This window comes from Cyprinodon tularosa, unplaced genomic scaffold (genome assembly GCF_016077235.1).
Source record: "Cyprinodon tularosa strain WSP-4 unplaced genomic scaffold, ASM1607723v1 ctg582, whole genome shotgun sequence".
NCBI lineage: Eukaryota > Metazoa > Chordata > Actinopteri > Cyprinodontiformes > Cyprinodontidae > Cyprinodon > Cyprinodon tularosa.
The window spans coordinates 779,465-923,643 of NW_024039321.1; the positions used below are offsets into that span (position 1 = coordinate 779,465).

The 144,179-nt window shown below is 39.3% G+C and overlaps 3 protein-coding genes and 1 long non-coding RNA gene across 5 annotated transcripts; 1 reads left to right on the top strand and 3 right to left on the bottom strand.

Moving 5' to 3' along the window:
* Positions 1–6,179: 6,179 nt before the first annotated feature.
* Positions 6,180–72,509, bottom strand: nsfa (N-ethylmaleimide-sensitive factor a). 2 transcript variants are annotated; one of them, XM_038306494.1, is made up of 21 exons: positions 72,317–72,509; positions 35,705–35,790; positions 34,065–34,164; positions 33,937–33,976; positions 33,538–33,704; positions 33,335–33,445; positions 31,273–31,348; positions 30,858–31,013; positions 30,400–30,599; positions 25,047–25,212; positions 24,440–24,514; positions 21,767–21,954; positions 19,135–19,230; positions 18,877–19,033; positions 18,651–18,784; positions 18,419–18,565; positions 16,331–16,465; positions 15,929–16,042; positions 10,810–10,865; positions 10,534–10,585; positions 6,180–7,708 (listed from the first exon to the last, which is right to left on the bottom strand). In XM_038306494.1, exons 1-20 carry the CDS (start codon positions 72,326–72,328, stop codon positions 10,555–10,557), a joined length of 2,247 nt encoding a protein of 748 aa, XP_038162422.1. In that variant the 5' UTR covers positions 72,329–72,509; the 3' UTR covers positions 6,180–7,708; positions 10,534–10,554. The 2 variants fall into 2 exon arrangements, with proteins under 2 accessions (XP_038162422.1, XP_038162420.1); XM_038306492.1 differs by lacking the exon at positions 10,534–10,585 and having other exon boundaries at positions 72,317–72,495.
* LOC119797429 lies at positions 45,999–47,934 on the bottom strand. Its single transcript, XR_005282587.1, has 4 exons — positions 47,130–47,934; positions 46,980–47,043; positions 46,390–46,526; positions 45,999–46,092 (listed from the first exon to the last, which is right to left on the bottom strand). It is a non-coding gene; the product is annotated as an uncharacterized LOC119797429 (long non-coding RNA).
* An 8,953-nt stretch (positions 72,510–81,462) lies between the features above and the next one.
* On the bottom strand, positions 81,463–96,353 carry LOC119797427 (cyclin-dependent kinase 5 activator 1-like). The gene is made up of 4 exons (XM_038306491.1): positions 95,822–96,353; positions 91,092–91,706; positions 89,926–90,434; positions 81,463–85,428 (listed from the first exon to the last, which is right to left on the bottom strand). Exons 2-3 carry the CDS (start codon positions 91,596–91,598, stop codon positions 89,943–89,945), a joined length of 999 nt encoding a protein of 332 aa, XP_038162419.1. The 5' UTR covers positions 91,599–91,706; positions 95,822–96,353; the 3' UTR covers positions 81,463–85,428; positions 89,926–89,942.
* Positions 96,354–105,134: 8,781 nt separating this feature from the next.
* On the top strand, positions 105,135–112,107 carry rpain (RPA interacting protein). Its single transcript, XM_038306479.1, has 7 exons — positions 105,135–105,334; positions 105,405–105,596; positions 105,681–105,753; positions 109,906–110,017; positions 110,141–110,204; positions 111,673–111,813; positions 111,989–112,107. The coding sequence occupies exons 1-7, from the start codon at positions 105,263–105,265 to the stop codon at positions 112,016–112,018; spliced, it is 684 nt and encodes a 227-aa protein (XP_038162407.1). The 5' UTR covers positions 105,135–105,262; the 3' UTR covers positions 112,019–112,107.
* The last annotated feature ends 32,072 nt before the right edge of the window (positions 112,108–144,179 follow it).

The following is a 144,179-nucleotide window of genomic DNA, read 5'->3' on the forward strand; positions in this document are numbered from 1 at the left end:
GAAACAAAGTTTAAAAGTTGCACCCTGCTGATCAAACCATTTCATGTTGGGGTGGGGGGAGTATATATATATATATATATATATATATATATATATATATATATATATATATATATATATATATATATATATATATATATATATATATATATTTATATATATATATATATATATATATATTTATATATATATATATATATATATATATATATATATATATATATATATATATATATATATATATATATATATATATATTTATATGTAATATAAAATATTTTTATCGCAAATATTTATATATATCGCAAATATTTATATATATCGCAAATATAATATATAATATATAAAATGTATTGACAAAATACATCTGACTGCATCAAATATTTTCATTACCACATTACCTAGGAGAGCAGTAACAAATTTGGGCCATGCTTACATTAAAAAGTTTTAATGTAAATATTAAAAGAATTGAATTTCAATATGACTAGGATAATATTCTGCAAAGAAGGAAATATGAGAAAAGAAAATATGTTTTATTGAAAAGAAAGCTTCAGTATCAAGATTTGACTTGATCATCACTACCGATAAACTGCATCAGCCTGAATATAGGGTTTTAATGAGGGTGGAAGACGGCTCTTTTATTTAAGAGTTTACACAAAAGTACCTCTTTTGTCTCAGATTAATATATTAGTCTCATCCTATTACAAATTTATTATCATAATATTACACTGTGACTTTACTGCGGTAAAAAAAAAATCTTAAAATGGCCCTATTCACTTACTTCTTTAATTTTCATAATTGTACTTTTTTCTTTATGATAAACCTCTTTCAAATCATTAAACAAATTTTCATAGAAGAAAAAAAGAATTCTATGAAATGCAGATCTCATTTTGTTCACATTGAATTGGATTTATTGGGTTACAAATGCTGTCCAAATATGGAAACGTCACTGTCCACCAAACCTAATGAAGGATTTGCACTGACGTGCAGTGAGTCTTTAACATTAAAACATTTAACATTACTCTTGAAGGATTTTGGCCCACTGGTGCCTTACGGATTTCCTAAATTCAGTCATAGTGGAGGGTTCCTGACATTTTGACAAAATTATTCACCAGTTTTGATTATTTATTAACCCAGCATTAGCTCAGAAACTGACAGCCAGGCATTCAAGATATTCTGAGCCTGAAGACTATTAATTATAGCACGTAATCCAGCCATGAAGCAGCAAAGCAGCAATAGGGTTAATAATCATAACCACTTATTGTCCTGGAAATAAAAACCAACCAGGGCAAGTATTCGTTTCTTTTCTGCAGAAAAGTGAGAGAGAGGACAGACCAAGCGTGAGACCCCTTGAAAAGTCTGTACTCAACTCTGCCCAAACCTCTCTGTTCTTCTGCTTTTATCATTGGACTTCAAAGGAATTACAGGAGTGGTCAAACGTTACCAGGAGGGGTCTGATGATATCAAGAGAGGTCAGAAGTTATCAGTCAAATACGGCTGCATAGCTGAATAATACCAGGCCCTGAGAAAAATATTTCCTCTCCTCATATAGAACAATACTTTACATTCCTTGGCCAAATGCCTGTAACTTGAAATAAAATGATAAAATTCCGTAAAAGTTTAAAAAACAATCCACTGATCTTGGTTTCCAAGATTTGAAGACGGTTTCGCTACCTCTCCAGGAAGTTTTCTCAATTCAAATGTCTGGAGAAAGCTTGAGGTCTTCAAATCTTGGAAACCAAGTAAAGTGGATTGTTTTTTTTTTACTTTTACGGAGTCACTATGACCTGGATGACTGGGAATCTTCATCAGCAAAATCATAAGATATAAATTTTTCTAACAGCAGTGTCTATCCATTTTCTGTCATGCCTATCCTGCAGGGTTTGCGAGGGGTGCTGGTGCCTATATCCAGCTGTCATTCAGCGAAAGGCGGGGTCCAACCTTGACAGGTCCCCAGTCTATCGCAGGGCAACACAGAGTCAAACAGGACAAACAACCATTCACACACACACACCCAAGGAGAATTTATACAAGCCAATCAAATTGACAGTAATGTTTTTGTACTGTGGGACTCACAGATGCACAGGGAGAACATGCAAAGCTTCCATGCCATTCCCAGGAGGTTTACTGTGTTTCCCACCAGTGTCATGAACATGAAAGGGATTTCAAGTTACAAACAACTGATGTGATGCCAAGTGCAAAATTTCTTCAGCATTTAATAATGCATTTTGTCTGATCAGCAAACATTAAAGCAAAGACAATGGCCCTTTTTTCCCATATCAATTCAATAGTTATTTCAAGGAAGCAGCTGACAAATAAAGGATAAAGCCTCGGCTTTCAACAGACATTATTCAGAGGCAGAATAATCATCAGCACAGTCACACTGGCTGTGAATAAAGCCGTCTCCAACACTTTTAACAGTTAAAAAAGCTAGAGAGTGAATACAGAACATAAATAAGAGGATGACAAAAATAAAAGACGCAAGCTTTTTCAAAGCATAAGCAAAAAATTGATTATAACAATAAAACAGATTTGTTTGTCATCTTTGTAAAGATAAACTGGTAACCCATGCTTATAATTATTGTGTTGCGCTCCTCATGGTGTTGGCAGCTTACTCATTTTTCCAGACTCATCTTTAGTGTTAGTACGGAGTGGAAATCCTGAGTCATTGATAGACTGCTGGAGCATGATACTCATGCCTTCATCGTACAAACAAGCACTTCCTTTAAAATAAACAAATCAAATACAGCATCTCCCCGTAAAGTACAGGACTGCAATTATGCCCTGGTCAATTTCTGGGAGATCAGGAAAGCTTTTTTACAACAGAGCCTCATTTCGAGTTGTTGTAATGACATTTCAGCAATTTTATGATTTCTTAATGACTTTGGAGTTAGCAGTTAGTTGATAAAAGCTTTTTTTTTTAAATCAAATTATGTACCATCCTTTTATTTGTTGTCATATTACTCATTTCATGTTAGTATGGATATCCAGCAGGATTATTTTCTAGTTGAGATCTGACATTTCTTTGAAGTTCTTCTGCTGGGGTTCAGGGACTGTTGCTGTAGCTTTTCCCTAAGTTTCCCCTGCTGTTGAAGAATCAGCTGTTCGTCAAGGCATTTAAATGCAACTTTTATATGTCTAAAGTGTCCTTTCTTCGGTTTGTTATTGTGCAAAATCTTTAACAAACCGGACTTTTTATAGGTGCTTTATCACAAACTTTAGTGATGTTGCCGCTCCTCTTTGGAGTTTGATTTCCTCTAACTCAATCTACTCTTGGAATTACAATGCAGACCAAGCCTTTCACAAGTTAAAGGACCTTTTTACCTCGGCTCCTATTCCTTAAGTTCGTCATATTTCCAACAAGCTATTTTGTCATCCTGGTGTCTCTTAGGATTTTGATAATAATCCAGAGACGGTTTTGGTGGCCTAACTTCAGAAAAGCTGTCAAAAAAAAAAATGTTGCAGCATGTTTGGGTCTGCTCACAGTCTAAGGTAAACCACCTGCTGGTTTTCTCTTACCATTGTCCTTTCCTCAGCACTCCTGGTCCCCTATATCAATTGACTTTTTTACTGGACTCCCTCTTTCTATACTGTAATTTTGACAGTCATTGACCAGTTCTCTAAAACGACCCACCTGGTTCCTCTAAAACAGTGGCCCCCAACCACGGGGCCGCGGACCGGTACCAGTCCGTCGGTCATTTGGTACCGGGCCGCACAGAAAAAAAAAATATATATATATAATTTATCAACGATCAGAGTCTGAGTGATGTTTTATTTTGAAAAATATAAGACATTGGGGTTTTATCTCCCAATTACATCAGTCAGTGCATCTGTGCGTCTTGACACAGGTTAATTCAGGTCAAGACTATAACATCCTATCTTTGTGAAATGGGATTTTCTGCAGTTACAGCGACCAAAACAAAGCTACGGAGAAGACTGGACATCAGGACCACAATTCGTGCGTCATTGTCTCCGATAACGCCTAGATGGGACCGGTTTATTTCGGAAAAACAAGCTCAGGGCTCCCACTAATTCAACATAATTGTGAGTTTTATTTTTATGCTGTTTGTATTTGATTTTATATCAGTTGTATAATTTTATTTGATCGTATTACCCCCCACACTTTAAAGGCCGGTTCGTGAAAATATTGTCTGACATATAACCGGTCCGTGGCGCAAAAAAGGTTGGGGACCGCTGCTCTAAAAGGATTTCCTTCATCTAAGAAAATTGAGTCTATTCTGGCAGGATACATTTTTCTATTTCAATGGCTCCCCTTGGACAGTCAGTTTTGGAGTAAGTTTTGTCTCCAATTGGGGTTCCATTTGAGATTTTCCTCTTGTTTCCACCCACAATCTGATGGCAAAATGTAACGTATCAACCAGTAGGTTGATACTAAATAACGAATCCTTTGTTCTGGTGACCGTTCATCCCAATCCAGTAACTTGCCTTCTTCACACCTGCTCTACAGGTATTTCTCCTATCCAAATTGTTTTTGGTTATGACCCATCGGTCTTCTCCATTAAAGAACTAGAAGACAGGGTTCCTTCTGTTTATGCTGCTGCCAGGCAGGTTGTCAAAATATGGTAAGAGACACCTTTGACTTAGACAGATTTATTTGTCATTTGTTTACAGTGTAAAACAAAAAGAAATTTCGTTTGGAACAGCTCTCTGGACAATTTGATCTTTCTTAAAAGTGCAGCCTTGAAAAATAGTAAAAAACGCTAACAACTAAGGCTCTCTTTAGGTCTGATAGCATCCATTCCAGAGCAGCCAAACAACACAGGTCAGCAGTTCCTCTCTACAGTGTGGGGCAGAACGTGTGCTTGTCAACTAAGGACCTAAGTCTTTGGATTGAACGTAAAATGCTGGCACCACGTTTTGTTGGACCTTTTCCCATTCTTAAAATCATTAATCCAGTGGGAGTTAGGCTGCGCTTGCCACAAACTTTGATGATCCATCCATCGTTCCATGTTTCTAGGGTAAAGCCTTTGTTTTTCTTCCACACTGCTTTCCCCTTCAGAGCCCCCCCCTTCTGCCTATATCATAGATGTGTACACAGTTTGCTGCCTGTTGTGCTCCTGGTCCAGGGAACTCTCTTTTCAGTACCTGGGGGTTTTGGGGGGGGCACGCTCCAGAGGAATGCTCTTGGTTGCCGTGGACATTTTAGACAAGACACTTACTGCAAAGCTGTTTTTGGCCTCTTGCTGAGCCCCCTCCTCCCACCTGGGATTTTGAAGGGAACCCAGTTTATCCAGTTTTAGGGATTGTGGGCTAATGTTGGTGGGATTGGAAATGGCAATACCTTGTTGACCTGGAGGGCTAGGACACGGTGGCTGAGTCGACCTCTACGAGGCGCACCTGCAGCAGGTTGAGAGTCATCAGAAGGAGCATTTAAGGAGCAAGCTTCCAGTTTCCTGCCGCCTGATGGTTATGCTAAGTGGTAACTCAATTCTCTGCACCTCAGACAGTTTTTGCTCTGTGTTTTGCATGCTTTAATGTGTTATCACCATAAAATTTCTCTGTTCCAAAGGGTGCCAGCTTGTTGTCTATGTCCAGAACCTCTCCAAAAAATACCCATTTTTCTGGCTGAAGTTCCAAACTGGCGGCTGGGTGTTCCAGCTGTGTTTCCACTCCTGACTGAATCCTGTCCGTGCATTCCCCTCTGAGAGAAAGAATGAGTCAAGCCTCCAGTAAGTCATTTCTTTAATTCATTCCTTGACTCCTCTCTGTGTTTACCTCCTAGATCCAATCCCCTTCCTGGAACCACTTCAAGGTTGCTCACCACCACCTAGTGGAGGAAAGTCAGACTTATTTTGCTGTTCTGCAAAAAATCTTGATAGAAATTTTAATTGCTCCTTGAGAGTTTTCTGCATGTGGTCAAACACAATCATTGCAGCTTCTTTTTCATTTTGGAGAAGATAGCTGTTTCTTGGAGGTTGTGCATCAAAACATTTGTTTTCAATCTATCCTTCACAAAGAAGACCAGGCAGAGACGACAGTTTTGTTTTGCTGTGCATATTTGCTTTTTATTGCAATAATACATCTGCACATCGACATTTATTTACACACATACACACATCCTTAATGGTCTGAACAAAACAGAAACTTTGGAGTTTTTTTTTTTTTTTTTGAGCACTGAACACAGCATTAGCAAAAAAAAAATACTTTAAATCCAGCTGTCTTTTTACGGGTAAACAGTTAAATACATACACACCCACACATGTTTCTATTTGCATAAACTTGAATTAACCATTCAAACACACACACACACCATACACATGCAGCGTTGGGTTTCCTAATACTCCCAACAAAGAATTAAACTCCACCGTATACACAGTCGATAATTCTTTACTTGTTTTTAACACAACACAAAATCAATTCTCTGCTCAAATCAACATCTCAGTGAAGAAGATACTGACAAACTATGAAATATCCATCTCTGTTAATATACTGATTTTTCTTTGTCTCTATATGTATATATATACTTTTTACATTACAATGTCATACTGTATCTTTAAAGGGATTACATTTACACATGAAACAGCTTTTCTGTACAGCAACAACTAAATGACTAAAAGCCTCTCTTGCTTTCACATCTGAGCAGCATGGGGAGCTCTAGATAGGGGCCAACAGGGGCCAGCACCCAATCAAGATCTGGTCCTGGCTCCTGTGTTAAAAGGATACACTATAAAAATTAAGATATAAGTCTTTTTTTAATGAAGGTATTTCTGCTTGATTTCAGCCAATTGGTAAGAACAAGAAAAGCAACTCCGTTATCTTATTTCAAGTGGATAAGTGTATTATTTTTGTAGGGGAAACTTCTCATTACCTTAGCAGATCATGTTGTTTACCATCAATTTACACTTATTTATTATTTACACTATATTTATTTTTGCAGTGTAATACTAAATTAATTTCTTATAAAGATATATGCTGACAGAAGAGACTGTAACTGATCTGTTGCTTTGAATAATTTAATATTTCACTTTAAATTTACTTTAAATTATCTACAAATCACAGTCAGCTTTGAGTTTCAGCCTTATTGACAGAATCACAGTTTTCAACTGTCAGATCTGAAGTCTGCAAATTCAGCTTTGTGGCTCACTTCAAACGCTAAACCATGCATTGTTTTTTCCCCCTACTAAACTTAGTTTAGAACTGCCCCTGCTCAGCAAAAGGATTCAAGTCACTTCTGCCTTTGTTGTGTTTCTACTGCTTGTGAGGATGCACAATGTTGTGTTTCTACTGCTTGTGAGGATGCACAATAACCACCATCAGCAGGACAAGAAATATGCAACAAATACAACAGATAGTAGAGCTAAAAACGCTGCTTCTCTTTTCATATATGTTACGCACAATGCACAAAACAACTTTTTTTTTTCTCCACAGTCTTCTATTGCAATTCCTTTAAAGAGAACAGATTCAATCATTACACTCCCAATAGATGACTGCAATATGTTTATAAGTGCTGTTAGAAATGTTGGATAGAAGTAGGCAGAGGGTACAGTGACATTTTCTCAATGAAACATGCCGTGGATGAGAGAAGTTTGTCAAGTTATATTATAGACCAGGTGATGAATGGGTCGACAGAGAACAGGGGATCTGTTTTTTTTTCCGCCTCTCCCAGCTTGTTGGTTCTTGTTGATGTCTTGCAGATAATGAGTCTCCTTAATTCCACTGCTCCCTCGACTCTTACAAACTTCGATTACTAGAAAAAGGAAAGAAAATAGAAAAAAGTGCAAGTCCATCAACAATGAGGAAACCTTCTCAGCTCTCTTTGAGTGAGAAACCTGCGCAGATCCTTGTCAGTTGCCTCAGAATTCTGAAGTCCATAAACCTAAAATCTCAATAATCAGCAATCACTCTCATTTGATGAAGTTGTATTTCTTAAATCAAAACGGTTCATCACATCAACGCAAATCATGGTAGTCACTGCGATTCAGTGTTTGGTTATATGAACTCAAACATGTTTCATGTACAAAGTTATTTAAGTTTTATGTTCAGCTGTTTCTTTCTGTTGCTCGAAAAGAAAGTCATGAAAATTCTACTGGTAAGCCAGATTTGCCAGTATTGTAATTGCTTTAATCAAGTATTAGCATTAACATCCTTAACATTTAGATGCTCTATAGTCAATTAATAAAATTGATGTAGACTCATTAATTGGAGTTGAGTTGAAACTCATTATTTTGTATAATTTCTCCGACTCAAATGTGTTGAGTTAGTTTAACCTATACTTTGTTTTTCAAACCTTTGGATTAATCTGAATTGTTTGTGCATAAATTAAGTAAAATGGCTGCAGCTACTCTGTATACTCTCTAAAAACCAGATGGATGCAGTTTCATTTTGGGCTGTTGATTATTTCTCAGTTTTTATGGCCAAGATCCATTTTTTTTATTAGCTCTACAGTCAATGTTTCTGTACATGTTAGCCATAGATTAGAGGTAAATTACCATAACACTCCTCATAGTCACCCATCGTGCAACAAATAATGTGCAAATCATTACAAATAGAGAGTAAACCACGGGTAACACAATGCATTGAGTTAAATGGCTACTTGGCCTCTACTTGGCTAATTACTGCAGGGGCTGATTCCGTTCCTGACTCGTTTATATGTATAAAACGAGTTGTGCAGCACAGGAGATCCCCTGGGATACCATACGAGAGCAGGTTCGCAGCATGCTACTGTTACTTGGTATTTTACTTTTACAATTATTCTGAAATAGTTTTTACATTAATGTTTGATCATTTTAGGAGAAAAAAAGAGGCAGCTTTTTTTCAAGCCTCTTGTTTTTTAAGCAAGGGACCACACAATATTTTGATGTGTGAGCGTTCAGTAGTTTTAGCATTAGCATGAATGGCAGTTAGCCATGGTTTAGCTCCCTCACACAAAAAGGTGAAAATGAACTCTGACAAACTGCTCTGCCAGTGAATCCCTGATTGGTGGAATTGCCCCTTGTGGTTGAACAGAAACAGGCGTGGTGATAGCAAGGCAGGCTAAAGTTAGCCCCTTTTTATATTAAAGCTACAGTGTGTAACTTTTAGCGACATCTAGCAGTCAGACTGCAGACTGCAGCAACATGAACATCTCCCCCTCACCGCTTCTCCCCCCCAACAGTACGGCGAGCGTTACGGGACAAAATGTCTTCCACGACGTCTGCATCACCTACCTTCTCAAGTGATGAGGTTTGTTTACATAGATAATTTTACAGATAGTATTTCATTAGTCTGTGTAGGGTATAGATTTCATGTAGACTTAAGATAATAAATATACGCGTTATTTTTTCTACATCGTTGTGACGTTTTGGCGATCTCGCAATCGCTAGTTTGTTGGCTCTGCGCTGCCGTAGCGCAAAGATGTCTGCCTCCATGGCTGCGAGACCCGCTCCTATGTAATTATAAATAACGAATTCTAAGGCAACGCAAATATTAAGGTTAACAGGCTGAGCTCGTAGATGATGATAAATTACATAGTTATGTATAATATATTACATTTCTGACTGTATATCCCTGTAATTATTACACACTGTAGCTTTAATGACGAATCAAGGAGGACAGGGAACAGCGCTTATTGTTGAGAGAGTTCTCTCAACTGTTGACCAACATATATCTCTTAAAAATCTGATTTTCGGGGGATGACTTCTTTAAAAGCAAAAGCTAAATTCAAGAGCAAAAATAATAAAGCTGCTTTCTTCACTCTCATATTTACAGGTTAAGATCAGCAGAAAGTAAATGCAGTATAATGTTAGATGATGTTAGTAAACTAATCGACTAAACTATAGCCATAACATCATGTCCAACCTTGATCATGCTGACAATGTTCTCATAATTCTGGGATTCTTGTAAATTCAATCACATTGTTGGCCAGGTTTGCTCCTCAGTAATTCATCAAAGGATTGTTAGGATAATTATTATTGATGATGTGTGAGTTGATTTAATATTAACTGCCTGTTGCATGTCAGAACTAATGTTTTCCCCTGTAGCTTATCTAATTAGCAGCTCCTCTGTCAGGATAAACAGTTATCATCTTTATTTTGCATGTGGCAAATATTTGGGAATGGAATGAGAATGGTGTCGTTGATCTAAAAACAAAGTGTCATAATTTAATAAGCAGGAGCCATAGATGTCTCCTCATCTGCAAATGTGTATGATGTGATCATGTGATGAAGTGGCAGACTGGAGATGTATAAAAGGCTTCTCTAACTATTTATCATGACCACTTTACGAGAAGGGAGCCCTGTGGTAAGAAGCCGATTTTCTGTAACTCAAAGCAAGTTATCTGAAATGAGCAAGATTACGATTCTATCAAGATCCGTTGTCATGTCTCATGGTTATATAATGCATATAACTTATAAAGTGTTATTTAAAGAGTTTTTCCCGAGTGATCTCTTTTCAAAAAAAAGAAGCAGAGAGATAAAGCTTTAAAGGTGTAAACACAGAGCTTTCCTTTAACAGATGTACCATTTCAAAGCTAAACTAATTAGCCAACTACAGATTCTACCAGCTCTAGTTTCCTCACACCACTGATTGTCTTACCAGTAAGGAGGGACTGACAGGTTAAATTCGGATTTGATCACCGTCATGCAGCCTGGTGATGGCAAAATAAAGTTGTTATGATTAGTTGTTCAGCAGAAATCACTGGTTGTAATACGTGTTTTACTCTTGTAGCCCAAAACCTTCACATGTAGTGCTGTGCTTAGTGTAACGAAAAAAATATAAAAACATGGAGACAAATTAAAAGAAGAGGATGATGATGAAGCAGTATGAGTTTTTTAACTGATGGATGTTATTGTCTTGTATGATTATACTTACGCTCCCTCATCTCTAAGCAGAGTCATGAATTTAATCACTCTGTAATCTGGATCCATCTGGAGGCAAAAGGAGAAAGAAAAAGATTTAGGAGTAGAAATCCTAATCTGAACTGATTATATTGTAACACCACCAACTATTCCAGCAACATTGAAGAGTGTTTATGTGATTCCTCAATCTAGAATTAGACAGAACTTTAATGTGAATATTTAAATCCATAAATCCCTCGATAAAACAGAGATCTGTATGGATTTGGATAGCTTTTCTTTCTCCCTATGTTTTGAAAAAACTATCCAAACCAACCTGGCATCATATGACATCTTTTTGAATTTGTTCTGTTTCTCTGTCTGGAAGCACATTTAATTCAATAATCTAAAAGATGTATGTGTGACAAAAAAGCTTAAACCCAAAATACCTTGATAAATCAAACACGTTAGATAGAATTTCTTACATACCTGAACTTTCTGACACATCAGATACAATACTTTGCAATCTACAGTTACTAGAGATGGATTCGAGATACATATTGAGAGCACCACTCTATAAAACAATGCTTATTATATTCTTTTCCATGACAGCATATAAAGTAACAGTTTAATCATATGGATCAACAGCAAGCCAGTAGAGGATGTAAAATTAATTTGTATTTTTGAATGATATATACTCATGGCAAAATGTTCTTTTGACTTGGCCTGCTGCTCTGTATTGTGGGAGTTGTAGTTTAGTGATCCAAACTGAAATCTGAATTCTTCAGTTAGAATGATTTTTAGACTTAGACTTAGACACATTTTACGGTTAATTGTACAGTATACGCAGAGTGTACACAAAATAAAATTATGTTTTGTACATTTTTCCCAGCCTTGCCATTGCTTAAAGTGCAACAGTGATCAAATGTAAACAGTGTGGGGGGAAAAAAAACATGGTGCAAAAGGAAAAAAAACGCAGATATGTAAGTTCAGAACATTAAATATTCAAAACAAATACATTATTTATTAGTGGAAAGAGGCAATGGCTTAACATACAAAAATGCACAATATTAACCTAAAAACCTGTTTAACCCCTTAAAGCCCGATCCAAGAATAAAACAAAACAGAAAATTACTTTTTTTGGTTTGAAGTCCTTATTTGGCCTTTTAACAAAATATGTAAAAAGAAAAAACAGAAATACATTTTTGATATTAATAATTTATTACTATGCGATAAGTCAAGATTATTTTTTTGTGTAGTCTTCTGCCCTCTGTTATTAGGTATATCTGATTGTGTACAATAGGATTTTGAGCAAAGTTTTTATCATTAAATTATGCAAAAGGTGTCAGACGCAAAACATTTCAGAAACCGTATGTATCAAATATGATACATTTGGCATTACAGGGTTATGATGTCAAAAATTAGAAAAATGGTATTTATTGTAACAATAGACTTTATTTAAGAATTAATTTATTTTCTATGTAAACAATACAGTAAAGATAAATATCTATAAACATATCAGTACATTACTCTGTAAGAATAAGCTGTTTGGTTTTCATAGACAGTATTGCTTTTGCCATACTGCAAGCTGCAATCATAGACATTAATACGTAGACGCCCGATTAGAAAGCTGCCAGCAGCACGGCTGACGTTTCTATGAGGCAGCCATTTTGGGTCAGACCGTTGACACAGCTGCAGTCAGAATTAATAGGAGGCACCTCAGATCTCATTTTATCCACATGTAAGTCAAGTCAAAGATAATATCACAATAATCTCTAACATGTCCTCTTAAAACTTCTTAAAAAACCAAAACAAATTTTAAAATTACCTTTCAGTTATATTACACAAATCTCTTCAGAATCAGAACAATTTAAACTTGAGTGAAATTGGATGAAATATACAATATACCTGGATATGTTTTGTACTTAAATATTAATATGATGGAGAATTTTTTTTATATCTTTATATCATAATTGTATATTATATAGATATTATATATTTATATAGTATATAATAATAATCATTATTAAGTATATGTAGGGATTGTACTGGGATAATGAGGAATATGATCTATAGAGGAAACTTTGTTGTAATGTTGTTTACAAAAAGTACAGTTATTATTCAATATTCTTATTTTATTTAAATATATATTTTTTGTTAATGTCAAAAAATGTTGTCAGATTGTAGTGAATTGGAAAGTTTTTGTTATGTCTAACCTAAAGGATTTTTGTCCTTCTTTCAAAACAGTTTTTCAAACTACTTTTTTTATTTATTTTTTTGTTATTATTTAGACCAAATTTGAACATTTGGGATAAACATATCTCCTCATTCACAGAAATCCATCCAGGAAGCTTTTTCAATGTCCTCAAACTTGAAAACAAAGTCCAGTGAATTGTTTTTAACTTTCTTTTTTTTCCCGGAATATTAAATCCTAAATATAAAAGGTAAATCCACTGGATCTGGTTTGTAGTTTCTTTTTATTTGTGCACCCCCAGGTGGAATTAAAGTCAGGCGTCCGGAGAGGCAGCTCTGGAAGTTTGCTAACTGTCAATACAAAATCGAAATTAGGTATTAAATTAGAAACGTGAAAATTTCTCGTTTTCAGGCAGCCAATTTATCTCGAAATAGCTCTGGAAAGAGTTCACCAGAATCAGAGTGTCTGAAAACATAAAGTACCATTCGCCCCAATCAGGGGCACCGTATGTGGGGAAAAGTTAGGATGATTCTAAGGGCCCTTGACTGAAGAGAAAGAAACAGACAAGATTTTTCCTCCTTTATTTTTCTGATATAAAAAGAAAATTCATCAGTAATATCAATGTCTTTCATGAGTCCCCAAATTCCCCATGAGCCCCCCCCCTGGCCCCAGTTGACTTGCATTCTCTCTGACAGCAGCTTGATCTGATCTAAGATGAGCGACCGCTCTGTCAGCACGCCTCTCCCCTGATGACGCAGGGGCTATTGATGTCTGTTGCTGAAATGTATTCTGCTTAATGTACAGTGTCCTGTAGTGCTAGCTCTACCCAGCCAAAACAGAGTAATAGTAAACCTTTTGAATTTGAACCGGACTGCATTAGAATTGATGACAATGTAGAAATCACAGGAGGTAATATATATGAGAAGGAACAAAGGGAGGAAGAGAGGAGAGTTTGCTAATGAAATTTGTGTTTGTGTGGCTGCTGCTGCTTGGACATGTTAACGAGGATGTGAAGTTATGCAACATAGAGCTCCAGTTACTAACATGACCCAGTTTATGGTTAGCATGAGAGCCTGGCTCTCACTTTAAACCAGGGGTGCTGAAGTCCAGTCCTCAAGAGCTGCCATCCTGTAGCTTTTAGATGCATCTCTTCTCTAACACACCTGAATCTAAAGATTCAATCCCCTCATTTAGCTCAACAGAAGCATGGTAGCGAGTCACTCATTTGATTCAGGTGTGGAAATATGGGGTGTATCAAAAATTTGCAGGATATTAGCTCTTGAGGACTGGACTTCAGCACCTCTGCTTTAAACAATCATTCATTATTGAATTAACATTGTTTACACATTATGCTAATGTTGCTAGCTCAAGATAATATAGTAAAAAATTGATCAAGCCGATTAAATTTGTTTGTTTCAACAGATATTTAATGTGTAACGGCTCATGAAACTTTTATGGCAGCAACGCAGTGTGACATTATCTAAATTTACACCAGTCAGATACAATACAATGCAAAACAACTTTGGCGATTTTAGAGTTCCTGTGTTTACTCTGAATTTTCCTTTTTTTTCAGCCTTTTTAATTGTGCGTCACAAGTACAGAGCAAGAAATGAACTCTCTGCAATTAAAGGAGAATTCCGGTTTTTAATACTTTTAGCCCATTTTCTGTAGTGTCCAGGATGAAATCGAATGATCGACACCAAAATTTTGACAATTGGTCCTGTCTCTGCTTTTTGGCTCATTTAGAATCCATCCCTGGCTGCTTCAGAATGGCTTCCATAGTGCATGTCCGATAATGTCCTTAAAACAACCTTAAACGTTCTTTTTTTTAAATATGCTACTCACCGGGTCGTCAGCGCTGTTCAATGACGTTCCAAAAAAAGTTTCGTAAAGAAAAAAACGTTCCTGTAGTGTTTTATTTAGCATTTTGTAAATCCCATTGAGTTCTGTTGGAATAGTCAATACTCCCCTGCCACCGGAAACGGAAATGGGGCCTGTTTACACAGTTGTAGTCTTTTCGCTTCACTCTGTGTACTCCGACGTCGAGAATCAAGAATCCACCTTTCGTATTCCATTTTCAGAGTTTTTTAAAGTGTTTAACAGAGACGTTAGCACCTCGACGTCGGAGTACACAGAGTGAAGCGAAAAGACTACAACTGTGTAAACAGGCCCCATTTCCGTTTCCGGTGGCAGGGGAATATTGACTATTCCAACAGAACTCAATGGGATTTACAAAATGCTAAATAAAACCCTACAGGAACGTTTTTTCTTTACGAAACTTTTTTTGGAACGTCATTGAACAGCGCTGACGACCCGGTGAGTAGCATATTTTAAAAAAAGAACGTTTAAGGTTGTTTTAAGGACATTATCGGACATGCACTATGGAAGCCATTCTGAAGCAGCCAGGGGTGGATTCTAAATGAGCCAAAAAGCAGAGACAGGACCAATTGTCAAAATTTTGGTGTCGATCATTCGATTTCATCCTGGACACTACAGAAAATGGGCTAAAAGTGTTAAAAACCGTAATTCTCCTTTAACCCATCCCCTTGTTTAGCAGTGGGTTGCCGTTACGCGTCACCCAGGGAGCAGTGTGGGGTTAGGGGCCTTACTCAGGGATTCAGAGTGGTAGTCTGTGGGAGTGGGGCACGAACTCAGGATTCCAAGCTTTATGCCCTAACCACTAGGCTGCCACTCCCTCGACCTAACCACAAAATCAATTTATCTGTGCAGGCTTTGCAGAGATAAAAAAAAAAGATGACCCGAATGGGAGAAAATCTAATTAAGGATCTATAGTTTTTGAAGTAATTAACTCCAGTTTTTAAGTGAATAGGAAAATTACAACATATTTTGGCCAATAGTTGTTGATGCCTTTAAGACCCTAAAAGAAATGTATTTTTTTATTTTATACACACCCCATAGAAATTAGATTTCATTCATGTCTTATACTTGATCTTTTTTATACCTGAAGGGACATCTCAATGAGCACCAGAAGCTTCTTAATGCCGATCCAGACCCGTTTCCCCTTGAGCTGCTGAGCGATGCTGGCTCGCTCTTTATCAGTGAAGCTTCCCAGCAGCTGCAAAGGCCAAAGAAAGGTGGAGATTTTTAGTGTTAGCTTTCAAACCTCCACTGAAGTTTACAGTACCTATAGCAATGCTGAAAACAAAAAAAAACTGTCTTCAAGTAGCTTGAAATCCCTCTCTTCCAAAAAAAATAAGAGTGATAAAATAGCTATTTTTGAATCTGTCACTGATGAAGCTTAAAATGTGCTCTATTCATCCACTTGGAGGATGCTATCATCTGCATAAAAATGTACTCCAAAAATGTTAAACTTATGTTGAGTTTTTGATTCCTCTCACTATACCTCTAAGGCATCGACTAACTGCTCGCCAGTGGAGATGTTGGGAATGTGGATAGTGGTGCTGAAGGCATCCAGCATCTCCATCTCTTGCAGAACATCCTTTCTGCTGGTGGTGCCGATGATGAGCAGCTTACGGCCCTACAGGATGAACACATGATTCACTTTATAGGAAATGAAACTTGTCACATACGTGCTATGTAAAACATGCTATACCAATCCCTGAGATGGAAAAGGCAGGTCATTTAAAGGTAAGAAACTGACAATACTATAAATAAACAAACATTATGCATGAGACATGTATGATTGGGACACCTATAAAAATAATTGCTGGAAAAAAAATCACTTTAAAATATTAGAGATCATGTTCCTTTTGTTTTCCTATGGTGACACATCCTGAAATAAAGACTTTCTGACGCTAACCAAACTTACCCAGCAAGATGTCTGGGACACTATAAGGAAGACTGCCACTGCATCTGCAAAGCACCATATCTGCAAGGCCTCCTCATGAGGGTGGAAACTGAAGGGCCTGGAGTATTCAGGCCTTTCATTTGGGCTTTTCACAACCCTTACTGTATTTTATTGGGATTTATCTGTTGAGCAACGTTTCATTTGTTAGTTAGGCAGAAATTCTAAAACAATTATTCATTTGGACATAATCATCATGGGTCTATATCATCACGTCTCAAATTTTTTGCAGCTTCTCTGTCCCCAATGTTAGAAAAACAAACTCTTAAAACGATGCTGTGCAGTGTTAACTTCCCATAGGTAAACTCTGGTCAGATAAACTCACACGCTGCCCTGGCTGCTGTCAAACTACAGTAAACATAACATCTGATGACCTCATCTGACGCATAAACTCTTGTTCATGCGTCCTTAAGTATAAAATGTTGAGAGTCAACCATGAGGTGTTGCAATGGTGGTGAGGGAGATGAAAAGCAAAACAGATTTCTTTTTGCCTACACTTGTGTATACAAAATAAATCCATCTAAGTCTATCTGGTGTGCTCAAAGAAGTCAGCGGCACTCAGATACCAAAGCGGTGATATCCGACATGTTGGATTACCTTGCTGTTATATTCTAGCAGCTGGGGCAGATGAGGATGCCACTTGTTGAATGTGACATGTAGTCTATCATAAAGCATAAATAAACCATAAATCAAATGCAGAAAAAACAAGAAAGTACCAGTTTAATAATTAGAGCCTTTGATCATTTGTCTATAAACATTTAAACAACACTTTCTTTTATTGTAATGTTTTCTTCTTTTTTGTAAAAAATATTCCTACAAATGATCTTTGTCTATTTCTCTTCGTCCATTTTTATTTACTCTGATAACCTGAGAAGTTTAAATTTTGCTGTGTAAACTGGGCATTGGACAGCATTAAAAGCTGTTTATAGATTATAATAGGGTTGCATTATTGGTATACAAAAGGCTGCAAGAGGTCACCCTCATCTGTACATCTTTCAGCAGCTAGATCTACAGGCTGATCTCTGATCCTTTACTTATTTATTAAAGAAAAAACAAACAGTTTTAAAACGTTTAACATAAAACAACTTGTTAGGTTTACTCTTTCTTCCTTCACATGGTGGATGACACTGTGTGTATGGAGGCTATCTAATCAGGACAGCCTTTGTGTCTTTAAAAATACAAAGGATATGGACACATCTTGGAGCCGAATTGATAAAGGAGAGCTATCTGGCAAAATGCATGAAGGTCAGGGCATGGATGGCGTGTCAGTTTCTGATACGGATAGCTAAGCAGCCACCTGATGCAACACATGGACTCCTGGGGTATAAGAAGGAGGAGATGACCTTGTCTGGGGCTCAATCTTTGCTGGACGCTCGCTGACGTTTTCTTAGCCCACAGCTGAGTCGACTCCAAGAAATTTCTCTGTCCTGTAATGACCTGACCTGGAATAAACTTTGTTACTTTTTTACTCCTGTTTTATAGCCCTCTTTTATATGGTTTTCCACAGTTTGAGTTAAGAGTGGTAAATAACTTGCTCCCAGGAAAAGAACCAGAAGGGAAGTTCCAAGGTGCAGCCACCTTGGCTGTGTTGCGATTTTTGTGGTTAGTTTTCAGAAGACATCTCACCTTGGGTGGAGGCTTTTTAAGCAGCACCAGCAAAGCCTGCAGCACAAGGTTGGAGAAACGAGGGCCGATAGGCACATAGTCCAACAGGCGTTCGATATCATCCACCATAACACAGCTAAGCTGTGACTTGTATGCATCATCAAAGACCTGGAATAGGTGGAGGAATGGTGACAGGACGGTAAGTAAAGACATATGCTTGAGTATTTAAAGATAAGCTGTCTGCTCCACTTGCCTTTTTGATAGCCTGGCATTTGGAGATCTCTGAGCTTCCAATCATCTTGTCAGGAGAGCAGATCTTAATGAAGGGGAACTGAGAGTCCTCAGCAATCTTAGCTGCCAAGGCTGTCTTTCCGCTGTGAGGTGGACCTGCGGACAGATGTGATTTTGTTTGCTATCTGAATGTTTGCCATTTTTTTGCTATTTAACTTCGGTTATTGTCTCTCAGGTAAGTATCTTACCCTCCAGCAGTACAGCCACCAGAGGAGTCCGATCACTGTTCTTTGTCTGCTGGACGAGCAGCTCTCCATCCTCCAGGATATGGTTGACGGGGTCGCCCCATTTGATGATGCCGTTCATGACGTAGCTGGAATAGTCTTCCTGATTTGTACCGAATGCCTGTCAATGAAGTTTGAATGGTGATTAGCGCTCTTTGACACTTTTTCCTACTTTATAGACCAGAATGACTTTACATGACATGATCCATTAAAGTTACATACAGGCTTGATGTCATTGTTGAGGGATCCAAAAAAGTCAGCTCTGGTGACCTGCAGCTTCTCTGCCCGCTCCATGTCCACCTCAACCGTAGATGTGGCCTGAAGAAGAACAAGTAATCAAAGACTTAAAGATGAAGTAGTAACTGTTTGAAAAAGTTGACGTTTGGTTAAAGACATTTTAGATTTTCTAATAATTTATCGGTATTTAAATAGGTACGTGGCAAATAGTTAGGTTTAATTGATTCAGTTTGTTTTTTCAAATGTACCTTTAGGGGTAATTCACTGCAATATACATTTTACCCATAATAGTTGTTTTTTTGTGTCATGTTTGTCCATATAGCACTGAAAATTGATGTCCCAATGCTGGACAATAGCCCGACAGATTTTGTTTCACAATTGAATGATCATAAAGGTAAAGGTGCTTTTTGCCATTATACACTATATTGCCAAAAGTATTTGCTCACCTGCCTTGACTCACATATGAGCTTAAGTGACATCCCGTTCCTAATCCATAGGGTTCAATATGACGTCGGTCCACCCTTTGCAGCTAGAACAGCTTCAACTCTTCTGGGAAGGCTGTCCACAAGGTTTAGGAGTGTGTTTATGGGAATTTTTGACCATTCTTCCAGAAGCGCATTTGTGAGGTTGCACACTGATGTTGGACGAGAAGGCCTGGCTCTCAGTCTCCGCTCTAATTCATCCCAAAGGTGTTCTATCGGGTTGAGGTCAGGACTCTGTGCAGGCCAGTCAAGTTCATCCACACCAGACTCTGTCATCCATGTCTTTATGGACCTTGCTTTGTGCACTGGTGCACAGTCATGTTGGAAGAGGAAGGGGCCAGCTCCAAACTGTTCCCACAAAGTTGGGAGCATGGAATTGTCCAAAATGTCTTGGTATGCTGAAGCATTCAGAGTTCCTTTCACTGGAACTAAGGGGCCAAGCCCAGCTCCTGAAAAACAACCCCACACCATAATCCCCCCTCCACCAAACTTTACACTTGGCACAATGCAGTCAGACAAGTACCGTTCTCCTGGCAACCGCCAAACCCAGACCCGTCCATCAGATTGCCAGATGGAGAAGCGCGATTCGTCACTCCAGAGAACGCGTCTCCACTGCTCTAGAGTCCAGTGGCGGCGTGCTTTACACCACCGCATCCGACGCTTTGCATTGCACTTGGTGATGTATGGCTTGGATGCAGCTGCTCGACCATGGAAACCCATTCCATGAAGTTCTCTGCGCACTGTTCTTGAGCTAATCTGAAGGCCACATGAAGTTTGGAGGTCTGTAGTGATTGACTCTGCAGAAAGTTGGCGACCTCTTCGCACTATGCGCTTCAGCATCCGCTGACCCCGCTCCGTCAGTTTACGTGGCCTACCACTTCGTGGCTGAGTTGCTGTCGTTCCCAAACACTTCCATTTTCTTATAATACAGCTGACAGTTGACTGTGGAATATTTAGGAGCGAGGAAATTTCACGACTGGATTTGTTGCACAGGTGGCATCCTATCACAGTTCCACGCTGGAATTCACTGAGCTCCTGAGAGCGACCCATTCTTTCACAAATGTTTGTAAAAACAGTCTGCATGCCTAGGTGCTTGAATTTATACACCTGTGGCCATGGAAGTGATTGGAACACCTGATTCCAATAATTTGGATGGGTGAGCAAATACTTTTGGCAATATAGTGTATATACAGTACAGCATACATACAACAAAATTTCATAGATCAGATAAAGGACTCGCCTGAGCCACTGCGACATCTACAGACTTCTACTGCTTTGCTGTTGTTGGCTAATAATAAATATTACACCCCCACCACTTTTAAACTATTCATCTGTCAAACTACGTTTACCTTGTTCCTTTTGAGAAGGGTTAGATGTTCAGTATCTACCATGAAAGCAAGGTATCTCACAATTTCGGTCGATATTTTTGAAAAAGAAAATTAAATCAGTCAAAACAGAGGGATATATATGCCTACACTTTCACTGTTTTGCAAATGTCTTCACTTTCCTTTAGACTTAAGGACATGAACAGGACCCTCTATGGTGAGATTTTAAGGGGTATCTTCTTCCATCAGAGAGAGCATTTAAGAATGAACTTGGCTGGTATCTCTACCATGACAATGATTCCAAACACACCACTGCAGTGACCAAGCCTGTCTCCAGTCCAGACCACAACCCAGAACATTTGTGGAGGGCGTTTAAAGTCAGTGTTGCCTGTCAGCCTTAAACAGCACTGCTCTAGAGATCTGCATGGAGGATTATCAGCTACATGGTGAGCAAACTTTGTGGAGACTTACAGGAAATGTTTGACTTCTGTCACTGCCAACAAAGGTTATACTATGGAGTATTAAATTAAACTTTTGTAAATCACTAAATACTTATTTTTCACTATAATGAACAAATATATTCTTTAAAAATATAAAATATGATCTCCTGGATTTTTTTTTTCTGTTGTCTCCTGTAGTTTAAGGGTACTTGTGAGGAAAGTTAAAGACCTCTCTGAAATTTATGAGAAAGACAATTTGTGCAATCGGTGACTGCTAAAATACTTTCTTCGCCCCACTGAAGATATGTTCCCCTACAAAACTGAAGCCCTCTTAAACTGAGACACTGAGAAGTCAAAAAAGTCAAGGGACCTTGATATGTCGGTTCATGGCGGTGGACTGCGCAGCCCTGACAAGCCCCTCTAGCTCGGCGCCGCTGTAGTTCTTCGTCTCAGCGGCCAGCTCCTTTATGTCAACATCTGAAGCCAGTAGGTTGTAGTTTTTCATCTTACTGGTGTGGATGTTTAGGATCTGGACACGTCCCTTCTCATCAGGCAGACCTAGAGGATGGATGAGGATAGAGATATAGAAGGAACAGAGAGAGAGAGAAATATTTCTAAAACTGAAACAACTTTGGTTTCCCCATCATGTTTTTATACACTAACCCTGGTGGTTTTTGCACAGGTCTCATCCTAGGATGTTTGTTGAGTCATCTCTAAACATGCAGAAGATGCAAAAATGATGCAAGCAGTAGATGAGCTAGAAAATGTTCATTGGCTGGCTTGGCAGGGACCAATTTGCACTGAGGGGTGGCCAAGAACTGACAGCCAATCAACATTTATCACAATAAAGCAACAGGAAAATGAACACACATCTATTTTTCTAAATAAATGTAGATCAGAATTTCTTGCCATTAAAATTACACACATCTGTGCTGTATAAATTAATTTGTACTCCTACATAATGAATTGGTTGAGCTGTTGTCCTTTATCTTTAGTCATCAAGCTGACATAGACAGCTTGATGACTGCAGAGACAAAATCCCCACATAAAGCTTAAGAATTAAATTTTAAAAGACCAAGACTCCTATATTAGTCCTCTTTATTTGTAGCATACTGTTGATGATAACTAATTTCTTTAATTTTGTTGTCAATTTTTTATCAATGTATTAACTTTAAAAGTAAGAAATTATACATGATTGTATCACTGCTGTCACGCTTTAAGGCAGCAGTTTAGAGCATTGCTTGTTCCAGAAGTAGTGAAGTACATCCACATGGGAAAAAAAATCCCCAGGTAGGGGCTACACTTGGTGGGCAGTGTTTGGCTAGGGGAGGCCATGGGTCCACTGTCTCTCCCTCTAGCTGTGCTATTGCCTACTGGGCAGTGACATTGATTGGTTTAGGGAAAGCTAATTACCTACAAGAAGGCTAGAGACAAGACTGCTGAAGGCCATTTTCTCAAGGGAGTCTAGCTGAAGAGCTGCACCCTGTCAGGACCCTTGGATGCAGACCTGCACTGTGAGTTCTCCTGCACTGTCAGAACCAGAAATTGAAGCCTTTCAAATTAAAAGCAAAATAAAATAAAAGCTAGTGTACTGGACATATTTTATGTTTTCATGTTTATTTCCTGGGTCTTCATAATAGAACTAATTTTGTCTTTTCATGTAGTTAATAAGTTATATCTATAATCTCTTATACATTTCTTATATATGTGTTTGTATGTATTTTAACAAGTAAACCTGTTATGGATTCTTCCTTTTTGGGACTCTGAGTTTTTAGTTTTCAGCTATTCTGTTTTGTTGATCTTTGGTTTATTTTCCATTATATTCAAGCAGTCTTTAGTTACTCTCTGTTGACCCCTCGAGCTTGTTTCCTTTCCCCTTGGCTTCCTTCTAGTTAGTTCCACTCACACCTGCTCCTTATTCAGCTCATTACACATCCTTTGCTCTGTTCCTCTTATATACACCACCTCTGCAGTTCATCAGTGCTGGTTCCTTGCTTGTTGCTTCCTCGTCTCTGGTTCCCTAAGTGAGGTTTTTGGATCCTCGCCTTAGGTTTTCTCCATTAAACCTACAGGAACTCATCTCTGCCTCACTTATATATGGGTTCTTAAGCAACCTCACCCTCCACGTTGACAAAAAGAAAATCACCCAAATGTTGTATGAAAGAACACAGTTTTTCTGGTCTTTAAGTGGGGAAAAGAAGGGAAAAGGCACATTTAAGTGAGCTATGAGCTATTCCAAAAGGATTCAGATAAAATATCCGGAATTAACGTCGGGTCCGTATAGTGCAGGAAACCCTATTATGCAGGTGTGCAACGAAGAGTCCTGACAGTGTAGGTCGGCAGCCAGACCTCTCCATTTTTTCGTTGTACAGATGGGCCATGTGGATGGTCACTGGCCCATATATGAGGTCAGAATTTGGCCATAAATGCACATGTGAAATAAATACTTTTTTGAGCAGTTTTATTCAAAACAAACTACTCTCCACTCACATTTCTAATGTTTTAGGTGTGATAAATTCATTACCAACTATCCCCTGATATTTCACACTCAGGAGAGTATGGCTCTTCTTTGCTACATTGGTGGCTTTTATGCACCTGTAGTTTCTCTTCTTATCACATGTGGACCTGTTTCTGTGTGGTCTTTGTCACCCTGAGGGTGGTACCAATCTGATAAAGAATACTGTCTGTAATTGGCTACTTCAGGAAATCCCACCTCTTAAAATATCACTGTTTCCTTCCAAGGCTACGGGCGGCGCATGGTAAGCCGGCTAGAAAGAATAAAAGTACTCATGATTGGGAGATATTGGGTCCTGATGGTCCTAATCCACATGCAAGAAATTTTCAGAATGCAAGTGGAGAGTATTTCAAATGTGTGTATTAAACAAAAGTGCTTGTATGTGCCCTTTAAGCAGACCTCTAGTTTCATGCATTTATTGTAGGTTTGCTCTGTGCATGCTGACTAACAGAAAGCCTACAAAAGATTATGATTATGGTAGATCGGATATAAAGCCTTAACATCATTCAATGGTATGTAGGAACTCACCGATTTCCATCTTCACCTCAAACCTGCCAGGCCTCATGAGAGCATCATCAATGAGATCAGGCCTGTTGGTCATTCCTGCAAAGAGAGAGAGAGAGAGAGAGATAGAGAGAGAGAGAGAAATAAAGATAAAATAAAAGAGAGAGAGATGTGGTCAGTTGTGACAAAATACCTTTTTCTTTCCATTCTAACGTTTAGCATCTACCTCATTCATCTACCCAGATTCTTTAAACTTAAATCAATTCAATTCCAGCTGTATTTTTTATATGTAAAATAAAAATTTAGCAAAATTTTAAAGGTTATTGAATGCATTATTATTATTCTTGGCTTTGGTGTTTAGAAACACAGCAAAATGTACCTTCTTTTTCAGTTTGTGAAGTCAGTGCTTTTCAAAACACACCTGAAAAGGTTTAATTTTCAAAACTTTAAAACCTTGGAACAAAATTGCTTTCGTCATTTTTATAGAGCCCGAACTCTTTATAATGTTCATTCTAGGTCCACAATTTGGTCTTTTTCTAGTGTTAATCAGAGCTGAGTTCAAAGGTCCACAACTAATCAGAACCAGTATTTATAGATCATGCATGTCCACAGGCCTTGTTCATGTCCCTACCAATAACCAGGATGTTGTTAAGCTGCTCCACGCCATCGATTTTTGACAAAAGCTGGTTGACCACCGTATCGTGCACGCCTGTGCTGCTGGCACCAGTTCCTCTCTGCTTGCAGATAGCATCCAGCTCATCAAAGATGATGATATGGAGGCCGCTGTTAGCACCAAGCTGAAAACAAAAATAATGTATTTTCAGTTTTATTCATATTACCAACATTTAACATTTACAGCCTGAAAAATGTTTGTGAAACTTTTGAGAAACCACCATTTTTAACTTAATGGATTTCCTTTTACGCATCACATTTGTGTCCTGCTTCCTAAAAAGAAGTAGACAACACTTCCATTCCTAGGAGTGAAGCTACCATTCAACAAAAACATACTGTTTTACGTAGGGCCTCCAGCTCCTGAGGGCTCCATAAAACTCCTCATGGAGGTGTCGTTAATACTTAATACCAGGATCAGTCCATTTCACTGATGTTGGTCCAGGAAGAAACAGCAAAACATATTAAAACAAATGTCACTAAAATGAGAGATGAGAAGAAGAGAGAAAATAAAGCCAAAGAATAACATGAAGTAGATGAAAATATGCTACCCTATTAATTCTGAACAAAGACAAGAAGTAGAAAGCTGCTGTCAAAGTTACCATAAGTGACTAGTTTCTTAACTGTGCCAGCGGCTAGAATGTGAAGCAAATGCAACAATAAGGTTGACATCTGATTTTACATTGTTTTTTGTTGTTTTTTTTACATGTTAAATTTCCAGGTAAACCGCAGGCTTTGGGGGTTCTTCATTCAGAGTGGATGGATTCATTGGAGGGTTTGCAGAGGCTCAGACTTCATAAATAAGATATTTGACACAAAATAGAGAAAATACAAAAGCTATGAAGAAAAGGGACAAAAGAAAACACGGAGAGGAAAAGAAGAAGGGAAAAGGGACATAAATAGAGAAAATAAACATGGAAAAGGGACAGACAAAGATAATACAAGGAAAAAGGAGAAAAATACATAAACTACAAGAAAAACAGAGGAAGAGTAGGAAAGAAGTAAGATTCCATCTGGAAAATGCTATTTTGCTGCTGTCATCCTCACTCTCCATCTCTCTGTGTGTGCTGTACGTTAACACCCGCCAGCGGAAACACCCACCTACCCAACTGACAGACGTGATCTCACTATACATCAGCAAATCTCATACTCCCCTCTCTCATGACAAGGCACGCACAAGCCCTATCATTAAAAAAAAAGTTAATTGTGCGACCTGAGTAATGTGCAGTAACGGGTTGTTGGCAGTGGTAACTGCGTCATAGTTACAGTCAAAGTAATTAGTTAGATCACTCGTTACTAAAAAAAAGTAACAGTGTTACTAACTTACTTTCACCGCCGTTACTCCCATCACTGGGCACAGCCCACAGAATAAAAGGTCTTAGACAACTTTTATTTTCATTTTGTATACATACATAGCGTATACAAAACCAAATTTAGTTTAGTGCAGCTTTTCAGAAAGTAAATTAACATTTCCACTCTGTAAAGTGCAGCAGTGATCAAATGTGAACAGTGTTGGAGAAAAAACATGGTGCAAAACTTGGACTGATATGGAAATTTAGAGCATTAATATAAATGGGGCAAATATGCAGTAGTTTTGGTTTGGTGTTATCAGTGTGATGCAGAATTTGTGACATGATTTAGAGATTTTTTTCCCAACAATTCAGTACACTGATGGCAGTGGGGAAGAAACTGTTGCAGACCCTGCTGGACCTGCATCGAATGCTGCAAAGCCTCTTCGCAGAGGGCATCAGGGAAAACAGTTCATGGTGGGGGTAGGTGTTTACGGCTCATTGATGATGTTACGGGCTCAGGACCTGCAGTGCTAAGATGAAATGTCTTTTATGGAGGGAAGTGGAGCCCCGATGATCCTCTTGATGTTCTCATCACTCTTCTCACCTTCTTCCAGTCTGAGGCCCTGCAGCCTCCACACCACATAGTGAGACAGCTGGTCAGAACGCTCTCCATGGTGCTTCTGTAGAAGGTTGTGAGGATGGGTGGGGGCAGGTGGGCTCTCCTCATCCTCCACAGGAAGTACAAGCACTTTTGTGCCCTTTTGACAAGTAAGCTGGTTTTTACAGTTGAGTCTGTGACGTGCACCCCCAGGAATTTGGTGCTGCTAACCATCTCTACAGCTGAGCTGTCGATGAGCAGTGGAGCGTGGTTAGGCCGGTTCTTCCCGAAGTAGATGATGATCTCCTTCATCTTCTCCACGTTCAGGATCAGGCTGTTATCTTTGCACCATCTCACCAGCTGCCTCACCTCCTCTCTGTGCTGGTTGTCGTCGTCTGTGATGAGGCCCACCACCATGGTGTCATCTGCAAACTTCACGATGTGATTGGTGGTGAACCTGGGGATGCAGTCATGTGTCATCAGGGTGAACAGCAGGGGGCTCACGATGCAGCCCTGAAAGGAGCCCTTGCTTAGGGTAATGACATCAGAGGTCTTCTCTCCGACCCAAACTGACTGAGGTCTGTTGGTGAGGAATCTAGCAACAAATTACAAAGTGGTGTATTGAAGACCAGCTGTTCCAGTTTTTTTCTATCAGATGCTGTGGAATGATGGTGCTGAAAGCTGAGAAGAAGTCCTGGAACAGCATCCGCATTTGGGTGTTCTTCTCCTCCAGGTGTGCCAGGCTCAGGTGAAGAGCAGAGGAGATGGTGTCTTCAGTGGAGCGGCTCCGTCGGTAGGCAAACTGGGATGGGTCAAATGCTGGGGGGAGACTGGAGATTATGTGTTCTTTAACCAGACTTTCGAAGTACTTCATCATGATGGGAGTCAGTGCAACAACTACTGGAATGATGGTGGCAGACTTAAGCTTGATGGCACTGCGGATTGGTCCAGCGACATGTTAAAAATCTCTTTAAGGACATCAGCCAGTTGACCTGCACACTCCTCATACACCCGCCCAGGGGCCCGGGGCCTTTCTTGGGTTGAATCCCCTCAGAGTCTTCCACGCATCAGCTGTGTCATACGTCGAAAGTGTGTCAAAGGTCACAACTTTTCACAGGATAAACACCTACCAGTACCAAAGAAGCTGAGCCTACTATAGTGTCATCCAAGGCAGGTAGACATCTAAATCTGAATTTTTAGAGGTTCTATTTTAAATCATTTAAATTATTTTGTTTCTGCATCTGGATTTGCAACTATTCTATTTAGTTTAAATACTTCTGCTTAAATATTGTGACATCAAATGCCTAGACCAAACAGACTAAATCCAGTTGATTATGATTATTAATAAGGCTATATACTCAAAGTGTCCGTCTTTTTAGAGACAGAACCCCAGCAACACAATTTGCTGACTAAAAAAACCGGAATGGCACCATCTACTGGAAGTACCCCTAAAATAACAGTAAACCAGATGGTGCAACTACTAAAGAACTCCGGACCATGCTGCAATGCCTCACAGAAGACCAACAGCACTGAGAACAGGACTTTATTTCACACACATATCGATCAATTTTGTGTTGCTGTCTGTTGTACCCCACATGTTAAAATATCAAAACCAAGCAGGATACATCAACACCAGATCAGCCATCTTTTCAGTACATTTCTTTATTTGTAATCCAGCTGTTTCGTGGATTTTTTGATGTACTGTTGTTCGGTGTTGTGCCTGAACGCGTTCATTGAACGAAAGTTCATGAACTCGTTCATATTTTGGGCGAACGTGAACTGAACGTACTGCATTATTGCCTGATGAACGTTATTGTGAACTCGTTCATTCTGGTGTCTGTGAACGGCACGCTCTCTCAGTTCAACTCCGTTCAATAGGTTGCCAGATTTCTATAAAGCCCTCCAGGCGAAACCCCGGCTAAATCACACCATAAACAGGCCTTGATATGTAGTGGGAAAAACACCCAATCTGGCAACACCAGCTACCAGTGTCGTAGCCTACAGCCGCGTGCGTCATCAAAACAAAATGCAGCGTGGAAGCCACAGCAGCATGGAGGCGACTTAAAACAGTTTCATGACCAGGTGGTCGGTGAGGATGATGGCAACAAGTTTGCCCGCCGGCTTTCAGTAAAAAAATCCGCACTTCAGTAACCTTAAATTCCTACCTCAGCCTGGTCCCTCAGTTTGTGTTAGTAAAATCTTCTTGAGCGGTCTTCAACGGGGGATCCGCGACCCCTAGGGGGTCTACGGAGGTACTGCATGAGGGTCTGCATGGTTAGTTGATATTTTTATATTCCCCCCTGCATATTTTTTTCCCCACTAATTGAAATGTCTTTAAATACTCATTAACATGAAATCAACACACTGTAGTAAACAGATAAATGGAGGCAGAAGATGTCTTTCAGTCATCAATGCTCACATTCAGCGACACACAGGAGCTCTTTCAAGCTGGGCACCGTTTCCTTCACAACAACCAGGAATCAGAATCAGAAAAACTTTAATAATCCCAGGGAGAAATTAATTTCTTTACATTACTCCATCTGTAATAGAGTGACTATAGGACACAATTTCATACAATATATATAAATAGGGGGTCCCAGCTCCATCTCGCCATCAGTTTGGGGGTCCTTGGTCTGGAAAACATAGAAGACCCCTGTTCTTGAGGGTTTTACTATCCATGTAACTTGTTTGTTAAACCTGCCTGGTATAATTTTCCAGGATTCCAGTATTCCTTTTTAGTATGTATTGAAATGGAATTTCAAATGGAAAAAATTATTGAAATAAAAAAAAAAACATTTGCACCTTAAATACTACTTTCCTATTTTTCTTTTAATAATTACTCATAGAAAAGACCATTCAAGCAGCACATTTTTCCTGATGTTTTTGAGAATATACTGTAGGGGTGAAAGCTGCAGCTGCTACTAGTGTGAAGTGAATGGACAGCAACAAAGCATTAAAGCAACAATGGGGAAATGCTGTCCCCTCAATGCTAATGTAAACCCTGGTTGGATAAGGATTCAAAACTGGATATGAAGATGAAATCTGACGCACAGTTTCAGAGTTACAACTGATAAAATAATTGCTGTCTGTGGTTCTACAGTAGGCTATGGTGTAATTGAGCAATATATGAAAAAAAAAGAACTATGAACTAGTTCGTTTTTTGGAATTGTGAACTATGAACTGAACTAGTTCATTTTAAAATGTGTGAACTGAACTGTGAACTAGTTCACGTAGAAAGAGAACTTTCCCAACACTGCTGTTGTTGTTTGATCCCTGCTCCTTAAATGTACCCCCCTGCAGTGTTGGGGTCATATCTATACAAATTGACACTTAGAGATCCAACAAATACTGAAGAATGACATTGGCCTTATTTATGTGTACAGTAGGGACTGAATAGTGGATGAGAAGATAGAAAGTTCTCTCACCCTCTTCTGCTCCTCCTCTGCATCTGCAAATAGTTTGCGGATGTTGGCCTCAGACTCTCCCACGTACTTGTTGAGGATCTCTGGACCGTTGACCACCTTCGGCTCACGGGCGTTAAGCATCTTGCCAATCTGCCTGGCCATCAATGTTTTTCCACATCCTGGTGGCCCAAACAGCAAGATCCCCTTCACGTGTTTACAACCTGGACAGAAAAAAAGAAGCACAATAAGAAACCAAACAAAACTAGAGAAAAATAAAGGAAAATTCAGGTGTTTCAGAGGAAGAAATGAAAGGAAGAAAAAGGTTATGTGTTTTTAATAATCATATTACATTATATCACATATTCATTCCCAACTTCGTTCTCAAAGAAAACATGAAAACTTTTATTTTATTTTATCCCAAATGTCATTTATACTGTAATTACAGACATGAAAAGGAACAAAAATCAGCTGTGTCTTACCCATCTGCTCCACAATATCAGGCGGGAAAACCCTGGAAGCAAAAGCTCTGCGGAAAATGGCAGAGAACTCCTTGTCCAGACCTCCAATTCCCATTTTCTCAAAGTTCCAGTCAGGGTTAATGATTGTTTGCCGGGCCTCCTTGGTCTTTGCCTTACCTGTTTAAAAACCCAAATGTTATCATTTAATAATCTAAAACCTAAATTTTTAATCTAAAAAATATCATTACATTTTACAGTTTTTTGGCATTTCTATGTTTGCAGGCAGTAGGTAAATTTGGTTTGTTGTTATTGCCATCTTGAGAAGGAAGTAGACTCAGTGGTTGCCCATGTTACTAATGCTGCATCTGTCTTCTCTTTTATCAGATAGTTAACACAAGCCATTTATTTAGAGGGAAGGATTTCAAACAGATCGTACCAACTAGTGTGAGAGAAGAATTCTCTGCCTTTTCAAAAATGACCTGGCTGTTTCCCACCATTAGACCGACGTCGATCTGTCAGAGAAGTCAGAGTTAGTCACATTACTCAGTTGCAAAATTAGACATATTTTTTTATTTTTTTACACGCTTTGCAGTTATTACATTACATATATCAAATTCTGCTTTATAACCAAAATTCTGTTAAACATTAAGGGTAATTCTGACCACAAGGAAGTTAAATAATTGTCCACTAAATATGAATCAAATGTAAATAGGCAGAAAATCTCTAATAAAAAGGCTAAGGTCTGTATATTTTGTAAAGGTTGAATTTATTTAAGTTCACCCATCCATCCATCCATCCATCCATCCATCCATCCATCCATCCATCCATCCATCCATCCATCCATCCATCCATCCATCCATCCATCCATCCATCCATCCATCCATCCATCCATCTTCTCTCGCTTTTCAAAAAAGGGTTGCCCGCTAACCTTCAATCACCTATTTTACCATTTCACCAAAAAGCTGAGTCGGACCCTTGAAAACTGCGTACCCAGTGTCCCCCACCACTGCATATCTATAGATGGCGTCACGCTGGGTGAGCGTTGATGATATCATCAGTGCGACGGAAAGAAGGAAGTTAAATAATGGAGAGCAACATGGACCGGTGTTACTACCCAATCCGTCCCTGAAGCACAATGCGTACCATCAGCTCATTTGTGCAACCAGATATAGATCCGGGTTTCCATAAATAATGTAATTGAAGTAGTAAAATTACTTATTTCTATCCTTAATCCATTAAATATTATAATACACATCTTTAAAAATGTTTTATGACTTTTCTAAAACAATTTTGTTGCTCTTTACATTTTCTCCCTTAAACTGCTTGTCTGACATCATCATCGGACATACTCAGAGTAGCCTGGCAAAATATGAATAAACCATGTTTACCTACATTTTAGTTGTCTCTCCTTTAGGTTCCGCACTATATACCATAATGTTAAGACAAAATGAAGACATAAAACTAAAAAAAGACTAGATTCATGTTTAAATCCGAAAAAAAAAAAAGCCCGGGAATAGTGTAGGATTCCTATTTCTGGCACAGAGGGGCACAGAAAAGTGATAAAACAGAAAGGATTTTAAGGCATTTATTTTCTCAGGGAATACATTATTAACCTTTAATACATTATAGTTTAGTAAGCTTACTATTTTCAAGGAGGGAAAAACTTAATTTGAGTAGTAACAACGGGAGCAAGCTTCAGCATTCTTTATTATTTTGATCTTTTGTCTGTCTCAATCCATCTTACCAATGCTGCACCATGTTTAACGCATGTAAACAGAGTTGTTACGGCTTGTAGATCAGTGGCGACTCGCACAGTTTGTGAATGATGTCACGTAATTTAGCGGGTCTGTTGTTGTCAGTGCATGCCAATCAGAGCCTGGGAGATTGTAACATGGGTCGCTTGCTGAGTAGTTTGACCAGTGTAGACATGCTGTTACCACTGCCACTAAAGGCCGATTGTACCCGGGTTTTATCTGGTTTTTCAGGCAGTCTGAAAGCTGTATAAGTTTCCATTTAGATTATGTAAAATATGTAAATTATAGGAAAGCATTTAATTTTATATCTTGCTTACAGTTAAAGCTTGTTTACTAGCTGTATAATAAAGACATCTAATATATTTTAGGCGACCTTTGCAGGATAGTCCTAATGTCTCATTTATGCTCATAAATAAACCTCATATTCTACATAAAGATAGATTATTTAGATATAGAACTGAATATCTCTATAGACTCATATTCTAATAATTATAAAATGACTCAATCATATCTGGATCTTTCTACCTTTCCTAGTTAATTTCCATCTTGCTCTCTGGAGTTTACCCAGTTAAATCTAATAATGTGTCTCTGAGCAATCAGTTTATTCCCTGAATCATAAACTCTTATTACGGATGACTCACGCAGCTGTCTATCAGGGTCTAAATCAAAGTAGCACAGTTGTAATTTACATTATTTCTTACTCTCTTGTGCTGCATCTTTGAATTTCTACTCAAGATCAAGTACCTTTTGGGGCTTTTTTCCAATAGCTGGTTCCCCTTTCAGGATGCTGGCGTCCATTGCCTCTATATCCTTCACCATCACACCAAAAAGTTTGTCGCAGAAACTGAAAACTAACTGAATAATGGAGACAGGAAAAATAATGTTAAAAAACGTAATTATTAGAATTAGGTAGCGTGAAAAGAAAATAACAGCTATGGAATATCAACCTGCTGGGTGACAGAGAAGGCTTGGTTGTTGAATTGCTGGATAAACTCAGCGGCCATCTTGTCCGAGTCATAGGGAGAGGAGTCGGTGCTCTTCTTTTGCAGGAAGTCAATTTCGATTGTTATGGCGCCAATACACTGCTTGGACTTGTCAAAGTTGTAGTTGGACACTGATTGCGCCGAGAAACTATATTTAGTTATTTTTCATAATTTAAAGGTCTAGACATCAGTTGTCTCTCTTTAAATATTTTTATGTCTTTACTATCTATTTAAAGAAAAGCATATTGCAGCATTAACATTCTAAACATTCAGTCCTGGTATGAGTTAACATCCTAACATTGTGAATTGTTGTTTACTGTAACATCAGATAGTGATTGAGTCAAAAAGCAAGAAAGTGTTTACCTTCCACCTCTTGACCAATGGATAGACCAGCCCATTTCCTCTGCAAAAGAAGAAGAAAACTTATGATGTGAGCCTGAAGGATTGGTGTGTAGGGGTGTTTGGGGGTGTGTGTGTTTGCGTGTCTGTACCTGTGGCAGGCTGAAGGCGATGTTTGCAGGCGCTACAGTATGATGGGTCTTGACTGTAAACACATACTTGTGGTTTGGTGTAGTTTTCACCGTCACATGTCTGCAAAGAAAAGCAACAAACCCTGTTTAAGCTTTTTGGATGACTTTTATACAACACTAATGGGCCATTGAAGTCATCAACAATAGAGAGTATAAACAAATGAGTCAGAGAAAGTCTACTCTCTATTTATCTCATTCTTCAGATGGAAGGGGCTTGATGATCTGAACGCTAAAAATTTCATATAAGTTGTTTTTGTTGAAAGGCTTAGGTTAGGCTGATGAGTCAGCGCTGCAGAGCAGGTGATAAAAGATCAAATTAAAGTCCTCCTTCCTCTCTTTAATGTTGCTTTTTCACGTTTAAGATATACATCTTTTTAATTCCTCTCTCAAGCCATTGCTCAATCTCTGCCCTGTCCTAAATGTGCTCATGGCTTTACTCTCTTTGGGTTTAAGTGAACCCTGACCCAATGAGTTGTGGAAGGGGTGACCAAGCCCAGTCCTTTATCATGCAACTCTATCATATCAAGCTCTCTACTGTCATGCAACTTTTATATGCATCCCTGCTAAAACAAACAAATTAAGTAACTTAATTCCTCATCAGCCTTTCATGCAGCTCTGTAAGGACTTAATGAGATATTTGATTCAGATGTTGGAGAAAGGGAGCATCCAAAAGGTACATTTCATGTCCAATGCCTGTTGGTTTGTTTTTTGGGGCTATCTGTTAACTAATCTCTTCTCTACTCCACTCTGCTAACTAGAGTAAGCAGAAGCATCTGCCACTCTCCCAATCACCTGTGTTCTGGCTGTATTATCAGGTTTTCTAAATATGCATGGCAACATCTGTAGAGATGTCTGGTCTTTCTATATATTTTTCTTTCAGTGGCTTTTGGTTGATCAAACCAAAGCCTGTGCTTCTAAAGGGAAACCTAATCCTGGTGAAGAAATAACTTTGACACAACTATGGCGGTGAAGATTCTCAGTCATCCAGGTCATAGTCTTTCCTAAATAAGTTAAAAAACCAAGACGTTTCGCTTCTCATCCAGGAAGCTTTTTCAATTCAAAATGTCAGAAATAGCGTTGAGTTCGAGGTTTTATACAATAGCCCAACAAAGCCTTGTTTTTGTTTAGAAAAAATGCAAACAGGTCCACCCCTTTGGAATGGGGGTGGTTTGTCTACTTTTGTTAGTCTGCAATACCCCATACCTGTCTATGTCTCTGAAAGGGGTGTTGTTAAAGGGAATTGTTGGCCTGGCTAAATAGGCAAGGTCCTCTGTTCCCCTTTATAGGGGTTGGGATGTTTGTTTTTTAACTTTTGTTTTCATTTGATACAACTAGATAATACTACAATATCCGTAAATAGCTATAATCAAATTAGCTACTCATTCTTTTATTTACAAGTAAACAATCTCACAAAAAATCCTTCAATATAAATCATTATTATCTTAATCTGAATGGATCAGAAATTGCAAGTCTTATCTCTTTCCTTCAGGCGTCAGGATGATGGATATGTAAATACATAGATGGCTGTGTTTGGATGGATGAGACAATAGATGCATTGCTCTGCATTAGCAGTGACAAACACATAACTGATGACAACTCACTGTCCTGACTGCAGATCCTTCTCATTCACGACAGCACAGTTAGTCAGCGACAGCTCATCTGTCGGACATCGGGCAGCTTGCATGCTCTGAAAGAAGATGAAATATGGGCATTTTGAGATGTATTTCAAACAACAAAACACTGTTCTGGTAGTTATTTTTTTTTTCAAACTGATGTTGAACTGGAAAAAGCAACATTCTTCAGAATTGAAGTTCAAAATAGTTAAATGTACATGAGCTGGGATTGCATCTCCAACAGAATTGATCAGGAACGAGGGGAAATATTTCTCTTGGAGCCCTTCGCTCATAATTTAGGTAAAGAGCAAAATAAAAAAACAGAGTTGCATTTTCTGGAAACCCACATAGATTTTCATGGAGTATGAGAGAAAATGAGTCAGAGTATTAAAGGACTGAATTTCAAAGGAAGTCAGGTATTAACAGTGCTAACCTTTTAACACAACCAAAGGAAATTAAGTAGCTGAGATGTGATAACGCTGATGGTTTTATATGTGGTGCAATCACCCAATGGTCAGAAATAAGTATTGATATTTCATCTTTATGATAAAGTTAATGTATTTCAAACATTTGAAAGCATCTTTTACAGCACCTCTAACATTCCTCGGACTGATATTTCAGTCTCTCCTCTTAGATAGATATATATATCAATCGATCGGACTGGAAATAGTGGTAATGAAACCCTTTTCTCCCTGATCCAGTTTTCCAATGAGAGGCTATCAGATGTCAGCACTGAGAATGCTGACATTTTCTCGTTTTCACACAAATCAAAACCTCTTTAACGAGCAACAATGAATATCGCTGGAAAGAACTGCACCCACCACTGCAACCTGAGCGTTGCAAGCGGTAGCCATAGTAACAACAAGGCAACTATAAAACAGTGCCAAAGACAGTAAATCAGGCTCTGGTTAATGCTAATTTGTGAGATACCTAAAAGCAACAGATGTTATGACAACCCACATATATTATATATATTGTTTGACAAAGTAAACATTAGGTTGAGGTGACGCTTTGTAGTAACCTGCATAAGTGCACAAGTTACTGCATTACTAATGTTTGCTGACTTCTAATAACAAAACTAAGCAATGGAATGAAAAACATTGACGCATGAGTTAGTACCACTAAAATCTACTGAATTGGTACCAACATCCTTTTCTCATTAAACAAATAAGAGTCAAAAACGAAATTATTTACTAAAAATATGCACACATTTTTTGGTGCTGTTTAATCTGAGTTAAACCTTAAAGCATTTCTCACCCAGAAATCTAATTTGTTATATTAAAATGCATTTTAGTGTTAGGTTTGACATACGCTTGACTGGTTCAGACACATTCATGGCATGCACACTTTCGAAAATTTTGAACTACGTGGACCACTCTACCAGGAAAACATGGCGCCGAGGGACATCTCCTACCGAGTAGGGTCCACAAATATAAACATTTAGCTACTTTTTGAGTATCTGTCATAAACTCTTGGAAAGAAATTTCTGTCACTCTTGGAAAGATGTGAAGAGGTAGTGAACAAGCAGAAAACAACTGAGCTTTCTACTTTTTCATGTAGTGGGATTTTCTGTTTTCGGTTTGTGCTGTATTTTGGCCAGAATATTAGGTAGAGGAGGAAAAGCTGCCGTACAACGCTCCCGACCTTTACCAGGAACGTATATGAGTGAATCACAGCTGAACCTTTAGGCTTCAGTCTGAAAGTGAAAGTGACTTGGTTATTTTCTTCTTGCTGGCAGAAAAGTCCACAAAGAGCAATTTTGGTATTGCCATTCCTACTGGAACCGTGACATTAGCCCGCCTTGCTATAACCAGTCCTGTCTCTTTTCCACTAAAAGGGGCAATTCCAACAACTAGAGACTCACTTGCAGGCAGTTGAGTATGTAGATTTGCTCCTATTGCATAAAAGACGAAGAAAATGAACCACGGCTAACAGCTAATGTTGCTAAAGCTACATCCACAAAAAAGTAGATACACACACCTTACAATTCTGTGTTGGGGGGTAAACCTTTGTTTACCTCTTGAAAAAGTTCTGTGGTTGCACAGAAATATCTTGTAGTAAATTAAAGGTGTGCCGGTAAAGTTTAGGAAGAGCTAGAAGAAGAAAGGAAAGAAAATTCAGCTGTAGTCATTTTAACCTGTCATTTTTTGAAATTTGATTCTAGAAAGTGCAGACTGTGAGGATCAAACCGGGTACTTGCCCTGTTCTCAGAGCACAAGCGCACTACTCTAACCACTAGGCCAGCACCCCCCTACTGTATCTATGATTGAGATCAAACCAAAGAACATATAATAATGAAGCTTTAAATTTTTGCTATGTTGATACAAAAAACAATAATTTAAGATTCTTGTTACATACTTGGCATGAATTTAAATCTTAACAATATGACAGACTATTGAGTCTCAAGTGGTCAAGTAGATTTTAAAAGCATTCTCATTCTGATTACACAATTATGAAAATTTTAATCTGACTGTTTATTGGGCAGAAGTTCAGTTCTTTTATGCCTTTGGCCAGTTCTGAATCGCATGTCAAGATGTTAACCAGTTCAAAGCAAGTGAATGCCTTTTCAAGGTGCTGTTAGCTGACAATTTGACTGATTGTGGATGTGATCAAATAAAGTACAATCTTGATATAGAGAAGATATATTGTCTCACTGCCAGATGTCTTCACTTACAGTAAAGCCTTTCATTATTAATGTTCCGGAAGTCTGATTCGTGTCACTGCCTCCAGCAGCAGTGCTAGCGGATGGTCAGGAGTCACATAACATTGCTGTATTAACCTCATTTTTTTGCATGCAACAATCCATCACAAGCTGGCATCTGAACAAGGTCTGCCAAACCTCACAGGAGACAGTCAGGAGGAACTTAAACAGTCTTTGGATTAGTGTGTTTATCAAAAGCTTTTTCTTTTTAATATTTGTTTGACTAAAAGAACTGAAACTTAGAAAGTAGTGTGTTTAGGTGACAGGCAAAATATGAAGCAAACAACACCAGGACTTTTCCATACAGTGCCGTATAAAATGTTACCAGCCAATTCAGTTGTTGTGATCAAGTGTCGCTTGTGGTTTATTCGCGGTTGGCAAACATTTTAAATGTGCATGGATGCCACCTACCAGTAAGGATTGTGGAACAAAATGCCACTATTCTAGCTAATATATTTACCCGCATTACTTTCAATTCAATTCAATTCAGTTTATTTATATAGCGCCAAATTCACAACACATGTCATCTCAAGGCACTTTACAGTTCAACCAGATCATACAGTCAAATTGATACAAAGTTTTCTATCTAAGGAAAACCAGTTGATTGCATTGACTCATTGACTCAAATACAATCCCCCACACTAAGCATGCTTGTAGCGACAGTGGAGAGGAAAAACTCCCTTTTAACAGGAAGAAACCTCCAGCAGAACCAGGCTCAGTGTGAGCGGCCATCTGCCGAGGCCGACTGGGGTTCAAGGAGACAGAAGCAGAGATACAAAAAGCAGCTGTAAAAGGCGGCCCCGTCCAGGAAACACACAGCCAGGCAGACGAGCTCCAAGGCAGCTCCCATGCCAGAGGACGAAGAGAGCACATCCACTCAGTCACGGTCAGAGAAACAGGACCACACTGGAAAACAGGCCGATCTCCAACATCTATTAACAAGGGTGTTGATAGAAGCAGCACAGCTGATGTTTTTTTCCAGGATGACGTCACAGCCAAACAGGAACAGACGAGGCAAAGCTACTCTGAGGAAAAGCAGAGAGAGCAGAAGGTTAGAGATTGAACTAACAGATTCTGCAGAATAGGAGAACAGAGAGAGAATGAAGCAGAATGATGAAATGGGGGTCCCTATGTCCTCCAAAAGTCTAAGCCTATAGCAGCATAACTATAGAGATAGCTCAGGATAACCTGAGCCACCCTAACTATAAGCTTTATCAAAAATGAAAGTTTTAAGCCTAGCCTTAAAAGTAGACAGGGTGTCTGCCTCACGGACTAAAACTGGTAGTTGGTTCCACAGGAGAGGAGCCTGATAACTAAAAGATCTGCCTCCCATTCTACTTTTAGAAATTCTAGGAACCACTAGTAAACCTGCAGATTGAGAGCGAAGTGCTCTGTTAGGAACATAAGGAACAATCAGATCTCTGATATAAGATGGAGCTTGGCCATTTAAGGCTTTATATGTGAGAAGGAGGATTTTAAATTCTATTCTTGATTTAACAGGAAGCCAATGAAGAGAAGCCAGGATAGGAGAGATATGATCTCTCTTTTTCATTTTCATTAGAACTCTGGCTGCAGCATTTTGGATCAGCTGAAGGCTTTTAACTACAGTTTGTGGACTTCCTGATAGTAAAGAATTACAATAGTCCAGCCTTGAAGTAACAAATGCATGGACTAGTTTCTCAGCATCACCCCTGGACAGGATATTTCTAATTTTTGCAATGTTCCTCAGATGAAAGAAGGAAATTCTAGAAACCTCTTTGATATGGGATTTAAATGACAGGCCTGATCAAAAATAACACCAAGATTTTTTACTTTATTATCTGAAATCAGTTTAATCCCATCCAAATGAAGTGACTGGCTAATCAGTTTCTTTTTCAGAGAAAAAGAAACTTATATATCCTAAATATTATATCCTAAATATAATATTTAGGATATAAAGGATATACATCCTCTATCTTTATCTGAAATAACTACTATTTATCATTAATAATATCGTAATCGTTTATGTTTATTCATAATTTAATAAATAAAATCCTCCTTCTGTCAATAAAATTATCTACTTTACTTTGTATCTATAATATAATTAACCCATATCTTTTACCTTTATCTAATATAATCACTATTTATTATTAATAATATGTTAAACTTTTGTGTTCCAGATCCTCCTGTTCTTCCCTCCATCTTCAGTCGTGTTACAATCATTTCCAACCATTTTTTATCACACTTATCCCAAGTGGGATCACAAGGGGTGCTGGTGCCTATCTCCAGCTGTCAGTGGGTGAGAGGCTGGGTCCACCCTGGGCAGGTCATCAGTCCATCACAGGGCAACACAGAGACAAGGAGAACAAACGACTATTCACCCACACACTCACACCAAAAGAGAATTTAGAGAAGCCAATTAACCTAACAGTCATGTTTTTGAACTGTGGGAGAAAGTTGGAGTACCCAGAAAGAACCCATGCATACTCAGGGAGAACATGCGAACTCCATGCAGAAAGACCCCCGGCCGGGAATCGACCCTTGAACCTTCTTGCTGCAAGGCAGCAGTGCTACCCACTGCGCAGCCCGCAATTTTTCCAACTAACTTTTTTGCGTCTCAAAAACTTCTCAGCTCCTCAGGCAACAATTCCGATTTTCTCTGTCTTATGCTTGACTTGGTTGGTGCAGTTGATGACATAGGCTATGAGTAAATTTAGTTTCTCTATTGTTGGTGTGAAATTATCTTCTCTTTCTTCCTTATTTTGCTGTTCAACCAGATTCTGAGCTTGATTAATTTCTCCAGTCCTTTGTCCTTGAACTCTCTTCACTGCTTCTGTGTATCTTATATTTTTTGTTGTTTTAACATGTTTTTCCACTGCCTTTTTTTTCTCGACTCACATCTTCCATAGTTAACTCTGTGCTGGCCTCCACAGTTGCAGCACCTTTCTTCAGCTTCTTATCTTATCTTATTTTCTTATCACTGTTTTATTCCCTCCTACAACTTTTATCTCTATGACCTCTCGTTTGTCTAGGTGTTCAACATCCAAAGCATTGATATTTTTAGCTCCTCGTTATTGCCATTAATTACCAGCAAGTTTCCATCTCTCAATTCCTACACTAATATAACTTCCCCAATTTTCTTAATTTTTTCTCTGGAAATCAAAAGGGACTAAAATTACTCTCTTTTTCTTCAGCACTGAATATTCCTTTGCACAACTCTTCCTTCACCTGAACTGCTTACTTCTAATTCCGGTTTATTTCCTTCATTCTCAAACCACTCTTCTCCCCTTTTTGTTTTCTTTGTTCTTTTGGACCCAGTTACAGAACCTTGACTGCCTCTGAACTAAAGACCCTGGAAATCCCGCACAACCTGTCAGATTTGTGACCACTCAAAAGTCTGTCCCTGCAAACAAGTGGACGCCCCAATCCCCGAAGCCTCCTGCGTGTCTGACTGACCTGCCGTGGTTGAATCTTGGGTCCAAATCCAGTAAATTACACTTTCACTTCCTCTAACTCTCTCTTTCCTATTTGTAACTGTTGCCCAGCATTCCTCATACTCTTCCACCTGACTTGCCATTTCATTCCATTTACCAACCCGTAAAGCAAAAAATGTTTTTTTACAAACGACTCGTCAAATGCTGTCGATGCGGCGGTTCCCTACTTCCAGCACCTGTTATAAGCCGCCTTGCGCCTGTCTCCCCATCAAACCACCACTGCTGATGTAACCGGAATTACTCACCTCTGAAGACACACCCCTCCAGCGGAGATTTTAAAAGGGACAACTTCCTGTTCCGCTTACTGTTTGCTGGTAGCCAGCTCGGCTGCAAAAGTCAAGACGCTAAAACACTTCCCAGCTGAAGGCTACGTTAAATAGCAATCAAAACACTTCCAGAGAAGTCCCAAACCGAGTTGGACGCAGTGTTTTCTGAAGCGTGCTGCAGCAGACAGAGAAGAGCTAATCCAGCTCTGCTAAGCTAAATCTAACTGCCGAACACCAGGGCCCAGAATCGCTTTTCGTCGAAGGAACCGATAAAAGCTGCCAGACCCGTGACTGCCTTCGACAGAGACTGAGAGCAGCACAGAGAAGCTGCTGCTTGAATGCTAACCACTGTGTCAAAAAGGGAAAGGTTTTGCTGTCTTGGCTACTGTGAGTTATAAAACTAACCCCCTTGCCAAGTTACATCTTATTATTGCATCGGATTGATTCAAATCTCATTGAGAGCTGATGTTGAACGAACGCACTGGATTAAAAACAGGAACTGCAGAAAACCGAACCGAAGGCCTCCATTCCACCGAACCAAAACAGTAGCATCATCCTTCCCCCCTTTCCATGCTTAATAAGTGCTCTGCTTGGGTGAACTAGGTAGAATAAATAGTCGTGTTTGTGTTTAATTTGAAATAAGCTTTTTGATTCAACTGCTGATGGTTTTAAGAGTGGACCTGAATGCTAAGGTATGCTCACTGGGCATACTTAACGAGCCACATGTGCTGGAAGATACTGCTCTAATGAAATTGAAAAGGTGGGACAAAGACTGCAGTGCTGGCATGATTCCAGGATCAGCCTGGCCACACTGTAGCAAACAGAGGTGTGAAAGGAGGCACCTTACTCCAAACAGTAAACTCTTCTTTTGTCTTAAAACCTGCACTTTAGCTTCGGATAGTCATTTCATTTTGGTTTATGCTTGATATGATAATTTCTCTTTATATTTCATGTATTTTAGAGCAGTCTGACACATCAACTTGTAGCAAACTGTAAATGTGTAAACAGCCCAACAAACTTAGACTTAGACAGATTTTATTTGTCATTTTCTTTACACCAGTGTAAAACAAAAAGAAATTTCGTTTGGAACAGCTCTCTGGACAATTTCATCTGCAGTGCAGCCTTGAAAAATAGTTTTAAAACTATTAGAATTAGATCCACTGTGTTTCAAATATGAAAAAGAAAACTGGCTATAGAGGAGTAGCTTTAAACCATGAAAAATCCCTTTCTTATATTTATTTCACATATTTGCAGGAATTATGTTGATTATTTTCTGAAATTGAAATCATGTTAATTTGAAGAAGATGTAATTATAATGCTTTTATCATAAAAAGCATACATTTCTGATATTTAAGTTACGATCTAAGCAATTCTCTGACCTTTTTAAGTTAAAAATTGTTACAGCAGAAAAATATGAAATTAGGTACAAGGTATGTAAGGAATCCTCTAGATCTGGATGGAAGTGATACAATGAGGTTAAAGTTGCATTTGAGCTTTTTCCTTGATAAGAACAACATCTCCAAGTCCAGATATGTGTGAAATAGAAGCAGATGTAATGGTATTCTATAGAACAGCCTCTTCAGACGGGGGGTGAAGAAGCAGCGTCCTGGCTGCATGCGTGGAACGACTCTGGAAAACTTCAGGATGATCATCTCTTAAATCTCTGAGGACTTGTAGAACTGTAGACTAATCTCAATAAACAGGGGATTTCCTATTTTAATGTGATGGTTGAATACATTATATAATTGAAAATTTCCCTTAATTTATTGCACATTTAGAAATAATATATATAAAAAGTAGAAAAATATATTAAACCTATTGAAAAGCAATTGATTTGGGTAGGAGAACCCTCCTTTATTTTCTTTGATCCTCAGTGGTAACTGCTGCCTCAGATCATTCATGAATGAAATTCCAAAACTGCAGGACTGATAAAGGACATTTTTTTGAAGCTGGCAAAAGTTCTTGGTCAACCAGAACATTGCAAACCCAAAAGGGTTTAAAAAAAAAACAAAAAACAAAAAAACAGCTGGACTGCATTTCTTAGAGTTAAAGATAACTGGGGAAGCTATTCAGATAAAGAATCAGTCTCCAGCTATAAGAACTAAATTCAGGTGTTTTGCTTTTGAAACTTTCTGGACAATATTTAAAGCTTTTGTAGCTGTATTTTAATGGAACGGAATTAGAGCACTGGGGAATGATACAGGAAAATGTTTGATAACTCACATTTTGTCAAAATAGATATAAAATATCTCATTTAAATAGAACATTTATTCATAAATCAAACTGGACAGAAAAAAAAAACAATACACGTCAAACCAATCTGAAAGTATTCTGAAAGCAATCCATATCGGATAGCCTAGAAAAAAATTAGTGTAGCCTAGAAAGCTGTGATTGGAGCATCATAACATACTAGAGGTTATTTAAAACCTATGCCTGTGTGGCATGATCCAGTTTGAATCAGTTGCTATTTTCAGATGTATAACTGGAAAGCATTCATCTGTATGTAAAAAAAAAAAAAAAAAAAAAAAAAAAATATATATATATATATATATATATATATATATAAAAACTTGAAAATGTTGAAATAATTTTCAAACAAAACTGCTGTTATGTTGTTTTGTTTGTTGGTTGTTTTTTTTGCTATCTTCCTGATGCACTATTCAGTTTGGGCTGATCCACAATGATGTGCAGCCATTCTGATAAAAAGTGCATGAAATCGAAATAAAATCCACTCTCCATGGAGAACCCAATGTGTCTTGGGTACAATAATTCTCATTCGATTTCATTGTGTTCCCACCCTCAAATATAGGCCTTGAGATCGAGGGTAATGACCGAAACGACAAGATCAAGAATACAAGCGGCCGAAATGAGTTTTCTTCGCAGGGTGGAGTTTTCTTCGAGATCGGGTGATCGGGAGCTCGGAGTATAATCGTTGCTCCTCCCCTGCTGAAAAATAAATGTGCTAAGTGTACTAAAATTTAGCATACTTTTGTGTACTTGAAGGCACACTAATCATTACTATACTTTAAGTGTGTTTATGATTAGTTAACTTGAAGGATGCTATTTTGGAACAACTAATTTTGTACTAAATATATTTTAATTGTAATTAAATTGTGGACAAGCTCAACTTGAAGTGTATTTAGTGTACTTTGATGTGCTAAAGTGGAACAACTTAAAGTATATTTTGTATACTTTAAGTATATGAGTTTATATGTACTAATATATGCTTAATTAGTCAAATTAAAGTGCACTATGGTTGTATTATAACTACATTAAAAATGATTTGTTAGTGTCTTAAAAATATATAAGCTTTATACTTTTAATATACTCTTACTGTGGTAATAATATGCTTAATTATACTGTTGGCTTATTCCAATTACTAAAAAAGCATACTTTGCAGTTAATAGTAAATATACTTTATCATTACATTGCTATACTACTTTCTACCTTGCACATTCTTGCAAATGTATTAACAGTATACTAAATGCTGAAAGACTTGTGGATATACTTCCGTGCAGATGAAAAAATATACTTTAATGTATTTGAAACATGTCCAAATTATAGTACATTACAAATAATATAACTTGTACTATCTCAGAATGTATAAACATTTACATATCGACGTTAACCATTTTCATTATAAAACTTACAACACATTTTCAAATATTGGTACTTTAGTACACTTTGTAGAAATATGTCAATTTCAGGCAGCAGACCTAAACATTACAAATAAACTTTAAAGAACGCAGAGGAATACTGAACAATGAAAAACAACATTCCTTATTATTGCACCCCTAAACCCTCCCACCATACAAAAACACGCCCACCACACATTATTTTCCTTTTTTTGGCTGAACTGCTCATTGTTACATTTTCGTCTGATGGCCGTGCGCACATCAGAGACACTTGTCTACGGAAACTCCAGAAGAACAGCGTCTGTTAACCAAACAGAGAGATACTGTAAATTCATAGTATTTTTGAGCAGTACATCAGAAAAGTCTGACAAATTGTATCAGTATGATATACCAGGGTCCATAAGTGCACCAGAAAAAAAAATTGTCCATTTCAGTTGAATTTAAATAAATCTGATGCATCAAGTGGTTTTATCAGATCTGATCAAAAAAATTAAACAAAGTAACAACAAAAATTGTCAGAGATCTCAGAAAAGAAAAAAATTATGAATCCGCAGAAAGAAAGGGAAGAAAAATCCTTAAGTTTCCTTGTTTTTCCTACCACCCTCCAGGGAACCGGATGGCATTCAAATTGGGAACATCCTGCATCAACATCTCTGGTGGAGTCTAGTCCAGTCCATACAATGAACTGCTCAGCTGTAACAGCAGATTCTGCAACTATGTAAAAAAAAAAACAGCCTGCACACAAATGTGCAGAGCAATTACTTCAATTGGAAAATAAATCATGTAATCACCATAATATAAATTGGTTTTTACCACATTTATACAGACAAAAATATAAAGTAAAATTATCAATTTACATGTGGTTCACTGTCTAAGAAATCATTATGGTCAGTAGTCAATACTTGTATCTGGAAAAAACAATCCAGGACACCTATGAAGGGTTAATTTTACGTTAACCCCTTGTGGGGGTTTTACAGCAACATCACACAAGATGTAGCTAGCTTGAAAGTGCATTTTCTTTTTTAGAAGAGCACATGGGGGGTGTGTTAGCCTCCTTCTCACTGTGCTAATGCATTCAATAAATCAAAAGAGCTAGTAAAATTACATATATTACAAAACATTATATCCTGACTGGTTTTACATCTCAAAAAATATATATATTTCATTCACAGGTTCATGTGAACTCACCAGGATATTCTTCAACACAATAATACAGCAAATCTTCCTGCTCAACCGATTACATCTCCTGTTTCTACAATACAAATATAATAATCAAAATCGCGTTTTATACAGATATCTTAAGATTTCAAAACCAAATGGGAATGTTTTGAAAGTTACCTCTCTCCATGCAGACCAAGGCCTTAAAAGAAAAGCACGCTAGCTCTGAGCAGGGAGGAGCCGTGACTAACTGCTGTGCAGGTGTGGTGCATTCAAAGTCTATGGGAATTCTGATATCAGTACTGAACCAAAAACTCCCCAAGACTAAAATTCTTGGGGAGCTACTACTTTACAGACATCAAGGCCAAACAACCTCCACATATCACTCCTATATGCATGAAGTGCTGTCAGCGACTTTTAAATATGTGCACTCACCAATTGGTCTTGTTTGCAGTAGCCCTGCTTTGATCCATTAAACAATACTAATGAAATGTTCTTTTTTGAACACTTGAGACAATTGTAATGTGTTAAGTTTATTTCTTTTGCATTTGGCCAGTATTAACTTTTCTGTTGCAATGTGGGTTATGCTATTTGTTAGATCATAATGTAGCACTGCACCAGCTTTAAACCACTTGCTTTTCAGCAGAACACACATTTTTGTGCACCTGTACTTTTGAAGTGAACATTTAGTGTTTTGTTCAATGTGGTTTTGTGTGTAAGATGTATTGTATCATATTTCTTTTTCAAAACTTATTAAACATTACATAACAACTGCAATAATTGCTATCTGTGTACTTTACACACAGCACAAAATTGCATAATAGGGTTTAAGTGCATTTTTGTAGTTATACTATTGAACACTTTCCAAAAGAATTACCTGAAGTACAAGCGTATATAACTTCACTTCATAATTAGATTCAAATGTAACTTAAAATGCACTCAAACTTAATATTACAGTGTCGATATTAAAATGTGTACTTTTAAAATATGCTTTCAATGTACGTTACAATGACAACTTTGAGCATACAATTTAAAATATAGCAAAAATATATGTAAAAACAAATTTAAAATAAGTACACTTTAGAAATTACACATAACTTTCACTTAAAGTATACTTTTTTAATAATATATTTCTATAAAGTGTAACATAGTGTAATTATGTTAAAGTGTGTTAAAAGTATTAGCATGAAAGCGTAATGTTAGTATACTTTTTATATATTTACAAAAAGTACAATTTGTCTAAGTACATTTTCAGTAAACTATAGGAAATATGAATATACTTGAAATACAATAAAGCACATTTTTTTTTTACCAGGGTCCACATCGAAAAGGAGCCAGCTGATCTTTTCCTCATGTCTCCTGGTTGCCTCCCTGTTTCAGGCATACCCTATTGGGAGGAGGCCTAATGGAAGCCCCAGGACACGCTGGAGGGACTATGTCTCTGAGCTGGTCTAGTGTAGGGATGGGAATCGAAAACCGGTTCCTGTTAAGAACCGGTTCCGTATTTTCCGATTCCATGGCATCGTTTGGCAGCTCGCTGAACGATTCTTTTTTCGATTCCCGCAGCACCAGAGCCGAGAGCGCCGGCTCTGGCGAGCACGACTTACGTCACGTTTTTTACGTAAGTTACGCAACTTACGCAAGTTACGCAAGTTGGAAGAACTATTCGAGGAGGAAGACAACGAGCTGCGGTCACTTTGTGAATCAAAGCCCCGTCTTTCCTTAGCCCAGAGGGTGGATCAGGAAATCCAGCTCTATAAAAGCTTGCCCTCCATCCCCTGCAGGGATAGCGGCACACTGTGGTGGTGGAACAAGCAAGATACGCTGCCCTTGCTATCTGGACTGGCTGAAAACTACCTCTGTGTGCAGGCTTCCTCCACCCGATCTGAGAGGGTGTTCTCCACGGCTGGAGACACCATAAGCCCTGAAAGATCCTGTATCCTTCCAGAAAAAGCAGATATGCTCATCTTTCTGCAAAAGAACTGTTAATTTTCCCTACTACTGTTTTATAATTAGTATTTTTTGTTATTTAAAATAGGTTATTATCCCATCATTTGTTATTAGACATTGTTGGTTATTAAGTTTGTTCTTGTATTCATTTTTCATTTAAACACAGATGTTACTCCAGTTTCACATTTCCTGTGGACATCTTGATCTTTTTGAGTTTGTAAGATTGTGCAATAGTTAAGTAAACAAAGTTGATTCTGATAATCAAACTGTTTGTTCTCTTTTTTCCCCAAATTGGAATCGAAAAAAGAATCGATAAAGAATCGAATCGTTTCATAGAATCGAAAAGGGAATCGGAATCGTGAAAATCTTTTCAATTCCCAACCCTAGTCTAGTGTCGCCTCGGGGTCCCCTCCAGAAGTGGAGGAAGTGCGTGTGGATCTGGAAGTCTGGGAATCACTGTTTAGGCTGCTGCCTCCGCTTAAAGCGGAAGAAAATAGAATGTGTTTGTAGTTTTTAGACAAAAATATATATTTATCCGAAATCTGATTCAGCAGGTCATACTAATAGAAAAAATTAGAAATGAGTATCAGTCAGGAAGATGTTGATCAGGGAATCTTTATTTTTAAACAGAAGTCGTTAGAGAACCTTGAAATTTTACTTAAATTGCACCACCTCAGCCAATTTGTTTTGTTTTACTTCAGAAAAGTAGAAAGTAGTCACCAAATAAATTACTCAACAAAGGGTAAAAAAGTACTTGGAAAATGGCTACAGAAGTACAGAGTAATTGTTTTTTCAGAATAAACTTATGAAAACAGTTGGTGCTGAAGGTAATGCATATATGTTAGTAAAGAATAAAGAACTTCAGGCTTCAGTATCTACTATTTACTGCACATTAACCTGTTTTCTGAATAGATCTAGTTACCCCTGGTAGGTAGAGTAACCAGAAATTAGTCATATTCTCACAAGAATATCACTTATGTAAAGATGAAAATATGGTACAGCACAACTACCTTTAGGTATTTTCATTATCAAGCACCAGTAAACTTGGCTGAGCTCTACTGGAATAAAATGGTATCCCTGGGTGGAATCAACTTCAGGGACTTCCGATGCTGCAGAGCAGCTGATTAATGAATGCTAATGAGAACGTGTTTTTCCGTTCAGTCAGCGTTTGAGGCCGATTGAGTTGGAGGTATCTCACAGTGTAAGCTTTGCAACAACATGTCAATTTTTTCCGAGTTGCATCTAGACTTCAGGGAGAAGCTTTAAAGCAGAGGTGCTCGCACACTGTTCATTTACCTCTCCGGTCAGAGAGGAAATAACACACAACATATACAGTGCAAAAAAAGATTTGCCCTTTAAGGACCTTTAAATGCTTTAGATTATCACCGGTGGTTACCACTGGTGGTTTTACATGTTGTTCCCATTTCCTGTTGTAGTAATTTTGCTAAGCTCAACACTCCTGGGAAGGTTCACCAATTTTTTATTTTCTCCACATGCATTTCTGATGCGACTCAGGTGAAATAATCTGTCTGTCTGTCTGTCTTCCTAAAGAAACTGTTCCTCAGTTTCGTTAGGATGATGATTCCATGATGTGTTCAATTTTAAGACTCCCAGACTGTTAAGCTCTGGCAGTAACAAGGCCTTGTTGTAGGTGGTGAATGGTCCCAAGAATATAGGTAAGTTCATGCAATTAGGATTGTCCTTGTATAAAATGATCTAAAGCATTTAGATAAGACAGAAATATATCTATAAAGAGGCAAATGCCTTTCCACAGCTCTGATGGCAGCAGCCTGCTTTGACATATCCATACATACCTTATAAAATATTACGACCTGGTCGGAACCAGCGTAGGCAAGCAGAGAAGAAGGACAGAAGACAGAGTTTGAGACAGGAGGGGATTTGAAGCAGCAAGCTGCAGGAGCTGAGCTATGGAACCTTAATTGCTGCAAATCGTGAGTTTATGCTGCATTGACACATGGGAAATGAAGAAGCACATGCTGCACACACTCATCTAAAGCAGTCTGCATGCAGACCAGAGAAGGGGTTTGCTTGATTGTCTTTTTTCTGTAAGTTGTTTCTTTCAGTTGTCGTAACAAAGGAATCTTATGAACTGAACTCCAAATCTGGAGGCTTTTACCCAAACAAAATCCAATATCCAACATTTCCACATATAAAAAGCATAATGAGAGTCATACCTCCCTGCTTACATGGTTAATGAGTGAAAATGAAAAAAAAACATCAAGTTGCTCAATGCAGGAAATTAATCTGTCCAATCAAATATTCTTAAATTATTCTCCGACAGTTAAGAGTCAATAATCAATAGATATAATCAACAGATAATTCTCCTTCTGTAGGTGGTTCATTGATTAGTCTACACCCTGATAATAGAGAAGAGATTATATGAATGTGTTTATTATATGTTCTCTACCACAAACAGAATTATTTGAGTCTGAGTTCATTCTGAAAGCTCTTTCAAGTCACGATGGCCAGAAGACAAATGCAACTGGACAGCTTCAAGAGACACAAGATCATTGAAAATCTAATTATACTTAGATTTTCTATCAGCTCAAAGTTTGGTTTAAACTACTTTATTTGGTCAAAAGACTAATAAGATATGACTAAATTGTGAATTGTTTGGTAATCAAAATCAGTCAATTAACAGACAAGTGATTATAAGATTAAAAAAAGGTTTAAGAAATCACCCATTACTCAATTCTACCAGGCAGACAGCATCACTCCGCAGCGTAAAAGCTGTAATTGAAAAATGTTGATTGTTGTTGTGCATTAAGAGGTCCTCTTCTTTGCTGCATGAACAAATCTCCATACTTGTTTTCATCAGAAACAGACCGCAGATTTCCCATTTCCACTGATCGGTCATTATTTTCACAGAAGTATTTAGGATTCTTTAGACAAAATGTAGCTTTTGATTTCACTGAAAATGACTTGACCAGCTGCACTCACTTAGCATTAATTTGCTTCATTACTTGTATTAATCTCTTTGGAATTTTTGATTCAGTGTAGAATCAATTTAGAAAGACAATATATTCTAAAGCCATTTTTGCTAGTGTCTTTCATAAAGACATAAAGGCAACCTGCCCGAACTAATGGAAAGCATTTCATAATTTCTTTCTGTTTTTAAACATACTGCTCACCTTTCTTCTGATTCAATAACTTCAGCATCTTTTGGTTAAATATTTACAGAGGTGTCAAGTAATAAAGTACAATTACTTCATTACTGTACTTAAGTACACTTTTTATGTACCTATACTTTACTCCATTACTTATTTTTCTTCCTACTTCTGATGTGTACTAATTACATTTTCACACAAGTATCTGTACTTATATTCCTTAAATGTTTAAAACAAACGTTACTCGTTACTCTTGGCTTCGGTTTAATGTTTATAAATATCTATTTCATGTCATGTACGCCAGCCAATGCAGATCATTGGCGCCATCCACAACTAGTGAAAACTAGTGTAACTGGATGAGTCATATAAGGCAAACACTTATTGGTTAGCTTCTCGTCAAATTAGTGCTGATGCCAAAGGAAATCATAAGAATTGTCTATGCCATGCTACAATGTCAGATTCAGAAAAAGATGTCGAAATGTCTGAAAGGTCAGACACAGGCGAGAGCGTATCGGGACATGGAGACGCAGACCAGCAAGACCTCCCTCATCCTTGGCTTTTTTGAAAATGGTTGAGTTTTTAGAAACAGTTGAAAAACTGAGCTTTCAATTCATATAGTGGCCTCTGGCTGTTTTTTTAAAGGATACTTTATACTTTTATACTTTCTTTTTCACTTCTACTTGAGTAAAGAGGTCAATTTGATTCTTCAACTTTTACCAGAGTGTTTTTAAACTGCAGTATACATATATGTATACACGTATATACTTCTACTTAAGTAACAAAGGTGTGTACTTTTCTGACCACTGAATATTTATGATTGAGTTAACTAACTTCATCCCTCATTTTAGGCACTACATGATGTTGATATGAAATCAATCTTAAATGTAAAGTTTTTATAGGAAAATACCATTTATTATCCAAACCTTTATGTAACACTATTTAAAACTCACCTTTTCTCTCCACATTCTGTTTGCATATTGAACACTGGCCCAGCTGTCTGTTTATGAGCCTTCATTTTGTTAAGAACTGGGTTTCAGTTCCTCCTTTTGGCTTTTTATTTGATTGCCTGCTGCTTTCACCTTCATCCACTAGATCGCGACTAGAGGCTGCACCTGGAGGGACACGCCCATTGGCTCTTTTTGCGCACCTGTTACTCCTCACCTACTGATCCTGGAGCTTTAAGAGAAAGCAGACAGCAGCAAGTCGTTGCCTGAGTGTTTGCCAATCTTGTTCTGGTTTTATTGATTCTATCTCCTGAGGACGCCATGGATTGTTACCCACTGGTTGTCTGAGTTTCTCCATCAACTGCTCAGTTTGATCACTAGCAGTTGTTGGATTTTCCATCTGGCAGTCGGATTGCTCCTCTTTCCTCCTCCAAGCCTGAATAACCTGTTGGCCCTCCACCGCAAATCTCCAAGTTATCAACCTGAACTCACTCAGTCGAAACGTCTTTCTGGAACCTGGACAATAAACCACATCCCCCTTTCTTCTGGATGAAGGAAGACTTCAAGCTAAGTAAGATCAGTTTTTCAAACTTCTCTCAAGGATCATATTGCCTACAAGCTCAAAATCATCCTCTCCCCTTTTCTTCTCAGCAGTGTGCAGATGACACCGTGTGGCCCCCCTCCAAGGAACCATGCCATTTACTGTACGATTTCAACTGTTAAAATAAATTTCATTTATCTGATTACCTTTTCTCCTGTTGTTCTGCATGTGGGTTAAGAAACTGAAAACCAGCATGACACATTAACTGTGCTGCCCTGGTTTAAAAGCGCTTCCTTCATTTCAACAAAAATCATTATCTCTTCAGAGAATTCCCATGCGACCCATTCACATTTCCTCTACCACCTCTAAATTTTTCCTAATGAAACAATAATATCCGCGCATGAGTTTCCCTCCCATTAAGTTTTCAATTAATCTTTTCTAAACTAGAAAAACTGCAGCATGTAAGAGCTCCCTGTTATTTAGTCTCCATCGTTGCTGCATCTACTTTGAAGCTGTGTTAATCTTCAGAGATAGGGAGTGGCTTTTCTGGATCACCCGCATCTCATTCTAAATATTGTTCTACTTTCAGCTCCCCTGTTTAATTATTCATCCCAAGGCCTGAGCCAGTGTATCAGATGTCTGTGCTGCCAATAAATTGGTGCTGCTGTCATAAATCCAATGGTGGGAGATGGAGAAAAATGGCATCTGCTGTTGCCTGTAGGGCCATTTTATACCATACCTTAACACAGTGCTTCTCAACCTGGGGGTGCACGTGTGACCCTGGGGAACAGCCTTTTTTTTTTTTTTGGCCGTACTAGTATAAAGTGTAATTGCGCATCCACTACAGTAGGTGGCAATGGCGCTCTCATTGTTACTTCTGTCATGTTTGCAACAGTGCTACATTTTACGACTAAGAAGACAACAGGGCCCTGATCGAATTCATAGGATGCATCCTTAGAAGGCCAGATTCGAAGGACGATTACGTCATAGTGATGCGCCGAGGTCTGGTTGGATTCCAAGACTCCTTGTTATGCAGCCTTAAAATGCGTCCTTCTTTTTGCCCGATTTGAAGGATGCGTCCGATGTATCCTCGGTATCCTTGGATTCATTGTGAGACCAAGCAAGCCAGCTGCTCCGTTATCAGAGTAAAAGGTTACTTGGCTCCGAACAGTGGTGAAAATTGGAAGTGCAGTTTGATGTGATACAAGTATGTGAATAGTTCCAACTGAAATGAATGAAGATTGTTGTTTTTATGGTTAGTGAGTTAGATATGTGATGGTAATGTTTGGTTTATCTAAAGGTTTTTATCTGTTGCTGTGTAAATGGGTTTGGCTGTAATTTAAGGACAGATTCTAATATATCTGCAGTGTGGGGACTATTAATCTGATAGGATTTTTATTTTTTTATTCCTGTTTTGCACAATATGCTTAACCAAGTATTTTTGTTGTTGAATATGAGAGATTGTACAGATATAGTTTTTATGCATACATTGTTTAGATGTATATATATATGTTTCTACCCCTTTTATAGAATAGAATAGAAAATCCCTTTATAGTCCCACAATGGGGAAATTTACAGAACTTTTAACTTTTATTACTTACATTTGAACACCAGTATCTGTACTTTTTAGCTCTTATTTTCTCCAACATTAATATTTATTGATTACAACTTGATTTAGTGGCTGCAAAAACATTGTGAAAAGATCAAGAACAAGAAGAATCTGTCCAGTTGGAGCCTAGTTATAGATAAAAACTGATAGCAAAATGGATGAAGACGGGGGCTGGGAAACTGTGCAGTTCCTGCTTTGACCCTTTTAGACAGGGCAAGATGAATGAGGTGTTTGGCTCTGAAACTCTTGAAGTAAGCTATTTGGTAATACTTCAGCTACAGAAAACAAATGCCAGTTGCTTGGAGGAACAACGTTTGGACAGCGACAGCAAGAGGAAGGGACACGGCTGATCTGTGGGTACATCACCCAGCTCTATTTGATGAATTCAAGGTAAAGAAACAAAGCTTCAATGTCAGGCTTTCATACTGAGGCAGACCACACTGTGACTACCATGATCCAGAGCATTCTGGAATTACTGGAGGGTTTATTTGATTTGTTTTAAATTAAAGGTGAACGTATTGGATTCCTTTGTTGCTAGAGCTTAGCAATATATGCACACTTCATTTTACTCATTTCTGTTGCTTCTTTGCCCATGATGTATATAGAGGTACCAAAAATCCTTGAAGGAGATTAAGACTCAATGACACCTGTGATCTAAAATCAGCTTCCACCTACAGTTAATTTTAACTATGGCTACAGAGAAGCTCAGCTCATAATTCAACAGGCATTTTTTTCTTCTTTCTTTATTCAGAAATTTCCCAAATAGAGCTGTGATCATAATGCCATCATACCATAGAACTGTGATATTTTTGCTTAAAGTTATACTGCTCGAATTTTATACTGGCCGATGGTCTTAGACTTAAATCCTGACCAAGAGACCTTTGTTGTGTGTCACACCCTCTTCTCTTTCCCCTCATGTCCTGTCTAGTAAATGTCTAAACAGGAAATGTGCCACTAAAGCAAAAAAAGAAAGGAAAAAGAATATGCAAAGACTTTTAGGGAGCAGAATAGTTAAATTACATGAAAAATTGGATCTAAGAATCCTTTTCTCTAACGATGTAGCATATTGAGACAGAAACCTGTTAATCTGAATTAATGTCACAGATCTATTTATCTCACTCATGTTTGTCGAGCTCTGGCTAAAACCTCTTTAACGCTGGGTTTGTAATGTGGCGAAATTAGGAATTTAACGTCTAAGAAACTGGATGCCTTGTCTTAATTAAGAGCTTGGCTGTTTGACTTGGTCCATTAGAAGAAAACAGATTCAAACAAATAAATATTTGCATCAGGAAACTATAAATTTTAGATGAATATTTAAATGTTTTAGGGTTTATACATAACTATGTAACAATTAGGAAGTTGCAGCTGCAAATTGACTCTGTGGGGATACCAATCTTCCTGGCATCTCAGTTAAAACCAGGTATATTTATGTGGCATCAGCTCTCTCCGAGTACATAATGTGATTGCATGAGCTAACCAAATGCTGTTCACTTTAAGACAAATCACGCTAAGTCATTTTCTCTAAAGTGAACTTACAAAATTGCAACTGGCACTTTTTGAATCCAATTTTTCAGAAGAAATAAGTCATCAAGGGCCAATATTATAAATCCTCATTTAATCAATGGTGAGTAAAAGCACAGTTCTATGAACTGGCTGTAGAGTAAACAAAATCATCCAAAGAAATAAGGATTGATTCTTAGATTTAGTTGTGTTGTTCAGAAAAGGCAGTTTAATTCTATGGAGGCGTGCTGTTTTTTCTTTAAAACTACCACTTAAACAGGGAGATCAACAAGAATTTGAATTGTGTTGTGTTCAAAGAGTTTCTAACTGTACTAACTTATATCAACATAAAATGTAGTGCTCATCTAAGCACGATGATGCAGTAGTAAGGGGAAATCACAGCTCCTGCTGACAATTCAAGCTGTGTGCTGAGATTGGGTCTGAGTGTTGCTGTTGTGTTGTCTGACCACAGCAGAGTACATTTCTAAATATAGCTGTACAGCTCAGGGCTCAGGCAGGAAGGCCCTTAGCTTTGGATTCACTGGGATTAACCATTTCTCCCTAATTCTCATGGTAACACACATCATTTCTCCTGATATCTGCTTTGCACAAAATATGGCCTAATATTCATGCTGCAAACTAGGGCTGTTGTGATGTTATACTATAACATCCACTTCAGCGCTGGTATAATTTTTAACCCTCTTGAAATTATACACGTTATTTAACATGTTGACTATAACTATATAACCTAAAACACACAATTTATTTGTAATGGTACGCCCACTAGGTTTGACTACTATATAGTTAAACCATTTTTCAGTTGCTGATAGAACAATTCTTAGAACAGATACATTTTTTTTATTACAGAAGCTAATCCCTGCAGGAGTGCCAGAAGTGAGCAGTGCCCTTGTCTAGGTCGACTGAGAGTGGATTCTTTATCACATTTTACACAAATTAACTGGCTCAAGTGGTTCTTCTTTGAGCTTTTTCAAAATGTTTTAATAAAGAGAACATTTCAACTCTTCCGTAAATATTTTTATCAGGACCCTGTCATTAAATACTTCTTTATTTGTAAACAACTGTTTTCTTAATTCTTTTTTTAGTTCAAAGTTTTTTGTGAGAGATTTTTGTGAGGTTTTATCAAATTTTTTTGTCCACATTAAATGTTGCAATCAAAATCTGTGTAATTAAAAGATAGAAGGAAACAATAACAGGATAATCAGAGATATAAAAAACAACCTCAATAGACAAATGTTGAAATTCAGCACTAAAATATACAAATATATACTGAGGATTTATCATATTTTATGTCATTATAAATTATAAAACCGTTTTAAAAACCTTTTTTTGAAACTATGTTATTGATATGGTATTGCTTTAAACTGTATAGTATCATATTGTATCATATTGCATTTTATTAAAATTGTGTCACATGCATTCACCTGTCCAACTCACCCCAGTTTGTAATGACTGCTCATCTGATCCACATGCTCCTGCTCTATGTAAAGTGCTTGCATCCAATTATCAGGGTAATATCCTTCTCGTTCTGGGGTACCAGTGGTGAGAGTGTTCTACCTTTACCTTTGTGTTTCTGATTACCTGATCTTGACTTGCCTCTCAACCACTGAGCTTGCTTGTTCTGATATATTTGCCTGACCTGGCTTCAGACTCCTGAAAGCTGAGCCTGCCTGGTCCCATCTGAACAGTTTGCCTGAAATGTCTTTAGACAATGTGGTGCATTTCATCCTAAACTATGCTATCACTGACAATACCATACTAAAGTAAGCTATAATGAATCATGTTTTACATCTTTGATTTCTTATAAATATTTTTGAAATGTCTTGCACTGTTACAAGCAGAGATTTCACTAGTTTTTAAGAACAATGGGGCTGAACCGCCAAGAGGATGTAAAGAAATATAGCAAAAACGCCTCAAACACCCACATGTACCGAAAGCTGAGTTGCTTGTGGAGTAACTCAGTTAGTAACTCAGTTAGTTTTTGGGAGAAGTAACTAGTAACGTTAACTAATTACTTTTTCAAAGTAACATGCCCAACACTGGCCCACAGTGCCTGCAGACAGGAGGCATCTGATTGGTCAAATCTACATTTGCGCTACACTATGCATATTTCCTGTTTGGTACCCTACCAGCTTGATTTGTTTGTATGACCTTCATTGTGGAAAACGACTTATGAAGTTAGACCAGCAAGGACAGTGCAGTGCGCAAGAACGCTGGGACTCTTTTTCCACCTGGATCCCCACCCTTTTTCGCCCTCATGTCCCTCCGTTGTCGCACAAACTTGCCCCCCACTTCCTCACCGCCTCGGCCGTATCTAGACCCACACCTAGTCTGTGATTCTCCCTCTTGCATTGTGGCGTGGAATAACATAGTGCAGACCACGCTTCAAAAATTTTGCACAAATCAAAAATATCTGCAACAGGCTCACTATGACACACTGCTGCGGGAGTATAACCAGGCCTTAAGCTTCCTTAGAAAGTACAATCTGGTCTGTCCCTTCTTGCAGACAGCTTCATAGTTGTGGCTCCAATCTAGTTTGTTGTCCAAGTGAAGACCATTGAGTTATACTCCTTCACAAACTCCACTTCTTCTCCATTGATGTTAATAGGATTCAATTTGTTCCCATTTCTTCTGACATCTACAGAGATCTTCCTTGTTTTGTTGACATTCAGGATCAGATTATTGTTTCCACACCATGCTACAAAGCGGTTCACCAGCTCCCTGTTACTCAGCTTTTTTATATTTTAAGAGAAAAAGATAAAACAATAAATGAGATTAGAATAATCTGACACTAAAAAAAATCTGATTAATTGGGGGGGGGGGTGAAGAACATTTTAGGGAGGCAAAGGGCTCCCATAAAATAGGCCTAGTTACTGGTTACTGCGAATGGAACTGTCTAGTAGATTTTGCTACTGCTTCAGTTATATCAAGCTGGAGGCTCTATTAGTACGTCTCTTCTTTTGTTTAGTCAGTCCTTACCTCAGTAAATAGGCTCCTTTCTGTTTAACAATCAAAGCCTTGGTTTGTGACTTTGTTAATCCAATTTCAGCTAAGTGCCTTTTTCTACTCCTAACCCTTATTGTGCTTCTTGTCATTTACTTCTTTACTTTAGAGTTTAAAGTTTGATTCCTCTTAAACTTGACAGAGACCAGTTTTAAGGCATTAATCATAAATTTACATAGCAAAAAAAAAAAAAATCAAGAATTTTAATCGGGATGGAATTTAGCATTTTATAATATTTTCACAATAGCAGTTTAAGTGCTGAAAGCCTCATCCTCAGAATTTGGATGCTATAAAACATAAAAATGTAAACGAATAACAAACCAATAATAAAAAAATGGCGTCAGAAGAAAATGTGGCTGAGCTGCTGGGATATTTAGAAGCCCACAGTCTGTTCAATTCATTAACCAGCATAACCAGTGAGGCTACAGAGAGGGAGAGACACAAATTAAATGAGTTTCTACCTTCTACAGCCCACTCACTCTTTTCATCAAACAAGATTTATTTTATTCCTCTGCCAGCTGTAGCGGCACAACATCCCAAACTCCAGTTATTGATCTTGAAATAAGCCAGTCAATAAGGCTGGACTATCGAACAATTACAGCCACTTTGAACTATTTTCAGTTCTGCATTGCTTCTCAGGAAGCAAGAAGCCATCCCAAAACTGTTCTGCTACATTTATAGTTAGTAGTTATGAAGATAATGCGACTGATTAAAATAAAAAAACTGATTTAGCCATTAAGAAAATAATAATTTACCATAAAGTTTTTTTGTTTCACAAACATTAATATTTTAGTGAATTGTTAAATTACACCATATTTAGGACAATGCAACTTGGTATTGGTTGCTTTAAGAGCAGAGTTAAAGGGGGACACCGGTTTTTTTTACATTGGCCCCTTGATTTTACGTTATTACATCATGTTCTACTCACCCATATTAGTTTTGTGTCATTTGGAGCTGTTCTGAAGATATTCGGTTTTGTTTTATGAAAGTAACGTCTTCCTAGTCTTCCTATGGGCAGAGTTGAAGGCACAGACTAAACTATTCATAATTTATTCGTTATGGTACGTCAGCATTCATAACATGTAGGAGATTCACTGTCTCCCAGACATCCGCGGTTACATTTTTTGTATTTATATTTTTTTTCAAAACAAAGCAGAGTGTGTATGACGTCATCCACGCGTGCCGGACTGGAGTTGTCACAGGCATCCTGGGCCACAGGCGGCTACGCTCTACGCCTTCTATTCATTCGGCTAGCTAATCTGAGTCGTTCAATTCTATTTCAAGAGTGAGATCATCTGTGATAGTAGCACTAGACATCTTCCAGGCATGTGAGTAAAACTAGCAGTATTTCAGTGGACAGGATGAATGAATGGCAGCTAACCACTCGTTCAGTGGAAAACCACAATCTGCCAGCCCATCAGTGTGACTTATGGGCTTGAGCTCGTTCTCCAGGCGGCCACAGGTGACCCATCTTACAAATTACCAGTGAGGCAAACTATTATGAGGAGAATACATCACCAGCATGCCGCTTAGAAAGTTGCGAAAGATGAAAAGTTAATTGAGGCGACATGTGTCAGATTTTTGGAGACACTATATTGTTAAAAAGTAACAAACGAACATTTAGCTATTTCTGTCGTATACATAACTGGCTGTAAAGCGTACTTCTTTTAACAATCCTAACATAGAAAGTATTTATGGATCAGTGCCTCTATATTCCCTTTGTGTGTCTCCTTCTGTCTACTTGTACCCCATCCAGCCTCAACAGAAGGCCATTCACATTGAGCATATTTCTTTTGGAGATGTCTTCGTCTTAAAACAGAGTTTTTCCTCTTTACTGTGGTTAAATGAATGCTAAGTATAAAGGCTGGCTGTAGCCTTAACAAACCAATACAAGCAAATATCTGGTGTCATCTAATTCTTATCCAGGATCAGCAAATACTGCAAAGTCAATGACTCCATGCAATTGGTTGTTTTTACTTACATAGAACACTTTAAACCGAACTGACTATATGCTCTGATTGAACTGTCATTGTATTGTATATATTAGCAGAACCCAGATCACCCAGACAGCAGAGCCAAGGTGAGACAGTGTCCAGGAGCTCAGACAGGAGCAGTGAGATATTAAAGCAAAAACCTTTGTAAAGAATGCCTCAAATGGGGCAGAGCCAACATCTGGGCGGGGCCAGCCCTGGTGCCAGAGGCGGTGGTTGGCCAGGGTCTGCACTGGAGCTAACGGAGGTCTACAAATGATTAATGATTTAACTCTCTTTCAATGATTAAATTTAAAAAATCTTTAAAGCCAGCTGTCAACCTCTTAAGAGCATTTCTAACTTCATTTTTTGTCAAACAAATTTTTTAAATCTTTCATTTTGATTGAAAAGGCTTGTCTCTTCTGAACTTCATCATGGGTCACAGCCAAAACTAATGCTTGATTGGTTGCCACAACATGACACAAAAGTTCTGATTCAGATTGTAGTTGTCACATCACTGTAATCAGCAAAAACATGCCTGTCATGTCACTAGAAAAGCATCCATCACATCGCTGTGATTCACAGCACATTTGAGCCAACATGTAAATCTATGCGGTGGCACCTGTAGATGCAGTGATATGGTGCAATATGCTGTCCACTTTGTTGGTTCTGATAGATGCAAGATTTTAAATTTTGTTTTACAAATCTCTAAGACATTAGAATAATACAAAGCCTGCATCACTTTTAGGAGTAGAGTCAGAATAAGGGAAGTTAAGATAGAAGGTGACTGTGCTCTTTCACATGTCCTCAAATGTCTTTTTGGAAATAGTCAGAGCATTAACCTATTTAAGCAGATTCTTACCCACTGCACCATTTCAAGGAAGTGTTAAAAACTGCTTCTCCTTAGCATAAAAACTCTTTCTCATTACGATTTATGTACAGAATCTACAATACTGTCCTCATTTATTAACATGGCCACACGACATTTTCTTTTTTTTTAGACTGGTTTTGAGCTGTCAGTGTGCATAACTGGTTGCCTTCCACTGACTCCTTTTGACAAGTCACAGGATGCCTAGCAACCATACATGCTGAGAGGGTCTGCTTTGAAGTGTTTTCCTATTTTTCTTTAGAAGCAGTAAGCCAGTAAATACTTTTGACTATAAGTAGAAACAAGAATCTAACATAACACAAAAACATACTTGCAGAAAAACTGAGTACTTGGGAAGGGGGGAGAAACATCAGTGTAGAATCTTAATTAATCTAAAGCAGCAGGTGAACAATTAATATTTAGTAAATATCTGAAGAACCCCTCTACATGTGGTAAAAGGAATCTGAAATGTAATCTCTAACTTTCCATTTGCAAGTCAAGTATTCCTCCCATTGAGCCACAATCATCCCCTTAAAGAAAGATACTGGATGAATTAAATGGCCCAGTCAACAAACAGTTTGAAGTTTGCAAACTCTAGATGTAGGAAGAAAAACACTAATAACTACATCCAATGAGAAACACACCCTGTCCTCATGTCAGAGAATACCTCAAAGCACAGGCATTGTAAAAAAAAAAATAAACAGTGTCCAACTAAAGAGAAACTATCCATCTTATCCTGCTTATTCCATCAGGGTAGTGATGGGGCTGGTAGTCTATGCCCGTGAGGCAGGGTAAACCCTGGACATGTCGTCAGTTTGTTTTAGGGTAACACAGAGACACACACTCACACCTAAGTACAATTTAGAGAAGCAAATTAACTTGACATTCATATTTCTAACATTCATATTTCTAGACAGTGGGAGGAAGCCCAATACCCAGAGAGAACCCGCGCATATGAAAAATTCCATTTCATGCTAAACTTGGCACAATGTTAGGCTTAATACATGAAAGGGTAGAAATCAGGGAAGCAGCAGCTTCACTTTCTGACATGAGTAATTTGGAAATTGTTGGATAGACCATCAGAGATGGGAAGTAGCAAAGTACAAATACTTTGTTACTGTACTCAAGTAGATTTTTCTGGTATTTTTACTTTACTTTACTACTTATTTTTATGGTGACTTTTTACTTCTACTCCTTAAATTTTTACATAAATATCTGTACTTTCTACTCCTTACATTTTAAAAAATTGGCTCGTTACTTTAGTTTTGAATCATTTCAATGGAGTTACCGTTATTATTTTTCACGTCATCAATACCAAATTCAATCTAATTGGATGGGAATCTACGTTGCATTTGACGCACCACTACAAGATGAGTCTGTCATGATGGGTTCTCAAATGGAGACCCAGTTATGCAGAACACCACAAGGCGGACACGAAGATAAAAGTTCAACAGTTTATTAAGCACAACACAATATGAACTGGGATCTGGTTCGGGCCTGGGTCCTGGTTTCACTGGAGTCTGCGTGAGAGACAGAGCTGTTATGAACTGCTGGCAGGGCTTGGTTTTCAAGTGAGCTTAGATAGTACCTTGAGGGTTCTTGAGTAATTCTCCTTGGGGGAGTTTCTGTTGGTTCTGGAGAAGAGTTCATCAGCAGAGTCCGTAGCTGCTTCAGCGTCTCACGTCTAGCTTGGACAGACCTTAGTTTGGTTCTTCCAGCTCTAGTCCTGAGCTGCTTGGGATTTCTCAGAAAGTCTTCAGGGTCTGGCTCAGAGGGTCGGCTCGGCAGGTTAGCTCTCCAAGAGCTTTCACAGAAGAGACTCGGGTTTCCTGGGAACACAGAGAGAGAAGTTAGAATCCTTTCTGGATTCAAGGTCATGGAGATTCACAAGGAGCAAGGCTTTAGCGCTGACCAACTGGAACAACACTGCGGCGTTGAGGTAAGGTCTGAAGACAGCTTATGTAGTGGATCCTCTGATGGTCTTGATGAGCTGCACCTGTGCAGGAGGCTCCCTCAGAGGATCCACGGCGGACTCTGCTGGAGAAAGATGGGATTTTCTCCAGCTCCCAACAGTACCCCCCCCCTCAACGACCGCCCCTTGGCGGTCCGGAGGAAGTGGACGGACAGGAACGCTCGTACTCCTCAATGAGTGTGGGATCGAGGATGTACGAGCCTGGGACCCACTGACGATCTTCAGGCCCGTAGCCCTCCCAGTCGACGAGGTACTGCCATCCGCGACCTCGTCGACGGGAGTCTACGATGCGGCGCACCGTGAAGGCCGGATGGCCATCGACCTCCAGGGCGGGTGGTGGGGAGTCGGACGGAGGGCACAGGGGGCTCGAGGAAACAGGTTTGATCTGGGAAACATGGAAAGTGGGATGGATACGGAGGGACTGGGGAAGTTGCAGACGGACAGAGGAAGGGTTGATGATGCGTGAAATCTTGAAAGGACCAATGAATCTCGGGGAGAGCTTTCGAGACATCCCCTTGAGGGGGATGTCTCGAGTGGAGAGCCAAACTTCTTGGCCCACGGAATACTCAGGGGCGGGACGTCTCTTGGCGTCAGCAAAGCGCTTGACAGACTCGGTTGACCGGTTGAGTGTGGCGATTGTTTCCCTCCATATCCTCTGGCAGCGACGGATGTGATGGTTAACGGACAGCACCGATATCTCTCTCTCATCTGCAGGGAAAAGAGGTGGTTGGTAACCGAGACTGACCTGGAACGGGGACTGTCCAGTGGATGCAGAACGGAGAGAGTTATGGGCATATTCTATCCACGGGAGGTATTGACTCCAATCCACAGGGTTGTTGGAAGTGAGACAGCGGAGGGTGGATTCCAGTTGCTGGTTCATGCGTTCTGTCTGGCCGTTTGATTGAGGATGGTAACCTGAAGTGAGAGATGGTTTGCAGCCGAGAGCAGAACAGAAGGCCTTCCATACCTGCGAACTGAATTGTGGACCTCTGTCCGATAGGATCTCCTGGGGGATGCCATGAAGCCGGAAAACATGTTTTATTAATAGCTGAGCAGTCTGGAAGGCCGTGGGAAGTTTCCTGAGGGGAACCAGATGGCAGGACTTCGAGAAACGATCAACAATGGTTAAAATAGTGGACATACCTCGGGAGACAGGGAGGCCGGTGACAAAATCTATAGCTATATGAGACCATGGGCGCGAGGGAACAGGAAGTGGTTGAAGCAGGCCAGAAGGAGGTTGGTGTGAGGCTTTGTTGCGGGCTCAGGTGGGGCAAGCCAACACATACTCCTTAACGTCTCTGTGGAGTTTGGGCCACCAGAAGCGTCTGGAGATGAGAGCTATAGTCCTACTCACTCCTGGATGAGCGGTGAATTTGGCGGCGTGCATCCACTGGATGAGACGGGACCTGACTGAAGATGGGACATATGTGCGGTTAGGAGGACCGGTACCTGGGTCTGGTTCAGTGGCTAGGGCCGAGTTGATGAGGTCCGATATCTCCCAGTTGACCACTCCAATGGTACATGAAGCTGGGAGGATGGGTTCAGGTGTCTCAGGAGGATCCACAGAGTAGAGACAAGAGAGAGAATCGGGCTTCACGTTCTTGGATCCGGGTCTGTAGGAGATGATAAGGTTGAAACGTGAGAAGAAGATTGACCACCTGGATTGGCGAGGATTTGCCTGTTTAGTTGACTGGATGTGAGCCAGATTCTTGTGGTCTGTCCACACAAGAACTGGATGCTCAGCTCCCTCCAGCCAATGCCTCCATTCCTCCAACGCCAGCTTAATAGCCAGGAGCTCACGGTCGCCCACGTCATAATTCTGTTCAGCTGAGGAAAGCCTACGGGAGAAGAAAGCACAGGGGTGAATCTTTTGATCAGAATCGAGCCTCTGGGAGAGAACTGCTCCAACTCCGGAGTCAGAAGCATCCACCTCTAGGATGAACTGTTTTGCTGGATCAGGTTGGATGAGAACAGGAGCTCTGGAAAACAATGATTTTAGTTTTTCAAATGCTGCTTGAGCCTCAGGGGTCCACTGAAAAGTTCGTTTGATGGAGGTGAGAGAGGTTAATGGAAGGGCGGTTTGACTGTAGTTTCTTATGAAACGTCGATAGAAGTTAGCGAATCCTAGGAACCTCTGTAGCTGTTTTCGGTTCTCAGGGACTGGCCAGTCTAAAACAGCTTTGATCTTATCCTCAGAAGGTTTTACCTGACCGCCCTCGAGCACAAACCCCAAAAAGGTGACTGACGGTTGATGGAATTCGCACTTCTCGGCTTTCACGAACAGCTTATTTTCCAGTAGTCTCTGTAAGACAAGGCGAACATGTCTCTTGTGTTCATTGAGGTCCTTGGAATAAATGAGAATGTCATCAATGTACACAAAAACAAACACGTTGAGGAAATCTCTGAGAACTTTATTTATTTTTAATTGTGATCTGGTTTAAACCCCGATAATCAATGCATGGCCTCAGGGAACCATCCTTCTTGCCCACGAAGAAGAACCCTGCACCCAGCGGAGAGGAAGAAGGACGAATAATTCCAGCAGCTAATGATTCATTGATGTATTTCTCCATAGTTTCTCTTTCAGGCTTGGAAATGTTATACAGTCTGCTGCTTGGAAGAGGAGCGCCAGGTAAAAGCTCAATGGCGCAATCATATGGTCTGTGTGGAGGTAGGGACGTAGCACTGACCTTACTGAAGACAGGGGCTAAGTCGTGATACTCAGAGGGAACTGAAGAAAGGTCAGGAGAGTCCATCTCCCCCCCACCACTAGGAGGCCCCACCATAGGGGCAGCTGAACGAAGCCATGTTTCGTAGCACGTAGTGGACCATGATTCCAGGAGACGTTTAGTCCAGTTAATGTGAGGATTATGCTTCTCCAACCACTCAAACCCGAGGACCAATGGGGAACATGCAGAGGGAAAAACAAAGAAGGTTATTGTCTCTCGGTGGTTACCTGATAGAAGTAGCTCGAGGGGCTGGGTTTGATGGGTTACACGGTGGAGTCTTTTTCCGTCGATGGCTGAAACACTGAGAGGCTGGGAGAGGGGAACGGTCTTTATGTGAAGTTGCTGGACGAGGTTAGAGTCTATTAAATTACACTCACAGCCTGAGTCGATGAAGGCGGAAAAAGAAAGACTCTGGTTATCACAGAACAGGGTGGCTGGAAGCATCAAACGAGGAGATTTTTTTGTGTTTATTTGGCCCGCCAGACTCCTCAGATCCTCTGGCGGGCCCCGGCCACTTGATCTTGCCGGGCAGGAGGCGATGAAGTGTCCACTCTCACCACAGTAGATACATAGTCTACTTAGAAAACGCCTCTGTCTCTCCTCTGGAGAGAGCCTGGTGTGTCCCACCTGCATAGGTTCGAAAACCCTTTCGCCCGAATGAGAGGCCTGGACAGGCAATGGTAGAGACTGGGGCTTAGACCTCTGAGTGGGCATCTGCTCTGTGGAGGGAGAACCAACAGTCACGTTAGGTGAGGCAGGAGAAAAATTACTCTGCTTCTTAGAACTGTTTCTGGCTCGAATTCTATTATCTAGTCTGATGGAGAGGCGAATTAAATCTTCGAGGGAGGCAGGTTCGTCGAGGGTTGCGAGTTTATCTTTGATCTGTTCATTTAATGCCATGAAAAAGGCTCCTTTCAGGGCGCTTTGGTTCCATCCGGAAGCTGCCGCCTTAACCCGGAAGTTAACTGAGAATTCAGCCACCGAAGAATTTCCCTGTTTTAAGTTGAAAAGAGCTCTGGAATCAATTGTTTGGTCGGTTTCTTGGTTGAATACCTGGTTAAATTCTGAAATGAAGTCGGAGAAATAGCAGTTTAAGCTATCGTCGGAGGCAAATCTGGCCTGAGCCCATTCCAAGGCTCTTCCTGTCAGCTGAGAGAGAACAAAAGTTATTTTCTTGTGGTCCGAGGGAAAACTATCAGGGGAGTTCATGAAAATCAAACGGCATTGGAATAAAAAACCTTTACAGTCTTTCATGTTACCGGAGAATTTCTCTGGGAGACTAGGGCGGAACTCTGATGACGTCACAGGTTGTGACCTCGGGGGAGGGACTGGACCCGGAAATGGTTGTTGTGGAGGGATAGCGTTAGCATTGTTCAAACGACTGGAGAAATTATGGACAAGATGATCCTGGAAATCAATGCGAGCATTTAACTCACTCAGTGTTTGGACTTGTCTGTGAATTTGGGCATCCCGCTCCTCCAGTAGTTGACGGAGATGTTCTGCTGGGCCTTGAGTTTGGCCGCAGTGTTCTGTCATGATGGGTTCTCAAATGGAGACCCAGTTATGCAGAACACCACAAGGCGGACACGAAGATAAAAGTTCAACAGTTTATTAAGCACAACACAATATGAACTGGGATCTGGTTCGGGCCTGGGTCCTGGTTTCACTGGAGTCTGCGTGAGAGACAGAGCTGTTATGAACTGCTGGCAGGGCTTTGTTTTCAAGTGAGCTTAGATAGTACCTTGAGGGTTCTTGAGTAATTCTCCTTGGGGGAGTTTCTGTTGGTTCTGGAGCAGAGTCCGTAGCTGCTTCAGCGTCTCACGTCTAGCTTGGACAGACCTTAGTTTGGTTCTTCCAGCTCTAGTCCTGAGCTGCTTGGGATTTCTCAGAAAGTCTTCAGGGTCTGGCTCAGAGGGTCGGCTCGGCAGGTTAGCTCTCCAAGAGCTTTCACAGAAGAGACTCGGGTTTCCTGGGAACACAGAGAGAGAAGTTAGAATCCTTTCTGGATTCAAGGTCATGGAGATTCACAAGGAGCAAGGCTTTAGCGCTGACCAACTGGAACAACACTGCGGCGTTGAGGTAAGGTCTGAAGACAGCTTATGTAGTGGATCCTCTGATGGTCTTGATGAGCTGCACCTGTGCAGGAGGCTCCCTCAGAGGATCCACGGCGGACTCTGCTGGAGAAAGATGGGATTTTCTCCAGCTCCCAACAGTCGACAGATTCGGCGGTATTCATTGGCGGCAAATCATTGCAGCTTGGTGGCGGTGGCGTTAGCATAGTAGCATGGACGACGAGATGATTGAAAATGAACACAACGGAGATCTAGTCCTATTGGCAGACATCCATTTAAAATGTAGGCAACGGCATGAAAAAGTGGTTTCTACTTTTACTTTTATACTTTAAAGGAGAATTCCGGTTTTTAACACCTTTAGCCCATTTTCTGTAGTGTCCAGAATGAAATCGAATGATCGACACCAAAATTTTGACAATTGGTCCTGTCTCTGATATTTGGCTCATGCAGAATCCCCCCCTGGCTGCTTCAGAATGGCTTCCATAGTGCATGTCCGAAAATGTCCTTAAAACAACCTTAAACGTTCTTTTTTTAAAATATGCTACTCACCGGGTCGTCAGGGCTGTTCAATGACGTTCCCAAAAAAGTTTCGTGAAGAAAAACCCTTCCTGTAGTGTTTTATTTAGCATTTTGTAAATCCCATTGAGTTCTGGGATTTACAAAATGCTAAATAAAACAAGACAGGAAGGGTTTTTCTTCACGAAACTTTTTTGGGAACGTCATTGAACAGCGCTGACGACCCGGTGAGTAGCATATTTTTAAAAAAGAACGTTTAAGGTTGTTTTAAGGACATTATCGGACATGCACTATGGAAGCCATTCTGAAGCAGCCAGGGGGGGATTCTGCATGAGCCAAATATCAGAGACAGGACCAATTGTCAAAATTTTGGTGTCGATCATTCGATTTCATCCTGGAGACTACAGAAAATGGGCTAAAAGTGTTAAAAACCGGAATTCTCCTTTAAGTAAATTTACAAGCCTGTACTTTGTTACTTTTACTTGAGTAAAGAAGTTTAATCAGTACTTCCACTTTTACCAGAGTATTTTTTAACACAAGTATCTGTACTTTTACTCAAGTACAGAAAGTGAGTACTTTTGCAATCTCTGTAGACCATTCACATGGAGCAATATATTTATATATATATATATATATATATATATATATATATATATATATATATATATATATATATATATATATATATATATATATACTCTTACAACGAAAAACGTTGTAAGAGTAACTAGTTTTGCAATATATATATATATATATGTATATATATTGTAAAACTAGTTACTCTTACAACGTTTTTCGATTCAAAAGTTTCAGTTCGGAAATGCTTTTTTTTCTTCAAATTTTTCAATTTACAGACTTCTTTGTTGTTTTTCTGTTTCAATTGTTTGTTTTTTATCTTTTGAATTTATTAAATTTACAAAATGTGTTCCAGCTTCCAACAATAATGGAACAAAATTAACTCCATATATACATAGCATATTAGCAAGCCGTAAAAAAAACAGGCTATTGTGATAATAGGCCCAGCCGTTATGCTTAAATTCACAGAACAGCTATCATCATACTCACTTTTGTTTACTTACAATGCACCACTGAGTGAAGCTGATAACTACACAAAGGTAAAGAAAAGCCTTCAATCTACAACCGTAATCAATAATGACAACAGGCTGTTGACGCTGAGTCTGGTTCTGTTGGAGGTCACTTCCTCTTATAAGGTGGTTTTCCCCTCCAATGTCTTTACCTAAATGGTCATTATTGGTGATTGCTGCAAAGTCAGTTACACTTTAATCTAAGAGTACACATTTTGCAAAGTCAATGACTAAATGCAATCAGCAATAGCTGAGGAACTTTTTATTAAACAAATCTGCAAAGCATACCATATTTGGAAGGAAAGAAAACTGCTGCATATCTACATGAGGTAACCCTGAACTATATTAGCCCTGATGTTAGCATCATGACAGTGCATTATATCTGCATTGAGAAGATGACAAAAATGTGGCATATTGCTGATTCAAATAGAAAATAAGAATATGCGATGCAAAAAGAACAGTGATTTTAATCTGTTATTGCCTCATTGACAGTGAAATAATATGTTAACTTCACACTGTATATAACATGTGAGGGTATTCTCCTCCCCATTTGAAAAAAGTAATATGTTTTTTTGGACGAAAAAGAACAATAAGAACTAAATCTAAAGTTTAATATAGAATGCTTGTGGGGGGGGTTAGGTTCAGAGGAAAATATAGTTTTATACATCTAATTTATTACATCCTGGAGTCACATAGAGCAGGTAGTTAAATGTCCCTGTGGGATTCATTCAGTACGTTACATTAAAACATGGGGAGCAAAACATATCAATATATTTTATATTCGGGAATAAAGAGCAATTATATAATCTCTGCTTAATGGTGGTGTGACTACGAGGCTTTGAAACAAAAAAAGAGGCGCGTCTTGTAATGAAAGCATCCTTTCACTGGTGGGCTGCAAGGAGGGGCCTTTGATGAAAGTGATAGTGGGGCAGGTGGAACAACAGCAACCTTTAACATCCTGTCCCTTTGGCAACAACCAGTCAAATCAACATGCACCGTCCAACTCTCAGCTATGCGCTGCTGCGCGGCTCCAGTAGCGCCACAGATCAGAGGCAGACAGTAGAAAAGCATTTTCCATACAACTAAAAGGGCTGTTTTTCTACCAATCTCCTGCCTCTTTATTTCATGACCATCCTGCATAGCAGGAAGCTGCTGCAGCTCAAGGACAAGCGAATCCTTGGATTTCTGGTAACGCTGGCAGCTGTGAGCAGACTGAGGCCATGCAGAAAAAATAAAATCCCCCTAACATGGAGGTAAACTGGGCTGTGGGATCACATCAAATGAAATAAACACTCCTTTGCTGCAGTCACAGTGACATTCAGAAGAAATTATGCTGGGTGGCTCTATAGGTTCACAGGAGATTAGGCTTAACCGACATCTTGTGCCGTGGTAGCCCTCCTGCTTTCCGTACAGTTACTGAGTGTGTTCGTTTTCTTGGTGTGAAGAAAAGAAATAAAGCTCTTACCCGGGTCGCCATCTTAACGGTTGCGGTAGATTTGGGGGATGCGGCTCGGCTCAGAGATTCATAGGACGGCGGGGACAGAGGGGTGAACAGATCGACGGCAGATCTCTTTATAAGCTGCTGCGCATCGCACTCTGATTGGTCGATAAAGCGGAAGCGTGCTAATGGAAACAGGAGGGAGGAGATGGTCTGAGCATTCGTTCAGTACTGCAGCACAGCGAACTGTGTCAGAGAGGAGCAGGGTAGACCAAAAAAACAACAAACAAACAATAAAAAGCCTGATCGATTGGTTAACTCGTGGTTTCCTGTTGTGTTTCAGGACCATGAACGGAGATCTGTGCTGAACAGACACGTTGTTCTAAACGAAAGAAACTATAAGAGCTGCTGACACAAAGTCAGCACCACGGACAGCACCTCTGGCCCCAGTGTCATAAACTTGGCACAAAATATAAGGTAACTCGCATTCGGTCATTATATGATGATAATTACCCTTTTTTTTTTTTTTTTTTTTTTAATATAACAGGTAGAAAAATATCGACTTTATGGTACAATAAAACAATGATTCACAGAATGTCCATGGTGCCCGTGGTCATTGCGGCACTCGGGGAAGTGACCCCCAAACTTGAGTGGTTACAGCAGATCCCCGGAAATATATCAGACATCTTGGTCCAGAAAAGTGCAGTTCTATGAACAGCAAAGATACTGCGCAGAACCCTCAAGCTCCCAGTCCTCTGGCAGAGGACCCAAGCTTGGAGGAAAAAAAGGGGGGGAACGCCCACGGAAGAAGAGTTTATACATATATATATATATATAAATATATATATATATATATATATATATATATATATATATATATATATATATATATATATATATATATATATATATATATATGTATATATATATATATATATATATATATATATATATATATATATATATATATATCTCCATTGGATTATTGGGTCTAACTTTTCTGACCAAAATTGGTGACTATCTGCAAATAGATGGTATTGTTTGTGGTTCCTATCATCACATTTCATAGTTAAACTCCATAGTTCTGCTATGTTTAAATTGACTTCTATAGTGCAGATAGAGGGTCAGATGTTTTGATATTTAGCCTAAAATCCTTTTGGATATTATCCTGACAATGCATGTTATGAATTTGTTTTATGTTGTGTAGAACATGGTTTGCTTTATGACAAATTAATCTAATGTGTAATTCCACAGTAATAAATTAGCTATATTCCTAGAATTCCCTTAAAGAAAAAGGGAATCATAAGCTAATTCTTATCTTTTAATAGACGGGTATCTGTTATGTTACTTAACCAAAGAATGTTAGTACTTTTCACACCTTTGATTAAATTGAAGCTGACTATAAAATAAATGTTGTCAAAGACTAAAGAAATAAAGTTGCGAACATAAAACGTATACGTAAAGTGTTTTAGGTAACTATAATAGAAAAACAAAAATAATTACGCCACTGTATTTGTTGTAACATACATCCCCGGAAAATGTCTTACATGAAAATGAAAAGCTGAAATGTTTCCTGTTGATGGCGCCACAGTTGTGAGGAAAATGCATTTGGGGGTGAAGTAAAAAGTTGACTTGTACCCATGAAAAACAACTTGCCAAAAATATTATTCCTATAATAAACAGATACATCTGCTATTAAATAAAACAAAACATAATAGATGCTTGATTTCAATTCAGTTTATTTATATAGCGTCAATTCACAACACACGTTATCTCAAGGAATTTTACAATTCAACCAGATCATACAGTCACATTGATTCAAAGTTTTCTACCTAAGGAAAACCACTTGATTGCATTGACTCAAATACAATTCCTCACACTAAGCATGCTTGTAGCGACAGTGGAGAGGAAAAACTCCCTTTTAACAGAAAGAAACCTCCAGCAGAATTAGGCTCAGTGTGAGCGGCCATCTGTTGAGGTCCGACTGGGGTTCAAGGAGACAGAAGCAGTGGTACAAGAGGTAACTGTTAACCAGCTCCATAGGCGGCTCTGTCCAGGAAACACACATGCAGCTCCCATGTCAGAGGATGAAGAGAGCACATCCAGCCAGTCACAGTCAGAGAAACAGGAGTACACAGAAAAACAGGCAGATCTCCAACATCTATAAACAAAGGTGTTGATTGCAGCAGCACAGTTGATATTTCTCCCCAGGATGGAGTCAAACCAAACAGGAACAGACGAACTAACAAATTCTGCAAAGTGGGAGAATAGAGATAGAATGAAGCAGAATGATGAAATGGGGGTCCCTATGTCCTCCAAAAGTCTAAACCTATAGCAGCATAACTATAGATATAGCTCAGGATAACCTGAGCCACACTGACTATGAGATTTATCAAAAAGGAAAGTTTTAAGCCTCCCCTTAAAAGTAGACAGGGTGTCTGCCTAACAAACTAAAATTGTTAGTTGGTTCCTCAGGAGAGGAGCCTGATAACTAAAAGATCTGCTTCTGTTGTAACATGTCAAAATGGGGGGAAAAAGTTAAGATAGTGCAGTACTTAGTGTTTTCCCACACCCCTCAGCCACAGCTGAAACAAGGTGTTGAACACCAAAACCAAAAAAATAACAAGGAATAAGATAATAAAAATAATCTCACATTAATAAATAATCTAAAGAAATCAAATCTATTGATCTTTTTTATTTATATGGCATCAAACGCACAACACACTTTAAAAAGATAATTCAAGTATATCATACAGTCAGATTGGTTCAAAGTTTGGCATCTAATTAAAAGTCTGGGGTTTTGCATCTAATTGAAAGCCTCAAGGCACTGACTTTGCACGATTCACTCCTCCTACATGCATTTGGCATGTGGAGATGTGATGTGTCTCAGTTGGTTTAAAGGTCAGAGAGTAAAAGCAAGTTTTCAGACAAGTTTTAAAAATGCACAGTGTAGGGGACTAAGGAATGTACAAACGTGGAGCATTTTAGTACTCTGGGGCCCCGGTAGTGAAGGCTGCACATCCTGAGTTACTGCAGGAAACTTCAGAAGCATGATTATATATGAGGACCAACTCCAAAAAACATTGGATTGCAAGAACTAGGGTTATATGATACTCGATAAAGCATTGTTCAGGGCGGTGAAAGGAGGCAGTGTGAGGAAATTTCTATGGACGTCTACATTATTATCCACAGTCTTGAGCAGTTTAAACTCTGGGTGGTTCTGAGTGCACAAGCAGACCAGTCTAACCAACTCTGGTCTGTATGTAAACTCCTCACTGTCCTTGATCAGACCACCTTCAAACTTCAGGAGTTTCACAGATGTGCCTGCTGAAGTGCTATCATTTGTGTACGTACAGGAAGAAGAGAGGTGGGGCGAGAACACAACCCTGAGGGGGTTCCAGTTCATAGATGACTTTGGAAGAAACTACAGTAGGCAACCTCAAAAGACATCTGGTTACACTAGCTTTCATTTAGGTAAGTAAGAATGAATTTGTTGGTAAAATAAAATTTTGCAAAGCAGTTTTATGGTTCAGTTAAATTACTTTACCACTGAAAGAGATTGCAACATTTGTTTTTGTTAAGGATTATTGTAAGTTGTATTTTTTTCATGGATTAACTAAAGTGTAATTATGATTCATGAGTGATATTTAAAATGCTACATATGTCCTCTGGTCTGTGAGTATTGGTGTTGGGAATCTTTACCACTAAGGCAAGGATTCCACACTTATAGCTCACCACTATCAGGTTGAATGTCTGAGTGTGGTGTAATGTGCTTTAGAGTCCCCTATCTTGATAAGGTGCTTTACAAGTACAGGCCATTTATCATTGTTATGCCATTTATCCACAACCGCCACGTCAGGTTGCAGCATGATAATGCACATCCCTATTGTACAGATCTGTTGACAGTTCCTACACAGCAAAATAAGACGTGTAATTCAACTCCTAGGTAGTTAAATTCAACACTATTAAAGTGTCTATTTTGCTCCACAGAAGACAGATGTAAAAAAAAAAACTATCAGGGTTGAATGTTTAAAACATTAGTGTACAGTTTTAAAGGAAAACTCTGGTCATATTCAGAAGTCAAACTTCTGAAAGTACTTTAAAAATGAAACTGTTCAATAAAAGATAAGTGTTTTAATTAAGAATAATTTTCATTTGAATGTGCTTTAGCAGAGACATCTATGTTTGTCAAAGAACACTACTGCAACCTACCATCACAACCTACCAGTTGTGATGTCACAACTGTTGATCAAGCTCAGGTGCGGTATCTGGTGTTTGTCACAATTATCCAAGTCATCTTGAAAACATTCTTCTACCTATTATGTGTTTTTTCTCTGGCAAAAAGTTTAATGGCAAATCCTCCCTCTTCAAATTTTCACTTTTACAAAAATAACATCGAACTGCCATGTACGTGGATATTGTCAATTTAACTATTGCTGTCGCAAATTTCAATGGTGACCTCCTCTGGAAATCTTCAATAATTGTTGTTGATTGCAGATGTGTCAATTAGTTCCCATTGATTTTGCTTGTAAAGCGGGGAGCATGGCATTAGGCTTACCAAACCGTGACGTCACTACCGGAAGATGTGAGGAGTGAGGTTTTACTATATTTAGGCAAAGATGGCCGGTCCCAGACTCAGTGATTGCGACAAAAATTATTTTTACTTCTCTTTTACCCATTAACACTAATTTCCTTACATCATCGTGAACGTATTAGTTTTAGGTATAGATAATAATCCATTGATTCTTACTTGCTGACCAGACTTCTCCTTTAAAAGTTAACACAACACCATAGTGTAACATTTATCAGAATTTATGGAAATCTTTAGCTGAGTATCATTAAAATATTAGTGATAATTAATCTCATGCTTTTAATAACATTTTATCCACAGCTTCCCTGGGCAAGCTGACAGAAGCGAGGTTGCTTTAAAGTCATCAGTTTGATGTGGCAGAAGGTTTGCAAGCAAGTTTGGCTGTTGCCGGTATCTCAGAAGCATCTTGCTAACCAGTTAGTAACTTAGTGCTAGTAGGTTCCCAATGGGAAATTTCATTGGCACAAAGTCAAGGAACTGTCAAGGAACGCTATGGACAGCGGAAACATGCAAGAGGAGGAGAGTTCTGTGTTGGAGGACTTGGATGATTCTCCTCCATCATACATTTTTTAACAGTGTCCTGTTTGGCGATGTGGAAATAAGAATAATTGTCTTGATGCCATCGCAATCCCCCCCAATCGACAACCCAGAACCCTCAATGTCTAAATGCGAGAGGGGCTGGGGGAGCCGACCGTGGTGAGGCCCATGAAATAAAGCCCCCCCACACCCCACCCCCTCTCTTACATAGATGTGTGTTGTGAAAATGTTGTAGATCAAAGTGCCTAAAATGCAAAATAAAATTGGAGTGGGGGACACACCATACAGAACCCCCACCCCGGACGAAGCCTGCACCAGGGGTACAACCCAGACACAGTGATAAGTCCTTACGTACATGTACCCAGAACCACTGAACCGGCGTACATAACCATAACGCGTGAATATAATTATCAAGATGATTGCCTGTGCACTGTGGACAGATATTAGATTGTGCAAAACCCATCTTGAATTATCTTTGACCTGTATAGTGCACTCTGTGGAGGATTTTGTATTGTAATAATTGTAAATTGGGGTTTCAAGTCATGTTAAAAGTTCTTAGACATATCTGAGCCCAGATGTTTTGTTCAAAACTGACTGATAATCCATCAATATGGTTAAATTTGTTTCCAATTATAGCTTTAATTTGTTCATATTCTAAGAATTTATTTTTGTTAATGCCATATTGCAAATTTAATCAAGCAAATGTGATAAACTCCGTTCCTTCAAATAAAATTATCCAAATATGTAATACCTTTATTCTTCCAGTACGGAAAGTTTATCATAATATTGTTTTATTGAATGTCAGATTTATTCCAGATGGGTGTACGACTGCATGGGTGATGACTTTGTCATTTTAAGAAATTCCCACCATGCCGTCGGGGAAGAGCTGATGTTAATATTTTTAAAACATGAATGCCGCTTGGTCATACATTTTTTATTAGGAGGAGGAAAGCGGGGACGAAGATGTTGCCAGGGCAGCGAAAGCTTGGTTTGGTGTAGAAGGCTTCCAGCCAGAGGCGCACCTTGTCAACAGGCAAACCAAGCAACTGCTTGGAGCCCCGAGCCGCTGGGGGGCCCCTGAGAGACAGCTACTGTACACCCGGTAGATAAACAGCAACAGACGAACATGAAGTGGCAACGCTATAGTGACTGAGGAGATGCACAACTACATTTAAAAATTCCGATTGGATTGAATGTTGATTGACATTGGCTTTGCCCAGTCAAAATCCAGCCCAGCCCAGGTGGATGACTTCCCTTAATGAAAATGAACGTAGCCTAGCGAATGGGTGACGTTGTAGGCCTATCGTTCAGTAAATTGGAAAGCAATTATGTAACTAAGCTGAAGGAAAATTATTCATTTTCCATGTCTCAAGAGAGACTTTCAGGACTGGCGCTTATTTCCATAGAGTATAGTGTGCGAAGGTCTTTGGATCTGGAGGACTTAGGCCCCGTCCACACAAAGTCAAACCCTGGCCTAAATGCACAAATTTTTCACCAAACCGGCCTCTCATCCACACGAAGCCGGCGTTTCGGGGGTCTGTAAACGATCTTTTTTTTATTCAGCCATCAGAGTGGGAAGATTCTGAAGCGCCGTTTTCGCGTTTCCATCTTTAAGCTCTAACCGCATTTTTTTTTTACACGCATGCGTCATAGCGTCGCCTCTAAACACGCATGCGCGACACAGAATCACAACAACAATGGCGCCGTACTTTGTTGAATGGTTGCTGCTAATGCTACTCACCCTGCTGTCGGGCTTACAACAGAATCTTCTTCTTCTGGAATATCTCCAGGAAGAACAGAGCAATATCGACCACATAGTTCAGCACCTGAATTTGACTGAACCACCAAAATGGACCCGCAGGGCTACCATGTATAAATATTAGTGCGCATGCCCAACATTTCGTCGCCTATTTTTGCTTTGGCACCACAGCGCCACTTACAGGCCTGGCATACATTTTGCAGCGTTTTCATGCATTCGTGTGGTCGATCACATTTATTTTACGTCTCTGTCTTTACGACAAACGTTCTGGAAAATATTAGCGTTTCGTGTTCGTTTTGACTTCGTGTGGACGGGGCCTTAGTGTCTGCATTTGCACAAGCGAAGGCCCGTAAGCAGCAATTCTGGAAGCAGTATAGGACCCCAATAATTTCACTACACTTACTATACTTTATATTTTGTACAAAGTTTATATTGGGTTTTTAAAGTAATTTACTGTTTTTTTTATTTTATTATACATTTATTTTAATTTATTAGTTTATTCTTTACTTTTATTATTTTATATTTTCCAAAATAACAAGGTTGTTCATGTTTAAAACATTTGGAATAAAAAAAGGTTTTATTTAATACATTTTTCATTGGTGTCAGATTATTTATAGCCTAACATAATGGTGATGAACACTGGTCAGTAGGGCCCCCTAGGATTTTTTGCTTGGGGCCCCCACAGACTCTAGAATCGCCTCTGCTTCCAGCCGTACATGTTTGAGCCCTTGCCTCACAACGCTGCCAGCTCTGTTAGCTCTATGCCTGCTGAAGACACAGACGTCCATCCCTGTAAACACTGGGACGGAACTCAATGGGAAAGGAAATGATTCTTATTTCTTATTTCAATTGTTGCATATATTAGCTGCAACATATGAATCAAGATGCTATGACTGAAAAAAATTGATTGACAAATGACCTTTTTATATATGATTGGCTGAATTTAGGTGTTTAAGCTGACGTATAACTAACTGGCCTGCATGAGATAATGAAAGAACCCCCGCAGATTTTAAGACAGGATTCTTTTTTTTTTTTTTCTAACTTTCGGGACAATATCTTATGACAAAGCGTACATTTATATACATGTTTAAGCCAGAATTATTTGAAATTTAAATATAACTTCCCTACGGCTATAAACAGGAACACCAAGGCTCTCTGAAGACCATCAATATTTCACCATTTTGAGTCAGGTGTTTTGCCCAAGGACATAGCTGTCCTTGGACTGAATCCTTCGAAGTCTGTGAAAATAAGGCTGTGAGTTCAAACAGATCTAGCATACAGCGGCTTTTACCGCTGTATGCTCTGCCGCTTAGCAACCGTGATTGTTGACACTAAGGAAGATAATTAATAACGAACTTTTCCAAGCTGTTTATATTATTCATCAAAGAGTACCCTCAAGAAGTAAAGAGTTGAATACAGCGCCCACTGTTTACCAATCAACTGTAGTTAATAGGGTGATGATGTCACTTTAGCGGTAGTTTCCGTACCCCGAACAACGCACATATACAAATTTATAACTTCTGAGGAGAACTGATTAACGGACATCCCTTCCAGACTCATGGAGGGACAACAAGTACTTAAGATTATAACATAAACTGATGATATAACAGACATAAGAACAGTAACAAATAAAATATGTAACTTAATAACCTGGAAAAGATTGATTACAATAACTGGTGGCATCTAATACTGAACATGCTGCCCAGTGCATGCTGGGAAAACTAACCTCTGCTGCCCCAACACAATACAATATTTTATTGTAAAAATGTCCATAGCTGTAGATTGGTTATTTATTCTCCAGGTGCAGTGTTATATATTGTTAAAACACTTTACAGTACAGTATTTTATTGTTTATCCTTTAACTATTATGTTATTCTTATACATTTTTCCAAGGTCCACATTTGTTTGTTTGTTGTTGTTGTTTTTTACTGCTGTAAGCACCAGAATTTCCCCATTGTGGGACAATAAACAGACTTTCTATTCTATTCTATAAAAGGGGTAGAAAGATAAATGTCAATCTAAACAATGTATGTACATTTATATGTTTGAACATAATTTCAGAGAAATAGGCCTTGGTTGCAAAATTCCTTTGATCATTGATTGAGTTCAGCATATATATATATATATTTTTTTTTTGCTGTTTTAGAAAATTCTGCCAAACTCCATTTTGGTTATACATTAAATACATAAAATCTGCTCTGTTAAAGACTATCGCCCTCTTGTGGGCAAATGATTTCTGTTCTTAAAAATGAAACTCTATGACCTAGAAATAAACAACAACCCGAATGCTTGGAAAGATTTTTATATAAAGTCACTGTAACAGTTGATCAAATAATTCTTATTTCTCACATACATGTTCATACATCCACATAGTAACATATTGCAGCATTAGCACTCTAGTAACACTAGTAGCGTTGACTTTTTCTCAACAAAGATTCTTCTTTACACAACATGAGTCACAAATGAAAAGGGAGTGATACTGTACCAACCTCATCATATTAGAAGCTCACATAATAGTTTTCATCTTGTACCTGTTGAATAATAAAATATATATTGATTTTCCCCACATAGAATATGTTATTCCTGATGTCTGAATGCAAACTGAATGTACCATATCGCTGAGTGCTCATTTATTCTCATCCTGGCTCTGTGAGGAGTTAAAATGTCAACAATTTAAGCTTAATAACTTCTAGCTTTAAAATATTTATTGCAAATTATTGTTCTGTCGCAGGTCGGCAGCTGAAATTTGGCACATTTTCTGCAAGCTTTTGGTTCCTGAAAATGAAAAGCTTTCAAATATATTTCATGAGCTAAGAAAATTTATTCAAGTAGGCACCCAGCTGACTAGCTTTTCTGACCGACTCAGGTAAAGTCATACTAGTTTTTGGTATTTAATTCAAATACCCAATGCGTTAGTGTGGTGTGCTTGTCACTACCCGATCCATCCCCGCATCCGCAACCAGATATACTTCCGGGTGTCGAAAAATAATAATTATGGTACTAAAATTACTTATTTCGATCCTTAACTCACACATCTTTAAAAAAATGTTTTATGACTTTTCGGATACAATTTTTTATGCTTTTTTTTATCTGCATTTACATATTTACGTTTATCTGCATTTTAGTTGTTTCTTTCTTTATATTGCTCACTATATACCATAATTTTAACAGAAAAGGGAAACCTTAAACTCAAAAAGACTATATTTATGTTTAAATCCAAAGCTGAAAAAGTTAGCTCCTGGAAGAAGCATAGGATCCCATTTCCGGTGCAGATCGGGCACAGAATGTTTACTATTTTCGGGGAGGGAAAAACATAATTTAGGTCTTTTTTACTAAAAAAAACCAAGGGTGACCCGGATTTTTATCTGGATGTGCATTTGCAAATGAGTTGATGGTACAGATCATGCTACCGGGATGGATCAGTGGTGACAGTACTTCTTGCATTTTCCTTTTTTCGAATTTACTCTGTGAGTTAGTGCTAAACTCTACAGCTTTGGGAGTGTAAGCTAACAGAGAAAAGTTGCTCGCTTTGGGGAGGTTCATGGTTTAGCAAACCTGCTAGCATGAATTTACAATAAATTCCTGTCACATGTAATTAAATGTAAAACTGTTGAAAATTGCAAACTGATGTTTTATCACATGACAATTAATGTGCAGAGAGTCATCAACTCTAAAATCCAAGAACAACCTTGTTGATTTTTTACCCATTTGGTATGGCTAAATGTTTCAGCACAGTATTCCTTGTTGCCTTTAAAGTAGGACTACAAAAAAATCCCCAGAGACAATGAAACATTAGCCTAAAAGTGAACTAATTTTAATTAGATATAGCTTTTACAAAAATCACCACAGCAGAACGAAAAGGTAGACAAGTTTTAGGCTAATTATATTCCAATAACCTCATCAAAAAATGGCACATTCTTTATTACTCTATCAAATGTTGGACATACCAAAATCACAGAAATCTAGTAAAACAAGGTATTTGTTTTTACGTTGACTTCTATTTTTACTGGTTGGTTCCATGGAATTTAGCATCTCTGATCTTTGAGCACAACCTTTATCCACAATCCTGTAGAAAAAAAGTTGGATCAGCTTCTCTTGGAAATGCCTAAAAAAAGAAATGCTACTAATCTGATTAATCCATCAGAAATTTAGAGACGCCCTTCATCCTATCTGCATATTGGACCTATGAGGTCTGATGTGGAAATAGGTCTTAACCCCCCCCCCCAAAACCATCCGCAGATGTAATAATTGTGATTTTGTTTATTATTTAGAATTCTCAAATTCCTCTTCAAAAATGAATAAAATCCATAGACACATTGAATTATTAAGTTGGCATACGTTTAACAAAGGTCATACAAGTTCATTGCGTAACAAAAACACAAGCTTCCATATTTTGCAAGCCTCAAAGTCCTTCTTTCCGTTCTCCATCTCTGATACAGAATGTATGAAAAAAAAAAGTTGTTTTTTTAGTCTCTTGTCCAGGACTCAGAGACTGAGTTGGCTCATGATCCATTTTTTTTATTGTTTTATATATAAAAATGAGTCATTATAATGATATGGCACAAGATCTCTGACCTTTATGAGAGGCCCGATGTTTTTTAACAATTGGAAAGAGTTTATTAGCTACAGTTAGTCTTGATTACATTAAATTATCATGGTTAAGCCTCTATGATGATAATGTGAAAACATTTCTCTCGTCTTGTGTGGCTCTGTGGGAGATTTTTACTACTATTATTTTAAAGTCATTAAGGGTAATGGAAAATACCCTTTTACTTTCAACACAAATTAGCCCACAGTCCTGTGACAACTTAGATGTATATTAACAAAAGGCCCATCCACACAAATCAGATATTTTGCCAAACACATATTTTATTCTCAACTAATGCCTCCCCTTTAAATACAGCCTGAGTTTTTGGTGATTATTAAAAAATATGTTTTCTAAGAAAAGCTTTCCTTTTTAAACAAAAAAGAATTTGGTCTTTCGACATGGACTGAATGTTTGTTCATTTTTAAAAATTATGACATAGTGCCCGACTTTTTTGCATACTCACAATCACGTCTGTGCTAGAAATCGCAAGAGTGAAATAATTTCTGTCCTTTTTTCATCCTCTGTCTCTTTGTAAGACTTCAAATGTAAGCTGAATAAGTTATACAACTTTACGTTTATTCAGCAATTATTTGAATTCTTAACCTAGGTCAGACCTTAACACTCACAGAATTTTGCTGAAAAATGACCCATATAACCTTAAAAGCCATGTTTAACTGGCAAGTTCTTAAGTAAAAATAGTAAAATGAAAACTTTTTTCCTTAAATGTCCAGAGGGGAGTCTTGTTGATAAGTTTTCCCCTAGACTTTAGCTGCACGCTACACATCGCGGTTCTCCCTTTTAACAGTAGATGGCGCTGCATATAAAATCGGCCTCTGTAAAACAACTAGTGGCAGAAGGGTAAATGCATACTCCAAAAAACTTTGCTATCTCATTGTTTTGTCGCTAAACTTTTTTTTTTTAATTTAGCAAAGAAAATGTCACCTTTATATATATTCATGTAAATTTTAGATCTTCTGCTTTTGAATTCCGATGTAATATTATTGTCCTTTTCACCCACTGGGGCCATAGTAGGCATTACAGCATCTTGTTAGAGAATACTACAGGCTGCAAAGCGCTTTTTTTTTTTTTCAAACTAGAGAAAAAAATATCTGCTTTAAAGGAAATATCTAGAGAGGTGTAGCCAGGGCCTATATGCTAAATTTATTCTGTAGATTTAATTTTCAAACGTGAGGTCTTTTAGGTATTGAAGTTTAAAATGAAGGGCTAGTACCTGTTATTTCAATAAATAATTACTTCTAAACTGAGCCACCATTTTCCATCATGATAGAGGACTCGTTCTCTGGCCCCCTGATGCCATATCAACGTATGTACCTTCAAGTCATTCAGCTTGACCACTCCTTGCTTTCTTTTGCATGTTGAGGTGTGGCGTGTCCAACACAAAGCAGCATGCTAGGGAACCTACAAAGCACACATGCATGTCAAACAGCTTGGTCAGTACATAGAGCCACACTGGTCACCTGACCGAAGTGTTTGTGGTCTATGGATTGGTCAGGACTGGGTCAGAACAGGGCAGGTGAATGTAGAGAAGGAATCACTGTCTTTGTTGCCGATGAAAGCACTGATTGGTGGGAGAGAGGAGGATACTGGGGCCTGGCAGCCAAGGTCTTTAAAACCAGGTGGTGAAAACAGGGTCAAAGAACTGCCTGGAAGAGAAATCACATCTATGCTTGTTGTGTTCGCCTGTGCTCTGATGATCAGCTGGTTTCTGACACTGGTCATAATTTAACACTGGAAGATGTCCTTTATAACACAGGTATACAAGTCATCAAGCGTGCAATATTTCCTTCCTTCCTTCCTTCCTTCCTTCCTTCCTTCCTTCCTTCCTTCCTTCCTTCCTTCCTTCCTTCCTTCCTTCCTTCCTTCCTTCCTTCCTTCCTTCCTTCCTTCCTTCCTTCCTTCCTTCCTTCCTTCCTTCCTTCCATTTTCAGTGTGAAGCACCAACATGCAGCGTGGGTAAAAGTGCAGGGTAAGATAAATCTGTTCCCCTGTGTAAATGTGCCCTGGGGGAGGGTCAGTATTGCACTTTTCATAAATGTAAACATCTTAAGGGAACCTTTGCCTAATAAATCGAAACTGCTGGTTCCTCAGGTTTTTATAAAATGTAAATGTTTCTTTAAAATACAGGTTATTTAATATATTTTTGATGTAATATTTTTATAAGGGAGATTTCTCTAGGTAGAAATATTAGTGTTGATTTCAATGATTCCATATTATGTTGTTAATTAAGGAGCTTGGGCGAGACTATGAGAACAAGAATGGAGGGAGGACACACGTTGTCTGTTATGTATTTTGGTTTCATGTAGAGACTTCATGCAAATGCATGTAAATTCACAACAGTCAAAGGTCTAACTTTTGACTTAAATGGGTATTTGTGTTTCTGGTCGTCTCTGAACCAATATGGAGTCTTTCAGACGATGTTTCTTATCTTACCTAAACATGCTATAGGTCAGACTGGGGCATGTGTCTGAGTCTAAAGACTAATATAAGTATAAGGATCTTATTTTTGTAGATGATAGATATGATACAATACCTTGCAAATGTATTCAGATCCTTTAAACTCTTTGAACATCATGTCACGTTATACCTTGAAGTACACAGTATATCAAAGTGTTACATTAGCAGCATTGGTTTCGTTAATGATGACAATGATGAAATTATTTAGTTGACGCAGCTTTTTTCATGAAGATAACGAAAACTGACAAGCTAAACGTAGATCTTTGTTGATGAAAACTTCACGACTCATGGGTGTGAGTTTTCTTCAACGAGACGAGACTAAATAAAATGTTAACCGGTGGTCGGTCACACATTTAAAATGCATCATTATGTTGTAATCTGTTAAACAAGCGCCTTGTTTGGTCACGCAGCCCACTTGCTGTGCAGCGGTGCACATTCTGCATGACCACAGATGGATCATAACAGCAGTGGCAGGTCAGAAAATAACCTGGAATAGACTGGTGCAGCCGCTCTACTCTGACAAACTGCTTTCCCAGCCGTGTTTGTGCAGAAATGCGTCTTTGTGCCCGCGTACCTCCTACTGCGCTTTATGCTCCACACTGTTGGTTCGCTCTCAGCGTTCTGAGTCATTACAAAAAATACTGATTCCATTGGCTGATCATCTAATTTACCTGCTAAAATTAAGAGAAAATTCAAGGAATATTTACACATTTTTAGATCACTTTTTGCTTTCTACAGCGCCGGTTAATACCTGGAGTAGCACAGAGGATGGCTATGGGTGCTGTAACTTCTGAAAGTTTGTGAAAGGCTAGCTTGGTGTGCTTGTGTGCAGCTGAAGTTCTTCAAAGTTCAATCCGTGTAATGGTCACACCAACCCAATGAACTACATTCTGACTGGGCATGTCCAAACGTTCTGGGTGTTCCTAGCATTGGATATGGGTGTACCATAACAGTGATCGACTGTAAAGCCACAGGTAGGAACACAGAGCTTTAACTGGACCATATTTCTAGAAATACACTGATCCAGTACAGACTGGATGGAAGTTGGTACGTTCAAACAGCTTTGCACAAACTGTTGTTCAAAGCTTTGGAACAATCTGCTTCTGTGTATGAAGTGGGCTCCTTTAGTTGATGTTTGAAATCTTACTCAGAAACACTTTACAGTTTACTTTTCGATTTTTTTATACGTTATAAGACTCTCTGATCTGTTTTAGAACAAAAAACTGAGCCTGGCCAGGTTAGAGTTACATGAACTTTTTTTTCTTTTATTGTCTTTTTATACTTTTCCTTCTTGGGGCAACTATGTGTTGCTTTTAAAGCTCTGTACAAATAAACGTGGTATGGTCTGGTATAAAAAGTAGCTGAATTTAAATTAATGGCAGATTGTAATGATAATGATAGTTTTTAGCAGTCACAAGTATCTGTGTGTTGGCAGCAAGGTGGGAGTTTGCAGTTAAGCTAAATTAAATTTATAGAAAATAAAAAATATTTCTGTTTTAAAGTGTGTTTTAGCCTTATGTAGCATACTAGCAAACACTTGTTACCAGCTGCAGTGCAGTTTCTTGGGAATTAAGAAAGTAAAGATTTTTAACCATCATGGTTTCTTTAAGCCTAAGTCTGTCAGTCAAAGAAATTGTGTCACTCTAATTCCTGACACACCCATTAAAACTCCTACTTTGGCACCGAAGGGCCCCCCTGCTTGCTTGTATGCAATCATTAGGGGGCATCATTTTTCAGAATGCCATGTAAGGAAAGTTTTAACACTAAAAATGTTTTTATCCTTTTTGATAAACCTTATGAACCCCTGTCCTTCAGTCTATGGATATTTGGTTGGCCTGAATACTAAAGATCACTATGAGCAGAGATGGCAAAAGTACTCACTTTCTGTACTTGAGTAAAAGTACAGATACTTGTGTTAAAAAATACTCTGGTAAAAGTGGAAGTACTGAATAAACTTCTTTACTCAAGTAAAAGTAACAAAGTACAGGCTTGTAAATTTACTTAAAGTATAAAAGTAAAAGTAGAAACCACTTTTTTCATGCCGTTGCCTACATTTTAAATGGATGTCTGCCAATAGGACTAGATCTCCGTTGTGTTCATTTTCAATCATCTTGTCGTCCATACTACTATGCTAACGCCACCGCCACCAAGCTGCAATGATTTGCCACGAATGAATACCGCCGAATCTGTCGATTCATCTTGTAGTGGTGCGTCAAATGCAACGTAGTTTCCCATCCAATTAGATTGAATTTGGTATTGATGACGTGAAAAATAATAACGGTAACTCCATTGAAATGATTCAAAACTAAAGTAACAAGCCAATTTTTTTAAATGTAAGGAGTAGAAAGTACAGATATTTGTGTAAAAATGTAAGGAGTAGAAGTAAAAAGTCGCCATAAAAATAAGTAGTAAAAGTAAAGTAAAAATATCAGAAAAATCTACTTGAGTAATTCCCATCTCTGACTACGAGTGAAAAAGAACTTCTGTTTATTATTGTCGTTGCAGCTTATTTATGTTTTTTTTTTTTTTTTTTCAACTAAATGCAAATTGCTGTGTTTGGACAAAACAAAGCATTATAATGTGGGGTTGTGTTTTGGGTTTTTTTCTGCAGGGCTAGAGAATCTCTACCTATATGGTAAGATAGAGGAAGCTACCCTTGCATGAGGTTTGCCTGTTTGCTTTATATGGGAAAAACATTGTTAGGGGCTACAGAAGACCTTCTGAAGCATAAAAAAAACTAGTGTTGCAGCGATACCAAAAGCAGCACTGCACTAAAATTGTGGTATCGTAAAATGGTATTATCAGTGTCGGCGAGTACTAACAAATAGGGCACCGATACCATCTTGAGAGCCAAAAGTTTATTCAACTATTGTCACCCATTCCAGGTAGGCAATAAAAACTTCTACTGAATTGACTTTGTATTAGTCTTTTTCCTGCTTTACAAAGGTAGGCAGCAACTTGGCAAAGCCATGATGGCAATTATTTTACATCCAAGTAGTATGCAGTTCTTCATATATACACATATACATCAATTTCAAACCAATGGTATCGGTATTGGCCAATACTGCACAGCCAGGTATCGGGTATCTGGGCCAAAAAATGGCATTGGCGCAACACTAAAAAATACCTAAACAGAAACTCAGAGCTTCATTAGAAATGGTTTAGACTGATGCATTTTAATGTCAAAAAGGCCCAGTTCATTAAGCGCCATATAATTTATCTGCCAGAAATAAATCTAAGATATGTCAAAGTTTGAAGCAACAACCTGACAAAATGTGTAAAAGTTTAAGAGGTAGGAATACTTTTGCAAGGCCTGGTATCAGATACCAACATTTTTTCAAGTCAAGCTACTTTGATTGCTTTAACCAAGAAATTAAATATTGGATGACACTGAGAGAACTAATCGGTTTGAAGGGGTAGAAACCACCTCAGCATTCCACATCGCTTAGATGTGGTAAAACTGCCGACATGTCATCTGTTTGTGCTTAAGTGCTACTTTAGCTGACTCAGCTCATTTAATTTCTATTAGTTAATGAAAACTTTATCCCTCTGGGTTAAAAACAGAAAATATAGTCAATCTTGGATCAACAGAGACGCCAGACGAAGGTACTTTTCTAAATTAAAACTACAATTCTAACCATCTGACTTCCTAACAGCCACCTTTCTATCCTTCCATCTTATCTTACCCCCTTCCGGATCCTTCTTATCGGTCAAGGCCTATGAGAAGTTTAGTTTTCTCTTCCTCTTTCTTGCTCTCATTCTTCAGATCTGCAAACACCTGGGTGAAGAAATGGGGGTCGGTGTTGATTTGAAGCATCTTGCCACTCATCCGGTTGATAATCTCCAGGCAGCGATCCCAGAAGGCTTCCTTCTCAGCTTCAACTAGGAAAGGCTTCAGGGGATAAGAGATCTCGTTGCCCATGTAGGAATAGGAAAGGTAGAGGCAGGTGAGCAGCGAGGCCTGAAGCTCACGCTCTGAGGCTACCTCGGACGAGACCACGTCCCGGCACAGCATGTAGAGGAAGACAACATTGGCTGGAGTGATGAAGCCCTGATCCTGCCAGCCCTGCAGGAGCAGAGAGCGGTCTACGCTGCGCAGCCACAGCACGGGATCTGTCGGAGACAAGCGCTTCAGTCTATAACAGCGGCGGCAGAGGAACTCCCCAAGGCTACGCATCAGCTCACTGGTGGAAGCCTAATTTTTAGAAAGAGAAAACAGGTCACTGAGAAGAAGAAGAATTAAAGGTACATACTTAGGCTTTATGACATTTTCTTTAATTTATATGCCAGTAACTCTGCCTGTCATCCTGCTGGAGTAGCATTTATTATTTTTCTCAGTACATTTTTTTTACTCAATTTACTAATACATAAAGCATTTCTGTCCATATTTACCATAGCAACATCATATGCTTGGGATTAAATCACTGTGCTTGTGTACAATTGGTCAACAAACCGAAGCAATTCTAAATTTATTAAACTAAAGCTGGAGCTGAAGCTCAGGAAGCATCCAAGGCACATGTGGAAATGTCTTTGCTAATAGTGCTGGTGGTGTTTGCAATTTTAAGCCCTATCCGCCTGTTGCTTTTTTACTCAAAGCATTACAGCACAATCAGTATGTGGTTAGTACTTATTATATTTATTAGCTAAGTCAATGGCAGACAGCTCCACACCTGATTATATCAGCTCATCTCACCTGGTGCTGGGAGTTTTATTTAGCCTCAAAAAGGACGATCAAAACCAATTCAGGACAGACGCTTGGAGTATATAGACTTATTTTACAATAATCACCTGAATTTAGATCTTTTCTGAACGGGCACATGTTTTCACTATGTAACTCAAACATTCAGGTTACCTGGACAATGATCCGTTTTGGCGTACCAGCAGCAGTGGAAGGCTGGATTCCAGTTCCTGTGAGGGAATTCTTTTTGGCAACTACAGCGGCTACGTTTGCAACGGTCTTGGAGGTGGGCAGGTGGGAGGAGGTAGTGGTGGTGGTGGTAGCAGAGGGGTCCTGACTGGATGAGTATGTGGTAAGGTTAGCGCAGGATTGAGACTTCTTTAGCTTTAAGCTGTTGGATGCTGAGTTGGTGGTTCCATGGCCTTCTGGAGAGCTCCCTTTCCCCCCATCCCCAACTTCTGTTTGGAGCTTCTTGGAACCCTTCCTCTTTGCCGATACAGCCACAATCCGTTTCCATGGCAATGCGCTAATAATAGAAGGCCGTTTCAGGGACTTAGCTGATGCAGCCTCCTTAGCATTCTTGCTGTTTTGGACAGCTGTGTAGTGGCCCACTGTGGCTGCACCATCCTCAAAGAGAGCAGCTTTACGATAGCTCGGAGAGAGTGATAGAACCGTTCCCATGATGACTGATTGGGTTCCACAGACCAACTAGGCTAAAGGATAAAAGCTCTTTGATTGGGGAGGAAAAAGAGCTCTAATAGGGCCAGAGTGTATTTCTTCTGTTTCAACCTGTGAGCAGAAAAAACGACAAAAACATGAAAAAAGGTGACAATTCATTCCTTTCTTTATTAAAGTAACAGTGATAGATTTCATCAACCACTTGCTAAGAAGGATTAAATCTGAAGAAAAGTTTTTTTTCTTGAGTATCAAGTCCCCTAATGTCTAGAACTTGTACAAGTGTATTTTAGTGTCCTTCTGTTTCAAAGTTAATGAATGCTGGAGACATGCAGGGTTTAAATTGCCTCTGTCTTGTTCTTTTTTTAAGCAGCTAGGATTACCTTTTCATGACTTCACTTTCCTGTCAGTGTGGTATTTTAATTGTTTTTTCACACAATAAAATTTAAGAACCTGATCAACAGAATATTTTCACATCTCAAAAGAGCTGCAAACAGCATGTTAACTGAAAAATCTAAGTTTCTTATACCTGAAATCAGGAAAAATCAGAGTTTTCCGTTTCACAAAAAGAGTTTCCTCAGCCTTTCTCTGTTACTGTGGTATCATTCTCCCTGAGCAAACCTGGTGGGGAACAGGTTTTCCCTTAATAAACCCAGTGTCCTCTGTCTCTGCCCACCTTTAAGCCAGTCATTTTGATTTATTTACTGATAAAAAAAAGTCTGTCACTCTGTCACAGTCTGTTAGCACAATTTGGGTCTTAAAAAGAAAACCAGACCATTCATTTGAGGATCCAACTGATGAATGAGCTGAGAATTAAATATTAATAGGGAGAGGTTCTTAAAATCGCATATCAATGTCATTTATATACACAAAGTTATATTTATGAGAGCTACCATTTCATCCACAGTCCATCATATACATCCAGGACCATATCTGTCCTCACATTGGCAAGACTTCTTTTACAGGGATTTAAAAGAATTTGATATGACCTGCCTCAAAACTCCATCTGACGCTCAAACTGAGGCTAGTTCTGCTGGAAGTTTCTTCCTGTTTAAAGGGAGTTTTTCCTCTCCACTGTCAGTACATGCATGCATAGTGTGAGGGATTGCAATCAGCTGGTTTACGTTAGAAAAATTTGAATCAATTTGACTGTATGATCTGGTGAACTGGAAAGTGCCTTGAGATGACATGTGTGAATTGGCGCTATATAAATAAACTGAATTGAAATACCAGAAATCAGAGTTGTGACCAAAAACACATACCAACGTAGCTCCCTGTGTCAACACATAGAGGGCTACACTAAGATGTTTTTCAGCCAAATATTGTAGATTTAAACAAATTTACCAAAACATTTGCAAAGTAATATGAAGATAGCATCCATAAGAAATAACAATGGATCTTCTTAGTTACCCTTTCACTCTTTAAAAAGTATTTAAACCATACAAGCACTCAGTTCTTGGACTAGTATTGTTTTTTTCATGGTTTAACCCTTTATTCACTCAGTGAAATACTTTGAAAATCAAAATGTTCAGCCAATAGTGTCATTGAAATCCAGGAAAAGACCTTATTACCTTTGTAAGATTAAAAAATTTTTGGATATTTTGATGGCAAATTCATGAAAAACACTCAGAGAGTAAAAGAAACACATTTTTTTTTTTGGTACAACATAACCTTAAGGGCATTAATGCTGCACTTATACATTTATTTTACTTTACGTTTAACTTTTCAATTAGCTTTTTACCTTTTTTTCTTGACTTGTTAAGACTTTTTTCCAACTTAATTTACAGCATCATTCAAGGGCTCATCTAACTCATCAAACGCCAAAATAAGATGTACATCCATGTAGTACTATCTTTGCTGAACGGCTGGATGTAAGTCTTGTGCTTCTAGACCTCAGTGAGGGATGGGGGGACTCCATTTGTAAGTGATCAAAAACTGTAACTTTTTACATATGGGGAAGCAAGGCACATAACTCCTGACAGGAGGCAGGCTAAGAATACAGGCTATATACATATCTATATATATATATATATATATATATATATATATATATATATATATATATATATATATATATATATATATATATATATATATATATATATATATATATATATATATATATATATATATATACACAGAAGAGCTATATGTGTATATATTGTTATCTTTTTATTTGTATTTTTATCTTTATTATCTTGTGTAGTTGGATGTATATATATATATATATATATATAAAACTGTAACTGTAGCGTGTAATAAAAGTAATTTCCCTCTGAGATTATTAAAGTATTTCTGATTCTGATCTGATTCTGATTTTGAAAAGGGACCTGGACATTTGTGTTGTTGTTTTTTTAAGAATACATGTAAGAAGTACAAACTTTGAAACTAATAAAGCTCATACATCATCTACAGTAAAAAAGGATCCTTATCTGAATATTTATAAATATGTAGCCTACTTTATACGAGTATCCAAAACACAATTTTTCCTCTCGTTATAAACGAATAAGCTGCTCCTATCAGGTAAACTACACAACTCACTGAAGGTGGCTTGTGACTTCCAGCTTCTGAACGTAGGTTCCACAAATTCTTGCAACACGCTCCGTCTCATTACCATTCTTTCAAAATCAAAAGGCCGATGGATGGTGAATGTGCTTTCCTGTCTATCTGTTGATTTTTTTTTATCTCAGTACATCTCTTACATTTAACAATGCAATGAAATGCGGTAACCTGATGTTAATTACTCACCAAAATTCTCCATTGTTACGAAGTAATATGCAATTGCAATACTTACATGCAGGTGATTACTTTGAAGTTATATACCTTACTTTTGGGGTAATTATTAAATAAAGTTTTTCTTGTTATCTAGTAACAAGAAATGATTTCTATAGCGTCAATTAACAACACATGTCATCTCAAAGCACTTTACAGTTTATCAGATCATACAGTCAAATTGATTCAAAGTTTTCTATCTAAGGAAAACCAGTAGATTGCATCGGCTCATTGATTGAATGCAATCCCTCACACTAAGCATGCTTGTAGCAACAGTGGAGAGGAAAAACTCCCTTTTAACAGGAAGAAACCTCCAGCAGAACCAGGATCAGTGTGAGTGGTCGTCTGTCGAGCCCGACTGGGGTTCAAGGAGACAGAAGCAGAGATACAAAAAGGAGCTGTAAAAGGCGGCCCATCCAGGAACCAACCAAGCAGATGAGCTCCGAGCCAGCTCTCACGTCAGAGGATGAAGAAGCACATCCAGCCAGTCACAGTCAGAGAAACAGGACTACACTGGAAAACAAGCCGATCTCGAACATCTAATCACCATGGTAACCATTGATATACATACAATGCTTACCTCACTTTGAATATTTTAACTAATCCAAAAATGCATGAACATTAGTGTTATGTACAATCATGAATAAACCAAAGGTTTTGGTTGCAGTGCAACAAACATTTTATCAAGTTATACAGTTAGATTTTTTTCAGTACTATTCATTGTGCATTTGCTCATTAGTGTGAAACAAAGTGTTTTAAAAGGCAGGCCTAAAAATTTAAGAGATATATGTAGCCTCCTGCATCAAGCAGAGCTGGGGAGCTAATTTAGTGCAGATGCACATGTTTTACATTTATCATGGTCTCTCTAACGTTCCTTTATATAATTCTGCGTATGCATTTTTATTAATTTACATCGTACTACAGGGATAGCATTTGATTTAAACTGAGTGTGCCATTTTAACAACTATACAGCAAATCTTCTGTTGGAACCTCTTCCCTTACCCAAAGAAGGTACTGTATATCTGAATTTAAAGAAGATAATAATAATAATAAATAAATAATAATAAAATATAATATTCCACCCTATTATTGAGAGATACATAATAAAACCAAACAATTTAAAGGTATACTTAATGTAAACAATTATGATGCATATTGCTTTCTGTTGCCATGACACAAACCGCCTGTGATCATTGGAATTATATAAGAAGAAAGAAAAGGGCACATGCAGAGGCAGTAAAAACAATTGTGCGCAGGCATCCATTTTAGCTTCAAAATGGAAGCCCTGAATACCCCCCCTCCCCCCCCCCCCCCCCACACACACACACCAGCGGCAGCCGCGGTGCGCCTGCCCTAACCTGACATGTACACATATAAGAAATAGAAATGATTTGTTCCCCATTAAACCAAGTTGCATTGTCTTGCATGCGAAAAGGCGCAGCTCTGTGTTTCCATACCTTCTAGTTAATCCCCTCTTTTGATGAGATCCATTGATTCTCTTCCTTCTGGGTGGCCACTGCTTTCAGAATGTAAAAGATCTGCCCACTATCGGCATCCACCGCGCCACCGGGAACGGTGAAACGGCTTCCGTTCCCGGTGATAACCTAAAGATCAGAGCCTGACACGCTTTTCTACTTGGTGGTCTTACCACCCCTCTTTCATTCACTGAGGGTCTCTCCTTCGTCGATGGCAATACGGGCCCAATATAGCAGCGAAAATGCGCCTCGGAACGAGAGAAAAGATGTCTTCCATTAAGAAGCGATATAATATGGTCGGCCGAGGCTGTTGCTCAATCCGCAGACGGACCTTCTTCAGAAAGAAGTGAGGCAATAAGATTTTATCTAAAAACCTAAATGGACACAAACGCTGAAAAGTATAGAGGAGGCAATCAATGTAATCCAAAAATAGATGGACGGGAAGACAGAGAGCTTTGCTTGGATGCGGGCATCTGCAGTTATTCGGGTTGGACGTGGGAGGGGAAGCTGCGGTTTCTGATTGGTTGCTTCAGGGATGCTTGTGGCGCTCCAGCACAACCTGATCGCTGCGGTCATTGGCCCATAGCTGGCTGGCGAGCCTATAGAGAGTTTCGCTATCCGAGGTGCTGAAGCTGCTGCTGCTCTAAGGCGGGGGAGTCTGCTGAGAAGGAGCTCGGAGGATTTTTATGAATCAGCCTCATGAAACACAATCCACCACAGGATAGCTTTATCCGGGGATGCTGATGATGGCTTCCGGTGACAAGTTCTTTATAAATCACCTATTTAAATGTTTTTTTTGTGTGTTGAATTGACTATTAAGGTTTTATTAAATGATTGACATTGGTCTCTGGGGGTGGGAGGGGTGGGGGGTATATTCATCTATTCAGAAGCAAAGATTATATCTTATCTGTTTTCCGATTGCTTGCAAACTTATTTTTAATCAAGGGGTCTTTTACACATCCAGCACAAGTCCAAAGTAAATTAGCTGATCTGTGAGACTGCCCCCCACCCCCCACCACCCCACACACATAATTATGATACTAGTCAGGGTTCAGCATCGACCACACATATCATCAGCTTTTGCTGTTATGAGAATAGAGGCAGGATTTAGTTTAGAAAGCAAAACCTTTTGAGCTACGTTAGAGAGTGAAATACGGGATAAGCAAATCCAGTGCTTGAAGGCTGGTGCCCTGACACTTAATGATGTATTCCGTGTCCAACAAACATGAATCTAAATATGAGATGATCCACTGGCCCTTTAGAGAACCTGCATACTACAGAGGTTACTCAGTAACAAGAGTCAGGTGTGCTGGACCAATGACATATCTTCAAGTTGTAGTAGCCCGTCCTTTGAGGACTGCAGTGGAACATATTGTGAAATTCTAGAACATATTGTGCATCAATATATACCTTTTTTATTTAAATTTTTTTTTTCAATAGCATTTCGTTGCTCTGAATACATATGTTGCAGGGCAATAACAAAAAGTTGTTAGATAGATATAAAATAAATACATACATAGTTGAATATTCCAATGAAAACAAATTTTTATTTAAATAATTTTCATCGGTGTGGTGGATGCTTTTACCATCACCACCAAGTGCATTGTTTTTCACAATTTACATTTAGCTCCAAATTGAATGTGAGTTATTCTGTTTAGAAGTATATTTTCTAACGGGCGCTTCAGGTAATATGTGTCATAATGGTTCACTTACACTTGTTCTTTTCTTTGAGGTTCTGCAAATGCAGACCAGCTGGAGGTGGATGCCAGAAACATACCACCAAAGGACTGAGAGAAGAATTTTGTCTAAGTTGACCTTACCTATTTTTTCACTTTAATATTCACTTATTTGTGCTAAGTTAAAGAGTTGTTTTATTTCTTTAATGTTTTAGTTTTGTATGGATTTTTTTAATGTGTTTCTTTGTTATACTGTATGTCCCTTGTATAGTTTTTTGTTTCAGTTAGTTACTGTTCAGTTGACCTCAGCTGAGTTGGGCCCAAATCCATGTTATTTATTATTTAATTTATTTTGTATTACAGTTTACCCTTTTGTTAGCCATGAAATCATTAAATCCATTTTTTCTCCCCGCTTTGGAACACCTTTGTCCTTGCTTAAGTGTGGTTCCTCACAACCAGTCTGTGTGTGTGGATTCTCTCCATTTACTCCAGCTTCCTCTCACAGCGTCCCACAGTCCAGAACTATAACTGCTAGGTTGATTGATGTCTCTAATTTGCCCTTAGGTGTGAATGAATATTTGTCCTGTATTTCTCTGTGCTGCCCTGAGATGGACTGGTGACCTGTTCAGGAAATACTCAAAAACAGCTAGAGATAGTTGCCAGCATTAATTGGTTCTTTACAATTAAAGTGAAAAAACTGCTTCGGTTGGTAACAACCAATTGAATTAAGTTTGCCTAACTTAATGTATCTAACTTTAATTCAATTCAGTTTATTTATTTAGCATCAATTAACAACACGTCATCTCAAGGCACTTTAAAGAAGACAATTCAACTAGTTTAAAGTTCTCTATCTAAGGAAAACCAGCTGATTGTTGACTCATTTACTCAAAAGCAATCTCTCACACCAAGCATTCTTGTCGTGACAGCGGAGAGGAAAACTCCCTTTTAATAGGAAGAAACCAGACATACAGAGAGAAGCAGAGATACAAGAGGTAACTGTCTACCAGCTCCACAGGCGGCCCGGAACAGCCAAGAAACACACACCCATACAGATGTGCTCCCAGCCAGCTCCCATGTCAGATGATGGAAGCTAGCACATACAGATAGTGATAGTGAAAGAAACAGGACTACACTGAAAAAAATAGGCCAAGCTCCAAGATCTATAAACAAAGTTGTTGATAACAACAGCACAGCTCATATTTCTCGTGGCATGGTGTCACAGCCAAACAGGACCAGGCCACATGAAGCTACTGTGATGAGAAAAATGAGAGCGAGCATAACGTAAGAGATTGAACTAACATTAATTATACTGCAAAATGGGAGAATAGAGATAGAATCAAGCTGTCACGGACTTGGTTCTGTTGTTTTACTTTGCTCCATGTTTTCTAGTTTTATTGGTTTAATTCCAATTTTGTTGTATTTTATGGATATATTTGATTTCTAAGGTTTTTATTTGTTGCCTGCTCCCAATCTGCTCATTAGTCCTCTCTTATTTCAGTCTCTCATAAATACTCTCCTTGTGCTGTTCCTCAGTGCTGGTTCCTCGTCTTACTTCATCTTACCTTGTCTTACCTTGGCTCCTCGTGATTGTTTCCCCCTGATGTGTCCATGGTTCTGGTTAAGTTTTATATTTTAAGTACGATTTTGGATTCCTGCCTCTGTTTCCTTTGTTTATTCATTAAAAACCACAAGAATTTACCCCTGCCTCTCACCCTATATTTTTTAAAAACAAAGTAGAGTGTATGTGACATCATCCGCACGCGCCGGCTACCATTCATTCATCCTGTCCGCTGAACTGCTGCTAGTTTTACTCACATGCCTGGAAGATGTCTAGCGCTATTACCACAGATGATCTCTCTCTCGAAATGGAACGATTCAGATTAGCTAGCCGAATAAATATAAGGGGTAGAGCGAAGCCGCCTGTGGCCCGGGCTGCCTGTCACAACTCCAGTCCGGCATGCGGATGACGTCATACACACTCCGCTTTGTTTAAAAAAAATATATAAATATAAAAAATATAACCGCGGATGTCTGGGGGACAGTGATTCGCCTACATGTTATGAATGCTGGCGTACGATAAATAATAAATTATGAACAGTTTAGTTTGTGCCTTCAACTCGTTGCACATAGTAAGACGTTACTTGGATATAACAAAACCAAATATCTTCGGAACAGCTCCAAATGACACAAAACTAATATGGGTGAGTAGAACATGATGTGATAACGTAAAATCAAAGGGCCAATGTAAAAAAAAAACGCTGCTCCCCTTTAAGTAGAAGTATAGATACTGCAATTGATACTGTAAGTGTAGATACTTGAGTAAAGAGGTCAATTTCATACCAGACATCCCATGTCTCCCGGAAGTTGTGCATCCTGTGAAACGGCAGAGGTTTAATCCTCGAGTAAAAAACGAAAATATAGGACTAATTTTACAGCAGAATATACTAAAGTATATCCACATCTAGTGAAGGTGAGGAACAGTGGCGGATCTAGACCAAATGTACCAGGGGGCCAGGAGGGGGCCAGCATGTTTTCGCTTCAACTTTAACCAGAATGTTTAATAACATCCTGGTAAAACTTGAAGAATCAATTTGACCTCTTTACTCAAGTAAAAGTGAAATAGTATGTTCTCCAAAAACTACTTAAAGTATAAAAGTATAAAGTAACCTTTAAAAAAAAACAGCCAGATGCCACTATTTTAAAGCAAAATTTTTTGACTATTTCAAAAATTCTTTGAGATAGGGCCAAGGATGAGGGAGGTCTTGTTGGTCTCACCAGTGTTTCCGACCTTTTAGACATTTCAACATATTTCAACATCTTCTGAATCCCACATTGTAGCATGGCGTAGACAATTCGCGTTCGCAGTTTGAAGAACACCTGCTTGCTTCTGATGATTACTAGATGTGGATGGTGCCAATGATCTGCATTGAATGGCGCACATGACGTGAAATAAATATTTATAAACATAAAACCAAAGCCAAGAGTAAAATATAGATACCTAAAAACTGTACTTAAGTACAGGAACAAAGTATTTGTACTTGGTTACTTGACACCTCTGTTTTAAATTATATTCTGTGTTTAACAGGAACCCAACGAAGAGAGGTGAGTACCTGGTGGATGATACAAAATGGTTTTGTTATTAACTGACTTTGAAATAACCAGTAAGTCAGTAAGTCAGACTGAAGGATTGTTACTACTCCTATTTGCCCAGAATTTGTGGGTATATGAAAATTTACATAACTAAAGGCAGTTGCTTCGACTATGCTCACTTAATCCTCTTGCTGCAGCCATGTTTCTGAAAGGCAACATAAATGTATTTTATTATCAAAAATAAAGTCATTAACTAATAGACTTTTTGAAGAAAGTGATCTTATGTGAACCACATATAATAGATTTAACTTTTTCGCCAATTTGAGTTATTTTAATTTTATTAGATTATCATGATTTACTCCTTTAGGATTCTTTACTAACTTATTTGATTTTGGTCATAGGCAGATTCATTTAAGTTGGAGCTGCATTTTCTTGTTGATGGATAAAGGTTGAGAACCTGTTGAGTCCATATTGCTGTGCATGGCTGACTTAGCTGATATATTATAATTCCATAATAATTTCCAAAATAAACAAGATGTGTTTGTATTATTTTGTAAGTTGGCGTTTTTCTGTTTTTTCATCTTGGCAAACAGAAAACCCAGACTTCCCTCTTCAAGTCAGATAAAAAAAATGTTTTGGGATGTCGGGTGTGCGTCCCTCTTAAGATGTGTAGTCACCAACATTTGGACTGGTTTTGTTGTGATGGGGGAGCTAGGCTGGTAGCTGCTTTGGACTGGGGTGACAGTGCAGTGGTAAAATATTTTGTGGCGACAGGGGTTTGGCAGAGTTAGTCAGCCTGGATGTACTTCTGTCAGGAACTTCTTGGTAAGTGAACTAGCCTGGTCTTGGGGCATCCATTGCAGTCCTGCAATTCCTTTGATCCTGGGAGACCTTTGGATGTATGTGGCTTTGATACCTTCTGTCTGTTCAAGTTAGAGATAGTCAAACACACAGATATAATGTGTTTAAAGCTAGGGTCAACGCTGAATGGATCTTGTTTTACTCTTCACTAACAATGCTGTTGTAAAAAATGCATTTTTGTTTGTTTTCAATATTCCCACTGTCTCTTTTTTGCTAGCTAATGTAGAAAAAATGTTTTTTATTTTTTCTTTAGTCTTTTTTTTGTCCTATTAATATCTCCTGTTTATCTACTGTTAACCACACGTCACTCCCTTTCTTTGTAATCTATCACTACAGACAGACTGATAGAGTTTTCTTTTTTTTTTTTTTGTTGTTCTAGGTGTTGCTGTAGGCAGGAAGGACTGGACCAGAGCTCCTCCCTAAACTTTTCATTTTTCCCTAAACTATACTAACCTAATCAAAATCAATTCGAAACTATACCTAAATATACTTTCTCTGTCTCAGATATAAACTATTAATGTCAATAATAACGTTGCTAACAAAACAATCTCCTCCTATCAAAACCTTGCTATTTAACTACTTCACAAGTAACGAGTAAGATTATTCGAGTTTCCCGCGCAGCTCGAATGGAGATGTGAGATAATGAACCCTCGTCACGTGAAGGAGGTGAGGTCGAAACACCTCCTGGCAAAACCTCAGCCTAAAAAAGATAGAAGCTGGCCCTGTTCAAATTCATGGGCTGTGTCCTCAGAAGGCCAGATTCGAAGGACGATTACATCATAGCGCTGCACCGAGATCTGTTTGGATTCCAAGACTCCTCGTTATGCTGCCTTAAAATGCTTCTTTCTTTGTGCCCGATTGAAGGACGAGTCCGATGTATCCTCTGTAACCTTGGTTTTCCCAGGATTAATTGCGAGACCAATTCTTGCTTGCTTGGTTAAGCATTTTGCATAACGACATTTATGGATATAATATTTGGTTATAATCATCAAAGTATTAACTAAGAATTCCACCTTTTTTCATGAATATGTAAACCAAACAGAATTATTTGTAAGGAGTTAAAGTCCACATTTATAGATCTAGAAGATAGAAAGATCTGAAGTTGATCCCGTAGGTTTCTTACTTCTTTACATTACGTAATAAAACAAATGATCAGTAGTTTCCAATTGAGTTGTACAGAAACCACAATTCCTTTTATAGACTATTATAGAAAATCCCTTTAGTGTCCCACAGTGGAAAGCTTCTGATTGCAGTTCTGTAAAGAAGCAGGAGAGGGTTTGGATTTGATGAACTTAAATTTAAGTAACCAACGTTAGGATTTCTTTTCTAAAACTAAATATTCTGAGTCAGACAGGAGTTCTGAAAACTGCTGTTAAAACGAACAAAGACTGTACGCTATCAAGATTTCTGATTCCCTTTTACCAATATTTCTTTGCTATTTCTGTTTTCATTTTTGACGGCAGTTCAGGTATAAATAACAGGTTTTATTTCTTTTGTAGAACATAACTACAAAAGAAGGATGCTAAATATCTGTCATTTTTTGTTTTCCACATAAAAATAGTTCTATTTAATTGACTTCTACTTCTAGAAATAGGATAAAGGCAAACAGAAGAACACTATTTACATTGATTCAATTTTTTTAGATTTCCACACGGTCCATAAGTAAATTAGTACAAACATTAATGTCTGCTAAATAATGCTTGAATCTGGCTGTTTATTTTGGTTACTATTACATTACAGATAAGTAGTTTTAAATTCTCTTTTATAATTTTTAAAAGGGATTTTATATTTGAATAAACTTAGGCTTATTCTTATTCTTAGTGTTGTGCTTTGTAGATGATGCCATTAAAAAAGAAAATAGCCATAAGGCGCTATTTAAAAAGTCAGACAGTAAGCAATATAGGACGATGATAAAAGGTAGTTACATTTAATCCTTTAATATTAAAAACCCACATGTATAATAGAAACATTATATGATTGTAGAAAATCCAGATATAATGATGCAGGGCAGCCTCAGGTTGAAGCAGCTGCCCTTCAGTGCTGTATTAAGAAATGTGTTTGGAATGTTAACATAAAATTAGGACTGCAACTTACGATTACTTTGCAAATGATTAATCGGTTTATTTTTTCGATGAATCTATTAATAATAGCCAAAGGTTCCTTAAAGAAGATTTTTTTTAACAAAATTAAACCAGGTGAAACAAACCTTTCCTCTTGAGGAGTTCTGGATGGAGAATATTGACAGACAAAAACTTTTTTTTTTTTTTTTTAAATGCAACATCTTTACATATTTTTACAATCTTGGTATACTTCCTGCTCGAAGTGGATCGCTCTGCCAGCTAAAGGCACATTTTTGTGGCCCTATACTCCGGTTAATGAGTAATCAATTACTAAATTGATGATTATTTAAATAATCGATTAATATGATTGTTTCAGCCCTAGATAAAATACATGATATGGGCTACACAGAGTAACTACAGCCCATATGCAGAACTTGTATAGTGAAGTTAATATTTTAAATGCTCAGTGTCAGTTCCTCTTATATATCCCCGTGCACATGTAAATACAATTTATTTGCTGTCCCGTTAATGTATTTTTTTGAGTGATACAGAGAGAGCATTTCAGAATTAAAAAAATAAATAAGAGTGGGTTTTACCTCTGTTTACCGCTGCACAATTCTATATCTTCAAAAGAAAACACAGGATAAATCCACATATAGCAGGAATATTTAGACTATATTTGGTTAAATGGGCACTGGTAAGTTTAAATGAAAACCTTTTCAAAGTGGAATAAAGTCCTAATTTCACATTCATCAGAGCCAGTGATGCTTTAAACATTGATAAACAGCATATAGTGCGTGTAGCGCTTGTAAGATTTGTATTGATGTAGGAAGAAATGCTGCTGTTCTCTTTAAACAAAATGTGCCCTGATGCTAAAATTAAGCATAAAAAAAGATCATGCATATTTTTGCAAAGGACCAATGACATCAGACCAATGAAACTGAAGACCAATAGTGTCCCTACCAAAGCTGAAATCAAACCTACGCCCTTGGACCTTAGAAAAATGTCTAAGAATAACATATAGGGAAGAGTTAAAATATAAACAATAAAATACCGTGAAGTGTTTAAACAAACTATAAAACTGTGCACCTGGAGAATAATTAACAAATATCCAGCTATGTGCATTTTTACAGTAGGCTAATGGATATTTGAAAATAGCAGCAACATCAGAGATGTGCAAAATGAAAGCAGCATGTTATTTAACTGACTAAGGTTTCTATCATGACATTTAATTTTAGTTGTTCATGCTCCCGGTGGCACCTTTATTCCACTCTGGATTCTTGTTAATGTAGTCTTTGTTCACTTTACGATAAAAAAGAAATAAAGAAAAAGTTTTGAGAAGTTCGGTATTCATTCTTTTCCTGCTTTGTGTGTCAACTGTCACGGTTGCTCAGCACCATAGCCTACGGCGGTAAAACCCGCCGAAGGGTGGATCTGTTTATATTAAAAGACAAAACTCCTCCGGTCTCCTTATTTTCACGGACTTTGAAGGATCCAGTCTAGGTAGACCGCGTCCTTGGAGGATGCAGCCCATGAATTCGAACAGAGCCGCTGTTTCGAGCTGACTGATTGGAGTCCTACATCACTACATATCCCACAATGTCTTTCGCGATAGCCAACCTTCACTTCCGGGGCAGCTCATTAAAAGCTGTAATGTCTTGTCTGAGAGGTTTCCCGGTTCTTTAATTCAGCCTGCCTAAAATGTAAATGTTTGTCCTCTATTAACAAGGCTGTTGATGGACGCTCTGCACAAACACCGCTCGCTTTACAAAGGAACCACGCCGCCATGGAAGGAAACCTACCGAAAGGTTCACATAAAAATGATTATGTTAGCTCAACTCCTTAGCATGTTGACAGTCTTTGCTTGTGTTTTTAAAGCGCTGTGTGGACAGGCTGAAGAACAGCCGCTTCAAGCTGTTGGATAGATACCGACAGCTGGGAGAAGATCAGCCGCGGAGCAGAGTAGGAGGCTCCATTATCGTCCAGGAGGTGATGGAGGAAGAATGGAGCGCCCTGCAGTCAGAGAACCACAGGCTCCCCTCACTGTGGGGCCCTAATGGCATGGCAGAGGTAGAGCACTGTCACACATGAACTGTCTGTAAGAACACGTGCAGATGTCCCGATTTTATTTATTATTGTTTAACATTTTTACAGATGTTAAGTTTTGCAAAGGAGTTTGATGAAGTGGCGGTGCTGGAGGAAATCCAACAGGAGCTCATGAACCAAGGTGATCCATTTATGATGCTCCTCTGACCAACAAATATTTTAAACTTTCCAAGCAAGGCGCTGATATTCACGCGTTCATTTATTCACATCAGTACCACAGTCTGTATGTGTTTTATGAGCGTTTATATTTGGGATGTGGAAAAGCACAATGAAAGGTTCTGCTGGTGTTGAAGCTGCAGGTCTTTGAGGGCGTGTCTTTACCAGCTTTTGTGATCTTAACATGTTAAGAAAGAAAAAACAACCTTAAACACGGGTTGGACTGAGGTTTCTAAAATCTACAATGCAGTAATTGAGTTCCTCCCCACCATAATCGCAGCCCCAGCTGCTGTACAGGAGAGCAGAGGACCTCGCCTATCCAGCAAGGCCAATTATTTCCTTTAACGAGCAACATTTCAGACACTGAGGCTATGTTAACACTGAAGGCCCTCGGTTTTTTTTTTTTTTTTGTGAAATCTGTTTATTTTATTTTTTTTGCATTGCTATTCACATTTCCACATATATGCGACTTGTATGTGATCTCCTGTGTGAACTGCATTTATACAACCTAAGTGTCCCGCATGAGCAGTAGAGGACGCAATGACGTCACAGGCCAGCATGCTCCGTGTTTACGGAAGTAAACATGGATGGAGCGCATGTAGCGATCTTTCCCAACCTTAAAGGAATAGTACACCCAAAACATGATTAGCCTTCATTTTCTACTCACCCCCATGTTGAACAACACTCTGGAGTACTTTTTTGATATCTCAAATGCATCTGGAGATCTGGGAGGCTTCTTGCTGTCTGCTGACATTCAAATAATGGAGGTCTATGGTGCCCGAGACAGAAAGGTCCATAAAAGTCCACAAAAAACGTGTCAATATTCCTCCATACTGCTTGTCCAATGTATTCCAAGTGTCCTGAGTGGGTAGCGTCCAGAATTTACTCGAAACGAAGTCATTTAGAATGTTTTTAGAGCATAAACAGTAGTGTATAGGATTTCCCGAAAGCGCGCCCCTGCGCGTTCACAACGCTACGGAAGCCGGCAGACCAAACCAGATGAAAGTGCGCATTCAGCGTCTGCTCTGCCAATAATGCAAGCGTAGAAGAAGAAATGTGCCGTTTACCTGTGCAAAGAAAGAAACAACGAAAGAAAAATGTCTGAGGACTTCAGTGTTGAGGAAGAGCATGAGTTCTTTGCCGAGCTGAATGCGCACTTTCATCTGGCTTGGTCTGCCGCGGTTTCCGTAGCGTCATGAACGGGCTTTCAGGAAATCCTATACACTACTGTTTATGCTCTCAAAAAACTTCCAAATAACTTCGTTTCGAGTAAATTCTGAATGCTACCCACTCAGGACACTTGGAATACATTGGACGAGCAGTATGGAGGAACATTGACACGTTTTTTGTGGACTTTTATGGACTTTTCTGCCTCGGGCGCTGGGCACCTCCATTATTTGAATGTCAGCAGACAGCAAGAAGCCTCCCAGATCTCCAGATGCATTTGAGATATCAAAAAAGTACTCCAAGGTGTTGTTCAGCATGGGGGTGAGTAGAAAATGAAGGCTAATCATGTTTTGGGTGTACTATTCCTTTAACAACTCAATCTAAATACTACTCTTCGCATTGTCGTCCACCCTTGCTGTTTTTCTTGCCACTTCTGCGTAGCAAGAAGCAGAAGAGTGACCACTGTCGGATATTAATGACATTCAGGTCTGATGGATGCAACCTGGTTGTTCAGACACAGGTTGCATTTGAAAAGATCAGATTCGTATCGGATTCAGGACCACATAGCAAAGTGGCCTGGGTCGCACTGGAAAAAATCAGATCTGTGTATTTCTGACTGTGATGAAAAGATCAGATGCAGGTCGCATATTGGCAACTTCAGGCTGCAGTGTGAACGTAGCCTTACCCCTTGCTCACACTGGCTCCGGTGCGGTTACCGAGCCGACAGAGACCGCAACTCCCGCACACCCCCTCTCACACCGCCCTTTTGACTACGGTGCGGTGCGGCTCTGCGGCTCCGGCAACAGGTCCGGAGATTTAACAGAAGTTCACTTGAGTTCACGTAACTTCACGAGATAACACGCCCAAATAAGGATATTTGCGAGAGCTTGTTGCGGAGGTTCTCCGGCACGCTGCAAGGATAGCTTTCTTGCGGAATTTTCTGCAGCGCCGGAGTGTCTCGGTAACCGCAGCCGGACAGCTCAGCAGCCGGTGAGAGAGGTTTACGTCTTTTCAATGACTTGGAATCACTGCGGCGCCGCACCCACCGCACCGCAACGGTAAGACCGGAGTCGGTGTGAGCCTGGGGTCAGACGGGCAACAAAATAAACCAAGCAACCCCCATCCCAAGGGGGCGGAGCCCTTCGTCAAGTTCAATATGCATGTTTTCAAAACAAAAACAAAGCTTTGTTGAGCTACTATGTAAAACCTCGAACTCAACACTATTCTTGACATTTGAATTCAAAAAGCTTCCTGGATAGGAAGCAAAACATCTTTAAACATAGAAACAAAGTCCACTGGATTGTTTTTAATTTTCTCTTTTTGGAATGACTATGACCTGGATTACTGAGAATCTTCACCAGCTTAAATCCCTTTATTGTCCCACAATGGGGAAATTCACTCTCTGCATTTGACCCATCCCTTTGGGGAGCAGTGGGCTGCTATTGGCTGGCGCCCGGGGAGCAGTGTGGGGTTTAGGGTAGCGATGGGTCCAGCAACACCGATGCGTCAGTGCATATGTGGAGCCCATAGAGCAAAACGCTGTATTGATGAGCTTGTCGTCACAAGGGAGCCATGTGAGGGATACAGGAGATGTTTCTAACTGATTGACACACTAAACTGTGTTTAAAAATGTATCTGTCAACATGATGCATCTGCTAAAAAAGAAATCATTAAAATTATCCAGAATTTTAGAGCAGCCTCAAAGGAATGGGAACGTTTCAGCCTTTGCGTGTTTGTATCAATTTTCTCATTGCGTCATCCTTTTCCTCTCTGTTATCAATTAACTTCACTGATTTAAATTTGATGTCAAATTAACTCTTAGTTTATTTACTGTTTTTATTGTACTTATTGTTTTATAAATATGATTTAAAATCCTAGTCCACAAGCATCCTCATTCATTTTCCCCTAAGTTTTCACGTTGTGGTAGATGTTCACATTATTTATTTGCTGCATATAAAAATATAAGATATTTTCAATTTAAGCATAGATATGAAATAATACAATCTAACCTACTATAACTTATATCTTTTTACGAGGTCGTAGAATCAATCCATTAATCCGTCAAATAAGCTGCCTGTAATGTCTTTAATGCTCCAGCAGGTGTCAGTATTCTGTGAGACAGTATCAACACATTATCAATACAGTTTGGCAAATCAAAAATAATTTTTTGAATAGCACTAACAAAGGCATGCTTGATTGTAGACATTTGTCATTACATTGCCAAATTTTGCTAATTGCAGCGGCTGATGGGGAACGCTCGTTAGATATGCAGGGCTGTACTGGAGTCAATTCTCAACAGAAATCGATGGTGACGCTTTTGTTTTTTAGGCTGGAAGGTGATGAAAACAAACATCGACTGGAAATAATTGCGGAAGCTACGGTAATTAGCGAGACGGTTAGCATTAGGTATAGAGATCAAACTTTTCTGATGGTAAAAAAGGATTGATTGTGGTGATTTTCTCATCATGGAATGTTTTAATTATGAATACTGTGGACCCTTACAGTAAAATGGAATATAAACACTCTAAGATTGGACTTATAATGTGGCCTCTGGATCTCCCTAAAGGTTGGAAGCAGAAGCTTTATTTAAAAAAAAATCTGGTTTAATACGCTGCTATATCTTTATTAATTGTGCTTTGGTGCTTATGGTGTACGTAAAATGAACTTGTCAGTGGCATTGTGGAGAATCTGAGCTTTCTAAAGATGTGTATATTGGTAAAAGTTTAACTGGTGGGTGTTAAGAGGATTTAAAACCGTTCTGTCTCTGTCACTTCACAAATATAATCCTTCTGGTATCAGGAAACCACAAAAAAAAAAAAAATCAATCAGGATGTTTGTGGTTTCAACAGGAGAAAACATTGAACAGTTTTCGAGGAGTGAACTATTCTTTACAGATAGCTTGTCTGTCTGGTCCCTGTCTAAGCTGTCTGCTCTTTTCTTCTTGCTCCAGAAATCTCTATAATTGAAGAGTATGAGAGGAACCAGCAGTTTGAACAACAGTACATATCATCTGTTGTGGAGGGAATGGGTGAGGTGCACGTTATTTGTCCCATATGTCACAGGTGAGAAATTCGGAGCAACCACATTTTAAATCTTTCAATAATCCAGTTTTCATGTTGTTGAGAATCGTTTTGTGCTGCAGCTCAGACAGTAGCCCAGGTTTAACTTGCTTCTAAATCTTATAGGAACAACTTGAACATCAACAGCTATTTCATCTCCTGCATCTGTGGACTTTACATCAACACTAAGGTTTGTTGCACTCCATTTTAAGTTAAATATGCTTTTTTTATGGAAAATAAGAATAGCTCCTCCTAAGTCTCTTGCAGTGAAATAAATGTTTTAGAAATGTGGAAGCTTCACTTTTTGACCTTAGTTATCTAATCTAATCACAAATTGTGTATAAATCTATTGCAAAGCAGGGAATAGTGCATCATGTTCTACTCACCTATATTAGTTTTGTGTCATTTGGAGCCGTCCTGAAGTTAGTCGATTTTGTTATATCCAGGTAACGTCTTCCTATTTTCCCATTATCTGTTCAAATTTATGAATTGTCTAAAAATCTGAAAATATTTAACATGTTTTCAATTTAAAGGAAAATATGAAATGATTCATTAAAGCAAACAAAGATTTTAATATAGGTCTACTAATCAGTGTCGTTTAGTCTGTCAATGTGCCTGTAGTGCTTTTAAATGTCCAGCAGGTGTCAGTACTCACTGACACAGTATCAGTACAGTTTGCCAATGTGTGGATGTGCTTCATGACGCCCATTTTTTTTTACTGTTTCATACCTATTTTACAAACAGTTAAATGGAAAAATATACATTTCTAAAACATCTAACTTGCTTTTTTGATCTTATATTATAAATAAAAACATAATCTCTACATATTGTATCACAGCTCACATGTACATCCACACACCAAAATTATACAGATTAGTATGCATAGTTTTCAGATGTGTGGTTCTTTCAATTGATTAATAATTAGAATTATTAATTCATAATTTAACTCATGTTTATTTAAGTTACAACAGCAGGAACATTTTCCAAATTTTTTGATATTTTATCATTTTTAAACAATCTAGGCTGTGTAGTTAGGATCTGTGGCTGTGTTAGGCATGATGGAACAACGTGTCATATGAATATCATGATGTTCAGAGTCGAGGAAAGGATAGAATTTGATTCTCTCTGTTGATAAGCATGGAGAAAGATCAGTATCTTCAGACATGACTTTTCTGCTCATCTTACCATCCCAGCTTTTATCTTTACCATCCATTCAAAACTTGGCTTAAAAAAAAAAAGCATCACCATCTCAATTTTTGTTTTTTCAGAGAAATGTGCTTAAACTCAGAATAATAGGTGGAATATAGATGTAGAGATTATTTGGAGGGTTCTCTAAAGTATGTAGATAAACATTAACCAGGACATGTGGTTCAGTTGGATTGTTGGTCACTAACTGATCTGACTGAGAAAACAAAAATCCAGTTTGTTCAATTTGACAAAGTTTCGAGGAAGGATTATTAAGTTGAATATATTTTTTGAAAATACTGTCTATGCAGCTGTTTTGTTTTTCATGTGAAATATGCTTATCAAAAAAACTTTCAATTAGTTTTCCTAACTAGACAGGTCTGTCACTGCAGCCTGTATTGTAGAGTTTAACTAAGGTTGTAGAAATTAACTGAAACGAATTTTACTACTTTTTTTTTTTCGCTTTTGCTCAGAGGCAGAACATCACCCCAGATGTCCTGCAGCATTTTCTGGAGTCCAGGGTGTCGGAGCACATGGAAAACTGTCTACACAACCCTGTTTTCACTGTAACTTCCAACACAGAGAGCCATCCCTGCCTTATGATAAGCTGCAAGGTACTCCTGTTATTATCAGGTTCTCCATGAATTATGGTTTTTGACTAAAGGGCTCAGAACTCCAGCCATTGCACCATTTCTATTTTATCTGTTGAAAACAACAAAAATGAGTAAAAGCTTAAATTATCCTGATGAAACATGTTGTTTATATCAAACATTTTTCTTCTGTTTTCAGGTTTGCGACTTCCTGTCTGTTGTTCTGTAGTTGCACACTGCTGTCAAGATGAATTGATATTTAATGTTCATTTTTTTTTATTTGCTTTTTTGGAATAAAGATTTTTAATAAAAATGCTACCTTCTGTGTTGTTTTGTAGAGATGTACAGATACATTAGCTGGTGATATTGGTATTTACAGCAAGGAAAATAAAAATTTCAACATCCTGCTATTTTGCAAGTTCTCCCACTTAGAAATCATGGAGGGCTCTAAAATTATCATTGTAGGTGCACATCGAATGTGAGAGACTTAATCTAAAAATAAAGAATCCAGAAATTACAATACATTGTTTTAAGTATTTATTTGTATGATACACCTTCAAATGTATTTGAACGCCTGAGAAAATCAATGTTAATATTTGGTACAGTAGCCTTGGTTTGCAATTACAGAGGTCAAACCTTTCCTCTAGTTATTCACCAGGTTTGCACACCCTAGAGGAGAGATTTTGGCCCACTTCTCCACACAGATCTTCTCTAATTCAGTCAGGTTTTTGGGCTGTTGTTGAGAAACACAGGGTTTGAGCTCCCTTCAAAGATTCTCTATTGGGTTTAGGTCTGGAGACTGGCTAGGTCACACCAGAACCTCGATATCCTTCTTCCAGAGCCACTTCTTGGTTATCCTGGCTGTGTGCTTCAGGTTATTGTCACGTTGGAAGACCCAGTCTCGACCCATCTTCAATGCTCTGAGGGAAGGAGGTTATTCCCCAAAAACTCACAATACCATCAAAATGGTCCCGGCTATCCTCTCCTTAATACAGTGCAGTCACCCTGTCCCTTATGCAAAAAAACACCCCTGAAGCATGATGCTACCACCCCCATGCTCCACAGAAAGGATGGCACTCATCATTCCTCCTCCTCATAACATGGTAAGAGGAATTATGACAAAAAAAGTTCTATTTTGGTTTGATTTTCTGACAGCATGACTTTCTCCCATGATTCCTCTGGATAATCCAAAAGGTCATTGGCAAACTGAAGATGGGCCTTTACATGTACTGGGTTAAGAATGGGAACCTTCTGTTCCATACATGATTTCAAATCCTGATGTCTCTGTATTACCAACAGTAACCTTGGAAACGGTGGTTCCAGGTCATTGACCAGCTCCTCCCATGTAGTTCTGGGCTGATTTCTCACCTTTCTTAGGATCACTGAGACCCCTCTTGCATGGAGCCCCAGTCCTATGGAGATTCAGTCATGTTTAGCTTCTTCCATTTTATGATTGCTCCAACAGTGGGCTTTTTTTTCAACAAGCTGCTTGGCAATTTCCCCTTAGCACTTTCCAGCCATGTGGAGGTGTGCAATTGTGTCTCTGTCTTTGGACAGCTATTTGGTCTTGGTTATGTTAGTAGTTCTTAGTAGTGATGGGTCCAGCAACACCAAGGCGTTGGTGCCTTCATTGAGCACATTGAGCAAAATGCTGCATCAGTGCATGTGCCGTTTCAAAAAAGTCGTGACCGATACAGGAGTTGTTTCTGTCTGACACACTAAACTGTGTTTAAAAACGTTTCCGCCAACATGATGCATCTGCTTAAAAAAAAAAATGTTCCCTTTATTTGTGGTTTATCATTAAAATTAATATTAATACAATTAATATTAATATTGTATGCATTAATATTATTACAAATAATAGGAACTTCGGAATTTCAGCCGTCAACTTATCTGAATTAAAGTTAATTTCAAATTAACTCTTAGTTTATTTACTGTTTTTACTATAATTATTGTTTTCAAATTATGATTAAAAAAAACTAGTCCACGAGTATCCTCATTCACATTTACCCCCAAATTTTCATGTTGTGATATATGTTCACATTTTTTATTGGCTGCATCTAGAAATACCTAAGATATTTCAATTTAAACAAAGACATGAAATGATATATACCTTGATATAACCTACAAGAATTTAAACTACATCGTTGCACTAGGTCATCAAATCAATTCAGTGTAGTCTGTCAAATAAGCTGCCTGTAGTGTATTTAATTATCCAGCAGGCGTCAGTATCACCTGAGAAAGCATCAATGCAGTTTGGCAATGTGTCGAAAAGCTTCAAGATGCCTCATTAACTCATTACAGGTGCATCTAATTTAGGATAATAAATAGAGTAGTGGTGGACATTTTTATGGCAGACTAACAGGTCTTTAGGGTCAGAATTCTAGCTGATGGGTGTTAAAATATTTATTTGCAGCTGTATCATAGAAATAAAAAAAATCATACACTGTGATTTCTGATTTTCTGTTTTAGAATATGTCTCTCAGGGTAGACATGCACCTACGATGACAATTTCAGACCCCTCCATGATTTCATGAAGTGGGAAAACTTGCAAAATAGCAAGGTGTTGAAATATTTATTTTCCTCACTGTATGTGCTGTAGCAGTATTAGAAAATAAGTTTATTTATTGGTCGATTATTTGTACAGTGGGGCTCCTTAGTTATCTATTGGTAGCCAATTTCAATTCTATTAATTCCTCAGTTTATTTATATAGCACCAATTAACAACACGTCATCTCAAGGCACTTTACAGTTCACCAGATCATACAGTCAAATTGATTCAAAGTTTTCTATCTAAGATAAAACCGGTTGCATTGACTCATTGACTCAAATGCAATCCCTCACACTAAGCATGCTTGTAGCGACAGTGGAGAGGAAAAACTCCCTTTTAACAGGAAGAAACCTCCAGCAGAACCAGGCTCAGTGTGAGCGGCCATCTGCTGAGGCCGATTGGGATTAAAGGAGACAGAAGCCTACAAACAAAAGGCAACTGTAAAAGGAACTATCCAGGAAACACAGTACTACACTGAAAAACAGGCTGATCTCGAACATCTACAAACAAAGGTGTTGTTGGCAGCAGGATGGTGTTACAGCCAAACTGGAACAGATGATGTGAAGCTACTATGAGAAAAGAAGAAAGAACAACAGATTCTGCAGAGTGGGAGAATAGAGATAGAATGAAGCAGAATGATGAAAAAGGGGTCCCTATTTCCTCCAGAAGTCTAAGCTTATAGTAGCATAACTATAGAGATAGGTTAGGATAACCTGAGCCACTCTAACTATAAGCTTTATCAAAAAGGAATGTTTTAAGCCTAGCCTTTAAGTAGATGAGGTATCTGCCTCACAGACTAAAACTGGTTGGTTCCACAGGAAAGGAGTCTGATAACTAAAAGATCCCATTCTACTTTGAGAAATTCTAGGAACCACTAATAAACCTGCAGATTGAGAGCGAAGTGCTCTGTTAGGAACATAAGGAACAATCAGATCTCTGATATAACATGGAGCTTGGCCAATCAAGACTTTATATGTAAGAAGGAGGATTTCAAATTCTATTATGGATTTAACAGGAAGCCAATGAAGAGAAGCCAGGATAGGAGAGACATCACTTTTTTCTTTTCATCAGAACTCTGGCTGCAGCAGACTACAGCATGTTTGTGGACTTTCTGATAGTTAAGATTTACAATAGTCCAGCCTTGAAGTAACAAATACATGAACTAGTTTCTCAGCATCACTCCTGGACAGGAGTTTCTAATTTTTGCAATATTGCATAGATGAAAGAAGGAAATTCTAGAAAGTGACTCAGTAATCAGCTTCTTTTTCAAAGACTCTGGTCCAAAGACTATAGCTTCAGTTTTGTCTCCATTCAGAAGTAGAAAGTTAGGAGTCATTCAGGTTTTTGTCCTCAAGACATGCCTGTAGTAATCTGGATTTATAGACAGATATAGCTAAGTATCATAATCTTAACAGTGGAAATTAATCCCATGCTGTCTAATAATTCTACTGATTGGGAGCATATATATATATATATATATATATATATATATATATATATATATATATATATATATATATAATTTAGAGAATTGGTTACTCCACAGGTAACCCTTAGATTAGATTGTAGTTTATTACATTCCAATATTTAAAGGTAAACGCCTTTTTCTTTTTTTTACATTGGGACCTTGATTTGCACGTTATTACATCATTTTCTACTCACCCATATGAGTTTTGTGTCATTTGGAGCTGTTCTGAAGATATTCCGTTAGGTTATATCCAGTAATGTTATGAACGTCTAAACTGTTCATAATTTATTCTTTATGGTACGCCAGCATTCATAACATGTAGGCGAATCACTGTCCCCCAGACATCCGCAGTAATATTTTTTATATTTATATCTTTTTTAAAAACAAAGCGTAGTGTGTAAGTCGTCATCCACGTGCCGGACTGGAGTTGTGACAGGCAGCCCAGGCCACTGCCGGCTACGCTCTACCCTTTATATTCATTCGGCTAGCGAATCTAAATCGTTCAATTCCATTTCGAGAGCGAGATCATCTGTGGTAGTAGCACTAGACATCTTCCAGGCATGTGATTAAAGCTAGCAGCAGTTCAATCTGAAAAACTCGCACAGAGAGAAAAGATAATTAGAAGAATTTTATTGATAAGAAAGTATAGTCTTTGGCGCTCAGGCCTCGGCAGGAACATTCATACTGAATTATGCTTTAACATGCATAAGTAGATGAATGAGAATAGGGATGTTCCCCCTGGCCTGAAACTGGTGGTGGTTTAGTTCGAGCTGGTTAACGAGGTGATCTGCTTGAGCTGTATTGTTGGACCAGAGACTACGGGAGCTGACATCGGGGCTTCACTCAGAGACTCAGGATGTAGAGGTCTTGCTTGGTGATGCAGGTACCATGAACTGTCCATGATGAGCAAGCATGAAGCGACAGTCAGTGTTGTGCCTGAACGTGTTCATTGAACGAAAGTTCATGAACTTGTTCATATTTTAGGTGAACGTGAACTGAACGTACTGTATTACTGCCTGATGAACGTTATTGTGAACTCGTTCATTCTGGTGTCTGTGAACGGCACGCTCTCTCAGTTCAACTTCTTTCATTAGGTTGCCAAATTTCTATAGAGCCCTCCAGACGAAACCCCGGCTAAATCACACCGTAAACAGGCCTTAATATGTAGTGGGGAAAACACCCAATCTGGCAACACCAGCTACCAGTGTCGTAGCCTACAGCCGCGTGCGTCATCAAAACAAAATTTAGCGTGGAAGCCACAGCAGCTTGGAAGCAACCGTGGAGGCGACAAAGCAGCAGTATGATCACTTAAAACAGGTTTATGACCAGGTGGTCGGTGAGGATGATGGCAACAATCTTACATTTCTCTGCAAACTTTGCCCGCCGGCTTTCAGTAAAAAAATCCGCACTTAAACCTGCCTGGTATAATTTTCCAGGATTCCAGTATTCCTTTTTAGTATGTACTGAAATGAAATTTCAAATGGAAAAAAATAATTAAAATAATAAAAAAAAAACATTTGCATCTTAAAGACTACTTTCCTGTTTTTCTTTTAATAATTCCTCATAAAAAAGACCATTCAAGCATGACATTGTTGCAGATGTTTTTGAGAATATACTGTAGGAATGAAAGCTGCAGCTGCTAGTGAAGTGAATGTACAGCAACAAAGCATTAAAGCAACAATAAGGAAATGTAAATGTAAATCCTGCTTGGATAAGGATTCAAAACTGGATATGAAGATGAAATCTGACGCTCAGTTTCAGTGTTACAACTGATAAAATAATTGCTGTCTGTGGTTCGACAGTAGGCTATGGTGTAATTGAGCAATATATGGAAAAAAAAAAAAAAAAGAACTATGAACTAGTTCATTTTTTGGAACTGTGAACTTAGTTCAAAATTTTGAATTATGAACTATGAACTGAACTAGTTCATTTTAAAATGTGTGAACTGAACTTTGAACTAGTTCACGTAGAAAGAGAACTTTCCCAACACTGGCGACAGTGGAGAGGAAAAACTCCCCTTTGGGAAGAAACCTCTGGCAGAACCTGGCTCAACATGATGGTCTTCTGCCGGACCAATTGCAATGAGACGAGGGATGGTGACGACTGGGATTAATACTCTCTGATGAGGTTGGGGTAGAGTCATGTCATGGAAGACGACTCAGCTATGATGGCGGAGGAGGGGATGGAGGTGGGTGAATTGTCGTCTGAATAAAATCTGACATTGCGTTTGCTGGATAGCGGGCTGAGACAGGGATTTGAAGGTGCTTATAAAGTGAAGCAGGATGCTGATTGGGCTTCGTGCTGGAGTAGTTGGAAGCTGATTAGCTCGCGTCAGAGACGGATCAGCTTCTGATTGGATGGAGGTAAGCCAGAGTTTCTTCAATTGAACTTCCGCTAGAGCTTCATTTCAGCGGACAGGAAAAATTAAAGGTAGCTATTCATTCTTCCGTTCCTACCAGGTTTAAAGATTCAACTAAATTAAAATTAAGACTTGTGTGACATTTATCATCATAGTGTAATTTTGTCATATAAAAGGAGGAAGAAAGAGCAGTATTGACTCTAATAATCAGGCCAGAAATATTGTCAGTACATGTTGAATTGATGTCAAAAGAATTGATGTTAAAAGACCTTTATTGGTTGAGCTCTAATTTTTTTGTCTAAAGCCTCCAATAATTTACTAAAGTAAATTGTTTTGGCTTTAGCTCTTCCACATTTTGTCACCTAACAACAGATGGATTTGTGTGCGGTGGAATTGGACACCGCAAAGTTATGATTTGAGGCTAGTTTTTAATTATATTAACTGCATTAAATCTCTTTTTTGCTTTAGTATGCAGTGCAAATTTCAAATCCAGTTAGTGACCTGATATAACTCCACATTTACAAAAAAAAAAAAAAATAAATAAAAAAGAAGACCCTATCTGTATAGTTTAAGAATAGGAATCCAAAGAAAGATACCAAATTGAGGATCTGACCAGGGTGCATATCGTCTCTAAGACATTGTTTACTAGCTTAGGTTCCAGCCCTCCTGCTACCTTAACATAGGACTACAGAGGTACAGAAGACTGATTTCTTTTACTGAGTCCTCTGGCCTCTGAAAATATAGATCTTACCAGCTACTGTATCGGTTTGTGCCGCATACATTAAAGGTTCTTCCCCTTATCACAAAAAGATTAGATCACTTATTATCTTCCTCTAATTATAATTGTTGCTCATCCGTTTTAGGTTGATGTTCACATGCACACCCAAAAACATGTCACTCTCTACAACCCTCACTTCCCTTCCTGGGATTTAGATGACAGTGGTTGGAGATTAATCTTCCTTCCAAAAGTAAATCCCCCAACTCTTTGATCTTGGCTGTATTCAGGAACTTCCACAAACTTGAACATTTTTTACCTGCACCGACTGTCTGAGAGGAACCACTGCATAGTCATCAAAAAATCTAAACAACATGTTGAAGGGTAAAGGTGAAATGTTTGAGTGGAAATTGAGACAGAACAGTCTCCTTTATGGTGCTGCTGTGGTTTTTTTATTGTTTTGTTTTGATGACACCAGTGGCTCATTATTTTTGGACAGAAGGCTGACAGGAAAGGGGGTATGAAAGAGGGGGAGAGACACGCGGACCGCAGCTCGGATTCGAACCCAGATCGGCCATGTCAAGGACTAAGGACTCCATACATGGGTCATGTTCACTAACCACTGCGCCTCTGAAGCACGCCCGTGGTGCTGCTGTTTTAACCCGATTAAAATCTTGAAACAAATGTTGTTGGAGGACAGGATAATACCTCATTTCAAACATTTAAAAAATATGTGTATTTTGATGGCAAAAAATAAAAACAGTCAAACTTTTAAGAAAATACATTCCTAGAAGACACTCGGAGTGAAAGAAACTGTTCTTTTTGTCAAAACATAATCTTAAATCATTAATACTGATACAGGGACTTACAATCTTTGCTTTATAATTTCGCTTATTAACTTTTTAATGTAACTACATTCTTCACTTAGCTTTTAAACTTTTACTTCACTATTTTTCAACCTAATGTACAGATGGTAACCTATCATCTAAGGCAGGGGTGCCCAACCCATCGATCGCGGTCTACCAGTCGATCGTGGGCGGAGTTTCAGTCGGTCGCGACAAGTTTTACAATGTAGACCTATTTATGGCTATGACAAAAAACAGTTTTAAAAAACAATAATCAAATCATTGATCACGAGAGGGCAATGTTCATTTTCATAATAATAAAATGGAAAATAAAAAGTATGCAGGAACCTTTTTATGCATGCTGGCATGCAAACCATGCCCAGCTGTTTGCTGGGCATGGTTTGCCACGGTTGCTAGGTTGTTACCAGGGACTCTAAAGTGCGAAGAGGAATATGCAGAGATAATGAGATAATGACATCTATCACAACTGATGGGGCTCCCTCTATAATTTGGCGCACTGCTGGATTCGTTGCTCTGTTCAAGCTGTCTCAAACTTTCACGGATTTTTGGAGCTACCCCTGCATCATTCATCAACAACAGCTGTGCGGCAATATTTTAAATATGAAGCAAGTCATGGACGTTGCCACGAAGATCACTTGCTCTATTGGGACAAGAGTTTTCAGAGGCGTTTATTCCGTGCCCAGCTCGAGGAGGCAGGTGCAGACCACACTGATCTGCTGCTGCACACCGGCGTCAGGCGGCTGAGCTGTGACAGATTCTTCGAAAGATTTTTGGAACTTTTGCCCGAAATTAAATAGTTTCTAAAACAGTCAACAACCCATTCTGCTGAATGTTACATCTTTACATCCACATAGTTTTTACTTAGTATTTTACTATTTTTTATCTGTTTTCCTGTTGAATTTTAATCCATCTGCCAGTTTCTCTGCCAATGCCCAGTGAAGTTTATCATTCTGAAATAGTGGACTTCCCTTCCCCTTCTTCCTGCTTTGAAGTGATCTTAGACTTTGACAGATTTTGTCATTCTATTTACACAAGTGTAAAACAAAAAGAAATTTAGTTTGGAACAGCTCTCTGGACAATTTCATCTTTTTTTAAAGTGCAGCCTTGAAAAGTAGTAAAAAAATATATATGTATATATGTATGTATATAAGCAGTGATATAAACATATGGCTGTAAATTTACAGTTCTAACGTTTTTTTTTTCATCTCTACTGGACTGTGTGTGTGTATCAATTGGTTTATTTAGATTTTTTGACTGCACAGCCTTTGTCTGGAGACCATGAATGCTCTTTTCTGTAGTTTTGGTGAGTCTAATGAGTGAGTGAGCGAGAGAGAAAGAGAGATATGGTGTGAAGTTCTTATGAGATTGTTAAGTTCTGTTTTTGCCTATTTTTTGACACAATTGATAATTTCCTTGTTTGTTGGACTTACTGTTTATTCTGCACCTGTGCAAATAGAAAACAAATACTGCCATCCCTTGTGTTTGGATTGGTAGATCTCGGCATGCCATCAACTTCAAAAGTAGATCTTGGTTTAAAAAAGGTTGGGCACCCCTGATCTAAGGGCTCATTTAATTGGTCCATGCCTAAATTATGTGTACCGCTGAGTAGAAGTATCTTTGCTGAATGCTTGGATACAAATCTTGTGCTTCTAGAGCTCATTGATGAATGGGGTGGGGGGGAGACTCCAGTTGTAAGGGGTATCCAACTGAACAAAAAAGGTACTTTTCCCTAAAAAGCGTTTACACATGCATATCAAGACCTTCTACACTTTCAACGGCAAACCAGAGGTTTCTTCACCTTTGAAGCAGCTGTGTCAGATCAACAGAATAGCATAGGATCTCTACTGAAATGTACAGACAACCAAAAGCCAAAAACTAGTGTAGGCCTACACCTTCTTCATAAAACCATATGCAAGCAAGTAACGGTCCTTTAAAGATCACACCAGCAATTTAACATTTATGTACAATGTTTTGCCCCATGTTTATTTTCTCTTACTACCAACAATTAATTATAAGTTTAATAAAATAAAAAATACCTAATAAAGTATATATGAATTTAAATTAGCTAGCTAAACAAACCCTGGTGCAACCATACTTTACAACGAGACAGTACAACGGCAATAAATTGTGCAATACTATTTTATACCCTGTGCGATAACCTGTTTCTCTATATTTTACACCCTGTGCAAAAACTATACATATATATACATATATATATATATATATGTATGTGTATATGTATAAATATCCATCTGTATTAATACCAATGCAAAAACCCTATGAAATAACCCTGCAATATATATATACTGCCATACATTATGTGGACACACTACTGTATATATGCCATGCACCGTTTTCCTCCTTTGGCACCTTCTCCTTCAACCATTTGAGCTGATGTAATGAAAGGGCATTCAGCTTGAAGTTCTTGGCACTAGGACGGTAGGAGATAGGTTAAATCTTGAGGAAAAACAAGGACCAGTGGCTTTGGGGGGGTTTAAACATTTAGCAGTCTGTGGTTAAGCCAAATTCTTCTGATCAGACAATATGTTGTGATTTTATGTTCTATTCAATTCCCAGCCAGCTGGGAATCTATATTTCTGATACTTTAAGATGTTTATTGCCCTCCCCGGTAGGGGTGGAAGATTTTTTTTTTAAAATCATATTTCGGCTGTTATATACTGTTTATGAACACATGCCCAACCAGCTGTGTCTTTGACCATGATTTGTGCTCGAATCACCCTTTCATTTATTGTTCTGCTAATTCTGCACATACATGGAATAAATTCACCACAACTTCTGTTCAAAATATAAGAGTTTATTAACAAAAATTATTCAGCTCCAAGTCAAACATATTTTAGTTTAAAACTCTTAAGAATTTTAACTAAGATTATTAATTCAATTCAGTTTATTTATATAGCGCCAATTCACAACACCTGTCATCTCAAGGCACTTTACAGTTCAAACAGATCATACAGTCAAATTGATACAAAGTTTTCTATCTAAGGAACACCAGTTGATTGCATCGACTGATTGACTCGAATGCAATCCCTCACACTAAGCATGCTTGTAGCGACAGTGGAGAGGAAAAACTCCCTTTTAATAGGAAGAAACCTCCAGCAGAACCAGGCTCAGTGTGAGCGGCCATCTGCTGAGGCCGACTGGGGTTCAAGGAAACAGAAGCAGAGATACAAAAAGCAGCTGTAAAAGGCGGCCCCGTCCAGGAAACACACAGCCAGGCAGAAGAGCTCTGAGCCAGCTCCCATGTCAGAGGACGAAGAGAGCACATCCAGCCAGTCCCAGTCAGAGAAACAGGACTACACTGGAAAAAAGGCTGATCTCCAGCATCTATAAACAATGGTGTTGATGGCAGCAGCACAGCTGATATTTCTCTCCAGGATGGTGTCACAGCCAAACAGGAGCAGACGAGGCAAAGCTACTATGAGAAAAAGCAGAGAGAGCATAACGTTAGAGATCAAACTACTGTAGCAGATTCTGCAGAGTGCGAAAATAGAGATAGAATGAAGCAGAATGATGAAATGGGGGTCCCCACGTCCTCCAGAAGTCTAAGCCCATAGCAGCATAACTATAGAGATAGCTAAGGATACCCTGAGCCACTCTAACTATAAGCTTTATCAAAAAGGATAGTTTTAAGCCTAGCCTTAAAAGTAGACAGGGTGTCTGCCTCACAGATCTGGCTCCAATTCTATTTTTAGAAATTCTAGGAACCACTAGTAAACCTGCAGATTGAGAGCGAAGTGCTCTTTCATGAACATAAGGAACAATCAGATCTCTGATATAAGATGGAGCTTGGCCAATTAAGGCTTTATATGTGAGAAGGAGGATTTTAAATTCTATTCTGGATTTAACAGGAAGCCAATGAAGAGAAGCCAGGATAGGAGACATATGATCTCTTTTTAATTTTCATCAGAACTCTGGCTGCAGCATTTTGGATCAGCTGAAGGTTTTTAACTACGGTTTGTGGACTTCCTGATAGTAAAGAATTACAATAGTCCAGCCTTGAAAATACAAAAAACAAATACATGGACTAGTTTCTCAGCATCAACCCTGGACAGGATATTTCAAATTTTTGCAATATTCCTCAGATGAAAGAAGGAAATTCTAGAAAACTCTTTGATATGGGACTTAAATGACAAGTCCTGATCAAAAACAACGCCAAGATTTTTTTTACTTTATTATATTAAATCAGTTTAATCCCATCCAAATGAAGTGACTGACTAATCAGCTTCTTTTTCAAAGACTTTGGTCCAAAGACTATAACTTCTGTTTTGTCTGCATTCAGAAGGAGAAAGTTACGAGTCATCCAGGTTTTTATATCTTCAAGACATGCCTGTAATATATGTAATGTGTTAGCTTCATCTGGATTTATAGACAGATATAGCTGGGTATCATCAGCATAACAGTGAAAATTAATCCTATGCTGTCTAATAACTCTACCGATTGGGAGCATGTATAAAGTAAAGAGAATTGGTCCTAGTACTGATCCCTGTGGAACTTCACAAGTAACCCTTGAGCATGAGGAAGATCTGTCATTAATGTGAACAAACTGAAATTGATCAGTGAAATAGATTTTTCCAAGCACACAACAGTTTAAAGCAAAGTTTAGTTTGAAAAGAATGTGCAGGAAGGACTGAAAAGCATTTTAACACGGTAATGTAGGCTTGAGTTCATTATCTGACGCATGCATATACACACCAGGAACCTGTAAACTTAAAAAATACTGAATTACAAAAAACATTTAAAAAACAAACATGTTTCATTGATATATATACAAAAATTAATATAAGGAACTATATTTATGAAACATTATACTGGGCAAGTAAAAATTGTTTCTGGGCAAATGAAATGTGAAAGTCGGGCAAGTGGTAAAAATCCTTAATGTCAGCACCTGAGGTAGGACACCCACAGGCTTGCGGAGCGATATTTTCTCTCCAGTTTTGTAGCATTTTGCTTCATAGTGCGCAGCTATGCATTAAACAAAGGAACCAGTTACAGACATCTTAATCTCACAGTTTAAGATGGATCTTGTGTTTGAAATCCAAGTTTATCTGGAATTTGGGTTTCGATCAAAGTAGCTTTTCAGTAATTTAGAGAAATTGGAATGTTTTCAGACGAATTCACAATGCAAATCCATGAGGTGAATAAAACATTATTTGGCCAAATAATATTTTATTAAATGATTTGCTTAATCAAGAACCAATAACCTTTAGTCAAATGATTCTTTACCCTCTTTGAAATAGCTAGCAGCGAATAGACATCAGGATTCCACTAAATTACTCTTGGTCATACTTGGTAATGGAAATGTAATGAGCATATTAAGAACACCTAAACAGCAATGGTATATCAAAGTTTAACCCTTAGTGAAATAGTTTTTTACAAGCTTCAGCAACAGCTCAACACATTTCTGTATAGCATAGCATGCAGTCCATTCTGTTAACGTTGTCTTTACTCATCAGTAAACACATGAAATTATCAAAAGACATATTGTTTGTTCTGCCCCTAATTATGCCAGACCTGCAAACCTTTTTGTCCATGTCCATTTGAAAGGCTTAAGTTTCATCCAGCAACAGCTCAGCAGTCAGGCCAACAACCAGGGGTTTCTTTGTCTCAGGCTCACAGCAGGAGTACTCTTTGTCTCGGTAGCTCATCAAGGCAGGCTTCTCTAACCTGACAACAGCCAGATGCATGTCTCGCTCCGCCTAGCTCCGCTCACATACATCTGGGAACCCGCCATAGGAATTGCCTTTACTGAAGGCTGGGCCTTATCAAAACTCCTTGCATATGATTGGATAAGCCACTTGTCTGTCATCTTTATTGACGTGCTATTTCAACCACTCACACCGAAGCTAACCCGTGACGCTGTGAGAGGAGGAGCCATTTGGTAGATCAAGCTCTTGCCAAATTCGGTCGGGAGAAGGGCGAAAACATCGTTTCCCCCAACAAAAGCCTTCAAAGCCGTTCTCTGATGTTCTTTTAATGAAACAATATCAGATAGATTGGACAACAGAGAAGAAATAGCAGCATCAATGCTAACGCTTGCTTCCTCAATGCGAGCCGCCATTGTTGTTGGAATCTCACGGTCGCTTCTCCACTCCAGGACACACTCGCCCTGCGTCCTGATTGGACAGACCATAAATTCGGTTGGGGAAATCACTTTCAATGAGCGGGTTCCCAGATGTATGTGAGTGGAGCTGGGCGGAGCGAGACATGCATCTGGCTGTTGTCAGGTTAAGGCTTCTCATCCAGTCTGGCTCTAGTTCTGAAACTCAAGAGAAATGTGTTTTGGTCTGTTTTCCAGCAGTTTGTTTCTGAAAGGTCTATGATGACTCATCTTTGATGATTCTGGAGATCTGGGTCATTTTGGGCCCAGATTCAAAAGTTTAAGTTAACTATTTCATTGCCTTATTTTAAGTGTATATTATCTAATTACCTAATTTTAAAAGTAAAAATCCTCATTGCATTAGCAGATCATCCTATTTACCTAAGGGTAAAATACACTTAATTTAACAAATTTTGACTTATTTCTAGATCGTTTTTGCAGCACGGTAACTATGTTCCTCATTTGCCCTTACTTCCACCAAGGTTCCTTTTGTTTGTTCATCACAAGGCAGAGAAAGAGCAGTTTGGCTGTAGTTGCGAATAAACCTGTGTTAAAAATTAGCAAAAACTAGAAAACGTTGGAGCTGCTTTCGGGTCTCAGGTGTGGGCTAGTCCAGAACAGCCTTAATTTTCTCCTCAGTGGGTCTTACCTGTCCGTCCTCAAGGATGAATCCAAGGAAGGAAACTGAAGGTTTGTGGAACTCACATTTCTCGGCCTTGACAAAAAGTTCTCAAGCAGACGCTGTAGAACTTGGCGGATATGGATCTTGTGCTCTGAAATGTTTTTGAAAAAAAAATGAGGATATCATCAATGTAAACAAAGACAAAAATATTCAAAAAGTCCCTCAGAATGTCATTGACCAGGGCCTGGAAACAAGCAGGAACGTTAGTTAAACCAAAAGGCATCACCAGATACTCAAACTGACCAATGGGAGTTTTGAAGGTGGTTTTCCATTCGTCTCCCTCCTTTATTCGGAGCAGGTGGTATTCTGAGATCCAGTTTAGTGAAGACTGTGGCTCCTTGAATGGCTTCAAAGGCTGATCACAACAGGGGCAAAGGGTATTTGTTTTTAACATTTATTAGATTCAAACCTGCTCCAAGAGGGGAAGATAAGGGGCGGATGATGCCAGTAGCCAGGGACTCCTTAATATATTTTTCCATAGCCTCCTTTTCTGGCTTGTAAATGTTGAAAAGACGACTGCCGGACAAGGGGGCTCCAGGAAGCAGGTCAATTGCACAGTCGTATGGTCTGTGGGGAGGCAGAGAACAGGATTTAGATCTGCTAAATACCTGGGAGAGGTCATGGTAGGCAGCAGAAACGGAAGAGAGATCAATGGCATCTGTCTCACTTAACTCTGGTGGTTGTACACCTGGGGGAACAGCAGACCTGAGACAGTGTGAATTACAATAAAGAGAGTCGACATGTCTGCTTGTCCAATTGATGGTGGGATTATGAGACTGGAGCCAATCAAAACCCAAGGTTAAAGCAGAGTTGGCGTGAGGGAAAACAAAGAAAAAAGTTTTCAATATGGTTCCCAGAAACAGTTAGTTGCATGGGAATAGTCTGGTAGGTTATCTGAGGCAGGTCTCTGCCATCTAAGGCAAAAACACAAAGGGGGTTCTGTAAAGGGATAATATCTATCCCCATCTGTTGAGCAAAGGAAGTGTCAATAAGATTCTGTTTACAATCAGAAATCAATTAGAGCCGATAATGAGACATCTCTTATTTAGCAATAGAGGTAAGGAGTAGACGAGGTGAGGAGGGAGATATCTTCTGGTCCGCCAGAAGCCCCCTCTCTACTGGTGGACCCTTGCTTTTCCCAAAGGAGGACATGAGGCTACAAAGTGGCCTGCTTCTCCACAGTATAGACAAAGCTTAGCCCGCATACGCTGCTGCTTTTGCTCAGGACTTAAGCGAACGCTGCCAATCTGCATAGGTTAAGGTGGGGAAGGGTTGGTTGGATGCTCAGTGGAGGGACTGTTAGTTATCTGAGGCGTTGAAGGGGCTGTTTTACAATCTCTTTCCTTAGAGCGGGCTCAAATCCGGTTATCCAAGCAGACTGAGAGATTCATTAGTTCTTCAAGAGTTTCAGGTTCATTAAGGGTGGCTAGTTCGTCCTTAATAGAGTCATTTAGTGCGTTAGAGAAAACACCCTTAAGGGCTGTTTTATCCCACCCTGAAGCAGCAGCCATAATGCTGAAATCAATGGCGAAATCAGAAACTGATCTGTGTCCTTGTTTTAATCTCAGAAGCTCACGAGAGATTAGCGTCTTGTCAGAATCTTGGTTAAAAGTTACTTTGAATTCCTTGATAAACTGATAAGTGCAGCCATAATTAGAGGATGAGAAAAATCTTACCTCGGCCCAATCCAGAGCTCGGTCAGTAAGATGAGAGATAATATAAGAGAGCTATGTAGAATCCAGGTGAAACTTACTTGGTGCATGGTTGAACTGAACTAGGCATTGCATGAGGAATCCACTGAACTTCTTGGGATCTCCATCAAACCTGAGAGGATTAGCCAGCTGACACTCAGAATGGGGGGAAGCAAAAACGGCTTGGTTAGCTTGCTGCGGGGCAAGCTCACCGGCTGGGCCCGAAGCATGGAGAGAAAAACGGATAGCCTCGGTTAGGTTGGTTACTCAGCGATTCAATTCAGTCTGCTGATTGACCAGATCAACCAGGGTGTTGTCGTGTCTGGACAAAGCAGGCTGGTTAATGGCTCTCTGAATGGCTTCTGAGGGGTCAACGGTTTAGCCAAAGTGTTCTGTCATGATTTTATCTAAAGCTCTGACCCACATGAAGAAGACCAAACAGAGAGACCAGGGAAAAGTTTAACAGGTTTTATTGAGAGTAGGTTGAGAGGAGTCCAGTGCTGCTCTGAACACTGTCGAACCAGGATTGAAAAGTGAAGGGGAAGATTCTGCGGTTAGTTAAGGGTCAGTGGGAAATTTGTGTCTTTGATTTGAAGAAGGGATTTAAGGCAACAGAACTCACGTTTCCAGAAAAAGGTGTCTCTTTTTCAATCCAGTCGGTGTGGGTTGTTCCAGTGTATGACTTGCTCATTGGAGGGTGGACAGGGTTTACCCAGGCTGCGGTTTTTCCTTGAGGAACGGAGGAGCTGACTACCACTTAGTTTTCCTGCAGTACTTGAACGGTTTCTTGTGGAGATGAAACCCATGATCAGAGAGACGCCCAAACAATCCTTGGGGAAAAGTAGATCCAAACCACTAGCTTGAATCCTCAGCTCAGCTTGATGCTCAGAGAATCCTTCCAGGGGGCAGAAGGTCCAATACATCCAGTTTGCAGGATGACTTCCTGCCGAGAGGCAAAGACAAAAAAACAGCAAGGTTAAAACTCAGGTAGACAAAAACTCAGTTTGACTCAGCAAAACTCAGCTTGGCTAGAGTACCCAAAACTAGCAAACACTCTGGTGTCGAGGTAGTGGCAGTCAGCAGCTTAAGAGTCCTCCGGTAATGAGGTAACCATCCGCAGGTGTGTGAGGAGGCCAAAAAGAACCAGGCGCCGCCTGGTGGTGGAGGGAAGACAAACAAAAGCACAACCCTCACAAACTGGATTCATAACAAAAATAATGTTTTTAAATAAAGGCATGAATCTGTTAAACCAGAGGTCACGGATAGTGGTCCGGATCCGCTAAAACTTGATCTTGGTGGGTCTGGAGCAAAATGTGTCAATGGTTTTCATCAACACAAAATTAAAATAAATCAAACGTATAAATCAAAATTGGGCAAATTCAAGAATTATCCTGGTCCCATTTAAAGGCAAATGATGAACATCACTGACAATGATTAATTCTTCCAGTGTTTCTATCACGCCTCAATCTAATTAATCAATCAGTCTCGTATGGCCTCCCCCACAGCCTCTTTGGTCTCCATGCAGTCCGATGGCAGTGTAGATGCTGAATCCACGTGGTAGTTCTCATGGAGTGTTCTCATCACAGTTCAGCAATCCATTCCTCTGGGATCCTCCGGCACACAAGAGAGTGCAATTAATGTTCTTATCACAATAAGCAGTGTCTTTAATGAGTAAATTGTTAGTTACTAAAAACCTAAGTGCTGTCATAACCAGATATTCTTATTCACAATTACTTTCACTTTATCCCCAAATTCATCATTAAAGTCATTATATTTAAATGATCTGTAGACCGTATGCTTGTTCAGCAGATTGTTTTAGAGTCTATTCCAAAAACATTAAACAAATCTTACTTTTCAATGCCTGGCAGTTGAAAGTTATTTATAACAGAATGCATTCAGCCTAAACATCCTATGGATGTTTTAGCTCATTATTTTGTTCACATTAGCTTAAATTACTGCAGCTAATATAATCTCCTTAAAGGAACCTGTAGATATTTAGAAAACATTTAACCCTGTTTTACACATTGCAGCATTCAATTAATGGACAACCTAAAGACAAATTTAAAACTAATTTTACATCACAGCATATTAAGTTTTAGCTTTGTCTAAACTTATAACTGCATTTTCAGTAAATTCTTATCCTCGTTCCATTGAAAATGATTAAAGTTTAATCTCTACGAATAACCAGCTTGGTGGGGATCCCCCCCTTAAAACTCCCTTGTCAGACTTTAATGATAGTGTATGAGAGAACATAATTCCAATGTGGACCCGAGTGTGTCCTTAGAGTCCTTACCCATGTGTGTGGGTGTGTTAGTAAGTGAATGTATGCAAGTGTGTGTGTGAATCTATGTGAATGGAGCTATATGTGGGAAACTGGTCAGGAGCCATTATGCCTCTGTTCTTGGAAGAGAAAGTATCTTGGAGCAGTGATTCTTCTCCAACATGCAAAACAGTTCAATGTCCATCAGGTTACCCTCTGTTAACACAGCAGCTTTGAACCATAATAGTCTTGGGGCCCAGGTATCCCCATACCCCCTGTCTTTATCTGTGTCATCAGCAGTATCACATTGAGGGCAGAAGGAAACTGAGCATCAAAAAAGGTGTTCCTCCCTTCAAGAGGAAATGTTAAATGTTCATCTGCTCAGAGCACAGGAATGTACTCTGACTTGCTGCGGTGTTCCCAAAACTTACTAATTCACAGTTCCTGAAAATGCTGAAATTGACTTCACCTTCTCTATGCAAAGTGTCCAGCTATAGTTCATTGAAAATATTCTAAAAAAAAAAGTGCTCCGAAGGAAAAAAAAAATAAAAAATCTGTTCCAACTTCCCCAGAACCAGTCAATAGTTTGTTGTCATATCTGGACCTCTTACCAGATAAAAAAAAAATGTGCAGGAAACATCATATCCTCATATGTGCTATATCCAATAAACTATCGTATTAAGTTTGCAGTTCCATCTAAAGTATTGATTGGATCTTGATTCAGCTGTAGGTAAAGTAAGGTCAGGTGTTCTTATTGCTTCGTGCATAAAATGTATGTTACCTATACTGAAAATATATAGCATCTCTAAAATATGTAGCTTCTGTAATGCTATCTTTAAATCAGCTCAGTTAAAAATCATGAAGATTATGATCTTGGGCCTGATATTGAATAACCATAAGCACCATTAACTCAATTAACTCAAGTCTTAATCAATATTGCTCATATTGAAAGAAATCATCATTTGCTTTAAACATTTGCTCCGAAAATGTTTTAATTTCTCCTAAATTGCATTTTGTTGATGCTACTTTAGTATTCTCAAATGTTCAAGTTTCAACATAATATTCTGGAAATTAAAACTCAAACTGTTTATCAAAAACTCGGTCTAATTTATAACATAGTAAAACAACTCTTAGTCATCCTTTTTATCCATTTATTTAAGAATACCCCACTCCCTGACGATATGGAGAATATCAGAACTTTCCAACCAGTTTAAAAAAATTATTCACATATTTAACTTTCATGTTGATTTCATCATTACTGATACTTTTTTAAATTATAACCCAACTACTGTGTGTTGTTTATACAGGTATTACATCTCTTGTTGATCCCCCTAAACTATATACATTATTCATGGATCTGTATTAATCAACCAGTTTTGGATAAGTCGCTCATACTTTTTCATTGTGAATAAGAAATCTGGTGTGTCAGTTCACTTATCTTTTTCATCCGGGTCTTGCCCAATGATCCCATGACCTTCCATCACCCCATCACTGCCAATTGGCTTGTTCTCATCTGAAGCAGTGGGCATCCAGTTCCAGCTCAAAGTGTGATACATCCTGTTTTTAATCAGACTCCAATGGAATCCTAATAAAAAAAAATGAGATCACTTTAAAATCAAAATCATGTAATATCCCCATCTGGGATTTTAGTTTCCCAAAAAATAAAAGCATCCATCCTCTTTCTCTGTGGAATTTTTAAATCTACAGTCTCTCAGCTGCACTCCAAATATTCAACATTATTAAAATATTTGGTGGGGGTAGTTCTCTACCCACCCTGTGAAAGTGTCAAAAACAAACAGAAAATTACCTCACACCTTACAACAGTAACCTGCTCTGGTCTTGTCAGAGCCTCTCATAGGTGGAGCCTCTGAGCAACATGTTTGACAGTATTACCCTTCTGCTATGTCCCAAGAGCTCCTAAATCCTGTAAAAATGCAAAACATATTAATGTCACATCAAAAGCTATTCTAGTTCATTTCAAAATGCACCATACACATTCGACCTCACAAGAATTCCACACAAGTTTGTTTAATCTATCAGTATATCAATTTTGATTGATTTTAATGGTGGAATTTTCCCAATTTCAACAAAAAAAAAATCATAATCTCTTCACCAGTCCGGTCTTAAGATCGTTGTACTAGTGCTTTTCAGCCTAATTTTAGGATCCTTGTTAAATTACTTGTGCACATTTTTAGAAACCTCAGATTTATTTGCTCCCGTTAGACATCAAAATAAGTTTTCACACCACCTATGTTTTCCATGGACTCTTGTACATCCTAATTTTTCAGTTTTCAGTTCACCATAACTGAATCAACCCAAGCAGGTCTCTAAAGCATCCCCGGAGTCCTTACTCCATCAGTCAATGAGTCCCCCTGCTAACCCGTTAGTTCACCGTTATTCGTTAAAATGTCACCTTTAAAAATTTTTTCCATTTTTTTTCCTCCTGCACACACTGAACTCATATCAGACCATCAGAACTGCCACCAGCCTCTCCATCCGCACTCCTAGATGAAAATGAACCAGTCTCAGAGGCTTGAGAGGACCTTGCCTGATCCAGAGTGACTGGTCCAGTGAAACAGATGCAGAGTAACTGTCATGTTGGGTTCAAGGCGTCTAACCCACATGCAGAAACACTCGTGAGACAGGGAAAAAGTTCAAAGGTTTATTTACAAATGTACAATGAGAATGAACTGGTTCTTGACTCGGCAGACAGGTCACGAGGGGATCACCACTGAGGAGGACAGAGGGGTTAGTGTTTGATCCAGGTAAACTGCAGGTTTTAAGTTGCTGGAGTAAATACCTGCTTAAAGGCGGAGCGGAGCTGCAGGGGGGGTCCAGAGGCTAGTCGGCAGGCAGAGGACTGAGGGCAGAGGCAGAGGCTTTACTGAGTGCAGGCAGGCAGAGAGGCAGAGGCTTAACTGAGTGCAGGCAGGCAGATTCCAGACAGAGATAATTCTCCAGGATTTCAGGTCTTCAGACAGGACTCAATCTGTGAGGCAGAGAGAAACAGGGTCAGGCAGGTTCACAAAGAATAAGAGATTCAGATCTGGTTGTTTGGCTCAGGTCTAGCTCTACCATTACTGGCAAACACTCTGGCAGGGAAGTGTTAGCCTCCTCCTCCTTAAATAGGGCCTCCTGATGAGCAGATGGAAGACAGGTGTTGCAGTCAGCTCATGCCCCCAGGAGATCATGTGCGCCCTCTGGTGGAGAAAGTGGACAAAGCCTCCAGATCCCAACAGTACCCCCCCCTCAACGACCGCCACCTGGCGGTCCAAAAGAACAGAAAGGGAGAGAATCATGGTACTCACAAATGAGAGCAGGGTCTAAAATAAAAGAACCGGGAACCCAAGTTCGGTCCTCTGGACCGTAGCCCTCCCAGTCGACCAGGTACTGCCAACCTCGGCTCCAGCGACGGCAGTCTACGATCCGGCGAACAGTGTATGCAGGATGTCCATCAATGTCACGGGGGGGAGGAGGGGAGTCGGACAGAGGGCAAAGAGGGCTGGTCAGGACGGGTTTGATCTGGGACACCTGGAAGGTGGGATGGATCCCGAGTGAAGGAGGGAGATGCAGGCGGACAGCAGATGGATTGATAATGGTGTCGATCTTGTGCGGGCCAATGAAACGGGGAGACAGTTTTCTAGACATGGATTTTAATGGAATGTCACGGGTAGAAAGCCAAACCTGTTGCCCTAATGAGTATGTGGGAGCTGGGCGTCTTTTCCGGTCTGCGAATCTGCGGTTTTGTTCAGATGAACAGTTCAAGGTTGCAATGGTGTTTCTCCAGACTTTGCGACATCGGCGAATGTGGTGATGGACAGAAGGGACTGAGATTTCTTTCTCGTCGGCAGGAAATAACGGAGGCTGGTACCCTAAGGAGACTTCAAAGGGGGAGAGACCGGTAGCAGAAGAGATATGAGCGTTGTGAGCATACTCCACCCAATGCAGGTACTGACTCCAGTCAGTCGGGTTAGTTGAAGTGAAGCATCTGAGGGTGGACTCCAGCTCCTGATTCATGCGTTCAGTTTGGCCGTTTGACTGAAGGTGGTAACCAGAAGTTAGAGAAATTTTAGTTTCGAGGGCGGAACAATGTTTCCAAACCTGGGCTGTGAATTGTGGTCCTCTTTCAAACAGAATCTCCTAAGGGATGCCGTGTAATCTGAAAACGTGCTTGGTTAGACTTAGACTTAGAATTCTTTCTTTGTCATTTTGTATGCACAGGGTGCATACAGAACGAAATTGCGTTACATACAGCTTATAACGTTGCATTGATATTTCAAATGGCACAAGTTATAGAAAAATACAAAAAGTGCAGCAGTGGTCAAAGTGTGAACAGTGCAGAGGATAAGAGACACTGTGCAAGTTGCAGTGGTTCAGTGCAAATAGGCATTTGTGCAAAAAATGCGTTATTGAAAATAGAATGAGATGAACAATTAAAGGGCTAAAAGTTAAAAGTTCAGCAGCATTTGATGCCCGATAATGTGCAATAGGTGCAGAGTTCGGTTTGTGTTAGAAAAGCTGTTTGAAAAGCGGTGGGAAGTTTTCTCAGAGGGATGAGATGGCAGGCTTTGGAGAATCTATCGATTATAGTGAAAATGGTGGTCATACCCTTGGATGCCGGTAACCCTGTGACAAAATCTATAGCTATGTGGGACCAAGGGCATTTGGGAACATGCAGAAGATGGAGGAGACAGGAGGGAGGCTGATTAGACTGTTTTTTATGTGCACAGACAGTGCAGGCTAGCACGAACTCCTTAATGTCCTTGTGGAGTGAAGGCCACCAAAACCGACGGGAAATCAGAGCTACAGTTGTACTGACCCCAGGATGAGCCGAAAACTTAGAGGAATGCACCCAGTGAATTAATCTGGATCTTAAAGATGAGGGGGCGTACGTCTTGTTAGGCGGACCAGTGCCAGGATCAGGTTCGGAAGTTTGGGCCTGTTTAATCTGGTCAGAGATCTCCCAGGAGACAGTTGCAACGTTACAGCTAGCTGTCAAGATATTAGCAGGAGATTCAGGTTCATCAGGAGAATATAGGTGAGATAGAGCATTGGGTTGACCAACGGGACTGACAGGGATTGGATCTTTTGGCAGATTGAATGTATGAAAGATTTTTGTGATCTGTCCATACCAAAATGGGATGCTCTGCGCCCACCAGCCAATGTCGCCATTCTTCCAAAGCCAGTTTTATGGCAAGACGTTCTCTGTCACCGACGTCGTAATTTTGTTCAGCAGGAGTGAGTCTGCGGGAGAAAAATGCACACGGATGAGTTCTCTGGTCAGAATCAGAAACTTGGGACAGAATAGCCCCCACCCCTGAGTCAGAAGCATCCACCTCCAGAATGAACTGTTTGGAGGGGTCCAGTTGAATGAGGATGGGTGCATTAGAAAACAGAGCTTTGAGTTTCTTGAAGGCAGCCTCAGCCTCAGCAGACCAGTGAAAAGTTCTTTTGACAGAGGTTAAGGCTGTTAAAGGCTGGGCTGTTTGGCTGTAGTTACGGATTAATCTGCGGTAAAAGTTGGCAAACCCCAGAAATCTTTGCAGTTGTTTCCGGTTCATGGGAGTGGGCCAGTCCAGAACCGCCGTGATTTTATCCTCCGACGGCTTCACCTGCCCGCCCTCGAGCACAAAACCTAGGAAAGTGACAGATGGGCGATGAAACTCACATTTTTCTGCCTTCACAAACAGTTTGTTCTCCAGAAGTCTTTGCAGGACCAAACGGACATGTTTCTGATGCTCGAAGATATTTGTAGAGTAAATCAAAATGTCATCTAGGTAGACAAACACAAAAATGTTCAAAAAAATCCCTCAAAACATCATTCACCAGAGCCTGGAAACAAGCTGGGGCGTTAGTCAGACCGAAGGGCATTACTAGATACTCGAAATGCCCCAGAGGTGTTTTAAAGGCAGTTTTCCATTCATCTCCTTCACGGATTCTGAGGAGGTGATAAGCGTTTCTCAGGTCTAACTTGGTGAACACAGTGGCACCCTGAACAGGTTCAAAGGCTAAAGCTAACAGGGGTAATGGGTATTCGTTCTTGATGGTAATTTGGTTTAACCCTCGGTAATCAATACAGGGTCGCACAGATCTGTCTTTCTTACTGACGACAAAAGAAACCGGCTCCGAGTGGAGATGAGGACGGTCGGATTATTCTAGCGGCTAGTGACTCATTGATATATTTTTCCATAGTTTCCCTCTCAGAGAGATGTTTAGAGATGTTATAAAGCCAACTGTTTGGGAGAGAGGCCCCAGGGAGAAGATCATTGGCGCAGTCATAAGGTCAATGCGGAGGGAGAGAAAAGGCTCTAGCCTTACTGAATACAGGAGCCAAATCATGATAGTCAGGGGGTATGGCGGAAAGATCGGGGGGTCAGCCTCCTGACGGCTAGCCGGCAATAGAGTCGGAGGGGCGGCGGAGCGGAGACAGGGACAATGACAGGAAATTGACCAGGACTCCACATGTCTCTTAGACCAGGTAATATGTGGGTTATGGAGTTGAAGCCAATCAAATCCCAGGACTATAGATGAGCTAGCAGATGGAAAAACAAAAAACGAAAGGGTCTCTCTATGGTTTCCGGAGACCAAAAGCTCTAGAGGCTCGGTTTGGTGAGTAACCTGTGGTAGTCGTTTACCGTCTAAAGCAGAAACTCTCAGGGGCTTAGTCAGGGGAATCGTTTCGATGTTTAATTGTTTGACCAAACTGGAATCCATTAGATTCCTTTCACAACCAGAGTCAATCATGGCCGACAAAGTGAGGGATTGATTCTTGAAAAACAGAGTAGCGGGTAACAGAAGTCGAGGAGATTTCTCAGTTTGAAGATGGTCCGCCAGACTCCTCATTTCCTCTGGCGGACCCCGGCTTTTACCTTAGCGGGACAGGTCGAGACAAAGTGTCCAGGTTCTCCACAGTACATACACAGGTTTTGTCTGAACCTCCTTTGTCTCTCTTCCGACGAGAGTCTGGTGTGACCGATCTGCATGGGCTCAGCTTCAGAGGGTACTGTGGAAGGAGAGACGTCATTAGCTCTTTCAGGAAAAACAGATACTGGGAAAAAACGGCTCTTGGATCTGGCTCGCAGCCTGTTATCTAGGCGGATAGTAAGCTTTATCAGCTCCTTCAAAGTCTTAGGCTCATCAAGGGTAGCCAACTCGTCTTTAATAGACTCATCAAGGGAGTGAAAATAAGCGCTCTTAAGCGCCGATTCTCCCCAACCGGAAGCAGCCGCTTTAACCCGGAAGTCAATTGAAAATTCTGCCACTGTTCTGTTTCCCTGCTTTAATTCAAGCAATACACGGGATTCAGTGGTCTTATCTCTGTCTTGGTTGAATGTTTGTTTGAATTCCTTAACGAATTCCTCAAAAGTACAACCATAATTTGTCTCGGAAGAGAATTTGGCTTCCGCCCACTCCAGGGCTTTTCCAGACAATTGAGACAAAATAAAGGAAATTTTTCTTCCATCTTCCGAAAAGCTCAGAGGTGAATGATTAAAAATAATAGAACACTGGAACAAAAATCCTTTGCACTTACTTGGATCACCAGAGAATCTTTCAGGGAGAGATGGGCGGAATTCAGGAAATGATGGGTGGTTTTCTGACCTGAGAGGTGGATTGGGATCGTGAACCGGAAGCTGAACGGCCTCAACCGCAGGTGTAGCACTCTGAGAGCTGGGTGCTTGGAGATAGTGAGTTATTTCATGCAGGGTGTGGTTGGTTTCAGCTTGGCAATCGTTTAGCTCACGGAGGGCGGAGTCATGGCTCTGAATGAGGACTTGCTGTTGTTCCAAAATCCTCTTGAGTGCTTCCGTGGGGCTAGTTTGTTGGCCAGAGTGTTCTGTCATGTTGGGTTCAAGGGGTCTAACCCACATGCAGAAACACTCATGAGACAGGGAAAAAGTTCAAAGGTTTATTTACAAATGTACAATGAGAATGAACTGGTTCTTGACTCGGCAGACAGGTCACGAGGGGATCACCACTGAGGAGGACAGAGGGGTTAGTGTTTGATCCAGGTAAACTGCAGGTTTTCAGTTGTTGGAGTAAATACCTGCTCAAAGGTGGAGCGGAGCTGCAGGGGGGGAACCTTGAGGGTCCAGAGGCTAGTCGGCAGGCAGAGGACTGAGGGCAGAGGCTTTACTGAGTGCAGGCAGGCAGAGAGGCAGAGGCTTAACTGAGTGCAGGCAGGCAGATTCCAGACAGAGATAATTCTCCAGGATTTCAGGTCTTCAGACAGGACTCAATCTGTGAGGCAGAGAGAAACAGGGTCAGGCAGGTTCACAAAGAATAAGAGATTCAGATCTGGTTGTTTGGCTCAGGTCTAGCTCTACCATTACTGGCAAACACTCTGGCAGGGAAGTGTTAGCCTCCTCCTCCTTAAATAGGGCCTCCTGATGAGCAGATGGAAGACAGGTGTTGCAGTCAGCTCATGCCCCCAGGAGATCATGTGCGCCCTCTGGTGGAGAAAGTGGACAAAGCCTCCAGATCCCAACAGTAACTGGTCCAATAAAACAGATTTCATGTTACTGTTCCCAGGAGGTGGATCCAGTGTGTCTGATCCAATGAGACTGATCACAAGGAAATTTTCCAGGGAGTCTGTACAGTGAGCATGAAGAAAATTGGCTCATCCCAAAAACCTGATTCCTAGAGATTGGTCCCAAGAGTCTGATTCCAAGTGACTGATCAGATTGATACATAAATTCTGATCCAGAGAGACAGATCTAAAGAGACCAACGTAATGGGAAAGATCCAAAGAGCCATATTAAGAAGTTAAAAGGGACTGTTCCCAGACAACTGGTCCATTGAGACTAATCTAGTTACTGGTCCCATGAGCAGATTCAAATTGTGAGGTCCAATGAGACAAAAGTATATGTGGTCCAAAAAGATTAATTCAAGGTAACTTGTCCATTGATCCAAATGAAGTTGTCCAGTGAGATCAATCAAGAGCGACAGATGCTATGAGCCAGATACCAAGGGACTGGTGCCATGAGGCGGATACCAAGGGACTGGTGCCATGAGGCGGATACCAAGGGACTGGTGCCATGAGGCGGATACCAAGGGACTGGTGCCATGAGGCGGATACCAAGGGATTGGTGCCATGAGGCGGATACCAAGGACTGGTGCCATGAGCCAGATAGCAAGCGACTGGTGCCATGAGCCAGATAGCAAGCGACTGGTGCCATGAGCCAGATAGCAAGCGACTGGTGCCATGAGCCAGATAGCAAGCGACTGGTGCCATGAGCCAGATAGCAAGCGACTGGTGCCATGAGCCAGATAGCAAGCGACTGGTGCCATGAGACTGATTCCAAGCGACTGGTGCCATGAGACTGATTCCAAGTGACTGGTGCCATGGGACTGATTCCATGAGACTGGTGCCATGAGACTGATTCCAAGTGACTGACGCCTTGAGTCTGATTCCAAGTGACTGACGCCTTGAGTCTGATTCCAAGTGACTGGCGCCACGAGACTGATTCCAAGTGACTGGCGCCACGAGACTGATTCCAAGTGACTGGCGCCACGAGACTGATTCCAAGTGACTGGCGCCACGAGACTGATTCCAAGTGACTGGCGCCACGAGACTGATTCCAAGTGACTGGCGCCACGAGACTGATTCCAAGTGACTGGTGTCATGACACACATTCCAAGTGACTGGTGCCATGACACACATTCCAAGTGACTGGTGCCATGACACACATTCCAAGTGACTGGTGCCATGACACTGATTCCAAGTGACTGGTGCCATGAGACTGATTCCAAGTGACTGGTGCCACGAGACTGATTCCAAGTGACTGGCGCCACGAGACTGATTCCAAGTGACTGGCGCCACGAGACTGATTCCAAGTGACTGGCGCCACGAGACTGATTCCAAGTGACTGGCTCCAAGTGACTGGCGCCACTAGACTGATTCCAAGTGACTGGCGCCACGAGACAGATTCCAAGTGACTGGTCAAATAAGATTGATGCAGAAATTTAGATCCAAAAGACAGATCAGATGGATCAAAAGAGACTGATCCAGAGGGACAGATCCAAAGAGACCATCCTAGAGGGACAGATCCAAAGGAACTGATCAAAAGGGTCAGATGCAAAGAGACTGTTCCAGACTGAATGACACAATGACACTGATCCAATGGGTTAATGGGCTTAATCACACTGATCTAAATAAGTTTTCCGAATGAGAATGATCCAGATTGACTAGTACCGTTGAGCCCAAGTCACTGGTCCAGTGAGAATGATCAAAATCACCTGGTCATAAATAAAGTGTTCAAAATCACTTATCTAGGCAGAAAGATCCAGAGAAACCCAGCCAGAGAGGCAGTTCCAAATACACTCATTCAGAGTGACTGCTTAAATGAGAGTCATAAAGAGTTACTGATCAAAAGGAATTAGCCACATTAAGAGGTTAAATGGGACTATTCCTAGGCGACTGGCCCATTGAGACTAATCTAGTTACTGGTCCCTTAAGTGGATTCAAATTGTGAGGTCCAATGAGACAGATTCCAGATGACTGATTCAATTAGATAGATTCAAGTGACTGGTCAATGAATGAAACTGATTCAATGAGAATGATTCAGAATGAGATGTGCAATAAGACTGATCCAGAGTATTTCGTCCAAAGAGATTAATCCAGGGTAACTTGTCCATTGATCCAATTAAGTTGTCCAGTGAGATTAATCAAGAGGGATGGATGCCATAAGCCGGACTCCGAGTGACTGGTTCAATGAGACAGATTCAATGAGAAACCAAGAAAGCGTCTCCTACAGTGATCCAAGAATGAGATTCATCCATAGGTACATATCAAATGAGACTTGTCCAGAGGGACTGGTTAATGAGCGTGTTGGAGAGTTACTTTTCAAAAGAGAATGATCAAAATTAAGAGGTTAATTTGGACTGTACCAAAGTAAGTAGTCCAATGTGACAAATTCCAATAGACTGATCAAATAAGGATTCTATGAGGGTGGTCCATTAAGAGATTCCCAGTTACTGGTCCAATGTGTGAGATTCCCAATTACTGGTCCAGTGTGTGAGATTCCCAGTTACTGGTCCAGTGTGTGAGATTACCAGTTATAGGTCCAATGGGCAGATTCCAAATTATTTGAAGTCAAGTGTCTGGTCCCATGAGTGTAATTCCAAATAATGGACCCATTAGCCTGATGTTATTGATCGAATGAGACCAGTCATCCAGGACCCAGTGAGTGGTCCAAAAAGGGTGATTACCAGTGAGTGGTTCAATGACCATAATTCCTTAGCCTGGTGCAATAACAGTTAATCCAAGGTTTTGTTCCAACGAGACATCAATCCACGTTGACTGGTCCAATGAGAATGATTGCAAATAAGTAGCCATGTTAAACCAATCAAAAGTGACTAGTGCAATTAGACTGATCCCAATTACATGGTCCAAAATGACAGATAAACGAGTCTTATCCTGAGGGACAGAATCAAACACTTATCTAGAGTGACTGCTCCAGAGAAACAGATCCAAGGTAGCTGGTCCAATGAAACAGATTCCATGTTAATGTTCCCAGGAATCCAGAGTGCCTGATCCAAATTAAATGGTCTAATTGGACTACTCCCAAGGAAATTTCCCAGGGAGTATGTACAAAAAGCATGAAGAAAAATGGCTGACCCCAAAAGTCTGATGATTCCTAGAGACTGGTCCCGTGAGCCTGATTCAATGACAATGATCTAAAGTAAGATGTGCAATAAGACTGACCCAGAATATGTGGCCCAAAGAGACTAATCCAGGGTAACTTGTCCATTGGTCCAAATTAAGTTGTCCATTGAGATTATTCAAGAGTGACAGATGCCATGAGCCAGTTTCCAAGTGACTGGTCTGACAAGACAGATTCCAAGTGACTGGTCCGATGAGACGGATTCCAAGTGACTGGTCCCAAGGAGACCATGTGATTTGAATTAAGTGCACCAATGAGACTAATGAAGAGTGAATGATGCCATGACACTAATCCAAAGTACCTGGTCCAAAAGACATAACAATGAGACAGATCCAGACGGACAGATGTAAAGAGCATGATTCCAAGTCAACAGTCCAATTAGACTAATCCATGGTTAGTGGTTAAATGAGATTGATCCAGCATGACTGATCCAATGAGACAGATTCGAAGTTACTGGTGGGCGAGATTCCGAGTCATTAGTCCAATGAGAGAGATTCCAGATTATTTGAATTGTCTGGTCCCATGAGCCCAATTCCGAGTGATGTTCCCATTAGCCCGAGTCCAAGTAATTAGTCCAATGAGACTAGTCAGCCAGGACCCAGTGAGTGTTTCAAAGACAGCGATTCCTAGTGAATGGTGCCATGAAATTGATCAAAATCTCTGGTTGAATGAAAGTAACTGTCACTTGTCAGGAGACTGATCCAAATTGAGAAGTCATACTGGACTGATCCAGAGTTATTAATCCAATGAGATCAAGAGTGGCTGGTCCATTGATACTAAACCAATAAGATAAAAAATTACCTGGACCAAAATAAAAGGTTCAGAAAGACTAACCAGATGGACAGATCCAAAGACTCATCCAAAGCGAATGGCTATAATAGAGATGGAGGTTTACTGTTTAAACAAGAATGATCGGAAATGAAGTGGTCCGATGAGACAGGTTCCAATTTATTGGTTCAATGATATTGCTGCATATTAAGTGGTGGTTTAATCCGACTGCTCATGAGGAATTTATCCAAGGAGACCCAGAGTGACTGGTCCAATGAAACAGATTCCATGTTAACATTCCCAGGATTTGGATCCAGAGTGCCTAATCCAAAGAGACTGATCCAAAATAAGTGGTGTAATTAGACTACTCCCAACGAAACTTTCCACCGAGTCTGTATAATGAGCATGAAGATATTTTGCTGATCACAAAAGCCTGATGATTCCTAGAGACTGGTCCCACAAGTCTGATTCAATGTGACTGCTCCCACGAGTCTGATTCCAAGTGACTGGTCTCACGAGTCTGATTCCAAGAGACTGGTCTCACGAGTCTGATTCCAAGAGACTGCATTCCAAGTGACTGGTGCCATGACACACATTCCAAGTGACTGGTGCCATGAGCTCGATTCCAGGTGACTGGTGCCATGAGCCCAATTCCAAGTGACAGGTGCCATGAGCCCAATTCCAAGTGACAGGTGCCATGAGCCAGATTCCAAGTGACTGGTCTCACGAGTCTGATTCCAAGAGACTGGATTCCAAGTGACAGGTGCCATGAGCCTGATTCCAAGTTACTGGTGCCTTGAGTCTGATTCCAAGTGACTGGTGCCTTGAGTCTGATTCCAAGTGACTGGTGCCTTGAGTTTGATTCCAAGTGACTGGTGCCTTGAGTTTGATTCCAAGTGACTGGTGCCTTGAGTTTGATTCCAAGTGACTGGTGCCTTGAGTTTGATTCCAAGTGACTGGTGCCTTGAGTTTGATTCCAAGTGACTGGTGCCTTGAGTTTGATTCCAAGTGACTGGTGCCATGAGACTGATTCCAAGTGACTGGTGCCATGAGACTGATTCCAAGTGACTGGTGCCATGAGACTGATTCCAAGTGACTGGTGCCATGAGACTGATTCCAAGTGACTGGTGCCATGAGACTGATTCCAAGTGACTGGTGCCATGAGACTGATTCCAAGTGACTGGTGCCATGAGACTGATTCCAAGTGACTGGTGCCATGACACACATTCCAAGTGACTGGTGCCATGAG

Excerpts from the sequence above, each read along its gene's own strand:
- rpain (XM_038306479.1), top strand. The coding sequence starts at position 105,263 with ATGGACGCTCTGCACAAACACCGCTCGCTTTACAAAGGAACCACGCCG. Across the intron at positions 110,018-110,140 it reads ATTTGTCCCATATGTCACAG|GAACAACTTGAACATCAACA; the intron begins GTGAGAAATTCG and ends TAAATCTTATAG. Across the intron at positions 110,205-111,672 it reads GACTTTACATCAACACTAAG|AGGCAGAACATCACCCCAGA; the intron begins GTTTGTTGCACT and ends GCTTTTGCTCAG.
- LOC119797427 (XM_038306491.1), bottom strand. The coding sequence starts at position 91,598 with ATGGGAACGGTTCTATCACTCTCTCCGAGCTATCGTAAAGCTGCTCTC. Across the intron at positions 90,435-91,091 it reads CAAAACGGATCATTGTCCAG|GCTTCCACCAGTGAGCTGAT; the intron begins GTAACCTGAATG and ends TCTAAAAATTAG.
- nsfa (XM_038306494.1), bottom strand. Across the intron at positions 16,466-18,418 it reads TTAAAAAGCCTCCACCCAAG|GGCCGTAAGCTGCTCATCAT; the intron begins GTGAGATGTCTT and ends TTCATCCTGTAG. Across the intron at positions 10,586-10,809 it reads CTGCTTAGAGATGAGGGAGC|GCTGCATGACGGTGATCAAA; the intron begins GTAAGTATAATC and ends TGCCATCACCAG.